General features: G+C 41.6%; 2 protein-coding genes across 12 annotated transcripts; one reads left to right on the top strand and one right to left on the bottom strand.

Annotated features, from left to right (window-relative positions):
- The first annotated feature begins 5907 nt into the window (after window positions 1-5907).
- On the top strand, window positions 5908-38272 carry LOC115175395 (transcription elongation factor A protein 3). 11 transcript variants are annotated; one of them, XM_029734631.1, is made up of 21 exons: window positions 5909-6138; window positions 19030-19092; window positions 19359-19464; window positions 19563-19671; window positions 19787-20230; window positions 20311-20454; window positions 26040-26126; window positions 26423-26512; window positions 27645-27776; window positions 27973-28041; window positions 29485-29541; window positions 29884-29994; window positions 32224-32292; window positions 34957-35019; window positions 35182-35256; window positions 35370-35530; window positions 35731-35787; window positions 35989-36143; window positions 37582-37728; window positions 37980-38051; window positions 38179-38272. In XM_029734631.1, the coding sequence occupies exons 1-21, from the start codon at window positions 6070-6072 to the stop codon at window positions 38185-38187; spliced, it is 2289 nt and encodes a 762-aa protein (XP_029590491.1). In that variant the 5' UTR covers window positions 5909-6069; the 3' UTR covers window positions 38188-38272. The 11 variants fall into 11 exon arrangements, with proteins under 11 accessions (XP_029590549.1, XP_029590491.1, XP_029590503.1 ...); XM_029734643.1 differs by lacking the exon at window positions 26423-26512; XM_029734649.1 differs by lacking the exon at window positions 29884-29994.
- A 17060-nt stretch (window positions 38273-55332) lies between these two features.
- Window positions 55333-129674, bottom strand: LOC115175385 (phosphatase and actin regulator 4B-like). The gene is given in 16 exon segments (XM_029734623.1): window positions 55333-56994; window positions 57182-57258; window positions 57436-57573; window positions 57888-57949; window positions 58399-58454; window positions 58568-58793; window positions 59876-60198; window positions 60450-60875; window positions 60877-60976; window positions 78225-78584; window positions 82415-82924; window positions 87518-87598; window positions 87895-88056; window positions 97569-97613; window positions 97720-97826; window positions 129206-129674. Coding segments are annotated over 16 exon segments (2706 nt in total). The 5' UTR covers window positions 129223-129674; the 3' UTR covers window positions 55333-56978.
- Window positions 129675-144179: the final 14505 nt, after the last annotated feature.

Genomic DNA, 144179 nt, shown 5'->3' with positions numbered 1-144179 from the left:
GTAAGTGATTATAACGAATCATGAAAAACATATATTTTTTTTTACAGTTGACAGGAATATGTTAGTTAATGTAGAGACAAACGATTATAGATATGTTTTTTATTACAAAGTTAATTTACAGAAATTGCAATTTAGCAAGCTAACATTAGCCAGCTAGCTGGCTGATGTACGAGTGTTGTGACATGAGTATGAAATTGTAATTCTGGTTGTTTAATGTTTCAGGGACTCCTGAAACAACCAACAAACCAGGCTGTCGTCTTGTGAAACAGTGGATGTATAGATTCTAGCTAGCTTAAGTATTTACTGCAAATTGAATGTACAATTTTGTAAGCTTGTCTTGCTGATATGCCATGCAGATAGCTAGCTACGTTATTTAATCAATGTTCTTGCTTAATTGTGCTGTGGAGGATACAAATACCTGTATGCCTATGGATGTGTAGCTAGCTATCTAGCCGATCTGTGTATTGACCCAAACGTTTGGTATACATATTAGTTCAGAACCTAGCTATGAACTTCAGCTATCATAGCCAGTTGTATCAACTTCAAAAGTCTGAATGACATCAATGAAGCCTTATGGATTGAGTAGAATATAATATAACTTTGTGCCAAGGATGCAAGTTGTATATACATGTAGTTATTACCATACATGAGATCCCCACATTGTAGGCTGTACATTTTAATATATTCACTGATCATGTACTCTACCTTGGCAAATAAATGTGCAGTTCAGGTATGAATGTCTTTCAGATTATTTTTCAGTCATATCCAATACCAGGAGTATCAAATACCAGTCTTTGAATGACTCTGTGTTTGCATGTATGTATTACAATTATACACTTCAACAGGGTTTACCAATCTTGGTCCTGGGACAGCAATGGTTACACATTGAAACTAATAGACTAGAAACAGGATTTAAATAGTTAAAGGCTGATTTGTAATTCATATATACAGAAAAACAGTACACTACACTTCCTATGCATCATGTAAATAGTCTAAAACCGGTTCATCTCAATATTTAATGCCCTTCATCTGCATTGATCTGATAAACACAGAATAGGTGTAGTATTTCATCAAATGAGACTTATTTTCAACCAGTAGAGAATGTAAAATGCTTTATTGAAAAGCTCATTATCCAAGTGTTATAAATACATGCATTCTAAATATTATAATTGTAATATTATAAATACAAGTTCAATCTGTACTTCAATGCACATCTGTTGTGCATTATAAAAACAGAGGAAGAAAGAGGTGGCGGGAGAGGTGTAAAAGACAAAGGGAAAGAGGTAAAACAGGAGCAGGGAAGGCAGCATATGATTAATGAATCACAGTGCTACCTAAATATTCTCAGTTCATCACAATTACATAACCTTTGGGCTGTCGAGAGATACTTATCTTAAAAGCGGGTGAGGTGGCGATGATAGGACTGGGGGTTGGCATCCTCTCTCACATCAAAACATATCTGCAGACGATGGAGAGAGAGCATGTTTAAGCCTTGTTTTTATTCTAACGTTGTTAGTCATCAATCAGGAGGTGAAATGCAAAACTGACCTTGGATCATTAACTCTGGGACTACTTTATCTCTATTTCAATGTAAAGCATCTCTTTAATAACACTTCCTGTTGACCTGACCAAGTGACCGCTCACCTCTGATCATGCTGTGCCCTCTATGTAGCCAGTTCAGATGCAGGAGGGGTTCACCGACACAGCTGATGTAACCTAGAGGATTTAGGGAGAAGAGGAGAAAGGGATGAAGTGAAGGAGAGTGACTTATTGAGAAAATAAGGTAGTCAAAAGTGACTGTTTTCAACAGGAATCCTGGTGTGGCCTCACCTGGTGTCCACACCACACTAAGTGGCTGCAGAGTACTTTATGCTGAAAAACATGAACGGACACGAGGACAAACAATATAGCGTAGTTATAGAAATAATGAAGTGTTTTACTATTCTCCATGGTTGTCCCTATTGCCTATTCTTTGAAGGTGGAAGAAGCCAGTTATACACCTGAACCTGCTTACTTCTCAACACCATCCATCAATCAGATTGATACATGAGTGTGTGGGTTATAGGGTGTCTAATTGTTCAATAAAAATAAAAAAATCAATATGGGTGATTTAAAATAGCCTGTTTTGTTTTTGTACAGACATCACAGCCTTAGCTAAACAGCACCCTCACCTGAGAAGTAGAAATCAAAGGGAGAAAAACTGAATTCAATAACTGCAGTTGACATAGCTAAGTAAATGGAAGAATAGTCTTATTGCAATGTGAATGGCTCTTAAAAGAGCCTTTGGTTGGGCATAGTGTAGTCTATGGTGTTGCCAGGGAACAGCACCCTCTTCGAAGAAGTAGGAGAAGATCTCCCGCACATGGATTGCCTCTCTTGCTGCGTCTCTTGCTACCCAATCCTTAACATCCCGCAGAGCAGCAGACTTCTACTCTGGCACACGGCAGCAAGCTGCAGATCCCCTCCTGGTCCTCGTGTCCATCCTCATAAAGTTATGCAGGACACAGGTAGCCTTCACACACCTGAATTCCCCCAGGAGGCAGTCCCAGATGGCCCTGGTCACCCAACCTTGCAGTGCCCTATATGTTAACTGTAGGCAATCGTTTTGAAGGAATCTCCAGTTACAAGGTATCTGTAGTAATATGGAAGACAATGTAATTATTAGACTTTTACATCACTGGGTCATTATACTAAAGTATAATATCCCTTATAACAACTCATGAAAATAATGGATATCAACATGCATGAGCACACATGTGCATGTATAGCATGTGACAATAACAGGATCATATCAAAGAATTAATACATAAATACCACTCGAAGCTTGATGAGTTGATCAACTGAATCAGCTGTGCAGTGCTAAGGCAAAAACAAAAACGTGCACCCCTTTTGAGACCCCAGGACTGAGAACCACTGCTCTTCATATTTATTTATTTTATTCACCTTTATAGGCAAGGTAGGCAAGTTGAGAACAAGTTCTCATTTACAATTGCAACCTGGCCAAGATAAAGCAAACAGTTTGACACATACAACAACATGGAGTTACACATGGAGTAAAACAAACATACAGTCAATAATATAGTAGAAAAATAAGTCTATATACAATGTGAGCAAATGAGGTGAGATAAGGGAGGTAAAGGCAAAAAAGGCCATGGTGGCAAAGTAAATACAATATTGCAAGTAAAACACTGGAATGGTAGATTTGCAGTGGAAGAAAGTGCAAAATAGAAATAATGGGGTGCAAAGGAGCAAAATAAATAAATACAGTTGGGGAAGAGGTAGTTGTTTGGGCTAAATTATAGATGGGCTATGTACAGGTGCAGTAATCTGCTCTGACAGCTGGTGCTTAAAGCTAGTGAGGGAGATAAGTGTTTCCCGTTTTAGAGATTTTTGTAGTTCGTTCCAGTCATTGGCAGCAGAGAACTGGAAGGAGAGGCGGCCGAAGGAGGAATTGGCTTTGGGGGTGACCAGAGAGATATACCTGCTAGAACGCGTGCTACAGGTGGGTGCTGCTATGGTGAACAGCGAGCTGAGATAAGGGGGAACTTTAGCTAGCAGAGTCTTGTAGATGACCTGGAGCCAGTGGGTTTGGCGACGAGTATGAAGCGAGGGCCAGCCAACGAGAGCGTACAGGTCGCAGTGGTGGGTAATATATGGGGCTTTGGTGACAAAACGGATGGCACTGTGATAGACTGCATCCAATTTATTGAGTAGGGTATTGGAGGCTATTTTGTAAATGACATTGCCGAAGTCGAGGATCGGTAGGATGGTCAGTTTTACGAGGGTATGTTTGGCAGCATGAGTGAAAGATGCTTTGTTGCGAAATAGGAAGCCAATTCTAGATTTAACTTTGGATGGGAGATGTTTGATGTGAGTCTGGAAGGAGAGTTCACAGTCTAACCAGACACCTATATATTTGTAGTTGTCCACATATTCTAAGTCAGAACCGTCCAGAGTTGTGATGCTGGACGGGCGGGCAGGTGCAGGCAGTGATCGGTTGAAGAGCATGCATTTAGTTTTACTTGTATTTAAGAGCAGTTGGAGGCCACGGAAGGAGTTGTATGGCATTGAAGCTTGTCTGGAGGGTAGTTAACACAGTGTCCAAAGGGCCAGAAGTATACAGAATGGTGTTGTCTGCATAGAGGTGGATCAGAGACTCACCAGCAGCAAGAGCGACATCATTGATGTATACAGAGAAAAGAGTCGGCTCAAGAATTGAACCCTGTGGCACCCCCATATTTAGACAGGCTTTCACAGCTCTCTTTATCTGAGGACAGAAAACCTCACAAGAAACAGACTTCATTATAGTGAAATTATACCGTACTGAATATTATGTTACTATTATCTCCGTCCTCACTTCTAGGGACAGGAACTAGACAAAAGTACCTGCCCTATCCAGAATAGCCTACTCTCTCACTTTGACAGTTGGGGCTGCTATCCTTTCACCCTCCATGGCTGTTAGCTAGCTACCTACAAATGCATTTTGAGTTAGTTTTTTTACAGTGATAAATACATCAAGATACCGAGCTAATATGAGGTAAGGTAGCTGGTGATATTTAATTCACTTGGCTAGCTATCTATACAGTATGTGAAGTTGGCTAGATAGCTAGCTAGTTCATTTAGCAGCTCATTTGAGTTAGCATGCACTGTAGCTAGTTAGCTAATAATACGTAGGTTTTAAAAAAAAAAACATTTTTGAAACGTATTTACTTACTTGAATAGGTTCTCCCAGCCATGTAGATAATTGGATACAGGGCAGCAACGTTTGTTTGTCACCAGTGCGTTTTAGAGGATATTACTATTGAACTATGTACCCATTTAATAACCAGACCTTCATACAAACTTGCTACGCTGAATTCTTGACGCACAATCGAAAAGCTGCTATATGCTGCCTGCACGCTCACAACCGAGTCACAATGGGCTGCACGCGGCAATTTACCACTAACGGTACAAGCCTACTTGTAGCTAACATTTCAGTTAATGTTAGCTACTTCTGTGGCTTGAGACTGCTAGCTAACAATAAAAGGACAGGGAGTATGCCAGGCCCCCTACAAGAGGCTTAGACCCCATCCATGAATCTCTAGTGACGTCCCTGGTTGGGGGGATTGCCAAGATGGAGGCGCGGTGGCTTCAAAACAGCGCCCCCTGTCAGTCATCTAATACGTATTATAAATGATTGCCATATTTCACTGTATTAATCAAACATTAGGCTACATGGTTTAAAATTAAGGTATATCATATAACAATTATTTATTATATCTTCAAACTAAAGTGTAGACACACAGAGTGGGATATTTTAGTGTGTGGTTGGATACGCAACTATAGAGAGCAATAGTAATGGGAAAATGAATGTTTTTTTGGGATAAACGCCCCAAAAAAGGTCTGTGGTTAACAGACTAAGAGATCATATACGTTTGTTCTGTGAGAAAATGTCATCAGCTAACGTCACTTCTTGTGAATTTTGAAGCATGTATGTAATCAAAACAAGCACATAATATCATGACCTTTATGAATTATGAAGGCTTTATGTACTTTATCTCATAGAACAAAACATATAAGATGTGTTAACCTCAGACCTTATTTTCGACGTTTATCCCAAAACCCCATTATTTCCCAATTAATTTCCCCTATAAGAATTGCTGAACGAACCAGAGTAACTCATTTCAGGTGTTTAGGACAACAAACTGGCGAGCTCTATTGTGCAAGGCCCATTGTCATTGGGGTTCTCTCCAAAGTCATCTGAAACAGTTTGCAAAGCCCACTGTATTAAAGTACGTTTTGAAGTTATTCAATATTTTTCATATAAAGACGATATTAGTGTGAGACCCATAGCAACGTCTATATTTAGCTGTTGCCATGTGTCTCATGGGCATTTTGACTTGATGGTCAGACGATCCGACAACTGTCCTTCTGCCTGTAACTTGAGGACACGCCCCTTCGTTGAATGGAATGGACCGCGCCATAATGTAAAGTTCAATCTACGTAGGATGAACATTTACATTTCGTATTTTTTATTATATAGCATTTTACATAATATATATTATTGTACGTTTAATCCATGCATAAACTATGACGCGAGAAGAGGAGTTAATTCGGATTGCAAAAAAGCTGGACAAGATGGTGTCTAGAAATAACACGGTGAGAATGTATTTTGACACCTTGCTTTATGTCGCATGTTTTTCTGTCACCTCGTGCAGTCAAATGTATGAAATCAAGTGTAGATACATGCTTTATTTTGAATTTGCAATGACGTATTCCATTTTATAGTTATCTACAATAATACGAAGTTTTACATTTCGAGGTTGTGCTTTAAAAGTTGTGCACTGTCCAGAGAGGAACAGTTGTTCAAGTAGCAAATGCTGAACAGGTGTTTGGCACATACTTGTCCAGATTTGGACTATTAAGCAAGACCGTGCGATATATATACACGCACTGAATAAAACTACTAATGCAAAAGTGTGAGACTTAAAGCATGCTGGTATTCGACAACAACTCCGTGCATGGAACCGAACGTAAACAACGCAAAGTCGTGACAGTGGCGTACTATGGGCCAATTGTGCAGTGCTGTTTTTGCGGATTGTAGAATGCAAGTCGTTCACTGATACATTTTAATGAATTTCCTTATTAACAGCGCCTGCTGTAGACTACATAAACACAACTATTTTGACCATTAGGCTACATTACTATTACAATATTTGTACGTAGTTATTATAATATCACAGTTTGTTATTGATTGTAATTATGATTAATACAATTGATTACACGTGAATTGTAATTTTAAGTGTGATCACTTAAAAACAGACTGTAGAAACGTGCAGCTGCTACAATAGACCTACTAATTACAGTACAAATTCAGCCTGCAGAATGAATTCAATAATACTATACTCCTTAAAAACAGACTGTAGAAACATGTGCAGCAGCTACAGTAGACCTACTAACTACAGTACAAACCCTGCTTGTAGCATGAATGAAAGAATACTATGCTCCCACCATCACCCTGCTCTTCCAAGTCAATACAGGGTACTACACAGGGGTGCAACTTTGGTTTTAGAAGTAGGGGGACATAACCTGGCGAGGGGTCTAGGGGTCCTCCCTCAGAATTTTTTGGGCATCTCAAGCTCATTTCCTGCATTTCTACACAATCTAATATTACCCTTTTGCGGTCACTTTGATTGTAAGAATATAATATATTTTTAAACACTCTCTACATGAACGTGGATGCTACAATGATTATGGATAATCCTAAATGAATAATGATGAGTGAGAAATTTATAGATGCACAAATATCATACCCTCCCAAAAATAGTGAGAGGTTAGCATGTCTTGGGGGTATGATATTTGTGCATCTAACTTTCTCATGCATCATTATTCACAATTCATTCAGGATTATCCATAATCATGGCAGCATTCATGTAGAAGTGTTTAGAAACATATTCTTATTTAAATAAAAGTGACTCAAATGACAATACATTATTTACCATTAATTTCTATTGGGCACAAAATAATCTGAAACACAACCAAAACAAACAGCAAATGCATCCAACAAATGTGTGGAGTCACAAGCTTGATGTAGTCATTGCATGCTATGAATGTGGGACCAAACTCTTTACTACTTTAATACACATATAAGGGGATTTGGGGGGGGGGGGGGGGGGGGCGCTCTATGTACAAAAAGTGCAGTATATATAAACGGTTCCCCCATATGGATGAAAATACCCTAAAATGGAAGCTGTCAGTCTGCACTTTAACTTCGTAGTCATTGTTTGATTTTAAATCCAAACTTTTGGAGTATAGCGCCAAAAGAAGAAAAAGTTGTTCACTGTCCCAATAATTACGGAGGGCACTATAATTCATATCATCGCCTAATAGTACTGTAGAGCTCTTTTTTTACTGGCACACAATATAGCTGGATTGCCCCCTCCTGCCCCAGGGGTCCACGGCCTGCAGAGCCCAACCCAACACACCCCACTCAGCTTTAGATCTTAGTGAAAAATTAATTATTGGTTTCAGGTGTGTTAGGCCAAGGCCATTGTCACAACCAACAGTACGGCAGACCCCCAGGGCCAGGATTGAGCAGCCCAGTAGCTAGGGATTGCTTAAATCTGATGTGGGCATGTTTTCAATACAGACTCTTTTTGTCATACAGTATTCCATATAAGGCATCCAGACCTTATGAAAGTTGAATCTTGTAAAAAATTTAATCTAGTGATACATAACTTAATGGCAATGAATTTCTTAGCCACTGTAAATGCTAGGTTACACAGTTTCTTCTGATAAGTCTCAATTATCAACATTTCCAAGCCAACAAAAACAGGGAGAAGGGAGAATCTGTAGACATAAAAGAACAATCTCTATGCCAGAATTCAGACCGCTTTCACAAGAGCATAACATATTGAAATATGTCCCCTTTTGTGTTTTACAACTTGAAGCTTCTGGCTTGTCAAGTGTTTGCTGCACAGAGATAATACGTTTATGTTTTAGTTTAATTTATTTGCACCAAAGAAAACAAGTGATAGACAACAATATAGCTGCCCACTGAAGAAAAAGCTTCAAACTGTAACCAGTGCCTGCAACCTGGTTCCGGTTCAGTCAACCTACAACAACACAGGAATGAAATCATCAACATGTATTGATCACATCTTTACTAATGCTGCAGAAATTTGCTTTAAAGCAGTATCCAAATCCAGTGGATGTGGTGATTACAATATAGAAGCCATATCTAGGAAAACCAAAGTTCCAAAGGATGGGCATAATATAGTGTATGAGGTCATACAATACGTTTTGTAGTGATTCTTAGGTTGATGATGTAAAGAATATTTGCTGGTCTGGGGTGTGTAATGAGGACCATTCATTTAACCCTTTCACACGTACCATTCTACAGTTGTCCCTGTAGCGGACAATCACACCGGTGTGATTAGAAAGCTTATTTTGAACGGCCAGTTTCGAATGGAAATATTGACATAACACAAGCGGTCATATTTGTATAACTCTCGCTGACAAACTCCAATATGAATTAGCTAATATAAATTACTATTTATAATTAATCACATCACGGGTGAGCTCACCATTGATCGAAATAATTGAGTAAAACACTTTAGAATTCGAAAGTAATCCGACGATGGGTTGTTTGCGCTCTACCATGCTTATTTTCCCTCACAGAAACCAAAGATAATAAGAGGAGACAAGATGAGTTTGGTCTGTTTATAGTATGCATGTTCAAGGGGGGGTGTCGTCTACCATTGTTCACATCCCACCATTCATATCTGGAAGTCCTCAAAAAATGAGTGAACCCTTACCTAATTTTGTTATAACATCTTTGTTCCAACAGACGATTACGTGAAACCCAGAATGCATTGTATGTCAACCAAACATGGCTACACACAGCTGGAATTAGCTTAGCTCATCATAATCAGTACCTTCAAAAAAGTATTTTACACACATATGTGCCCATTACAATCTATGCAAGAATCGGAATGCATGATTTGTCAACAGTAATTGAAAACATGTGACTAAAACAGTAAATATATAAATAATTACCACACAAAACATTTTCTGATAGTGATTTATTTATACAAGTGGCGCATGCCGGCAGTCAATCACGTAACCTCTCACTCCCACTCTGAGCCATTCAGTGTTGTTGTTTATGTATGTAGCTAGTGAGCTAAGCTGTAGCATTAGCAATGTCTTTCAAAAGGAGATTTTTTTTATTCTGACAATGAGTATGAAAGTCAGGAATCAGATTCTGACAGTGACAGTGAGACCTTGTAGCCGTTGAGAACCCTAAATCTGAGGATCCCTTGTCTACTGACGAAGTCCCAGGTCTTTTTGAAGATGCTGGTGGTGATGGAGGCAGACCGACAGTGGATGAAGTACAGGAGTTCTGTGGGAGCTGGAAACCCGCCAGCCATTTCACCCCTCCTGACCCTGCTGTTTGCTTTGATGAGTCCCAGTCTGGAGTGCAACACCCTTCCCATTTCCAACTGAGGCAGAGTGCTTCAAGTTGTTTCTGACAGAGGAGCTGGTGGGAGACATAGTAGAGGAGACCAGTCGCTATGCCTTGGAGCTACAGGAGAAGAGAGAGCCAGGAGTGGGGGGGACAACCACATTTAGTGAAATGTATACCTTCCTGGTGACAGTCCTTCTCATGGGATAGTAAAGAAGAACTCCCTAAGAGAATACTGGAGCACAGATCCTATGTTTGCAACTCCCTTCTTTGCCACCCTCTTTTCCCAAGACTGCTTCCTAGTTCTGCTGCGATGACTGCATTTCATCAACAATATTACTGCCATCCTAAATGACCCGTTACACAAAATAAGAAATGTCAACAGCTGGCAGTAAAGTGGCATGACAAACGAGATGTCCATGTCCTCTCCACTGTCCATACAGCAACCATGTCGACCACAGGGAAGGTGGACCACCTGACGGAAGAGAGAAAAATCAAACCAGACTGCATGCTTGACTATAACCTCAAAATGAGGGCAGTGGATAAGGCGACATGATAAACTGCTTTGTCGAATGCACTCAGAAAACGAACAAGTGGTATAAGATCTTTTTCCATTTTTCCAGGGTAGCTTCAAAATACAACAAGCCAATACTTCTCTGATGCAAATAGCATTGTTTTACAGAGCTAATAGAAGAATGTAGCTAGCTACATAAGCACGATTGAATATAACACCATAAAGGTTATGAAGTGAGTAACGTTACCTCGCGTGTCTGCGGTTATAAGGAATATACACAAATATATTATGCTCCATACACACAGTGAGCTACAGTAGAAACGGTATAAGATGACATACAGAAACTATTATAACGTAATAAGGCACTTACTTTGATAGAAATGCAGTCTGTAGTGACGCCTAAGGCACTGAGACGCTGTGCCTTAGACAGCTGTGCCACTTCGGAGTCATAAGGCCAGGGTACCTTCAAAATACAACACATGCTAATACTTCTCTGACGCAATTAGCATTGTTTTCCAGAGCTAATAGAAGAATGTAGCTAGTTACCTAAGCATTGAAATGAGTAACGTTACCTCGCGTGTCCGCGGTTATAAGGAATATACACAAAAATGTTATGCTACAGTAGAAATGACAACACGACATGCAGAAACTAATTTAACTATTATAAAGTTGATAGAAATGCACACATTTCCAAAGTTATTATTGGTAACGAAAACAACTGATGCGATGCAGGCGTCATACGGAAAATGTGAACACGTGTGTGTGCAGGACGGGAGATGAGCAAATGTCTGCAGACTTGAACTGCACAAACAATTGGGAAGTGTTTGGGAAATTTTGTCCGGGTCAGAAATGTCTAAAACTTAATTGGTCCGCAAAAGTTAAAATGACTACTTTTATGTGATGAATGAGGCCGGAACACAACTCAATTCAAACTGTTGTTAGAAAATAAAAAACTTGTTAGAAAATAATTTGAAATTGACAAGTTGAAAACAGCCTATAAATAAAAACAGGCTGCATGCCTTGGTTTGAGGCAGCGCGGAGTAAATGTACTGTTGCATAACAATCACATTCTGGAATGGAGAGAAAGTTCTGACATCACGTGCATAAAAAAAACTCTCACGCTGCGGCGACCGTTAGAGATATTTGGAACTCACGCATGAAAGAGTTAAGAAAATTACTCTTAAAACTGTTAAATCCCCTTGGATTGATGAGGAATTAAAAAATTATATGGTTGAGAGGGATGAGGCAAAAGGTATGGCAAATAAGTTTGGCTGCACCAACGATTGGCAAACATACTGCAAATTGAGAAATTGTGACTAAACTGAACACAAAGAAGAAGAAACTATACTATGAAACAAAGATAAATTATATAAAGAATGATAGTAAAAAGCTTTGGAGTACCTTAACATTTTGGGCAAAAAGGCAAACTCCCGCTCCATCATTAATTGAATCAGATGGCTCATTAACCTTTTCACACGTACCAACACACATGTGTGATCTTTCTACAGTGGTCCCTGTAGTGTACGATCAAACCGGTGCGATTAGAACGCTTATTTAGAACGTCCAGTTTCGAATGACGCTACAATCAGCGTTTAAGCTGGCCACACAGTTTTTTCAGAAACATTTTGCACAAACAAAGTCCTTACAAAGTTATGTCCAGAATGTGAGCAGTTTATTTTTGGATGCAATGTTAAGACATTCACAGAAGTAGCTACAGCAAACACAATCATCCAAACCGGAAAAATCTAGGCTACATTTGTCCTAGCACTAACTGAAGAAATATTGACATAACACAAGCGGTCAAATTTTTATATCTCTCGGCTGACAGAAACTACAATATGAATTAGCTAATAGCAATTACTATTTATAATTAATTACATCATGGGTGAGCTCACCATTGATTGAAAATAATTGAGTAAAACACTTTCTAGAAATCAAAAGTAATCCGACAATGGGTAGTATGAAAGATGCTTGTTTTTTTTTCTCGCATCAACCAAAGATGATAAGAGGAGACAAGATGAGTTTTTGTCTGTTTATAGTATGCATGTTGAAGGGGGTGTGTCGTTTACGATCCTCCACTTCCCTTCATTCACTTCCGGAAGTTTACCCGAAAGATGAGTGAACCATTCCTTCTAGAGGTCGACTGATTATGATTTTTCAACGCCGATACTGATTATTGGAGGACCAAAAAGCCGATACCGATTAATTGGACGTTTTTTTTTCTTCTGCTGTTGTTGTTTGTTTTTGTTTATTTATTTATAATAATGATAATTACAACAATACTGAATGAACACTTATTTTAACTTAATATAATACATCAATAAAATCAATTTAGCCTCAAATAAATAATGAAACATGTTCAATTTGGTTTAAATAATGCAAAACAAAGTGTTGGAGAAGAAAGTAAAAGTGCAATATGTGCCATGTAAGAAAGCTAATGTTTAAGTGCCTTGCTCAGAACATGGGAACATATGAAAGCTAGTGGTTCCTTTTAACATGAGTCTTCAATATTCCCAGGTAAGAAGTTTTAGGTTGTAGTTATTATGGGAATTATAGGACTATTTCTCTCTATACGATTTGTATTTCATATACCTGTGACTATTGGATGTTCTTATAGGCACTTTAGTATTGCCAGTGTAACAGTATAGCTTCCGTCCCTCTCGTCGCTCCTACCTGGGCTTGAACCAGGAACACATCGACAACAGCCACCCTCGAAGTAGCGTTACCCATACAGAGGAAGGGAAACAACTACTCCAAGTCTCAGAGTGAGTGACGTTTGAAACGCTATTAGCGCGCATCCCACTAACTAGCTAGCCATTTCACATCGGTTACACCAGCCTAATCTTGGGAGTTGACAGGCTTGAAGGGGTGGGTATAATTTGTGGAATGTTCCAACAGGAATCTGTTCCAAAAAACGTAAAGTAAAAGGTTGCCAACCAACAACGCATACAAAGTAGCAACGCATACAAACCTAGCTAACTAGCTGCTGAATAGGCATCAACTCACCACGTAGCTTATTCTTAATGTTTGTCTATAGGCAACCAGAGTGAGGACAGACATTTTTCGGAATAAACGTGATGAGTGAAAAACGCAATGAAATAGACCACTCACGACCCGGTATCTTATTCTGCCGTTATACAACTTTGTATGTGTTGTTTTTTGGCAACCTTGTTATGTAAAAAGTTTTTGGAATAGATTCCTGTTGGAACGTTCCACAAATTATACCCACCCAGTTTGAAGTCATAAACAGCTTGAAACACAGCGAAGAGCTGCTGGCAAAACGCACGAAAGTGCTGTCTGAATGAATGCTTACGAGTTATGTTATGTCAATGTTATGTCATAATTACGTAAAATTCTGGCAAATTAGTTCGCAATGAGCCAGGCGGCCCAAACTGTTGCATATACCCTGACTCTGCGTGCAATGAACGCTAGAGATGTGACACAATTTTATGTTAGCAGGCAATATTAACTTCTTTGGGATAGGGGGCATTATTTTCACGGCCGGATAAAAAACGTACCCGATTTAATCTGGTTACTACTCCTGCCCAGAAACTAGAATATGCATATAATTAGTAGATTTGGATAGGAAACACTAAAGTTTCTAAAACTGTTTGAATGGTGTCTGTGAGAATAAAAGAACTCATATGGCAGGCCAAAACCTGAGAAGATTCCATACAGGAAGTGCCCTGTCTGACAATTTGTTGTCCTTCTGTTGCATCTCTATCGACATTACAGCATCTGTGCTGTAACGTGACACATTTTCTAAGGCTTCCATTGGCTCTCTAAAGCAGCCAGAAAGGGGAATGGGGTGTCTGCTGTCTCTGGGCAAAGTACAACAGCTCTGTTTGTAAGTGGTCAGCCTGGGGACAGTGAGACTGAGATGCGTGTTCACGAGACTTCTCCATTTTTTTTCTTTCAGCCATTGAATGAATACAACGTTGCCCGGTTGGAATATTATCGCTATTTTACAAGAAAAACAGCATAAACATTTATTTTAAACAGCGTTTGACATGCTTCTAAGTACGGTAATGGAATATTTTGAATTCTTTTGTCACGAAATGCGCTCGCGCGTTACCCTTTGGATAGTGACCTGAACGCACAAACAAAACGGCGGTATTTGGATATAACTATGGATTATTTGGAACCAAAACAACATTTGTTGTTAAAGTAGAAGTCCTGGGAGTGCATTCTGACGAAGAACAGCAAAGGTAATCACATTTTTCTAATAGTAATTCTGAGGTTAGTGAGCCCCAAACTTGGTGGGTGTCAAATTAGCTAGCCTGTGATGGCCGAGCTATGTACTCAGAATATTGCAAAATGTGCTTTCGCCGAAAAGCTATTTTAAAATCGGACGTAGCGATTGCATAAAGGAGTTCTGTATTTATATTTCTTAAAATAATTTATGTATTTTGTCAACGTTTATCATGAGTAATTTAGTAAATTCACCGGAAGTTTTCAGTGGGTATGCTAGTTCTGAACATCACATGCTAATGTAAAGAGCTGGTTTTTGATATAAATATGAACTTGATTGAACAAAACATGCATGTATTGTATAACATAAAGTCCTAGGAGTGTCATCTGATGAAGATCATCAAAGGTTAGTGCTGCATTTAGCTGTGGTTTGGGTTTATGTGACATATATGCTTGCTTGGAAAATGGCTGTGTGATTATTTGTCTATGTACTCTCCTAACATAATCTAATGTTTTGCTTTCGCTGTAAAGCCTTTTGAAATCGGACAATGTGGTTAGATTAACGAGAGTCTTATCTTTAAAATGGTGTAAAATAGTTGATTGTTTGAGAAAATTGAATTGTGCTATTTTAGTTGGTTTTGTATTTCACGCCATGCGATGCCATTGGCTGTTGGCTAGGGGTTCCGCAGGCGGAACGGGGTGTAAGGCAATGTAAGGCAGGTGGTTAAAGCGTTGGACTAGTAACCGGAAGTTTGCAAAAACGAATCCCCCCCTGAACAAGGCAGTTAACCCCCGTTCCTAGGCCATCATTGAAAATAAGAATGTGTTCTTAATCTGACTCGCCTAGTTAAATAATGGTGTAAAAACAAAAAAAGGGCAAATCGGTGGCCAAAAATACCTATTAATCGGTCGACCTCTAGTCTGAACCCCGCCCTGTGCAACTGGGTCCTGGACTTGCTGACGGGCCGCCCCCAGATGGTGAATGTAGGAAACTTCACCTCCACTCGGCTGATCCTCAACACTGGGGCCCCACAAGGGTGCGTGCTCAGCCCCCTCCTGTACTCCCTGTTTACCCATGACTGAGTGGCCAAGCACGCCTCCAACTCAATTATCAAGTTTGCAGACGACACAACAGTAGTAGACTTGATTACCAATGATGACAAGACAGCCTACAGGGAGGAGGTGATGGCTCTGGGAGTGTGGTGCCTGGAAAACAACCTCTCACTCAACGTCAATAAAAAACAAAGGAGATGATCGTGGACTTCAGGAAACAGCAGAGGGTGCACCCCCCCATCTACATTGACTGGACCGCAGTGGAGAAGGTGGAAAGTTCCTTGGCGTATACATCACTGACAAACTGAAATGGAATACCCACACAGACAGTGTGGTGAAGAAGGCACAACAGAGCCTCTTCAACCTCAGGAGGCTAAAGAAATTTGGCTTGTCACCTAAAACCCTCACAAACTTTTACAGATGCACAATTAAAAGCATACTGTCGGGCTGTATCACTGCCTGGTACGGCAACTGCACCTCCCGCAACCGCAAGGCTCTCCAGAGGGTGGTGCGGTCTGCCCAACGCATTACTGGGGGAAAACTACCCGCCCTCCAGGACACCTAAAACACCCGATGTCACAGGAAGGCCAAAAAGATCATCAAGGACATCAACCACCCAAGCCATTGCCTGTTCACCCCGCTATCATCCAGAAGGCGAGGTCAGTACAGGTGCATCAAAGCTGAGACCGAGAGACTGAAAAACAGCTTCTACGTCAAGGCCATCAGACTGCCATCACTAGCACAGAGGCTGCTGCCTATAGGCATAGACTAGAAATCACTGGCCACTTTAAGGAATGGAACACTAGTCACTTTAATGTTTACATATCTGGCATTACTCATCTCATATGTATATACAGTGTTCTATACTATTCTACTGTGTCTTAGTCCATTCCGCTCTGACATCGCTCGTCCATATGTATATAGTCTTGATTAATTCCTACTTAGATTTGTGTGTATTGGGTATATGTTGTGTAATTTGTTAGATATCACTTGTTAGATATTACTGCACTGTCAGAGCTAGAAGCACAAGCATTTCGCTACACCCGCAATAACATCTGCTAATCACGTGTATGTGACCAATAAAATTTGATTTGATATAGATTAGGAATAACAAAGGTCCAATTATCGAACCCTGTGGCAGGATGTCTTGACCCTGGTTGATGCACAGCAGTTAGCATAAACAAATTGTTCTCTATCATAAACATAACTATGTAACCAATTATATGCATAATCATGATCAAACCATAATCATGATCAAACCATAATATTGCAATTTAGAAAGTAATATTTCATAATCAAGCACTTTGGATACATTGAAAAAGATGCCAAGAGTGTATTCATTATTGTTCTGGGCTGTAAAGATTTTATCCACAAGTTGCAAAAGAGCCATATCTGTGTAGTAGTTTTTTATGAAAACCATATTGGTGTTCATATAGTGTTGATTTAAATGAAAACCATATTGGTGTTCATATAGTGTTGATTTAAACATTCTCTACTACACCACTTTTGTAGGAATTTTGAAAAACATGGTAGTACAGATAATGGGAGATCATTTGTAAAATATCTTGGATCCCCAGATTTATAGAGGGGATAACTTTAGTAACAATACCAGTTTGCATAGATTTGGTGAAGATACGTTAGAGGCTCAATAATCGAGGAAGACACTAATTTCACCAGAGGCACCAATCTCATCATGACCTGCTGCTGATATCTTTAAGTTACCAATTACCTCCATTATATCAGGAGGATCAAACTAAAACGGAGAAGGGAAATGTCCCTTAATATCATCCAAGGGATTTCCATCAGTTTTCTCTATTTTCTTTGAGAGAGAGGAACCCACATTCACAAAAAAAGTTATTAAAATCACATTAAATCAGGATCACTATAAGTCTTATTTCCAACAATAAATTGAGATGGGATAGTTGTAGATTACTTTTTGTTATTCAACAGTTGATTGATGATTTTCCAAGTTGACTTTATATTATTTAAGGATTCTTGGAATTTGTTAGTAAAATATATTTTGGGGGATGTCTGAAGTAGGTAAATTTGTTCTTGTACCTTTTGTGTAAAAAAAAATGTTGCATCTGCAAAAGTTCACTTCAGTGTCGTCACAGACTGGTCTTCCCTGGTTGCCTGACTTTGCTGAGACCCCTGTCACCATTTGATACTGCTCAGATGAGGCATGACAAACAATTACCTTGGTGTACATTCATACATTATATTATCCAAGAATAGAATCAATTGTTCAATAATTTAAATTACCATTATTCCCAGATCCCAGAATGTAGACTACCCATGAACTCAAGATGGAACTTTATATCCATTCATTGATTGTTATAATATACTGCAAAACTCACCTGAGCTCCATAGACTGGTCTTCCCTGGTCACCTGTCACCATCTGATACTGCTAAGACATGATGAGAATAGTGTTGTGTACTAACTGTGCACCATGACAGTGAAGCCTCTAGAGCTGTTTATTATTGTCAGTGTGAAAAGTAGGGAATGACCTAGGGAAACTGACATATCAATAACGTTTCATTGCTACTGTATACTGACTGTTGGGGAAAAAATTATGTCTTAACGTTAGCCAACTTTTGGCTGGCTCTAATGGTACATCAACTGGCGAAAACGAGCCAAGTTAATTTACTTCTGTTGAAACGAGACAAAACAAAAGCTACAAAACATTTCTGCACAACAGCTGTTAGATATTGCTACCTGACAGGTAGCTAGGCTGAACTGGCTGTGGTAGCTGCTAGCTAGCTAGATAGCTAGCAAGCTAGCTAAATTAGTTAATTCACTTCAGACAGAACTTCAGTCGAGAGGGGATGAAACATTAGCTAACATTACATGTCAGTTACTGTACTAGCTCAGCTCTGGGAAAAAATACTTTTTTTCTGTTAAGTCAAACAGCAGTTACCTTGCCAGCTACATCAGTCAAATAAAGAGTAGCCAGTTTCTGCTCTGCTTGCTTTTACAACTCAGGAAAAAAAGCACAACACACACATACAACAGCTGCCTCTGTTCGCACGCTCTGTTGTCTCCGCACGGTCCTAAATCCAGCTGGTTAAAACCACCAAACAGCCTACCCGACCACTGAGTCGTCTGCATGGTCCTAAAGCACATCGATGCCGCTTTTTGTATCACAATGCAATGATAAAACTGGGGGGTAACAAAAATGCAATTTCAGAATGAGGGGGGTCATATCTCCCCCGTCCCCAGTGAAAGTTGCACCCCTGGTACTATATATGTAATGAAAATAAATATTTCTGCTCCTCTCCCTGTTGGTTACAACTTCTAATACCATCATCTCCATGTTTGTGTACATAGGAGGGTGCCCTGGACCTGCTGAATGAACTGAAGAGCTTCAACATGACGCTGAAACTTCTGCAGGTAGAGGACCTGCAACAGGAATATCCCACTCACCTGTTATGTATTATTTAGGTGTACAGAAGTTCAATATTTTAGGCTACTTCTACATTCAACATTAAATATTATCAAATGCATGGGGAATACAGTGCAGTCAGTGCAATTTCCCCATAAACAGGGAATGGATTATATAGTTATGCCTACTCCAAATGATGTGTGAACTCATTATAAAAGTGTAAACTCATTATTTCAAGGATCACATGCCACAAACCATTCTCTCCGCTGAATAGGAAACGAGGATCGGCATGTCTGTGAATGGAATCAGGAAGCACTGCACAGACGACGAGGTCGTTTCCCTGGCCAAGATCCTCATCAAGGACTGGAAGAGACTGCTGGGTAGGATTGTAGGAGACTGTCTTTTAGAAAGTGGAGCTGTCTGGAGTTGTGTTTTACAGTATGTAGAGACATCATTTTCAACCCTCTTTGCCCCCTAGATGCTGCACGTACTCAGAGTACTGAGAGGCCCAATGAGACGAAGAATGGGGTTGACTCCAACAAATCCACAGGGTTCCCAGTCAGGTCCCCCTTAGAGAAAGATACCAGGTAGGTGCATACATACACACTCACTCAAACCATTGCCTGCGTGTGAAGGCAAAAATGTAAACATAGAAAAGGGGAAGATGCGGTATCTGGTGTGGTTTGTGTTTTTTTGCTATAGTCACAAGAGGCTGGATGTTTCTGATTCAGATCCTGAATCTGAAAAGGAAGAATACTCTGACAAACGGCGAAAAGAGAAGCACAATGTTGAACATAAAAAAGACGAGAGAGCTGTTGACCTTAAAAAGGAGCGATACACAGAGGCATTCAAAAACAAACGGCATGCAGAACAATCCAAAAATGGAAAACATACAGAAGATGCCAGAAAAGAAAGACATGTAGAACACTTAGAAGAACCCAAAAAGGAGAGACACTTCGAAAAATCCAGAAAAGAAAGACATGTGCAAGAACCCAAGAATGAGAGCCACACAGACGAACCCAGAAGGGAGAGTTACAAAGATGAACGGAGAAAGGAAAGACACACAGAGGAACGCAGGAAGGAGATACCAATGTATGAACCCCCACAAGAGAGACCTGAGGAAAACCACAGACAAGGGTTTGAGAGGTGAGAGGTGCCTCTGTTAATTTGATTCCATACAGTCTAGAGGACAAGGGCTGGGCCTCAGGGATGTGTTGTGTTTTCAGGAGAAGCGTCTTGGATGATCTTTACCCCTCTTGTTACTCTCCTCCTCGGCCCCCCCGACCACCCCGTCTTCCTCCCCTTGTCAGACGTATGTCTGCGGAGGTGAATAAAGGGGTGAAAAAAGAGGTGAAGAAGGAGAGAGAGAGGTCAGGATGGATAGATACTCTGGTGTCAACGCATGGAACTTTTCTGAGAACACTGTATTACTTTCAGATGCTTTGGTGATTTACCGAATGAGTGGTTTGTACAGATATAAGGGTATAGTTTGAGATGTTTATATTGGAAGCCCTTGAGATTGATTGCACACTAACCTTGTTGTTTAACTGACTTGTTCATACAGCATACCACTGGGCACATCACGTAATTTCAACATGGAAATGTGGGTAATATTTGGTGGAGACGTTGATCCATGAGATTTCAACCTTTATTCACCCACTCAAAAAGTCAGCCGGAAGTTTGTTGAATTACTAATGCGTTATCACTATGCTTGCAACCATCTAAAAAGCATATCTCAATTCCAGTGGGAAAACAATATTAGATTATTGGTTTAGTTCTCATTTAAATGTGTTATCAGTGTGCTTTCAACCATTTTAAAAGCACAACAAAGTTCAAAAGGGGAAAACAATGTCAGGTATTCATACAACAACTTAATGTTTTATCACTGTGCTTCATCTAATTGCACTACCAAATTACCTGGATTGCAGTTGAGATAACATTAAAAGTACATAGTGCAAGTGTTCAATGCTGTAGAGATTCTGCACAGATTATTATAGCAATTGTGAAGACCTCCACAGAACTGCAACCTTTGCACGCTATCTTGAACATGCACACTTTCTATGATTACATAAGAAGACATTTATAGTAACAGTAGGCTAACCTCAACATGTGGCCATAGATGTGTTACTCATCGTAGCCCTGGGTGGAATGTTATTAATATTTTTCATCATTAATAAACAAATAGAATTATATATCCGGTGTTTCTATGTCAAACGGGTTTGTTATATTTCAGTCTTCTGTGATGTAATATTGGGATGCAAACTACACATTTTTATACATTTTATACATCTACAGTTGAAGTCGGAGGTTTACATACACCTTAGCCAAATACATTTAAACTCAGTTTTTCACAATTCCTGATATTTAATCCCAGTAAAAAATTCCCTGTTTTAGGTCAGTTAGGATCACCACTTTATTTTAAGAATGTGAAATGTCAGAATAATAGTAGAGAGAATGATTTATTTCAGCTTTTATGTCTTTCATCACATTCCCAGTGGTTCAGAAGTTTACATACACTCAATTAGTATTTGGTAGCATTGCCTTTAAATTGTTTAACTTGGGTCAAACATTTTGGGTAGCCTTCCACAAGCTTCCCATAATATGTTGGGTAAATTTTGGCCCATTCCTCCTGACAGAGCTGGTGTAACCGAGTCAGGTTTGTAGGCCTCTGTCACGACTTCCGCCGAAATCAGTCCCTCTCCTTGTTCGGGCGGCGGTCGACATCACCGACTTTCTAGCCATCGCCGATCCACTTTTCATTTTCCATTGGTTTTGGTTTGTCTTCCATCACACCTGGTTCCAATTCCGTCATACATGTGTATTTAACCCTCTGTTCCCCCCCATGTCCTTGTCCGTAATTGTTTGTTGTCAGTGCTTGTGCACGTTATGTTCTGGTGTGCGTCGGGTTATGTACCCATTTATTTTCATTGTTCTGTATCCAGTGGGTTTTGATGATTAAACTGAGCCGTTTGAAACACAGTTTTGCTCTCCTGTGTCTGACTTCTCTGCCACCAGTACGCACCCCTGACAGAATTACGGACCACTACGATGGAGTCAGCAGGAGCAGGTACCCCAGTATTAGGGGTGGAGGAGCACGCAGCAATGCTCCAACATCTTGGCACCGTCATGGACCTCGTTGTCCAGACAATGGACCGCTGGGAGAGACGGGGAGTTCTTCCAGCGCCTCCACCAGCACAACCGGGGTCTCCACTGAGCGCCCCTCTTCATCCTGGTTCCAGTGGGATTCGTCTCTCCCTGCCCCAGAAATACGACGGGAAGGCTGCGAACTGCCAGGGGTACCTTCTCCAACTGGACCTATACCTGGCCACCATCCACCCGGCTCTGTCGGGTCGTGAGAGGGTGTCCGCACTCGTCTCGTGCCTCACCAGGAAAGCCCTCGAGTGGGCCAACGCTGTATGGAGAGAGGGAGATGCGGCGTTGGACCAGTTTGAGGAGTTCACACGCGGTTTCCGGGCAGTCTTCGATCATCCGCCCGAGGGTCGAGCGGCGGGTGAGCGCCTCTTCCATCTAAGGCAGGAGACGAGGAACCCTGGCTGCCGGCGCAGGATGGAACGACAGGGCCCTGATCAACCATTACCGCTGCAGTCTGCGCGAGGACGCCGTCGGGAGTTGGCCTGCAGAGACACCACCCTTATGTTTGACCAGCTGGTGGACCTGTCCATCCGGCTGGACAACCTGCTGGCTACCCGCGGACGTTCAGATCAGGGTCTGGTGGTTCCATCCCCCCGCACCCCCTCTCCGATACTTATGGAGCTGGGAGGGGCGGTGCGCAGGGAGACGGGAGGGGGTTCCAGCTCGTGCACCATCTGTGGCCGCAGAGGTCACATTGCCAGTCGGTACCGAGTTGGTTCCTCTGGGGATCGAGGTAACAGACAGGGCGCTCTGGCGTCACCCCAGGTGAGCCGGCACCATTCTCACCCAGAGTCCTCTGTTGCTTATATGTTTGTCTATGTTACCTTTTCTGAGTTTTCCCCACATTCCCAGCATAAGGCGCTCGTCGATTCAGGCGCGGCTGGGAACTTTATAGATAGAGCGTTCGCTTATAGTTTAGGGATCCCCATTGTTCCCGTGGCTGTGCCCTTCCCCGTTCACGTCTTAGATAGTCGACCATTAGGGTCAGGTATGATCAGGGAGGCCACCACTACTCTGGGCATGGTGACGCAGGGGGGGAGAGAATTAGTCTCTACCTTATTGACTCTCCTGCATTTCCCATGGTGCTAGGCCTACCCTGGTTAGTTTGTCATGACCCCACTGTTTCTTGGCCACAGAGGGCTCTCACGGGGTGGTTGCTGGAGTGCTCAGGGAGGTGTTTAGGGGTTTCCGTTGGTGCTACTACGGTGGAGAGTCCAGACCAGCTCTCCACCGTGCGCATTCCCCCTGAATATGCCGATTTGGCTCTCGCCTTCTCTAAAAAGAAGGCGACTCAATTACCACCCCATCGACGGGGCGATTGCGCGATAAATCTCCTGGTAGACGCTGCACTTCCCAGGAGGCACGTGTATCTTCTCTCACAGGCGGAGACGGAGGCTATGGAAACATATGTCTCCGAATCCCTGCGTCAGGGGTACATTTGGTCCTCCACTTCACCCGCCTCCTCGAATTTCTTTTTTGTGAAGAAGGAGGGAGGTCTACACCTGTGTATTGAGTATCGGGGTCTGAATCAGATCAATGTGAGTTATAGCTACCACTCATAGCCACAGCGATTGAGTCAATGCACGGGGCGCGCTTCTTCACGAAACTAGATCTCAGGAGCGCTTACAACCTGGTGCGTATCCGAGAGGGAGACGAGTGGAAGACGTCTTTCAGTACCACCTCAGGGCACTATGTGTATCTTGTCATGCCGTACGGGTTGATGAATGTGCCATCAGTCTTCCAAGCCTTTGTAGATGAGATTTTCCGGGACCTGCACGGGCAGGGTGTAGTGGTGTATATTGATGACATTCTGATATACTCCGCCACACACGTCGAGCATGTGTCCCTGGTGCGCAGGGTGCTTGGTCGCCTGTTGGAGCATGACCTGTACGTCAAGGCTGAGAAATGCTTGTTTTTCCAGCAATCTGTCTCCTTCCTAGGATATCGCATTTCCACATCAGGGGTGGAGATGGAGAGTGACCGCATTTCAGCCGTGCGTAACTGGCCGACTCCCACCACGGTAAAGGAGTTGCAGCGGTTCTTAGGGTTTGCCAACTACTACCGGAGGTTTATCCGAGGTTTTGGTCAGGTAGCGGCTCCCATTACCTCACTGCTGAAGGGGGGCCCGGTGCGTTTGCAGTGGTCGGTTGAGGCGGACAGAGCTTTTAGTCACCTGAGGGCTCTGTTTACCTCGGCTCCCGTGCTGGCCCATCCGGATCCCTCTTTGGCATTCATAGTGGAGGTGGATGCGTCCGAGGCTGGGATAGGAGCGGTGCTCTCTCAGCACTCGGATACGCCACCGAAGCTCTGCCCCTGTGCCGCCTTCTCGAAGAAGCTCAGCCGGCGGAGCAAAACTATGACGTGGGGGACCGGGAGGTGTTGGCTGTCGTCAAGGCCTTGAAGGTGTGGAGACACTGGCTTGAGGGGGCTAGACACCCTTTTCTCATCTGGACTGACCACCGCAATCTGGAGTACATCCGGGCAGCGAGGAGACTGAACCCTCGCCAGGCAAGGTGGGCCATGTTTTTCACCCGTTTTGTGTTTACCCTGTCCTACAGACCAGGCTCCCAGAACGTGATTTCTCCCAAGGATGAACCTGACTTGCGGAGGTCTCCAATTCTTTTCCTGAGGTCTTGGCTGATTTCTTTTGATTTTCCCATAATGTCAAGCAACGAGGCACTGAGTTTGAAAGTAGGCCTTGAAATACATCCACAGGTACACCTCCAATTGACTCAAATGATGTCAATTAGCCTATCAGAAGCTTCTAAAGCCATGACATTTTCTGGAATTTTGCAAGCTGTTTAGAGGCACAGTCAACTTAGTGTATGTAAACTTCTGACCCACTGGAATTGTGATACAGTGAATTATAAGTAAAATAATCTGTCTGTAAACAATTGTTGTAAAAATGACTTGTGTCATACACAAAGTAGATGTCCTAACCGACTTGCCAAAACTATAGTTTGGTAACAAGAAATGTGTGGAGTGGTTGAAAAACGAGTTTTAATGACTCCAACCTAAGTGTATGTAAACTTCTGACTTCAACTGTATATATTTGACATGGTACAGGTGTCTTCTTTTTTTTTAAGCCCATAACCGTGTGTGAGGTGTATACCTTTGTTTCAAAGTAGATTTGAAACACTCTTTGAAACACTCGGTTGAATAAATACTGTTACTTTAGTTTGTAAAATTTCCTTAACTTAACTAGGCTATTTACTGTATTACAAAAGTCATATTGAATTGTTTGGTTGTCAACACAATCAAATATCAACATTTTAAAGGATATATATATAATGCTTGGGACAGTTTCATCTGAGCCACTGGCCTAATCCTATTCTTTTCACTTTTTATTTTTTTATTTAGTTGGAGACGTGAATCCAACAAAATGCCTTAATTTGTCGACAAGTTAATATGCTATTTACTGTATTGCAGAAGTGATATTGAATCGTTTGATCGTCAACTCAACCAAATATCAACATTTGAACATCAACATGTGTATTTTGTGCCACTGACTTAGTCTGGCTTTATTTCCAGTTTGTTTACAAATTAATAATTGATATGTTGGATTAATTTCTCCATTTCAACCAAGAATCAAAGTTAAAGAATACAACTAAATCAGTTTGTGCCCAGTGGGTAGTGAGTTGGAGAGTGACTTACCCAGCACCCACTTCTGCATGGTGCACGGTGTGATCATGGTAAATTGTGCATGCTTTCCTTAATCATTCGATTTGTGCTAGTTGTATTAGTCATGGAAATAATTGTTTTCTTCTCAGATTTAATTTTGAATATTTCGATTTCCATTCAGGAGAGATTCTTCAGACACTCTGTCTCCTTCTCATCCTCGTCCCATCCCTCCGTCCAGACGTCCCTCAGTGAAGGTGAAGAAAGAGAGGTCAGAGGGCATGCTGTTTGTGAATAGACTGAGTTGTGTACTATGGTCCATAGTTTCTGTTCGATCATCACCTACCTCTGTTTTATCAGACACAGTGAAAACTGCCCTGAAATCCCTGTTTTACTGTTTGTTTTGTTATCATAGGTTAAACATTATACAGCACAGCAAAGTCAAAAACATTGCAACTATGTGCATGTTCTTCCTTTTTTGATGAAAACTGTCAGCGATACACAGAAAATGACTATAAAGTTTTCAGAATCGCAATAGATTATTTAGTCTGTTGGTTTTTCATTTAGGAAAAAAGCTCCTCCTGACCCTAATTCCCCGCTTCCTCCTCTTCATCCTCATCCTTCTATGCCCACTGCAGCAGAGGTCAAGAAGGAGAGGTTAGAGTCAGCTTCTCTTCTGTCATAATCTAGATTTATTTCATAAGACATATTGGACTACAGTATAAATTGTGCTTCCTGTATTATACTTATGCTAAAATGTATATTTTATTCTACTTTATGTTCGTTCGTATTCTTATATTTTATTACTTATTGTTGCATTGTCGAGAAGCAACCTGCAAACAGTGATGGAAAAAGTACGTAATTGTCATACTTGTGTAAAAGTAAAGAGACTTTAATAGAAAATGACTCATGTAAAAGTCACCCAGTAAAATACTACTTGAGTAAAATTCTTAAAGTATTTGGTTTTAAATATACTTAAGTATCAAAAGTAAATGTAATTGCAAAAATATACTGAAGTATATTTACTTGGGGTGGCAGGTAACTTAGTGGTTAGAGTGTTGGGCCAGTAACCGAAATGTTGCTAGATCGAATCCCCGAGCTGACAAGGTAAAAATCTGTCGTTCTGCCCCTGAACAAGGCAGTTAACCCACTGTTCCCCGGTAGGCCGTCATTGTAAATAAGAATTTGTTCTTAACTGACTTGCCTAGTTAAATAAATAAAACAGTTATCAAAAGTTGAATTATACATTATTTCAAATGCTCTTGTATTAAGCAAACCAGACAGCACCAATTTAAAAAAAATAATAATAATAATTTAACAGATACCCAGGGGCACACTCCAACACTCAGACATGTGAAGCTATTGTATTTATTGAGTCTGCCAGATCAGAGGCAGTAGAGATGACCGGGGATGTTCTCTTGATAAGTGTGTGAATTGGACCATTTTGCTGTCCTTGCTAAGCATTCAAAATATAATTACTTTTGGGTGTCAAGGAAACTGTATGGAGTAAAAAGTATATAATTTTCTTTAGGATTGGAGTGAAGTAAAAGTAACAGTTGTCAAAAATATAAATAGTAAAGTACAGATACCCTCAAACTACTTAAGTAAAAATACTTTAAAGTACTACTTAAGTACTTTACACCACTGCCTGCAAGTAAGCGTTTTGTTGAATGGTGCATGTGTATCCCCTATATACGACTAATAAAACTTGAAACATGAGTGTGCTAATATAGTATTGATAGTAATGATGAATAGTAGTGATGATTTGAAAATAATGTTTTACATTTAGAAAAGAGCCTCCACGGATTTCTGTGGTTAGAAAAGAGCCTCCGGACCCCAATGCTCCATTTGCTCCTCTTCCTCTCCATCTCCATCCTCCCCCTCCTGTGAAGCGCCCGTCAGTGGAGGTCAAAAAGGAGAGGTCGCTGTTATGTTGCATGGTTGTTTTTTTGTGTGGTTACTTTTGAGTGTCAGCAATGTTTGTTCTCTGTGACATTATTGAACTGCTCCTATTGACAGATATGCTTAATGGATTCTATTCATTTCGATACAATGCATTTTTGTTGCTTTTCCTTGTGAAGTTTCAAACATCACTTTCTTTGCTGTTTGCTACCCAGAGAAGAGTCGTCAGATTACAAACCCGTTTCTCTGAAGGTGACGTCATCTGACCATGTGAAAAAGGATAGGTCTGGGATCTGTAAATCATACTACCTCATTCATGTTGAGTGTGCTCAATTGTGTTTAGCCTTTTCAGTATATGTTCCTAATATCATGATAAATATAGTATTCAACAGTCAGTTAATAGTTCCTGTTATATAGTGCCTTCGGAAAGTATCCAGACCCCTTGACTTTTTACACATTTTGTTAGGTTACGGCATTATTTTAAAATCAATTTTTTTTCTCTCATCATACTACCCCATAATGATGAAGCAAAAACGAGTTTAGACATTCTTTTTGGGTATGACGCTACAAGCTTTGCACACCTGTATTTGGGAAGTTTCTCCCAGTCTTCTCTGCAGATCCTCTCAAACTCTGTCAGGTTGGAATGGGAGCGTCGCTGCACAGCTATTTTCAGGTCTCTCCAGAGACGTTCGATCAGGTTCAAGTCTGGGCTCTGACTGGGCCACACAATGACATTTAGAGACTTGTCCCGAAGCCACTCCTGCGTTGTCTTGGCTTTGTGCTTAGGGTTGTTGTCCTGTTGGAAGATGAACCTTCACCCCAGTCTGAGGTCCTGAGCGCTCTGGGGCAGGTTTTCATCAAGGATCTCTCTGTACTTTGCTTCGTTCATCTTTACCTCAATCCTGACTAGTCTCCCAGTCCCTGCCGCTGAATGGCTGGATGGTGCGAGGTTTCCTCCAGACGTGAGCTCTGTCAGAGTGAACATCGGGTTCTTGGTCACCTCCCTGATCAAGGCCCTTCTCCCCCGAATGCTCAGTTTGGCCGGGTGGCCAGCTCTAGGGAGAGTCTTGGTGGTTCCAAACTTCTTCCATTTAAGAATGATGGAGGCCACTGTGTTCTTGGGGACCTTCAATGCTGCAGAAATGTTTTTGTACCCTTCCCCAGATCTGTGCCTCGACACAATCCTGTCTCGGAGCTCTACGGACAATTCCTTTGACCTCATGGTTTGTTTTTTGCTTTGACATGCACTGTCCACTGCAGGACCTTATATAGACCGGTGTGTGCCTTTCCAAATCATGTCCAATCAATAGAATTTACCACAGGTGGACTCCAATCAAGTTGTAGAAACATCTCAAGGATGATCAATGGAAACAGGATGCACCTGAGCTCAATTTCGAGTCTCATAGCAAAGGGTCTGAATACTTATGTAAATAAGGTATTTTTGTTTTTAAGTTTGCAAACATTTCTAAAACCTGTTTTCGCTTTTCCGTTATGGGGTACTCTGTGTCGATTGCTGAGGAAATTGTTTTATTTAATCAATTTTAGAATAAGGCTGTAACAAAACAAAATGTGGAAAAAGTCAAGGGGTCTGAATACTTTCCGAAGGCACTGTATTTATCATGACATTCTGTAAATGCGGAGGATGATAATGATGTAATTTTGTTAAATTAGATTAAGATTATTATGACAACAGTTGCAAAGCACTGCTAACCGTTCTCCGTTTGCAGAAAAGACTCCGATACCAAAGGTCCCAAAAAAACATCTGTTGATGCCAAGAAAGAAAGGTTGGCAAGCCATAGTCCACAGGTGCATGCACAATTATACACTGCACGTGGGCCTATGTGCTTGTTCAAGTTGAATCCCACTGACATGAGTTGTGGTTGTGTATTTGGTGATATTAGAGAATTGTTTGTTAACCCCTTCATTGGAGCAGAGGTCTTCATAGGGAAATAATATATGTGGGCATATTTGTCAGTGCTTTGCCACCTTGTGATCTTGTCTGCCCTCTGCTGGTGAGGCTGTTTGATCAAGCATGCCTGCTCCCTGAATGCTGTGTGCTTTTTGCCAATCAGCTATGGCTGCAATACATGCAAATGTTACATACATACAAATGTTTCCTGTTTCAGAAAGGATTTGTCAGATTCCAAACCAAAACCTGCTAAAAGGCAGAGTCTGGACTCCTCAGATTCCAATCCAAAACGTTCTAAAAGGCCAAGTCTGGATGGCAAGAAAGACAGGTCTGCATAAGCAGGATCATATTCTATACACAGTAATTGGTGGATGTAGTGAACTTCACTCTAAAAACACTTATTGACCTCACTTTTAAACCTGTATGATGTGAACTTTGAAGGAAAATATTTAAAGAAATATTTTAATTTGTAAAGCTTTTCTCACACCCAAGGCACTGAAAAAAATTATTATAATAAAAGCAGAAAACAATCAATGCTATGTACAGGTGTCGTCCGATCCGGTGAACATAATTAACATAGGTAATTGAAAGCTTTTCTGAACAGCTCAGTTATTTAGCTGTGCCTTAGCAAGGCCAGAGGCTGCAGCCCTGACAGTGACTGGAAGCTGGAAGTGCGTTCCACAGCCGAGAAGCCGCACCACTGAAAACCCTGCCACCCATAGTTTTTTTTGTCTGCTGTGGGACTGCTGAAGGGATATGGACCTGTAAGAGCGAAGGGAGTGTGAGGTCAGACCGATAGTTGGGTCCAGAGTTGTGGATAACTTGGTAGGTGTGGATTCTAAAGTCAATGCATGAGCATATGCGGAGCCAGTGGAGGTTGAACAGCACTGGAGTGATGGCGGCAGGGTAGCCTAGTGGTTAGAGCGTTGGACTAGTAACCGAAAGGTTGCAAGTTCAAATCTCCAAGCTGACAAAGTACAAATCTGTCGTTCTGCCCCTGAACAAGGCAGTTAACCCACTGTTCCTAGGCCGTCATTCAAAATAAGAATTTGTTCTTAACTGACTTGCCTAAAGGTAAATAATAATAATAATGTGCTCATGGTGGAGTTGTGGGTGAGGACACATGCAGCACAGTTCTGGACATATTGTAGCCTTCTTAGGCACGTGTCAGATTTGTCAACAAACAGGGTATTACAATAGTCCAGATGGGATAAGATAAAGGTGTGGATGAGTTGCTCAGCTGGAGGCTGTAAAAGTATAACACTTTGATGTGGGCCTCAAACGAGCGCTGACTGTCAAATATCACATCCAGATTGCGAACCTCACTGGAGGGGAGGACCTTGACACCATCAATATTGAGGCTGTAGCTGCTGATTTAGTCAATGATGCGAGTGCCACTCAGGACGACCTCTGTCTTTTTGAAGTTTAACTGCAGGAAACTCCGCTGCATCCACACTTTGATGTCCTACAGGCAACTGACAAGGAATGCAGTGTTTGTGGAGATATACAGCTCAGTGTCGTCAGCATAAAAGTTAAAGCCCAGTCCATGTTTCCCAGTGGCAGCATGTAGATCCAAAACAGTAGTTGCCCTAGGACCGAGCCTTCAGGGACCCCCTGGCGGATCAGTGCGCTTAGGACCTGAACCAGTCCAGGACAGTGTCTGACAGGCCCAGTTGCTTCTCCATGTGGTCCAGCAGAATGGCATGGCTGACCGTGTTAAATGCTGCACTGAGGTCCAGCAGTATGAGGATGCTGGCAGCCCCAGAGTCCGCATTCATGAGGAGGTCATTGGTGACCCTTACCAAGGCAGTCTCTGTGTCTGAAACCAGACTGGAAGGGCTCAAGTAGGTTGTGAATGGCAAGATGTTGTTGGAGTTGGCTAGACATAGCACGTTCGAGGAGCTTACTCAGGAAGGGCAGGTTGGAGATAGGCCTATAGTTCTGGAGGTTGTCAGGGTCAGATCCAGGCTTTTTAAGTACTGGTGTGACTGTGGCGAGTTTGAGCTGTGGAGGGACACATCCAGTGGTGAGGGACTTGTTAATGATTTTCTGTGAAAAAAAGGCTCCAGAGCAGGTAACTAGGTCTTGACAAATGAGGTGGGGATAGGGTCAAGTGAGCAAGTGGTGAGCCTCATTGTTCTAACCAGCTTGGTTACATCAGCTGCAGTGACTGTGGTGAACTTTGAGAACCTTGACTCAGGGAGCGTAGGACTGTGTAGATCAACTATAGGGGCTGGAGAGGACAGGCTGGTGTCATTGATGTTTTCAATTTTGCTTTGTAAGAAACAAAGGTATTGATTGCACCGTTCTGGGGAGGCTTAGGTAGCAGAGTTGTTCACAGGTTTAAGGAGCTTGCTCACAGTAGACAACAGTACCTGGGAGTTACCACTGGTGTTGCTGATCAGTTGGGAGTAGTAGTAGCAAAATGGTCAAATGAAAGTAAAAACAGGATATCATTTAAAGCTTTACCTCGTCACTCAACATCTAACACTCACTCAGATGAACCGACAGCAGTGTCACAAGATGACATGTTTTCCTCTCTCTCGTGTTGTTGTAGAAAGGACTCCACTGACTCCAAGCCCAGCCATTCTGTGAAACGTCATTCGACTGACTCCAAATCAGACAGGTAGGTACTGGCTCTCATTCAGATTCAATACTATGACTGACACTTCTCTGGTCATTACTGCTAAATGCCTTAATACCCAGTGGGCGAAGTACATCCGTCAGCAAATAGTTTTAATTGATATTCGATTTAATAGCCAAATAACGTGACATCAATATGAAATCTACATTACAAGCGAAAAGTGGTGGGAAAAGTACTCAATTGTCATACGTAAGTAAATGCTAGTAGATTTATTTTATTTTATGGACAGACGGGGGCACACTCCAACACTCACATCATTTACAAAATGCAGTATTTGTGTTTAGTTAGTCCACCAGATCAGAGGCAGTAGGGATGACAACGCATTATAAGTGTGTGAATTGGACCATCATTCTGTTCTGCCTGAGCAAGTACTTTTTGGTACCAGGGAAAATGTATGTTAAAAGTGCTTATTTTCTTTAGGGATGCAGTGGATTACAAGTTGCCAAAAATATACTTAACATAAATATAAAAGCAACATGTAAAGTGTTGGCCCCATGTTTCATGAGCTGAAATAAAAGATCCCAGAAATGTTCCATACACACAAAAAGCTTATTTCCCTCAAATTTTGTGTACAAATTTGTTTACATCCCTGTTAGTGAGCATTTCTCCTTTGCCAAGATAATCCACCCTCTTGACATGTGGCATATCAAGAAGTAATGATCATTACACAGGTGCACCTTGTGCTGGGGACAATAGAAGGCCACTCTAAAATATGCAGTTTTGTCACATAACACAATGCCACAGATGTCTGAGGTTTTGAGGGAGTGTGCAGTTGGCATGCTGACTGCAGGAATGTCCACCAGAGCTGTTGCCAGATAATTGAATGTTCATTTTTCTACTATAAGCCACCTCAAGTCATTTTAGAGAATTTGGCAGTACAACAAACTAGCCTCACTACCACAGACCAAGTCTCACCATGTGAGCTCAGGACCTCCACATCTGGCTTCTTCACCTGCAGGATTGTCTGAGACCAGCCACCCGGACAGCTGATTAAACTGTGGGTTTGCACAACTGAAAAATTACTGCACAGAAACTGTCTCAGGGGAGCTCATCTGCGGCTCGTCGTCCTCACCGAGGTCTTCACCTTACTGCAGTTCGGCATCGTAACTGACTTCAGTGGCAAATGCTCACCTTCGATGGTCACTGGCACGCTGGAGAAGTGTGCCCTTCACGGCTGAATTCCGGTTTCAACTGTACCGGGCAGATGGCAGACAGCGTGTATGGCATTGTGTGGGCGAGTGGTTTGCTGATGTCAACGTTGTGAACAGAGTGCCCCGTGGTGGTGGGGTTATGGTATGGGCAGGCACAAGCTACGGACAACGAACACAATTGCATTTTATCGATGACCGTGATGAGATCCTGAGGCCTATGTCGTGCCATTCATCTGCCGCCATCACCTCATGTTTCAGCATGATAATGCACGGCCCCATGTTGCAAGGATCTGTACACAATTCCTGGAAGCTGAAAATGTCCCAGTTTTTCCTTGGCCTACATACTCACCAGACATGTCACCCATTTGAGTATGTTTGGGATGCTCTGGATCGACGTGTACGAAAGCGGGTTCCATTTCCCGCCAATATCCAGCAACTTCACACAGCCATTGAAGAGGAGTGGGACAACATTCCACAGGCCACACAACATTCCACAGGCCGCAATCAACTCTATGCGAAGGAGATATGTCCCGCTGCATGAAGCAAATGATTGCCACACCAGATACTGAATTGTTTTCTGATCCACTCCCCAACATTTTTTTTTTTTAAGGTATATGTGACCAACAGATGCGTATCTGTATTCCTAGTCATGTGAAATCCATATATTAGGGCCTAATTTATTCATTTCAATTGACAGATTTCCTTAGATGAACTGTAACTCAGTAAAATATTTTTAATTGTTGCATTTATATTTTTGTTCAGTGTATAAATAGTAAAGTATAAATACCACCAAAAAACTACTTATGTATTTTTACTTAAAGGAAAACTCAAAATCAAGTTTTCAAGATGCGTATCTTGAAAAATACAACAATCTGGTATCTTGAAATGTTGATTGCTGACATACAAACTATTTTGGGTCTACATCAACAATGGACTAAGAAATCTAGCCCGTATGATGGTTTTTGCATCATATGATGCTGCGTTTTGCAACTTTCAAAATACAGCAATCTTGCGTCATATGAAGCAAAATGCATTTCTGTATTTTGAAAGTTCTGTATTTGCTCTATTCTAAATTGCTCTATTCTGAAACCAATCTGGTCTGTATGATGCATTTTGTGTCATATGATGCGGAACGCAGCGTCATATGATGCAAAATGGATCATATGGGCCAGATTTCTGTATTTTGAAGTTTCGTATCTTGAAAACTTGATTGTTGACATGCAAGATATTTTGGGACTATATCAACAATGGACTAATGAAACAAATACTAAAAGACACATTTTGGGGTGGAGTTTTCCTTCAAGTACTTTACACCACTGCAAGCGAGCCATGTCATTGCATTTTAGTTTAAAAAAAGTGTACTTTTTCCAAATTTTTGACAAAGTTGTCACATGGATTTTTAATTTTATTTGTTGAAATTACATTGAATCAATCAGTGGGTAGTAACCCCCTTTTCTCGCTTTCAAATCATTCCTCATTTAATACCTCTCTTTAGGAGGGACTCTGTGGATTCCAAGACTAGCAACTCACCCTCAGCTAAGAAGCTCTCTAGCGAGACGTAAGAGGGCGCCTTTCTTATGCAGATAGAAAAGCAAATTTGCTTTTCTTATTTATTTTACTGCTTCATTAAGGCCTTTTTATTTACTTTGCATAATGGAGCACATTAAGATAAGGATGTTAGTTCACTCCCTTGCTTTTTCTGTCTCTGTGTTTGTTTCAGGAAAGAATTTCATGGCTCCAAGTCCTCTCACCCTGGCCCTCTGCAGAGAAAGTCCTCAACGGACAGTATTGAACGGTACCCTTTTTAACTGGAAAATACTATCTACTGTACTACTGAAATAAATATGGATCAGATTTTAAACTCTTGATTGACGTATATGCTGTCTGGCTTGTGTATACGATGACCAGGAGAGGGAAACCAGAGATGCCAAAGATCCCCACCACCCCCACCAGTCCCATGTCCCCCTCCTTCAGCTCAGCAGGGGTTCCCCTGTCCCCTTGCCTTGCCACTGGAGAAACCATCAGGGACAAGTGCATCGAGATGCTGGCTGCTGCTCTACGTACAGATGGTGGGGAAAAGACCAGCCACTAACTGAATGACTCACAGAGATAAAAGAGATCAATCTACACATAAAGTGACTCATTCAATGCACATTCATTCACACATACAGTACAGTATGGAAATTACTAATGGTTACATTACACACAGCTTGATAGATTTTGTAGATGAAAAGGAGGAAACGTAATACCCTCAGTTTTATCTCCTCAGACAACTTCAAAGAATTTGGGACAAACTGTGACTCCATGGCAGCAGAGATTGAAGATCATATCCTTTTAAATCTGCATGTGTTTCTGAAGTATTTTACCAATTTGGGTTGGTTTCAGGTTGCAGTGTGTTTGCAGAGCTGCCATTTGCTCTCTTGGCTTTGAATATAACAAATGTTATATTTGTTTGTTCTTTTATTGTCACCGTTAGATATTTCAGTCAGACGGTGATGAAAGCTTCCTTAACTATCCTCCGCTGCACATATTTACACGGAGATGGGATCCACAGATATGAAGTATAAAAACAGGGTGCGGAGCCGCATCAGCAACCTGAAGGACCCCAAAAACCCTGGACTGCGGAGGAACGTCCTGGCTGGAGGCATCGAGCTGAGACGCTTCGCCATCATGTCTGCTGAGGTATGGTAAACTTCTGTCATATCAACCCATGACCCACCCCTGCCTCTAACATATTCCAAAGATGTCGTACCAAAGAGAGAGAATCAAGAAAGTCAAGCACCTACCAAAATATTGAGTAGAGTAGACAAATTTCCCTCAGAGATTTTGTCTATCTATCTACATTTGAAGTCGGAAGTTTACATACACTTAGGTTGGAGTCATTAAAACTCGTTTTTCAACCACTCCCCACATCTCTTGTTAATAAACTATAGTTTTGGCAAGTTGGTTAGGACATCTACTTTGTGCATGACACAAGTAATTTTTCCAACAATTGTTTACAGACAGATTATTTCACTTATAATTCAATGTATCACAATTCCAGTGGGTCAGAAGGTTATATACACTAAGTTGACTGTGCCTTTAAACAGCGTGGAAAATTCCAGAAAATGATGGCATGGCTTTAGAAGCTTCTGATAGGCTAATTGACATCATTTGAGTCAATTGGAGGTGTACCTGTGGTTGTATTTCTAGGCCTACCTTCAAATTCAGTGCCTCTTTGCTTGACATCATGGGAAAATCAAAAGAAATCAGCCAAAACCTCGGGAAAACAATTGTAGACCTCCACAAGTCTGGTTCATCCTTGGGAGCAATTTCCAAACGCCTGAAGGTACCACATTCATCTGTACAAACAATAGTACGCAAGTATAAACACTATGGGACCACGCAGCCGTCATACCGTTCAGGAAGGAGACACGTTTTGTCTCCTAGAGATGAACATACTTGTGCAAAAAGTGCAAATCAATCCCAGAACCACAGCAAAGGACCTTGTGAAGATGCTGGAGGAAACCGGTACAAAAGTATCTATATCCACAGTAAAATTAGTCCTGTATTCACATAACCTGAAAGGCCACTCAGCAAGGAAGAAGCCACTGCTCCAAAACCGTCATAAAAAAACAAGACTACGGTTTGCAACTGCACATGGGGACAAAAGAGCGTACTTTTTGGAGAAATGTCCTCTGGTCTGATGAAACAAAAATAGAACGGTTTGGCCATAATGACCATCGTTATGTTTGGAGGAAAAAGGGTGAAGCTTGCAAGCCGAAGAACACCATCCCAATCGTGAAGCACGGGGGTGGCAGCATCATGTTGTGGGGGTGCTTTGCTGCACTTCACAAATAGATGGCATCATGAAGGAGGAAAATTATGTGGATATATTGAAGCAACATCTCAAGACATCAGTCAGGAAGTTAAAGCTTGGTCGCAAATGTGTCTTCCAAATGCACAATGACCCCAAGCATACTTCCAAAGTTGTGTCAAAATGGCTTAAGGACAACAAAGTCAAGGTATTAGAGTGGCCATCACAAAGCCCTTACATACACCTAGTTGGCTAAGGTGTATGTAAACTTCTGACTTCAACTATATCTATCTATCCAATCTATCTAATATATCTCTAATCTAGGAGATGGCTAGTGATGAGCTGAAGCAGTTGAGGAACAATCTGACTAAGGAGGCCATTAGGGAACACCAGCTGTCCAAAACCAGTGGTACCATTTCTGACCTGTTTCAGTGCAGCAAGTGCAGCAAAAAGAACTGCACCTACAACCAGGTAAACATACCATACTCTGCATACACACCCTATTCTGCTTATTACCAAGTATATATTGTATTTTACTTAAACAGATACGCACGGCTCACTGCACTGAAAACATACATATGCTCTACATACTGACCCAATATCAGTTTTATTTTGTTCGCTCTACCAGTTCCAGTTCACACAGTGAGATACAGTGGAGACAGCCTGTGCTGTTGAATGAAAGCTGCCTTTGTATTTCTTGGTGTGTGTGTGTGTGTGTGTAGATGCAGACCCGCAGCGCTGATGAGCCTATGACTACTTTTGTTCTGTGTAACGAGTGCGGGAACCGCTGGAAGGTGAGACAGTTCCCTCACCTGTTCAGATAAAGCCCAGCACATACAGTGGTGTCTCTGAGGCATAACAATGGTCCACAGACATAAATAATCTATACATTTTCTAATATTAATTTGTTTTCTATTCCAGTTCTGCTGATGTGGCCCAGCTCCAATGACGATGTTGCAGACCACATTTTTCTATGAGGGGTTATAATGTTTAGCAATGAGTAATTTTACAAAAATGAATACTTAAGATTTATAATTGACTTTTTAAGATGGGCTCCCGAGTGGCGCAGCGGTCTAAGGCACTGCATCTCATTGCAAGAGGCGTCACTACAGTTCCTGGTTCAATTCCAGGCTGTATCACATCCGGCCGTGATTGGGAGTCCCATAGGGTGGCGCACAATTGGCCCAGCGTCGTCCGGGTTTGGCCGGGGTAGGCCGTCATTGTAAATAAGAATTTGTTCTTAACTGACTTGCCTAGTTAAATAAAGTTTACATTTTAAAAATAATAATGATAAATTAATGGGAGTTGAAAAAATTTCTGTAAGAGGCAGGGGTTGAGAGTCTCCAGATTGATGGCAGTGTCATTTAATCTGTCCTGGTTGAACACAGGTAATTCAATGGTGCTGAGGAGATGCAGCAGCCTTTTATGAATTTCACAGACAACAAAAATGCATCTTACATTTTTTTTGTATATTCTATTTAAATCTGCAAAGACCACAGAACAAATCAGAAATACAGTATGAAAGCTTATCATGCAACCCATTTCAATTAACACATATTTATTGTTAATATCTCAAGCCCCAACTTCTGAGGTTTTATTGTCACCGTTTGGTCTTCAGTTTGAGCTTCAGGGAATAATATAATTCATTTTTCTAGATAAGTTAAAGACCAAAAAACAATTTGTCATTTGTGGGTTTCGCTCTGACATTTCAAAAGAGCAGCTAAAATGTCTATAAATATTTATGAATAAGTGGAGTTGGTTACTTTCATATGTACAGTATAATATATAAAATAGTAATAACATATTTGCCTACATATTGCTTTGCAGCATAATTGAATGAGTAAACAGTATTGAAATTATGCTAATTTATCAGAAATTATATAATTATCAAATTGTGTTTGAACAACAGGTGAAATGGAATGTCGATATACTGTACCACTAAGAGTAGCCACAAGATGGTGGGAAAGAAAACTGTATCCTGTAAGAGCACCCACTTGCAAATGACATATCATTTAGAGAGTGAATGTTATTTACAGTACCAGTCAAAAGTTTGTACACACCAACTCATTCAAGGGTTTTTCTTTACTTTTGCTATTTTCTACATTGTAGAATAATACTGAAGACATCAAATCTATGAAATAACACATATGGAATCATGTAGTAAACCAACAAAAATATAAACATTTAGTAGCCACCCTTTGCCTTGATGACAGCTTTGCACACTTGGCATTCTCTCAGCTTCATGAGGTAGTCACCTGGAATGCATTTTAATTAACAGCCGTGCCTTGTTAATTTGTTGAATTTCTTTCCTTCTTAATTCCTTCAGTTGTGTTGTGACAAGAAGGTCAGTCAATATGGAAATTTCAAGAACTTTGAAAGTTTCTTCAAGTGCAGTCACAAAAACCATCAAGGGCTATGATGAACCTGGCTCTCATGAGGACCGCCACAGGAAAGGAAGACCCCAGAGTTACCTCTGCTGCAGAGGATAAGTTCATTAGAGTTAACTGCACCTCAGATTGCAGCCCAAATAAATGCTTCAGAGTTCAAGTAACAGACACATCTCAACATCAACTGTTCAGAGGAAACTGCATTAATCAGGCCTTCGTGGTTGAATTGCTGCAAAGAAACGACTACTAAAGGACACCAATAATAAGAAGAGACTTGCTTGGGCCAAGAAATGCGAGCAATGGACATTAGACTGGTGGAAATCTGTCTTTTGGTCTGATGAGTACATTTTTTTGATTTTTGGTTCCAAACGCAAAGTAGGTGAACAGATGATCTCTGTATGTGTGTTTCCCACTGTGAAGCATGGAGGTGGGATGGTGTGGGGGTGCTTTGCTGGTGACACTGTCTGAGATTTATTTAGATTTCAAGGCACACTTAAACAGCATGGCTACCACAGCATTCTGCAGTGATGCCCTATCCCATCTGGTTTGCGCTTAGTGGAACTATCATTTGTTTTTCAACAGGACAACGACCCAACACACCTTCAGGTTGTGTAAGGGATATTTGACCAAGAGGGGGAATGATGGAGTGCTGCATCAGATGACCTGGCCCCCACAATCACCTGACCTCAACCCAATTGAGATGGTTTGTGATGAGTTGGACCGCAGAGTGAAGGAAAAGCAGCCAACAAGTGCTCAGCATATGTGGGAACTCCTTCAAGACTGTTGGAAAAGCATTCCATGTGAAGCTGGTTGAGAGAATGCCAAGAGTGTGCAAAGCGGTCATCAAGGCAGAGTGGCTACTTTAAGGAATCTAAAATATATTTTGATTTGTTTACACTTTTCTGGTTACTACATGATTCCATATGTGTTATTTTATAGTTTTGATGTCTTCGCTATTATTCTACAATGTAGAATATAGTAAAAATAAAGAAAAACCCTTGAATCAGTAGGTGTCCAAACTATTGACTGGTACTGCCGCCGTAGGTCTACACAGCACAACCATTGGTTAGGCAGAGAACATGTCTACCGTTTACCCTCACTTCTTGGACAGAACAGAGCTGTAGATATGCAGTTTTAGAAACTTTTCTTTGTGCTTTAAGCATGGCATCGCAGGAATTTTGATAGCTGACAGGGCTGTAGGCCAGAAGGTTGTGGGTTCGCAGACCACCATGGACAAGAGTAGGGGTGGAAAGATCTCCTTTATAGTAAAAACATTGCATGAATCTATGAAAATAATTGCATTTTATACACATTTTACACATTAGCAGAATATTTTTTAATACCACACAAATTACCAAAATTACAGGCTAAGAATGGACAGAGAGCTAGGCCTATGTGTTCATCTTATCATATTTCTCCAATGCCAAATCAGTGTGTCTTATTTGCAACGAAACTGTCCCTGTTAATAATTAAATCTGAGATATCCTTAGGAATATGAGGATGTACTTTCAAAAGTTAGGCCTACCTTTCCAACCCAGACAAAGTAGGCCTACCAACGCAGAAAAATGTAAGCTTTAAATGCTGGCTACTCTTCTTCCTTGGCTCAACCCAATGAGAAAAGGTCACAAGTGTTTCCCTAAAAGCTGCCTATGTTTAAACATCTTCTATTGTACAGAAAGTGAATAGCTTAATCAATTGATAGTGACAGAATTAGATTACTTCCCAAGCAAAGTAAATGTTGTCTCCTGGGCTATAGAAGGTTGTAGATCAGCCTCTGAATGTTAAATAAACTAAACAATGATATCCCCACATGCATTGGAGTCACTTCTTTCTTGTGTATTTTACAGCTTGTTTCTAGCATAAAGCATCGCTGACCAAAGCGTTGTTATGGATCACTTTATTTAATCAGATCTGTTTGATTTTCTTCAAAATCTTAAGCTAACAAAGGGTAGGCCTGTGCTTTTTGTCATTTTCTTTAATGAAAGGCTATGGTATACTCTGTCATACCCCCTCAATTCGAGGCTTAACTTAACAGCCCTTCACTGGCACTGAGGTAAGCTATTTAAAGAGTGCATGGTGGCTAGAGGAATTGACTGACAAATCTATGGATATAGCAGTCTAGCCTAATTTCACCTGTCAAACAAGTAGGCCTAACTCTATTTTATTAAATAGGAAGGAGGAGGCTCCAACACAAAGCCCTTTTGTTGTTAGTAAAGTCTAATTAAAATGAAGACGGTTTAAAGTAATTATGCTTACTCGAATTTGCCTACTTTCAGCACCATGAGCTGTCCATTTCAGCACCACATTTTAAGTTACTTGAATCTGGCTTACTGTGAGGTCAATAACTCTGATAAATACATCATGGGTGAGAAACATTGTTTTTAATAAAAATCAATTATAGTAGTAGCAAGCTGGCAAAGTTGACCTCCGGTCCTCCTCATCTTTGCGCTCTCCTTCTCAAACTGAACAGGCTATAGGCTAGTCTGCGTGCATTTTTTGGAATAGGCCTAATAAAATGAAAAAATCTGAAGAACCTTTGACTCGCCTCCTGAACTGCCGCCGTAGGTCTACACAGCACAATCATTGGTTAGGCAGCATACAAAGTGTTTGATCAGCAAGAGCAGAGAGCAGGCTGGGGCTCAGGGTTGGAATATCCATTGCAGTGTGTAATGCAGCCTAGTTGTATTTACACCATCCCAGCAGATATCTTAGAAATATAACTTTGCTTTGTGCTTCTCCGAGTATGCACTTTGTAGCCTATAGGCTATGGGTCATTTGATTGAGGCCATACTAAATAGCATCACTGACCAAAGCTGAGAATTGGAGATAATGGGTGGCATCGGGCACACATCTATATAAAGCCTGATAAGCAACTAATTCTTAAACACTGAGAAATATTGACAATTCATCTATTACAAGTTACATGACACTCCCCTGGAGTACAAATTTGACAGTCACAAGATGGGGACTTCAAATAGACCTATGGCACGTCATGGAAACTAGCCTGCTGTTCCGATATGTTAAATGGAAACTGAAATCTGGACACTGACTGCAGGTCTATAACCTCTCACATAGCCTCAGTGGTGTGTATTCATGGATGCCAAGGGAAGCCAGGCTTCCCCAAAACATTTACCAAGAAAAAAACTAATTATTTTATCTTTCGTCTCTCTGTGTTTCATAATTTTCCTTCAATTCACAAGAGGCTGAATGTACTGTATCTCACCGGAGAAAGCATTTGAACGAAATGGCGCCCCTCTGTCTCTGTATGTGTAGGCCATCTATCTGATGCTGTCTGGTCCAAAAGAGTATGACATAGGTGCCACATGTAGCATTGAAAGCAAGGGAAGTCAGCAAGCATTTGGCCTCCCTTGATAAAAAAAAGTATAAAATAATTGCCAATCAGCGTTGAGCTAAACTGAGTGTGCTCAACAGCGAATGATCCTGGCTCACCAAAAAAGTGTCAAGGGAAGCCACTTTGGATTTGGCGTCACTCCTATCAAATTGCATTGAGAGCATGTGGCCCGATTCAGGAAACCAGGCGTATGTCGCAAGTCACTTTTTTTTAAATCAAAATGTGTTTTTTGGGGGCAGAAATGCCTTCTCAAACCTGTGAACTTTCATGTGCCTTAATAACAAACTAGTATACCATCTGTAAATACAAATAAAATTGTTAAATTACGAGCCTTGTTGGTTAAGCCACAGAAAAAGCGAGCAACCTTCCCACTAGCCATAATTGGCTGAGATAATGAGTGGGCTGGACATGCCGAGAGATGAGTTAAGATTGGTCTGCTATATAGAAGTCTTCTGGCTATTTGAGCTCGTCAGTCTATGTTGGTAATCCTGTCAAACACGGCTTTTTTAAAAATGTATTGTGTAGTGAAGCTGCATAAGTGTTGTTCTCCACTTTCTGGAGGATCAAGTTTGAAATCAGTGGAATTAGAGTATGATAGCTAAATATGGGCAGCAGGTAGCCTAGGGGTTAGAGTGTTGGACTAGTAACCAAAAGGTTGCAAGATCGAATCCCCGAGCTGACAAGGTAAAATATGTCATTCTGCGGCATGCAGTTAAAATATGTATTCATGCAGGGTAGTAACAACATGATTTGGCACTGTGTTCATTGTTGTTTAACTAGCTAACGTTAGCTGGTTGGCTCGTTAGGTAACGTTATGTGACGTGTGTGATCTTAAAAGTTGTTTACCTAGCTAGGTTCAATGTTTACCTAGTTTACCTAGCTAGCTAGCTACATGTCTTAAGCTAAAGTGTACTGTTAGTTAGCTAGCTAATGTTAGCTAGCTAGCTAATGTTAGTTGGCTGGCTCCCTAGCTGACGTTATCATTCGTATCCCAGAGCCGTGTGCTTTTCTAGTTAGAGCTTAATGTCAGCTAGCTAACATTGAACCTGGTTGGTTAGCTCCCGGCACTGTGGCGTTGTTGGCACTGTTCATTGTTGTTTAACTAGCTAACCTTAGCTGGCTGGCACGTTAGCTAACGTTACGTAATGTATGTGAACTTACACGTTGTTTACATAGCTAGGTTCATTGTTTAACTAGCTATATGTCTTAAGCTAAAGTGTACTGTTAGCTAGCTAACATTGAACCTGGTTGGTTAGCTTCCAGCACTGTGGAATTGTTGGCCCTGTTTGTAATATTCATATGTGTAAACATACTGAATTGTAATTGAATGCATTTTACCCGTATCATACTGCGCTATGATTGGTTAAGACCACCCAGGTGGTGAGGTCATCTTCGGTTGATCATGGTGTGAGACACGTGAACATGCCAGTTATAGCTAACTAATAAAGAGCTATGTTTAGAAATATCCTGTCGTACTGGATTTGATTATTTTGTACAAAGCGTGTAAAACAAGACATGGTGTCAGAGTAAAAGGACTAAAATATGGATTTTGCTGGAGTTCCTTCACCTCGAATGGACTGGGAGTCAACAAACGTACCCGATGCATGGCGTAAGTTCAAACAGCATGTGGAAGTAATGTTCACGGGTCCTCTGAAGGAAAGAGAAGAGGAAAAGTGCTGCTACCTGCTCCTCTGGATCAGTGAAAAAGGGAGAGACGTTTACAACACATGGACACTTACCGAGGCTGAATCAAAAGGTACTGAAAACATACTACGATCGTTTTGAAGCATATGTTGTGCTGAAGACCAATACGATTTTCGGTAGGTACAAATTCCGTGAGAAAGTACAGGGAGCTAGCAAATCGTTTGAACAGTTTGTGTCTGAGCTGAGTCTGCTTGTGAAAGACTGTGATTATGCAAACAAGGATGAGATGGTCAGGGACCGTATTGTATATGGAATACACTCACCCGAGATAAACTTTTGAATGCTGGGTCTGAGCTAACGCTGGACAAAGTTATCAACATATCCAGATCTCACGAGCTAGCACAGGTTCAGATGAAAACCATTTCGGGTTGCATTTCGTGAACATGCAGTCAGGCAGACATCAAAGCACACTTCCGGTGCCCAGAGAGCGCGCTTCCGAACGGAGAGAAACAGAACTCAAAACGCCCCAAAACACGTTGATATTGTGGATACAAAGTGCATGGCGTACAGGGAAATTGCCCAGCTAAAGGCAAACAGTGTACTACATGTAGAAAATGGAATCACTTTGCAAAAGTGTGCAGAGCTTACCGTGAAAAAACGGTACATACAGTGAGTGAAGATGAAATGTCAGTCGAAGAGTCAAATGTTGATGAACAGTTTATTGATTCAGTGACACAGAAAAATCTAATATCGGAGACAGCAAGCCTTTGCTGACATTGAGATAGGAACACAAAGCACAGAGCTAAATTTCAAACTAGACACTGGCGCCCAAGTAAACATTATTCCTCTGAATAAGTAAGGCAGCTTGACATCTGAGTGCAAGTTACAGCCCACCATGCACAGACTGACTGGTTATGGTGGTGAACAGCTCCCAGTAAAAGGCACATGCACTTTCAAATGTAAATACAAGGAAAGTGACATGTTGGACTTTTACATTGTTGACACTCAAGTACCTGCAGTGCTAGGACTTAAAGCATGTTTAGACATGGACCTCATTAAGCTAAGTTTTATCAGTGACAGCACCAGTAGAGACAGAAAATGTAATGGAGTTTGCTGATGTTTTTACAGGAATAGTACTATTCCCAGAAGAATGTACCATTCACCTTGACCCAGACGCAACCCCTGTGGTCTACCCACCGAGAAAGATTCCCCTTTTTCTTCGTAGTCGATGGGAAAGCCCATCGACTACGCTTCCAAATCTCTCACACTGTGAAATCAACTACGCTCAAATCGAAAAGGAGCTGTACACCATTCTGTTCGGATGTAAGCGTTTCCATCAGTACGTATATAGACGACAAGTCATTGTGGAATCCGACCACAGACCTCTCGAGTCAATCATGAGGAAACCGCTAGCCGCAGCCCCACCAAGGCTACAGAGAATGAGCCTGCAACTACAAAAATACGACGTCACAATCACTCACCGTCCAGGCAAAGACATCCCTGTCGCAGACACACTCTCCAGGACGTTTCTTACCTACAAGGACAGCAGCCTCAGTGAAGCCATGGACATGCAAGTGCACACTGTGTAAAGCAACTTACCAATTAGTGATACAAAACTGAAGGAGATCCGAGCAGAAACAGAAAAGGACTCACAACTCACACAGCTGAGGAAAGTCATACAGGATGGATGGCCTGAGGAGAGGAGAAAATGCCCTCAGAGCGTCTCAAGAGTTCCGGAACCATCGCGATGAACTACCACAGATCAACGGAATGGGCAAACAAATAGAGGACATTGTTGGTAAATGCCCCCCTATCTTGAACGACGCCCCTCAAACACCAAAGAGCCAATGTAACCACTGTATCCCAGACCGACCCTGGCAGGTCGTGGCAACCTATCTGTTCACCTGGAACAATGAGGACGACATTGTAACAGTGGACTACTACAGCAGATACTTCGAACTTGATAAGGTTCACAGCACCACATCTGCAGCTGTGATCCACAAGCTGAAAGCAGTCTTTGCCAGGCATGGCATTGTAGAGACTTTAATATCTGGCAATGGCCCCTGTTACCAATCAAATGATTTTGAATCCTTCAAAAAATCATGGGAGTTCACACGTCACCACAAGCCCACATTACCCTCAAAGTAATGGCCTTGCTGAAAAATCTGTGCAGATTGCTAAATCACTCATAGACAAAGCAAAAGCAGACGAGAGACCCCTACCTCAGTCTCCTTGAATACCGCAACACTCCAGTTTAGAGGTCGACCGATTAATCGGAATGGCCGATTTAACTAGGGCCAATTTCAAGTTTCATAACAATCGGTAATCGGCATTTTTGGACACCGATTATGGCCGATTACATTGCACTCCACGAGGAGACTGCGTGGCAGGCTGACTACCTGTTATGCGAGTGCAGCAAGGAGCCAAGGTAAGGTGCTAGCTAGCATTAAACTTATCTTATAAAAAACAATCAATCTTAACAATCAACAGTTTAACTACACATGGTTGATGATATTACTAGTTTATCTAGCTTGTCCTGCGTTGCATATAATCGATGCGGTGCCTGTTAATTTATCATTGAATCACAGCCTACTTCTCCAAACGTGTGATTTAACAAGCGCATTCGCGAAAAACACAATCGTTGCACCAATGTGTACCTAACCATAAACATCAATGCCTTTCTTAAAATCAATACACAAGTATATATTTTTATTTAGTTAATATTGCCTACTAACATGAATTTCTTTTAACGAGGGAAATTGTGTCACTTCTCTTGCATTCTGTGCAAGCAGAGTCAGGGTATATGCAGCAGTTTGGGCCGCCTGGCTTGTTGCGAACTGTGTGAAGACCATTTCTTCCTAACAAAGACCGTAATTAATTTGCCAGAATTGTACATAATTATGACATAACATTGAAGGTTGTGCAATGTAACAGCAATATTTAGATTTAGGGATGCCACCCGTTAGATAAAATACGGAACGATTCCGTATTTCACTGAAAGAAAAAACATTTTGTTTTCGATGTACCTATTAGAACATCCAATAGTCAAAGGTATATGAAATACAAATGGTATAGAGAGAAATAGTCCTATAATAACTACAACCTAAAACTTCTTACCTGGGAATATTGAAGACTCATGTTAAAAGGAACCACCAGCTTTCATATGTTCTGAGCAAGGAACTTAAACGTTAGCTTTTTTACATGGCACATATTGCACTTTTACTTTCTTCTCCAACACTTAGTTTTTGCATTATTTAAACCAAATTGAACATGTTTCATTATTTATTTGAGACTAAATTGATTTTATTGATGTATGATATTAAGGTAAAATAAGTGTTCATTCAGTATTGTTGTAATTGTCATTATTACAAATATATATATATAAAAATCGTCCGATTAATCGGTAGCGGCTTTTTTGGTCCTCCAATAATCGGCATCGGCGTTGAAAAATCATAATCGGTCGACCTCTACTCCAGTTGACAACTTCAAATCCACATCCCAGCTGTTGATGAGCCGCAGACTTTGCTCAATTCTTCCCAGTACCAACCACCATACTTACCTGCAACACCACAAAAACTGTTGACTGACACAGAAGCATGCTCAACATCATATCAAACAAGGGCAGGAAGAGAGGTCAAGCCCAGAGCTGTCCTAGACCTGTGAAATGTCAAAGGGTGTAGGCGGATCGCTGCCCTAAAAGAGTTCCAGACTGTAAACTTGTTGTTGAAAAGTTGACCTGAAATGCTTTAGTATTGTATTTGAAATGCCATTGCTACAGTGAAAGCTGAGTTGCTGAGAATCCTTTGTTCTGAAAGATACAGTATGCTGAATCATTGTTTGAGTCTGTTATGTTGATAAAGTTGGTGCAGAATGCAGGATAAATGGTTACTTACCTTGAGTTCAAACTACAGAGCATGTGTTCAAAAGAAACGCTTAGAATATGTAAAATATATTTTTGTTTTAATAGAAGGGGATGTAATATTCATATGTGTAAACATACTGAATTTTAATTGGAGGCATTTTACCGCCGTATCATACTGCGCTATGATTGGTTAAGACCACCCAGGTGGTGAGGTCATCTTCGGTTGATCATGGTATGAGACACGTGAACATGCCAGTTATAGCTAGATAATAAAGAGCTACGTTTAGAAATATCCTGTCGTATTGCATTTGATTATTTTGTACAAAGCGTGCAAAACAAGACACTGTTCATTGTTGTTTAACTAGCTAACGTTACCTGGCTGGCTCGTTAGCTAACATTACATGACGTGTGTTAACTTACACTTTGTTTACCTAGCTAGCTTCATTGTTTAGCTAGCTATACGTTTTAAGCTATACGTTTTAAGCTAAAGTGCACTGTTAGCTAGCTAGCTAAAGTTAGCTGACTGGCTCCCTAGCTGACGTTATTATTCATATTCCAGAGCCATTTGCTTTTCTAGTTAGAGCCTAGAGCCTGGTTGGTTAGCTCCCACCCATAGGAAAAAGTCTGTCGCTCATTCAATTATCTTTTGAGACTACCTAGAGCGTCTCAATTTTGAATCATTCTATGACCGTTTGTGTCTGGGTTATTGCTCCTAAAGGCTCCTTAGGAGAAATATTGAGATGAAGTTAGAGACTTCTATGAGACGTGAAGTTGAATTGAGATTATCATTTAGCAGTATTCGAGAAGTATGATCAGCAGAGGTCTCATCATTGTATACCATTGAACTCATTCTTGCCTCTATTTTAAAGGAGCAATAATGATAAGTTCCTGAGACAAGTTTGAGACTTTTATTAGACTAATGATCTTTGTCTGAGGTGATCATTTCAGAAATATCTAAGAAGTCTGAGCCATCTACATTGTATGTGCAACGTCTCCTCCATATCTCATTTATTTCTCTTAAAATTACTACAGAAGCTATACATGAGCTTGATTAATGAGATATGAGACACAATTGAGAATTTAATTTGTTAGCATTAATTTGCAGTATTAATTATGATTAGCTGTTAAAAACAAGAATAAAAACTGATACAGTTCAACAAATGTATTCAACAGTACTTATTATATTAACAAAGCATCTCACTTTTCATTCCCAGCACAGATTGGGTTCCATTAACTGTAAGAACGTAAATACAATGAATATACAGCACATGCCCTTGTACCTGATATGAAACATTAGGTAAACCCCAAAATAATATTGTAGTGATGAAAATAGGCAGTTGTCACCAACCAGATCTAGTCAACAAAAGTCTAACCTACATGTTTAAACCAAGCACATAACAGTATGTTCCTAATTTAACCTTATTGCAAATATGAACATTGCACACAAACAAAAATATTTTAGTACTACTCTGTCCTGCTCTGGTCCTACACTTGTTGAATGCCTTCTTCAGTTTTGCCTCATCGATTCCGGTCCAACCATCCAAGGTAGCAAGCACATTGCAAGACATAGGCTGGAATAAACTATTGTCATGACGTTGGCCTGTGGGTAAGGTTTATGACCCCCCCCCATAAATACCTTTCTCCCTTCCCCTCTCTTACTGACCCTACTGAAGGACTGCTGTCCTGTTAAATATAGAGAGTCTGGGAACATCAAACAAATGGGGAAAGGAACCATATTTTGATAATAAAACCAGTTGGAAATATGCTTGATAACGTAATGAGTATGTATGTCAGTTCATTGTTATCTGAGACATTATGATTGATGACAGGACGACATAAACTGTACCTGAGAAAGTATACACCCTCTAGTTATCAGAGTGACATGGAATTGTTATGCAATTGAAATGTTTGATATTGAAATTGTTTGTTAGGAGATTAAATGTAATTTTAGCTTCCAAATGAGAGAATTGGGTTTTCATAAGGAAAGTGCCCTGCTCGATCAGTGGCCCAACCCTGTGAAGAAGACAGGGGTTATAAACGATGAAACACCTCCTTCCTCCCTCTCCACTATATAAGCCTTTGACGAAAAGACATTCGTTAGTTCCAGCACGTGAGGTCTGCAGCCTCTACGTTAGAAGGACACACATGTTAACTAAACCATATCAAGGACAGAACTAAGCCAACCTCGGCGTGAGCTTTGATGGCGAATGATATGAACTTTGAGCTTATTCACTACAGAAGTGATACTTCCTAGCCGTTGAGTTAGCCGCTGCTAACGTGGGCTAGGAAAGGACGGACGACGGATCCAGTCTAACAACCAGACGAAGATACCACCACGTATCCAATTTACCACCATTGACATTCTTCCACTACAGGAAGATCTGTTGGCCAACCCGGCCAGCATCTACGACCAATCTACCGAAGCGCAGCTCAGAGTAAATATTTATTGCATTTTCCTTTTCCAAATGGGCGGTAATTTAGAATGCATAAGATAATGTATTTACGATAGCATAGCTGCTGTTTCTTTGTTCCTAAATCTTCCCGCTCTTTCATTCAAGCTCAACCCCCTTTCCTTTGTGTAACCAGGTTCCGTCCACCGGGACGTTTTCTGTATGACATCATTGGTATTCTGTGTATTTGTAATTCTGTGTGATTAGTTAGGTATTTAGTAAATAAATAATTAAACCCAATTTGTATTGCTGATTCAACTTGTTAGCCAGGGTTCGTGAAGATAACCAAGAATTTACAACTTTCATTATGAGACTGAAAATAAGTTAAGGGTTAATATTGACTGCTATCGATGTAAAATATTACTAAGTATTTTAAGAGTTTATTCGGAAGATAACAGCTCTATAAACGTTCTTCCGTGGTGCCCCGACTTTCTAGTTAATTACATTTACATGATTAGCTTAATCAGGTAATATTAATTACAGAGAAATCATTTTATAAGTTAGCATGTCATATCACTTAATCCGGCATAGCCAAAGACACGACACTATATAAAACATTTTATGAATATTTTGACAAATAACACATCAATAACACATAACAATTCTACTCAAGGACTCACAGTATGCAAAACACAAACGGCCCTTCTCTCGCTTGTCCATATCTAAGAATCTGTCATTGTTTTTCTTTCAAAACATTTTTTCAATCTGGTCTGGCTGCCCAATGTATTCAACAGTGGCCCTATAAAATCTGCCGTCTGACCACATGGCTAGAATGGCTACTCCTGACCTAAGATCTTGTCTGATAGGAACATGCTCTTCACCTAGAATATAAGATGTTTGGAAGATTTTGTTGCAGTGTATCCATCCTCAAACCTCACAAAAGCAAAATGTCCTGAAAGAGAATTTGAAAGAGGGAGAGAAAATGTTAAAGCCTCATGTTACTCAAAAGGTTGAGACACTGGTTGAGACACGTGAAAAAGACACATATTTGCACATCATCATATTCTTCTGCATGGTGCTTATCCTACGGGTAGCAAACATTGATGTGATTTCAGATTTGCGCAGTATTTACCAGAATGCTCATTTGGGTCCAATTCTGGAGACATATCCTGCACCTTCTTTGTGGGAAACCTTTGTCTCTGGAGTATTTCAGCATATGTGTGTACTGTTTATAAGGGACAAAATTCCTAACAATTGTATTTGGTAATGCATATTAGTATTGCACCTTGAATCTTTATAAGATGTGTTAGGCCTATGTATTTTTATGATAATTGAGTGGGCAAACACATTGTAGCACTGGGCTAGCCGTAATTAGTTGTATCTCTATTGAATAATATTGGAGACTGAAAATGACAAGACCAGAGCCTGGATGCTGATGGAGAAGAAAGATGATTAAAGACAATGCTGGGCCATTTTAACAACCAAACAACATTTGGTGAGTGGTGTGGTATTGTTCTGCCATATTTTAACATAGCAGACAAAAAATCTTTTACTCCCTGCAGCCTGCCCGCATGAATGGAACGCAACCCCCCAATCAGGACGGATCGACGCACCCTCATATTTGCATAAACATCTAATTTGCTTTTATATGCACTTGATAAAAGCAACATTGTGCTGCTCTGTTTGTGGATTTATCAAAGGCCTTTGATTCAGTTGACCATGAAATGTTGCTAGCTAGACTCAGAAACATTGGTCTCAGAAAATTGGTTTAGCTTTCTTGAGATAGAGGTTAATAGAGGTGTGCCCCAGGGTTCCATTTTAGCTCCTGTGTTGTTTTAAATTTTTATTAATGATTTGGGAAATGGGATGCAACCAGCAAAGTTACATCTATATGCAGATGATACAATTCAGGCTGCTGGTTCAGGCTGTTGAAGAGCTCCAGACTGCTTTTCAGTCACTTCAGGCCTCCCTTTACGGTCTCAAACTGGTCTTGAATGTACAAAAAACAAAATTCATGACCTTTACCAGAGCTAGAACTCTGCCAGAGAATGTTAGCATTGTGACATCTGGTGGCTTATCCATTGAAAAAGTGTCATCCTACAAATACTTAGGTATTTGGTTGGATGACAAGTTGTCCTTTAATAACTTTTGATGTTCAAAATTGTGCACTCTCCTCAAACAATAGCTTTTCTCTCTGTAACTGATTATGGCGACTTGTTGTATATGCATGCAACCTCCTCCGTCTTACAGAGACTGGACTGTTTATCATGCATCCTTGCGCTTTATTACAAATGCCAAGTCACTCACCCACCATTGCACCTTGTACCAAATGGTAGGTTGGACCTCGCTTTATATGCGCAGAAAGATACATTTGTATGTGTGCATCAACAAAGCCCTTTTGGGTAAACTCCTTCTTTACCTCTGTAGCCTGGTCTCATTCACCACCAGCAGTTACCATACCCGGTCTGCTAGGTGGTTGCTACTTAAAGTCCCCAGAACATTCACAGTATTAGGCAAGACTGCCTTCTCTTCTTGTGCACCAGATGCGTGGAATAATCTACAATCCATGCTTCATCTAGATATGTTAGTGCCACTGTTACAGAGGAGTGTAAATGTTTTTTTTTGGCTGGATCATGTTGCTGTATGTTTTAATGATGTAATGTATTGATTGTTGCTGCCTTCTTGGCCAGGTCTCCCTTGAAAAAGAGAGTCTGGGTCTCAATGGGCTTTTCCTGGTTAAATAAAGGTTAAAAAAAAATAAAAAAAATAAACTGTTTTGTACAGATAATAATCAATCAATCAATCAATCAAATGTATTTATAAAGCCCTTTTTTTGCATAAGCTGATGTCAAACTGTTATACAGAAACCCAGCCCAAGTTATAAATGCTGGTAAACACACATTTTTTTCTGAAAAGTAGTGCACTGGGCCTTTACTAGTCCTGTATTCAGAGGCGATTTTTAGCATGTAAATCATGGTGGGGCAAAAAAATGTAAATGTGTGATGCATGCCAGCAAAGCCACTGCACAACACCACACAACACAACACATTAATTGCACTATAAAGGCGTCAAACGGTGCCCACAAACTACATAAAGATGTCCCAACAGCAGAGCTTTATTTTCAGCACCATGGAGTGAATCCCTACCACCGCTACACCTGGCAGAGCCTTGTCTGGCAGTAAAACAGTTCATTCAGCCTCATTTACTGCCTTTAAAAAAACATAGCTGATATGGCTGACTTGCTTAAACAAATGTGGTTTCTACTGACAATTGAGATGTACAAACTATGGCATAAGGGAACGACGAGCGGATGAGGCAATCCGTAATTTTGATTAAGAAATTAATGAGTGAGCTAGGAAGGACGTAATCAATATAACTATTTGTTCAGGACTTTTGAAATGTACAGCAACAGAATTCAGAACATGGGCCGTTCTTACAGTATTCTCCCTGTACACCAAGTCAGAACCGTAGGATAAATAAATAGGGCATATAAGAAAACATTGAAAGCTCTTACAATATTCAATGATTACATTTCTCCAAAACAGGCTATAGGCTACATGAGCACCACCAAGTCAGAACAGTAGGCTAAGTTATGAGGGGGAAAGACATGTTCAGTGTCGTTTCCTGATAGTTGCTATCTACACAGGACCTTCCAATCAGCAGGTTTGCATGAGTGGGAGTTTCAGCTTTCGATGGTGACATCACCATGCAGTAAATTGGTTAATAGACCAATAACAAAGAGAGTTCCAAACCTCTGCCAATAAGAGCTAGGTTTCAGTTTTCCCCTCCCTACCCAGACAATAGCTAGATTTCCATTAAATTGGAGACACATTTTCATGCAAATATTCTAAAATACGCATAACAAAAATATGCATATTTTCCCAACAGACGTGTTTCCACCAAGCTGACCTGCTGCGAATTATGGCAGCATTTATAAAATTGTTCCAAAACTTCCATCACACGTTGTGATTTTTTTTATACGGTATGACTTACTCGCATAAAAACTGGATGGAAAAGTGATTAGTCCTAGCAAAATTATTCTTGCTTGAGAAATATTGTTTTGCAAATTTTTTTTATTTTTTTTTAAAACTATTTTTATGGAAATCTACTACAGTAAGGTACTAGTTACCCAGAAATTATTATTTAAAAAAATATATTAACTAGTCTAGAGCCACTTGTAGGTTCTTGTGATTCAGCTATATGCCTCCATTCTGGAGTGAACAATCCCTTTACCCTGCACGCATATATTTATTCACATAAGTGAGCTATTAATGCTGCATTCAAGTGCTAGTCGGAAGTAGGAAACTCAGATGTTAGACTTGCTAATTGTTTGAGCGCGGCACGTGTAACTGCAAACAGTTAGCAAGTCGAACATTTTTTAGTTTCCTCGTTCCGACTAGCACGTGAACGCGGCATAAGTCCAACAAAAAGACTCAAAGAGTGATTTAAGGTTTTTAATTATAGGTCACTATTTACAGGCAGTTACTAAAATTCCACATTTCATAAAAAAACGAAGTAAAACTGAACACTTAAAGATTCCCATTGTTGTAGTGTTTAATCATACAGTAATATTTTGTGCTTAGAAAAATAGCAACCTATAATAGTTAACATATATTTTCAAATAATAAGGAAGAACAATATATACACAACAGTAACCTAAATGCATCTGTACATTAAAGGACTGTAATCTACTGGCCAGAATACAACGCATGTAACATTTCTCCAGATAAAATAGTATTTTCCTGTCGAAATAATTCCCTGTCAACCGTGAAATCCACTAATTCTGTTTTTTTCATCAAATCCTGATCTACGCTAACTGCACTTTGATACATTCTGTAAAAATTTGTAACATTTTAGCATTTGTTTTATTTAAGATGCCATCATCATAATCTTAGCATTTTAAAACAACTATTATTTGCAGCATTGCATGGTTTGACCTATGTAGAGAAGTACAAAAAACACAAATAAAAAAGCGTAAATAAAAAAAAGTGTTGATTCAATAATTGCACTGTGTGTTGGCTCATGCAGCGAAATGAAGAAATCTGCGATATGAAAAAACAGCATTCTACTGTCAGCATGGGGATCAGGGTCTGGCAAAAAAATTACGAAACATATAAAAAAAAGAATAGCACACCAACTACCTCCTCATTGTGTTCTTTCCTATGACTAGTTAAAGCTCAAACGCTCACCCCACGTCACAGCGAAATATAAATACAGGCAAGGCAGGCTAGCTGTTAACAACGTTGGGCCAGTAACCGAAAGTTCGCTGGTTCGAATCCCCAAGCTAACTAGGCGAAAAATCTGCCGGTGTGCCCTTGAGCAAGGCACTTAACCCTAATTGCTCCTGTAAGCCACTCTGGATGAGTGTCGGCTAAATGATTAAAATGTAAAAATGCACACTATAAAACAGGTTCAATAAAAGCAGTAATTTCTGATGTGATCAAAATATTATGCATTAATTACAGTTGTCATTATTAGAACTCTCAAGTTTCAGTCTAAGAAATCACAGAAATCTATACACAAGTACACAAAAATCCCAGAGCTTTTCCAGTTTTGGGAATGGCAAATCCCACAGTCGTCTTCCTCCTCATTCTCTTTCTGCAGCTTTGTCTCTAACATTTATTATTAATGTGTTTATTATTGTAGCTGTCATTATTATGACTATTATTACTGTAATGTTATTACATTTGCATCTCTGCAACATGGGTTAACTGTGCCATACAGAGTAAAATCAGAAAAAAGGCAACATCGAAAGAGGTGGCAAAAGGTCGTTGTCAGTGGAACCCTGAAGGATAACACACATCGGCAGAGTGGCTCCCAGTCAGCCCTCTCGGTCAAGCCCCGCTGCCACCTCTTCACTTTGTTGGCACTTGGTACCCCCTACTGTCCGATAGAAATACTGCATCTGGTCCTCAGTCCCCCTGTTTTCCATTCAGTCAATTCCAGGGCCTTCCTTGATGATCTGTACAGTACATTCAGCAACATAAAAGGGAAGTCTGTTTAGGGAGCACCAAGACCCTGCGACTCCTCTCCAGAGACTCTGCCGGCCACTGGTTAAGTAAGTGCTTTCCAGTATGGGGTGGATGCTAAGGTCGGTGGAACCTAAAGAAAAGGACATCAATGATAATTTGATCAATCACAACAACTCAACATATCAAAAAGGCATTTTCCAAGGCTGTAAAAGCTGCCAATTAAAGGGATCGAAACAAATGTCTTGGTACGTTAACGCAAGATCTATATTATGTAATTGTGTATATAACTTCATGTTGTCCATAGGCTGAGGAAGTACCTTGTATAGATCCTACTGTCTTCATGAACCTCCATTTCAGAGCTCTTAAAGTCATTGAGCTCCTTCCGAATGGCAGCCTGGACGAAGGAGGAAAAGTTAATAGAGTTAAGACTTGCATAAGAGAGCATCTAACTGCTAAAGTAAAGACAGAAATATATACTTCCATTACTGGGCAATAAGATACACTGGTGTCAATAAATAAGTGCATTACAAGCCGTGGGCTTTAGCTAGCTATGACTGACAGCTGATTGTACCTTGTCAGCAGGTGTTAGCTTGGTCCAGGGCTTGTCCGCTCGCCGATCGTAATCATTGGCTGTGGTGACCTCCACATACTCATGGAAGCGCAGGATCTTTCTGGCCTGTAGCTCAGCAACCGTGGGCCTCTGACTCAGCTAGAGGAGGAGTTAAATGAAGAGTTTAAAGGGATGATGCCCTTTATCTACTTCCCCAGAGTCAGATGAATTTGTGTTCTGTATGAAGGAAGTTAGAGGTTGTTTTGAAAGCCAAAATGGTATCCACAAGTTCATCTGAATTTGGGGAAGTAGATAAAGGGCCTCATTGCCAGTCTTCCTTGAAGAAGACTACCTTCTCTCAGCTTGTTTTATAACAATTCACTCGTTAATACTCTATACATAAATGTTCTGTTAAATGAGAGAAATATATTATTACAGCTAACAGTAGTGCGTGTGTGTGTCACTGGTCTTACCTTCCTGGTGAGTCTACGTTTGATCTCTCTGACCTCCGCCTGCCTGTCTACCTGGTTCTTGGCTGGAAAGGAGAGAGAGAGAGTCAAACCAATGTTTAGAACCCTGTACAGACATTAACCAAATTGTGCAATTGCTGTCTATTTCACAAAAATAGGATTTTCCAATGGGATTTAATAAAGGTACTAGGTACAAATACACAAGTACACCGACTGAGATAAAAAAAAATATAACCCACGTTGATAAGAAGTGGCTTCGTGCTCTTGGAATGTGGCCTCATTTATTTAAATAACAAGAATCCTTACTGAGAGAGAAATACCAGTGGGGATTGAGCTGTGATTAGGTGAAAACCTAGGCCCCATTCTAATTCCATAAAAGTGCATTATTCCTTCCTCCCTTCCTTTAAGTTCTCTGATTAGACGTGATCGGACGGGTGAAGGCAAGCACTCCATGCCTCCACCACAAAGCTTTCACCTGTCGGAAAAATTGTGATGGGGAGTAGGAAAGACTTACGTTGAAGGATGTTTCTCTGCTCCAGCTCCTCTGCACTGGGTCTCTGGCTGAGACGCCTAGAGGATAGAAGTTCACATCAACCTTGTGTTAGATTTGGTGTGTGTATATGTGGAGAGAAGAGGAAAGAGCGAGAAAAAAATGATAGTGAGTGTGTGGCTTTATCTATTACCTTGTGAGTGCAGAGCCTATTTGTGTGCGTATGGCCTCCCATTGCTCCCTGCTCTGCCATGTCAGCCCTGTTGACCCTTGGTGTGTGTGACCTGGTGTGTGTCCCGGAGTGCGTCGTTCGGTGTGACCGCTGGACTTGTCCTCTCGAGCATGTTTCTCTGGGGCGTGTCGGTTACTCAGTTTCAAAGCTAACGTGTCTTTCCTTCTGACCCTGCTGGCCAAAGCACCTGAACAAGAACCACAGAGAGATGTAGTCAGGTATACAAAGATATACAATACCAGTCCAAAGTTTGAACACACCTACTCATTCAAGGGTTTTTCTTTATTTTTTACATTGTAGAATAATAGTGAAGACATCAACAAACATATATAAACAAATAACACATATGGAACCATGTAGTAACCAAAAAGAAAGTGTTAAACAAAACAAAATAAAATATATTTTATGTTTGAGATTCTTCAAAGTAGCCACTCTTTGCCTTGACGATCTCATGGGGAGAGACATTGTTACTAATTTGTAAATAAAGCCAGTCTGTTATTTAGAATTAGAATGATTTATTTCTGTTTTTAGAGGGAGAGAAACCAAAAACCTACAGTCATCTATCTCATGGGTCTCCCAGTCGAGGCCAGCACGGGTATTGAACCAGCATCTGTAGCAGCACAGCATGCACTGTTATGCAGTTTCTTAGACCGTTGCGCCACTCAGGCGCTGTACAACGTGACCGGTCGGGAGTGGGCTACAGTACTACAGTAAGAGCAAAATAATCCTAACAAAATAAAATAAAAACAGTGTAACAACAGTTTTAGTAAGTAATACTAAAGTCATGCACAATTATAATTTTCTATTTAGGTTCATGTCACCCATTCATTGTCAGTTAGAGACACAGTAGGACCCAAAAGCATAATCAGTGCTCTAACTCCCCCCTTGCGCTGGTCTGGAGCAATGAAGTAGTGACGCAGGGTACCGTACTAAACCACAAATTACCTCTAAGTCTCGCAGCATAATCGCAAAACCTTTAGTGGAGCAAACACGGTAGGTGTGTCCAAACTTTTGACTGGTACTGTATAGGTATCCTGTGTGGCTCAATTGGTAAGAGTGCAGTGCTAACAATGCCAAATCGGGGGTGATTTCCCAAAGGGATCATTGTCACATACAAAAAGTATGTGCTCACTCTACTGTAAGTCACTTCTAATATGCCAACGAGTCTGCTAGGTGGCATATTTATTTTTACAGTATTTTAAATATGCTGCTGTATCTGACTATAAATGTTTATCCATAACCCAATTCAAGTGAGACAGAGATACATACTGGTTGGAGGCTCATCCTCCTCATCCTCGTCTGAATTTTCATCTTTATAGAGCACTGGCCCGTCCGAGTCGCTGTCTTCCCTTTGCAGGTCCTGCTCTTCTTCCTCCTCCTCCTCCTCCTCCTCCTCACTGCTGTTGGGCCCCTCGGGGATGATGTTGATGCTGGGCTCTCCCACCATGCACCTCCTGCTCCGTGGCTCCAGTTCTGGCTGGGGAAGCTCCCCATCGTACTCCTCCTCCTCTTCATCATCATCATCATCATCATCATCATCATCATCATCATCATCATCATCATAATCCTCCTCAGAGTAGTCATCCTCAGTCCTGATAGAGAGAGGAGGGAGAGAGAGAAAAATGGAGCGATGGAGATCAGATGAGTTTTCAACAGAAATAGGAAAAGTCGCCAGTCACATATTATCGACGGAGCTGATAATAAATCATTGGCATCACAGAAAGATTGTGTGGCTAGATTCATTCATAAGTCCTAGACAAGGTCTTGCCAAGTTTATACCTAATGTTTGAGGTGTGTGTTTTACTCAAGTCTATAACATTGAGGAAATATCCACAGGACTCACAGTTTCAGAGGCTGGATGCTGACGGCTAGGGGCCGGCCGCGGTCCCCCTGGTACTCGGGTGGTGTCTCAAAGAGCAGGGAGTGGGCTGAACGCTGGGAGCCGTCAGGATGAGGCTGGGCCTGGCCAGGGCTGGACAGGGCCCTCTGGATCATGATGTGCAGGGGGACAGGGGCTGGACGCTGGGGAGGCTCACTGGTGGGGCTGGGGGGGTCAAAGAGCAAGGGCTGGGGGATGGGATGTTGGTAGGAGTGCTGGTGGTGGAGGTAGTGCGCGTGCAGATGCTGGCGGGGGGGAGAAGGGGGGATGTAGTTGGGTAAGGGCGGGGACGGGGGAGGCATCTGGAAGCCCACTGAGTGGTTATGATGGTCCTCAGGAGAAAGCAGGGGGGGGGGGGGGGATGGGGACAGACTGGGTGGACGCAGAGGGGTCCTCCGGGTTGCGCTTTGTGACAGGGGTGGTCCTCTTGGGGGGCATCGGTGGGGAGGGCTTAGTTGGCACAAGGCTGGTACAGGCCTGGGTGAGGTTGCCTGTGGGATTGAGAAACACAGTTTATTGAAGGTGTCACACACACTGATAAAAACACATGTTCACTTACTTCATTAACCTAAATCTGGCCTTTCAACTGCGGATCAAGTGAGTGCACATGCGTGTTTATGTCTAAATTTACATGTAAGATAGAGCCCAATTAACATGGGTGAGTGCACATGAATGGATATACACACCCAGATCACATGACTGAGTCCACATGAATGCATAGATCCACAAACCCAGGTCACATGAGTGCATCGGACAGGGTCTTACATTACAAACGGGTGCATGTGGCAATCAAGGTTACAGTGAGGGTTTGAATAAGTACACATGCTCTAGAACACACACAGACCATACACAAATCGAATTGGCCAGTATTCATCCATCGTTTCTTAGCCTCTCTGAACTGAGAATTATGAAAAAACCCTGTTCAACCAAGCTGGAATAGACATTTTGCGATTGCATGCAAACCTTTAAATATGTAAGCTTGATGCAGTTGCTGACGGATGTGTCAACATGAAATAGCATTAAAATACAAAGCCATGGACACATACTGCATTGGAGTACAATAGATCACAGCAGCTGACCGATTTAAGCGCCAGACATGAAGCATGCAGTAGACTGGATTGGACTATAACATCTGCTTTAAACAGAGTCAAGCCCTTCATCTGCCCTTCTCTCCTTTCTTTCTCCAGAGCAGATGTGTGGATTAGCCTTTATGGGGCAGCCTGGTCTGCGCTGCGCAGCCACAGCTAGCCATCACGGGAGACACTCAGTTACTCCCCCATTCACGCCAGAGGTGGTAGTACACATATGGTGCTCAGACACCCACATACACCCACTTAAACCCACTTACACGCACACCTCACTCTCATTCAACCTTGTTACGTGCATGCAGCCTAACGTGGCATGAGCATAAGAGAGCACTCAATCCAGGCCGTTATAGGTTAGTCCAGCAGTAGCATCCAGGTAGCATTTGGCATGAGGCATTTCAAGTCAGGATGATGCAATATGATGACGCAGGTGACCAGAAGGTTGACGTTAACTGGGCGGGGCATACAGCCACACACACACAACGCAGGCTCGGGAAGACGTTAGAGAGACAGGGTGGGCACCATTGCTTCGGCGATGCTAGTGAAGAGGGGCATTGGTGGGCATCCTTTGTTTTACCTGACCGCAGGCCTCTGCCATCCCGTCGACACAGGTAGACAGGGAGGGACAGGTAGACGTCATAGTCGCCCTCGCGTTTCCAGCAGGACCAGTAGAGGGGCAGTTGGGAGTCATTCTGGTTCACACCCCCCTGTAGAGTGGAGGCTGGCGGGGGACGAGAGGTACGACACGCAGGCCTTCAGCTCTCATATAGGCTGGCTGAATGTATACAGTGTGTATAGGGTGACCAGATGTCCCTGATTTACAGGGACAGTCCCCAACTTTAGTGGCCTGTCCCCGGCTAGAGCTGTCCCTGAAAATATCCCCGATTATCCCTCGGAAAGAAAGATGCAACTGTGAAGTTACATTGAGGTTGATATTTCAATAATCAAAATGCTGTATCCAGTCAGATTTGCATGTACAAATTGTCTATCCCTGTACCAAACTTGTTTGACCATTGATGAGAACGTTTGTTCATTGATACAAACATGTAACCACCGCATTAACAACCATGCCCACCAGGGCCCTCATTTATCAATGTTCTAAATTAACTCGTACAAATAAAAATTTAGAATGTTCGCAAGTACAAAAAAAGTTGGTATTTATCAATTGCTCGTATGCTTGATTTACAGACACCTGTAAGTATTTTGCCTTGATAAATCAAACACATTGTAAAACACTGTGCACGTGAAGTTTCATTTACATAAAGAACCGCCCTAAATGTCCATTTATGGTCACAAACCTTCCATTCAAATCTGCAAGAAATGTCACTAATTTCTGTCCGCCAACATGGAGAAATCAAAAAACACAAAGAAAAAAACTGCAGAAATAGAACTTTTCATCACCGGTGGAAGATATAAGTGTAAAAGGAGAAGGGTAGAGTGACTCTTCACTGTCTGCTATGGACCAGCGCATTGACAGTGTCATGACGTTGGCCTCTTTGGGTACAGGAAGGACAGTTGACCCCCTCCCCTTTGTACCATCACCCAACCTACCTTCCCCCCAACCCAGGGTTGTAAAAATTCCAAGAGGAGAATCTACTACAACATGTTTCATAGAGAGACAAAGGAAATTCTTCCAACTCATAGAATTGGAGAACCTAGCGACATGTGTGTTCTGGAGAAGATATGGAAGATTGATGAAGACTCCAGCTACGAACTGATCCGCTTGGTACAATTTTGTGATACTCAGAAGAGACAATATAGCCATATTACCCTAAAACGGTCTACATGATAGCCTCAGCGATGAGACTGAATCCACATGGTTGTATACAATGTATTATTAAGGATAAAGCTATTTGTAATACATTGAGATGCTATGTACTGATGTTAATGTGATAGAATTATATTTCTGTAACCAAGTCTAGCTCAGTCATAGGCACGCCCCCAGGGACACATACAGGACCAGGCGTCATTTGACAAGCCTGTTCTATGGGCACTATAAAACACCCCCTGATTTACATTTCTACAGACCAGGCCTCCACTCCATCGTGAGTTTGGCCCATAGGTTTGACCAGCCAAGTACTCTACTGAAAGTGAACCATACCACGTGGTTAACTTTTAGACTATCGATATCGACAGAATAAGAACAAGTCTTTGATATTAATTATTAGTCTGCAGCTAAGTAAATTATATCATCGAACGCGAAGACCAACCACATCCATTCTATGATGTCGCTCTGACAGATCCATTCTAACCGAGAGAGAGAGAGAACGCTGACAAACTCTCCATCAGAACAAAACTCTCCAACAAGAATCCCGACTACACATGAGCGTAAATATATATTGATTGCAAATGTTCCCGAATGAGTGAGCCTTCAATTGTTAATTGTTAATATTAATGAACTCTGTGTAACTTCTCAGCTTACCGTTTTATGACCCATTGTCTAACAGACCAGCCATGCTTGTTAGCCATTAGGGCACATTCCTCTACCCATCATTTGTGACGATAGTTGCTGTTTGTATGTTTTCTGTTAATTACTTAGTGTAGTAAATAAATGATTTTAAGACAATTGATGTATGGATGATTTTAGTAAAGACTGGGTTCGTGCAGATAACCAAGAATTTACAACTTTCATGATGAGACTGAAACAACATACGGGTTAAGATTGACTGCTATCGATGTAAAATATTACTAAGTATTTTAAGAGTTTATTCAGAGGATAACAGCTCTATAAACGTTCTTCTGTGGTGCCCCGACTTTCTAGTTAATTACATTTACATGATTAGCTTAATCAGGTAATATTAATTACAGAGAAATAATTTTATAAGTTAGCATGTCATATCACTTAATCCGGCATAGCCAAAGACACGACATATATGGAGCCCCCGTGCGAGGAATCTAAGATAGAATTGGACTTTGCTGTGAAATTCTATATATCAATTGTGCAAACAGAATTGTACAAACAGCCTGCTATCTAAACAAAGTGATTGTGCATTTTCCATTGAGAGAAGCTATTTAAAATAGCTCCGGTCTTATATCGATAGCAGTGAGGAATAAATTCCAGTTTTAGTCCGTTAGGCCAAACGGTACTATTTCTGTTGGTAAATATCAACTTCTAGAGTAAGGTTAGAATTTAGAAGTTAACTGTCCGGTAACCGAGCCGAATAATTTGCCTACCGCACTAAGACAGTGTGGGTAGACCGTATGCGTATCTGTATTTAAGTACCGTGTCGCTCCGGTCAGCATAAACGCTAGCAGAATATGCTGAATGGGGTTAAGGTGAGACGTCACTAGAAAACCCACCCTTTCATAGTGAGAGGATCCTATTTTGGTGCTTGGAAGGATACCCCTGAACCAAGTAGCAATAGCTTAGCATTACGGGTAAGCTAACAGAGAGGGAACATTTCCTCTCTCCGTACCACGTTTAAAATTCCTCCGTAGCGCGACGGAAGTCCGACCTTTGTACTTCCGTTTAAATTTCATCATTCTGCACCCTGGTGGTGAAGAATTGCCAGCACATCTCTAGGGGAAATTCAAACGTGGAGCACGGGATATGACGTCTCATTCAATTTAACTAACAAGTGAAATTGCCAGATTTACCTTTCAAGTGGATCTTTTTAAAAAAAAATCCAAAATTGATTGGGCGTCCATAATGAGACATGATTAACTTTTTCCAAACTTAACTTAGATGAAGCAAGGCTCTCAGGTTAATTGAAAGTTAATTCCCAGATAGCCTATACAGGTTTGATATATCATAAATAGATTAATCAGTAAAATCTGCTTTAGCAAGGCACATTCAGTAAAACCCATTACTGACGGGAGTGAATCCCATGTGGCTTCGGCCTTAAGGGAAAGTATAGTGGTGAATGTACCCTAAACATTTAAACTACATTACTGTTATGATAACTCCGCAATCTGAATTGCTTGGGTATCATTGCCTCATTCAATTTATTTAGTTAAATTGTCAAACATACCTTTCTAGGTTCTTCCAACTAAATGAGACAACTTAAACTTTGCATATTAACCTTGATGAAGCAACCTCTCAGGTAATTCAAAGTTAATTCCCAGATAGCCTATACAGGTTTGATATATCATAAAGAGATTAATCAGTAAAATCTGCTTTAGCAAGGCACAGTCAGTAAAACCCCTTTACTGACGCTCAGCCCAGGTAGGAGCGTACCCTAGTGGTGAAGGGTCCCAACATTTGACCTACGGTTTGCACTTATGATATCCAATCAATGGAGATTGTATGAACCAATCGTCTCATTCAATTTAATAAGTTAAATTGTCGAACATACCTTTCTAGGTTCTTCCAATTAAATGAGACAACTTAAACTTTGCATATTAACCTGGATGAAGCAAACTCTCAGGTAATTCAAGTTTAATACCCAGACAGCCTACCCAGGTAAGACTAATCATTGGCCTTGATTAATTCAATTTGCTTTTGCAAATTCATTCACGCCCAACTTCCACAGTACTGTACAGTACTGATGGTTCATTAACGTCTATAAATAGATTAAAATCGTCTTTGCAGCTCCCCACATTCCAAAACCAAATTTTGGAAAATTAGGAAAAACATTTTTCCTTTCAAATGTTCTAATAATGTGCAGGCTATCAGAGGGGGTGGTCCCCACTCGCCCGCTAATTAGTGAACCTCCACCCGTAAATGGATTGATCTCTGACCTCAGCAGCGATAACAACCCTAATTATGCCATTAGTGGAAAAGCAGACAACAATGTTTTCCAAAATCAACCATCGGGCGCAGGCCTCGTAAAGGTTCTCTCCAGTCTAGCTCTGATGTCTTGCCATCCGAGATTGCCATCTGTCCAATACCGCAGTGCACAGCTGAAGCACGAGCAGGTAATGGTAGACATAAAGGGACAGGTGGAGAGAACCGGGAAACCAATGACCAAGGCAGACAAGGGAAAAATTCTGCTAGCTATGGAACTGCGTTCGAAAACTGAACAATTAAATGTAATTGCAAAAACGTATGACGATGAACAAGCACAAGCTCTTCAACAAAATCATCTTCTACAGGAACAAAATCATAGGCTACAGGAACAACTCGATTTAGCCAAAACTAAATACGATGATGTCCACGCCAAACTAGATAAATCTGAAGAGTTATCTACAAACAGGAGCGCTCAACTTGACAACATGCATGCTGTTTTGTTGAATGTTACTCAAAATAACACGGTGCTCCTCAAAGCGCTGCAGACCAAAGACGATCAGTTAATGAACAAAATGACAAAGTTGGATGATAAATCAGCAGAACTTATTGAAGTCGCTGACCAAATGAATGATGAGAGAACTCAGGTGATGAGGTTGGAAATATTGATTTCTAAGCAAGCAGAGGAAATCTCATCACTGAATCTCTCGCTCCGTACTCAAGACCTCTATCTGCAAACCATGACAGATAAGTTTGAGACCGAAAGGAGCAGGTGTGACACTCACGTGTCCAAAATCAGTACTCTAAGCGCTCAAGTGGACTCTGCAATGCAGCAGAATTCCACCCTTAGGTACCATCTGGAGGAAATCCAGAATGGTCACGCTCTACAGCGCAACTTCCCATCCAAGCAACCGGAGCCCTGTACTCACAGGAGTGAAGAGAATAGGTTTCAGACATTGCCTCCCTCATGTGTCCCTCAGTCTTCTCCTCTTTGCCCTTCGGCACTGAGTAATCTGGCGCCTCTTGGCCAACAACAACAAGGCTTGGCTTCCTCTCTTGGCCTTTCGGCCCCAATCTCTCCACAGGATGAAGCCAACCCTCTCCGCCCGCTTGGCGCGGAATACCTTGACAAACTCGTCAAGAATTTCCCCACCTTTGACCCCATTCCAGGTCAGCCAAACGATACTGAGACGTTCCTAGCAGACATAGAGGACGCGTTGGATGGCTACCCGAACGCTACGGGTTCTGACAGGGTTTACCTGTTGAAGCGAACGTCGAATAGACACGTGACAGGTTCATTCGTCTACAACAGCAACACGTGCTAAATGACTACACTAAACTTGCCACAACTTTGAAATTAGAATTCAGTGGTTCTGCGACTCGCAAACACGATAGCTCACTGGCTAACACCGTCAAACAAGCTCGGAACGAACACCCACAAGCTTACTATCATCGGCTTCGTTCAGCTTACTTTGGCCTACTCACAGAAACAGGAATGGAAGAGCTTTTACCATTCAAACAAATGTTTCTGTCGAACATGTATCCCACCTTCATTACCTACTTGGGCCCTGCCGCCCACGTTGGCTTGCCTATCTTACAACTCAGAGAACTTGCAAGCACAGCTTTTGAGGCATCAAAAGTTCACAACGCTAAGAGCCCTGACCACTCAGTTTTGAAGTTTAACCAGGAGCACTCACTCCAGTTAGAGGGTGCATTATCAGGTATTGGAGCGTCGAGAGATGACGCACAACAACAGTTTCTACCACGAAACCATGATTCCAATAACCTCCGCGGTCGAAATAACTGTAAAGTACGTAGCCATCAACATGACTACCGCTACAATCGACCCGTTCGCTACGTTCCTGCACCCAACCCACAAAAAGTGTCAGAGCACAAGGGTAACAAAGGGTTGAAGGACGATCAAAACGTAGACCAATGTTCTCCAGAAGTCCCACTACGGGAAGAACTTAAGCGAGAACAATTTGAGAAAAGGGTAAAAGATAAGTCACAAGGACTAGACGGGGAATTACCGGACACCAGGTCCGCAGGAATTAACACCCATAGCAAGGACGTTAAAGTTCAAATTTCTCCCGCTCTCATTCAAGACCCTATCCAGGGCCCGCTTGATCAAGAAACAAGCCCCCGGGCTTTGTCTATAGACTCTGATACTAAAGTTGTGAAGATAAAGGTCAAACGCTTCTTTAAAGCCAAGCCCACTCAAAATCGGAAAAGTCAATCTGCCTCCATCTTGAACAGACATGGCACATCACGTCGTTGCGAACGACCACTCCACTTTGTGGGGAATATGTCCACTAACCACGAATCTAAACGGCCATACCTGGAAACAGTCCTGGAGGACTGCTTAGCTCGTCATGCGCTAATTGATTCGGGTGCGACAATATCACTCATCTCTCAAACATTGTTTGATGATCTCAAAAGGGCTTTGAAGCCAACTAAACGTTGGTTAACAGTGGAACGATGCGACACTAAACTTCGAGGGGTCACTCAGACTACCTCGCCTCTCACATTGAGAGTCATGCTGAAACTACACTTCCAGGACGTATCGCTCGTTCACCCTGTGTATGTTACCAGCCTCGAAACTGTAACCATCCTACTTGGAGCAGACTTGATGGATCGGTTACTCCCATTGATGGATTGGAAAACCAACCAGGTATGGTCACAGGCCACCGTGCCTTCTCCACTGACCACACTGTCTTCCCCTAACGCTAGCTGCAACGCAGTCCTTCACGAGGTGTATCTGTCGAAAGCACCCCTTGGGAAAAAGACGTTTAGAAACCTCTTGGTACAAAATCCGATCCAAGGAGATATTACGATATCTCGACACATTCCATCAGCCAACCTGATTGACCATTCTTTTCATGATTTCGAGCCAGCTGTCTCTGTGAATAAGCAACTTCCCTCCTCCTTGCAGTCGTGCAATACGATAGTTGATATGCACTTCTCTTGCCCTTTGGACACTTCCGCAAGCACTGCGGCCGTCCCAGCAAGAAAAACATCGATGCGCATAGTATACTCTGCTTCCGATGATACACCTTCCGCTTTGTTGGGGACTGTCACCCCTTACAATGACACTAATGGCGTCAGTCCAGCAACTGACCCGATGACTCCCACTGGTGAAACACTTTGCAATATCACAGACCGATATCCTCGTCTCAGTTCGCAGGTAATGAAGAGGTTGCCACACGCGGACGCGGTGGGGACTGACATGCCTCGACAGCCACTGAGCGTTTTGAAGCACAAACACCAGGAGATTTGGTTGAAAGGTTACAGCCATTCTCATAACAACGCGGCCGCTGACAACTCGTACATAGGGTCCGACCTTTTCATTTGCGCATCGGACACCAACACCACCCGCTGGTGGGGGGGTCCCGAGGCACAAAGGGGGGGAATAGTAGCCCAGACCCATGATGAGCCTCATCGAGGCCGGTGGGGGGGTCAAGACTACGGACAACACCGTACGAGGCCGCCAGAGCATAAATCAAATCTAGTTGTAAACTCTCCTATGAGAACAGTGAGGAGCAGACAGGCCCCTAGACGGGGATTATCTTAGAACACATCTAAGATAGTACTGAGGTGTACCACACTGGTCGTAAAGGAAGTCCAGTGGACTTGTCCACCTCCAAAACAAATGGCATCAGTAATCATTCTTTGCCATGTGTAGGTTCAACTACAATACAACTAGTAAAATGCTCCAATCATGTGTTCCGGTAGATAATATTTCAGAATAAATCGGTAGGATAACTGGTCCCCTTGAGTACCAGTACCAATACTAGCAACAGTCAGTCCCGCTACAATCAATAAGAAGATTAGTAACCTCACAAGTTAAATTGCGATTGATAATAGCGACATAGGAGTCACTCAGAGTGCAAAACGTGGAGGGGAATCTCCAGTGCACTCTTCCAATGGTTAACACACATGCCACTAATAAATAGGACCCTCCATTCAGGAGGAAAATTATTAGAAGTCATGAACCATGATCACACCACGTATGACTGGTCCAATACTTAAAGAGTACTTCCGTCGTGAGGTTAGCTCCTCCGTGGATAACATAGCTATGAAATAGACTTCATACCTATCGCCACTACAAAAGTGGAAGAAACAGTGACTTGTAGAAAAACTACTACAGACTCCCTTGACACCAATTCTGACTAACCTCCAGGCATTGACCTGAAAATTACCTGACTACGTCAGACTCATTCTGAACAAGTTGTAATCTGCCCGGATACTTGGTTTTCTTCCCTTGACATGCACAACGGAACATCCAATTAGGATTTATGCTAGGACCACTTAAGGGCCCAGGCAATATACCAGCCTTAGTAAAGTTGAACATTTACTTCTAGGCCTTTGACTCTACAGCACTCACCAGTTTTCTTCCCAGAAGTCCATAGGTCATCCCTGTAGACTGCCCAAAACTGGTGCATTACAGCTGTAGACTTATCATATAGTTATCAACTTAGGATAGCGCCTAAGCAACACACCAAGTAGGAAAAACCCTAGATATGGCATTAGAGACAATGCCATGATAATCATTTTGCCAGAACATTGGACCTATATAGAATACAGTCCAATTAGATGATTTTTTTTTTGTGTGAGAACTATACTTTCATTCCTTTTCGGTTCAGTTCCTTTGACACATAGGAAGTGATAGAGCCATAAACAAAGTCCCCATACAACCATCACTTAGTGCCACAACGCCGCTCATTGGGGAATGAATGTAATCATATATATTTCATGAGTGTGTGTGCGTTGTTAACATCTGCCTAAGTTACTGCCCAGATCTTCCAGTCTGGACGACGGGTCCGGAACGGCGACCCCAAATCCGGACACCCACAACCTATCCTTGTGGCGGCATGCCCGCTGTCAGAGAGACTACCAAGGTAAACCACCAGAGGGGGGGACCGCAACGGCGATCAACAACCAGGACATCCCCTGGCCCTCCCTGGGGTACTTTGCAGCTTCCAGGGAACCTACCAAGGTACACCACTAGAGGAGACCGCAACGGCGACCACCAACCGGACATCAACTGCCCATCCTTGTGGTGGACGGCTCCGCTTTCAGAGAGCCTACCAAGTTCAACCACCAGAGAGGACTGCAACGATGATCTACCAATGGGACATCACGTGGTCATGATTTTATGTTGATTTGTAACTTGCAGGATAAACAAGATCCAAACCACCAGGGGGGGTATGTCATGACGTTGGCCTCTTTGGGTACAGGAAGGACAGTTGACCCCCTCCCCTTTGTACCATCACCCAACCTACCTTCCCCCCCAACCCAGGGTTGTAAAAATTCCAAGAGGAGAATCTACTACAACATGTTTCATAGAGAGACAAAGGAAATTCTTCCAACTCATAGAATTGGAGAACCTAGCGACATGTGTGTTCTGGAGAAGATATGGAAGATTGATGAAGACTCCAGCTACGAACTGATCCGCTTGGTACAATTTTGTGATACTCAGAAGAGACAATATAGCCATATTACCCTAAAACGGTCTACATGATAGCCTCAGCGATGAGACTGAATCCACATGGTTGTATACAATGTATTATTAAGGATAAAGCTATTTGTAATACATTGAGATGCTATGTACTGATGTTAATGTGATAGAATTATATTTCTGTAACCAAGTCTAGCTCAGTCATAGGCAAGCCCCCAGGGACACATACAGGACCAGGCGTCATTTGACAAGCCTGTTCTATGGGCACTATAAAACACCCCCTGATTTACATTTCTACAGACCAGGCCTCCACTCCATCGTGAGTTTGGCCCATAGGTTTGACCAGCCAAGTACTCTACTGAAAGTGAACCATATCACGTGGTTAACTTTTAGACTATCGATATCGACAGAATAAGAACAAGTCTTTGATATTAATTATTAGTCTGCAGCTAAGTAAATTATATCATCGAACGCGAAGACCAACCACATCCATTCTATGATGTCGCTCTGACAGATCCATTCTAACCGAGAGAGAGAGAGAACGCTGACAAACTCTCCATCAGAACAAAACTCTCCAACAAGAATCCCGACTACACATGAGCGTAAATATATATTGATTGCAAATGTTCCCGAATGAGTGAGCCTTCAATTGTTAATTGTTAATATTAATGAACTCTGTGTAACTTCTCAGCTTACCGTTTTATGACCCATTGTCTAACAGACCAGCCATGCTTGTTAGCCATTAGGGCACATTCCTCTACCCATCATTTGTGACGATAGTTGCTGTTTGTATGTTTTCTGTTAATTACTTAGTGTAGTAAATAAATGATTTTAAGACAATTGATGTATGGATGATTTTAGTAAAGACTGGGTTCGTGCAGATAACCAAGAATTTACAACTTTCATGATGAGACTGAAACAACATACGGGTTAAGATTGACTGCTATCGATGTAAAATATTACTAAGTATTTTAAGAGTTTATTCAGAGGATAACATCTCTATAAACGTTTTCTGTGGTGCCCCGACTTTCTAGTTAATTACATTTACATGATTAGCTTAATCAGGTAATATTAATTACAGAGAAATAATTTTATAAGTTAGCATGTCATATCACTTAATCCGGCATAGCCAAAGACACGACAACAGCATAATTCGAGAGACCTCAGTGTCTGGCATCATTTGTGATGGTGATACTGAGGACCCTCTCCCAGACCCTGAAGGAATATCAGACACACCAACTGCTGGTAAGTCAAGCTTTACTTTCGCAACCACATTCAGACATGGACCACATCTAAATATTTTTTCTTGACAATAAATATGACAAAATAAATGTAACAAAATGAATATAACCAAAATTACAAAACATGAAATCTTTACAGATATGGGTGATTTGCCTGACCCCTCAGCCATCCCCAGGCCTACAAGAAGGGTGTCCTCTTTGGCGAGCGCTTCAGCTGCTGGCATATTTTGACTGACGCAGTCCTGAAACAACGAGATCAATACATCAATTCTTAGATTCAAACAGCAGCTGGAGGATGTATTCAACGGCCTGAGAGACAAATACTGGTGCAATGTAAATGTGTTTTCCTTGTCGATTTGATTACAATATTTGGAAGAACAGATACCATACCTAAAACCTTTGTATGATATTGACTCTTGTCCTTATGGGCTATGGGTGGTGGGAAACACTCCCTGTCAGGCATATGCTCATCAGGTCTGGGTGGATCATTCAGTGGAATGCCAATTTTGATTGCAATGTTGTGGAGCACACTGCAATCCTTGACAATGTAGCAAACCTAAAACGGAATTTGCACATTGTATTACGTTCACGTAATGGCATTTGAAGGCACGTCATTTCAGCGGCAAATCTTGCTTGGTTGGTATCGCCGTGTGCTTCCTGTCCCAGACAAACGCCCTTTCAGCAGGCCTATGGTGCGCTCCACTGTTCTTCTGCGTACGTGGGCTTGGTTGTACCTTGCCTCTTGTTGGTTTGAGGGGTTTGTGAGGGGAGTCATCAGCCATGTTTTTAATGGGTAGCCCCGGTCTCCTGCAGTTATGAACACAACATTCAGATCTTGTTTCCCAGTAGCGGTCTAACATGGCAAATAAAACCTTGCAAATAAAACATAAGTCACTTACCAATAAGCCATCCATCCCCAACAGCTCCTTCCTAGAGGCTAAGGCCGACTGAACTGTTCTGCACAATGAATGAATCATGTGTCCCACCTGGCCATTTGGCCACTACATTCAACAAAGCCAAATGTGAATCACAGATGACCTGCACATTGACAGAATGGAAACCTTTTCTGTTGACAAAGTTGAATTTGCTCAAAGATGGTGCTTTAATTGCGATGTGGGTGCAGCCAATTGCTCCAATGACATCCAGCTATGGTATGGAAATCCCTTTACACTCTGACCTGTTGGACAACAGTGTACGAAAACTGTATGCATTGTGAGGTCAATTAAATAATGCCACGAAGGACTGCAGGCAATATTCGGCTCATGGTTGGTTGTGAAATGCCAGACAGATCCGCAATATCCCGTTGGAATGTTCCAGTGGCCAAAAATCCCAGGGAGGAGAGGACTTGGGTACGCACTGGGATGGCATTGGTGCGTTTCGTCTCCCTTTCGAATACTGGAGAGAGTTGGTTGCAGAGACACAATAAAATATGCCTTGGAAAACGAAATCTACTAATAAGCCAAGCGTCGCTCTCAGCAAAAAAAACAGCACACTCTTTGAAAACACGCTCCCTGCGTAATGCAGCTTGTGCCAGACCCTCCAGCAATGCAAGATTTGCTATTTTGGACAAGTCACAATTCCTCAGTGGTGCCTTATATATTATTTAACTGGTTTAACTAAATTGCCTTCAACCTTACATTCAACTCTTTCTAATTGACTTTATTATTGAATTAGGCTGAAATGGTTTCATGTTTATGAATTCGATAGCACCCTGAGAAAACTATTTGTAGCTGAAGTGTCTATAAAAGAAATACATGAATAAACTATTCATGTATTATCTTTTTTTCTACATAGTTTATGATTTGGTCCAGTATGTCAATCCTTTCTCCACCATTTGGTGGATGGTATTTCATTAGCAGTTTGACTTTTCTACTACAAGGTGCTGTGAGTACGCATGGTCAGAGGTGTGCTTAAATTTACGCACATTCTCAAGTATATCATGCCAGATTGTCAGAATAATAGTAGAGATAATTATTTCTTTCAGCTTTTATTTCTTTCATCACATTCCCAGTGGGTCAGAAGTTTACATACACGCAATTAGTATTTCGTAGCATTGCCTTTAAATTGTTTAACTTGGGTCAAATGTTTTGAGTTTAATGTTTTCACAAGCTTCCCACAATAAGATGGGTGAATTTTGGCCCATTCTTCCTGACAGAGCTGGTGTAACTGAGTCAGGTTTGTAGGCCTCCTTGCTCGCACATGCTTTTTCAGTTCTGCCTACAAAATTTCTATGGGATTGAGGTCAGGGCTTCGTGATGGTCACTCCAATACCTTGACTTTGTTGTCCTTAAGCCATTTTGACACAACTTTTGAAGTATGCTTGAGGTCATTGTCCATTTCAAAGACCCATTTGCGACCAAGCTTTAACTTCCTGATTGATGTCTTGAGATGTTGGCTTCAATATATCCACGTAATTTTCCTGCCTCATGATGCCTTCTATTTTGTGAAGTGCACCAGTCCCTCCTGCAGCAAAGCACAGCTACAACATGATGCTGCCACCCCCTGCTTCACGGTTGGGATAGTGTTCTTCGGCTTGCAAGCCTCCCCCCTTTTCCGCCAAACATAACGATGGTCATTATGGCCAAACAGTTTTATTTTTGTTTCATCAGACCAGAGGACATTTCTCCCAAAAGTATGATCTTTGTCCCCATGTGCATTTGCAAACCGTAGTCTTGTTTTTTTATGGCAGTTTTGGAGCACTGGCTTCTTCCTTGCTGAGCAGCCTTTCAGGTTATGTCGATATAGGACTCGTTTTACTGTGGCTATAGATACTTTTGTACCTGTTTCCTCCAGCATCTTCACAGGGTCCTTTGCTGTTGTTCTGGGATTGATTTACACTTTTCGCACCAAAGTACGTTAATCTCTAGGAGACAGAACGTGTCTCCTTCCTGAGCGGTATGACGGCTACGTGATCCCATGGTGTTTATACTTGCGTACTATTGTTTATATAGATGAACGTGGTACCTTCAGGCATTTGGAAATTGTTCCCAAGGATGAACCAGACTTGTGGAGGTCTACATTTTGTTTTCCTGAGGTCTTGGCTGATTTCTTTTGATTTTCCATGATGTCAAGCAGAGGCACTGAGTTTGAAGGTAGGCCTTGAAATACATCCACAGGTACACCTTCAATTGACTCAAATGATGTCAATTAGCCTATCAGAAGCTTCTAAAGCCATGGCATAATTTTCTGGAATTTTCCAAGCAGTTTAAAGGCACAGTCAACTTAGTGTATGTACATTTCTGATCCACTGGAATTGTGATACAGTGAATTATAAGTGGAATAATCTGGCTGTAAACAATTGTTGGAAAAATTACTTGTGTCATGCACAAAGTTGATGTCTTAACCGACTTGCCAAAACTATAGTTTGTTAACAAGAAATTTGTGGAGTGTTTGAAAAACAAGTTTTAATGACTCCAACCTAAGTGTATGTAAACTTCCGACTTCAACTGTAAGTACAAATTGTTGAATCCCACACATTGCTTAGAAATGATAGAAATGATCACACGCATGTTTTACGAACATTTCTGTTCGTACGCAACATTGATAAATGAGGGCCCAGGCTACTAAACAGGTGATTCTAAAATGACTAGCCTAAGAAAACTTTGGAGGGGTAATCAATTTCTGTGTTATAATTAATACGGGTATTTGAATGGAATATATCGAAAATTGATAGTTAACTATAGTTCCATACCATTGTTTTTCTATATTTTTGCACAACTAGCCCCATATAAAAAAAATCCCTGATTTTCAATTCCAATATCTGGTCACCTTAACTACACATACACTAGGGTGATGTTCATTAGGGCACACCATTTTAAAAACAGTCCAGGTAGTCCTTCCTGGTTACAGTCATTTTTTTAAACGTGTGGTGTCTAATGAACACGACCAAGGTGGATATGCTTACACTGAACGCACTACTAGCACCCAGAACAAGAGGGTCTGTGTAATTAGAGTGTTACGCTAAGTGTCTGAGGAGCTTGCCTGGGCTGTGAGAGGGGCACCAAGTGGGGAAAGTGAAGAGAGGAAATCAAAACTCCTTCAGTTTCGGGCCCTCTAGGTTAGCCGTTGGAAGTAATCACTCTGTACCTAGCTAACTGTTAGGAATATTCCTAATTAACTAACCTTTGAAAACAGTCACTACAGGCTCAGCTAGCACTCATATACAGTTTGATGTTTCAACAACAGCTGGGGAAGCAATGATTGCATATTCAGTACCATGCCGGATGAGATTTTAAATCTACAAAACCTACAAGTATCCCATAACTTTTCCCAGTAGTTCTTGATAACCTTGATTTGAACATTACCTAACAAAATGCACTGGCTAAAATGCATTGTAGACAATAACTGAACGTATTGTAATTCTACCAAATTAAGAATGCAGAAAGTTTATCAGCGAAGCAACTTCTTAATGCCATTTCTCCTTCCTGCTACATGACTACATCATGAAAACCATTTTTCAGAGTATTCTATGCCCCATTTTTAACATATCCGACATGGTTAATTCATCGGAATTGTTTACATAATATGACAGCTGAAATGTCTACACACATTCTAGAACGTACATATGAAAATAGCTTGACAGACTGTAGATGGCGAATAGGTGACAAACGAGCGCACGGCAAATGACTTCCAAGCCTACTAGCTCCAGGCTAAACCAACCAACCTACATGTAATAATGATACAGGAATTATATACAAAAAATGTGTATAAACAGTCCTAAGGTAATAGGTGTATCAGATCTCAAAGAGAACAACAGTGAATAAAGTCAGACTCCCCTAACGAGAAACGCCCCTGGTAAAAACAAAAACAACAATATTGTCTTCGCATGGAGCTGAGCAGCAGCAGGCTCAGAGCCACCAGAGTCAGTGGTGTCCTGGGAGAGTACAATGCCAGGGAAAATCTGCTCTGCTGCCTAAAATAGTTCAGTCTTATTAAGTCATCGGCTGGGGAACAGCTGCTGGAGCCGCAGGGATAACATCATTATAAGGATGAGAGTGGCAAAGTGTGTGTGTGTGAGAATGCGTGCAACGTGCACGTGTCCCTTGTAGTAACCCTTATGCATGTAACATGAGTCTTCTGCAGACATGTTTGCATATGACACGTGACTAGAAGTTACGCGTGGAAGCTCCACTGATTGTGCATGTGCGCACGTGCACATGAGTGAATGTGTGTGTGCATCGATGCAAGCTGCACCTGGTCTCCCCTGGCATCTCATTGGCTAATTCTGCCATTATGTGACTAAACAGGCCCCTACCGACTACAACCACCACAACTAGTACTACTACTCACCCAACATGGCAGCATTAATGCCCCTGTTGACGGGCTTGGGCAGGGGGAGGGGAGGCTGCTTGGTCGCCTGGGGGGTGGAGGATGGCGCAAGGGACACTATTGCTGAAGATTGGGTGTTGGCGCCTGCAGAGGAGACAGTTCGGGCAGGCTTTGCAACTGCAGAGGAAGAAGAGGAGGAGGAAGAGTATGTGGTTGCAGGGTGATTAGATGGGGTGTGGGGTGAGGGTGACCCTTCGCTGCCGGGCTCGGGGGTGGAGCTCATCAGCCACTTGGGGGGCATAACGGACTGTTTGGGGGGCAGCGACTCTCGGAGAGTATCCCGCAGCGAATCTGGGTCAGGAACAAAATGGCTATCTGATTCTGCAAAACACACAGCATACAAAACATATGTTACATAACATACATGTGTTAAAGAGCACTATACATTTCATAACTAATCATCATCATGAGAGACACATGGGCGCATTCGTGTCAAAGACCGTACACACAGCAACTCGCTACACACTGCTAGGCTTTTTTTGGAGCGTGTTTGTTTCTTTCAATAGTGGAAAAGATACTATCTCATCACATTATGCATCTCCATAAAAAACATAAATGTTTCAGTCTTGAGTTGGAGCACTGAGACAATTTGTGCCATTCACTCAGCCACTCTAGTGTGTGTGTGTGTGTGAGTGTGTGCCTGTGTATTGTCATTATCAGGGGATCAGCTGTGTAGACAAACAGTGCTGTAATTACCAAACCCCCTCCCCCCATTCCCCTAACCCTCCACCCTGCTTCTTATCCCACGCCATTTCTCAAAGCTGAAGTTTATTTATAGGCAAGTCTTTATCACGTGCTGATGTCACAGAGAAAAGAGGAAATACAGTGCCTTCAGAAAGTATTCACACTCCTTGACTTTTTTCAAATTTTGTTGTGTTACAAAGTGGGATCAAAATGTGTCCTTTTTTTGTCAATGATCTACACAAAATGCTCAATGTCAAAGTGGAAGAAAAAGTAAATTGTTTTTTATTTTTTATGAAAATAAAACCGCAATATATCTTCATTAGATAAGTATTCAACCCCTTGAGTCAATACATGTTAGAATCAGCTTTGGCAGCAATTACAGCTCTGACACTCTTAAGAGCTTAGCACACCTGGATGGTACAATATTTGGCCATTATACTTTAAAAAAATATTCAAGCTCTGTCAAGTTGAACATTGCTAGACAGCCATTTCCAAGTCTTGCCATAGAGCCAATTTAAGTAAAACATTTAACTAGGCCACTCAGGTACATTCAATGTTGTCTTAGTAAGCAACCCCAGTGTATATTTTGGCCTTGTGTTTTAGGTAATTGTCCTGTTGAAAGGTTAATTTGTCTCTGTCATGACGTGGCCCTTTCTGGGTGTAGATCGTGGCTTCCCCCTCTCTCACTCTCTCCTACACCCAGGTTCTATTATCTCAGGTCGTAAATTCTTGGTGGAGACTCTCTTCCCCTTTTCATGCAGAGAGGGAGACCACCAAGTGAACAAAGGATTTCACGTGGCCGAACTCCTAAATCCCCAAAATGGGAAAATAAAACTGTAAGTCCACTTGTGAGAATGTGGGAAGGGTCCGGACACTTAAGGGACAGTTATGTTGAGTGTGTTTCATCTGGTGACTTCACGAAGGACAGAAAACACACATAACTATATCTCTGAATGTGTACATTTCTCAATTATGGTGTTTGCATCTAATTCTTGTATAAAATGAATGAGTAAAGATGAAACTCTTTGTGAAATAATGTAATGTGATGTTAACCTTTAATTTTGATAGAATTCTATTCCCTGTAAAGTTTAACTAGTCAGCAGCCACGCCCCCGTGAGCGCAGACATGATCCAGCGTCATGGAACCGCCTTTTCTACTGTTACGAATAAAAGCCCCCCTTAAGAAAATCCTCTTCAGACTAAGCAAACCCACAGTATGAGCTGTGATTGCGAATAGTTAAGACCTCGGTGTAAGCTGAGGTGGCACAGGTTTGAGTACCAAGATTAGAAAACCATACCATGTGGAGCATTGGCTACACGCCTGGAAATGGTTAAACTCTGAGACTATCAATCCCTACAGAATAAGAGCAAATCTTAGATACTAATTACTAGTCTGCAGCTAGAAATTATGTACATTTGGGATGCGAATACCGACAACCGCCAAAACATCTACTCTAAGAACAATGGACGCATGACGTATCCATTACAACTGACATTATCAGGAGCCGCCGATAGAGCAACCACCATGAGTAACCAGAGACTCTCTGATGAACTGACTCTCCCACAGACGGACCGATGATTCCAACAGAGAAGATCACAACGACATATGGGCGTAAATATACATTGATTGCAATTATTCCTTAATGAGTGAGCGTTCATGTGCGAAGGATTAGCATTTCAATGTATATATTTATAGACTGTATATTTATACACCCCCTTCCCTTTGTCCACCAAGCCGTCATATCGGTTTAGCCCACTAGGGAATCTTCCCTATCATTGTTAGTAACCAATATATACGGTTTGTTTGTTTATGCATTTCTGTGATTATTTAGTTAGTTAGTAAATAAATGATTAAGCAAATTGGTGTATGGATGATTTATAGTAAAGGCTGGGTTTATGCAGATAACCAACAATTTACGACGTTCAGATGAGACTGATATGAGGTAAAGAATAATTCATTAATAGAAGACTAATTGATCAGATATTAAAATATCTGAAAAGTAATATTCTGAAAATTATAACTTTGTAATCTGAAGATTTTCCGTGGTGCCCTGACTTCCTAGTTAATTAAATTTGCATGATTAGTTTAATCATGTAATAATAATTACAGAGAATTGATTTGATAAAATAACAGTCTTCACCTTTAATGATGACAAAGACACATCTCCCAGTTTCTGTTGGAAAGCAGACTAAACCAAGTTTTTCTCTAAGACTTTGCCTGTGCTTAGCTCTATTCCATTTCTTTTTATCCTAAAAAAACTCTAGTCTTTGCCGATGACAAGCATACCCATAACATGATCCAGCCACCATGGTTGAAAATATGAAGAGTGGTACTCCGTGGTGTGTTGTGTTGGATTACAGGTTTCCTGTACAGGCTTCCTTCTTTGCATTCTGTAATTTATATTAGTATTGTGGATAACTACAATGTTGTTGAGCCATCCTCAGTTATCTCCTATCACAGCCATTAAACTCTAAACTCTGTAACAGTTTCCTTTCTCTCTGGCAACTGAGTTAGGAAGGGTGCCTGTATCTTTGTAGTGACATAATTCCACTTTGACATTATGGGGTATTGTGTGTAGATCAGTGACACAAAATCTAAATTGAATCAATTTAAAACTCTGCCTGTAACAACTAACGTGGAAAAAGTCAAGGGTGTGAAAACTTTCTGAAGGCACTGTAGGTGAGAGAAAACCGGGGGAGAGAGAAAAGGAGAGGGGGAGGGATGAAATGGAAGTGTCAGAAGTGAGAGAAAAGAGACAGAATAGAGGGAGAGAGAGAGAAAGAGAAAGCGAGAAGATTAGGATAAATCAGGGACAGCATAATATCTAAAAGAAACAGCAGACACTAAATGCCATTTAGCTCAGTGTGTAATAGCTGGAATGGTATCAATTAGCTTTAGCTCTTCAGCAGGGTTACGGTTGAGCTGAGAGGCAATAGCTTTTAAGGGCAGGAATGGCTAAAACGATAGTGCCGCATTAATTACGAAAGGAGGAGAGGATGAGCTATTCCCTCTATTCCCTTCTGTTCCTGAATAAGACGCATAGCTGGAGCAGGACTCAGGGGAGCAACGAGGCTCCGAGACTCCTGTCTATATCTGGGCCCAAACCAGAGGGCTGAAGAGGAAGAAGACTGACTGGAAGGAGGGGGTGGGGCAGTCAGAAAACCAGGCTCCAGGTAGAAGTTGCCTTTATGCAAAGATCTAGGATCATCTGATCCTTTTCAAATCTTCCATTAGGGGGAAAAACACAAACCTTAGATCAGTGTCTAGGGACAGCTTCACCCTACTCCACAGATTAAGGTGTGTGTCAAATCAAATTTGATTGGTTGCATACACATATTTAGCAGATGTTATTGCGTGTTTAGCGAAATGCTTGTGTTCCTAGCTCCAACAGTGCAGTAATATCTAACAATTCACAATAATACATACAAATCTAAAAGTAAAAGAATGTGTCGGTGTTAATAGCTCACCTCTATGGGCCCTTCCCTCCTCTGCGGACGCGTGTCGGGGGAGGGCGGGCTTCCATGCTGTCTCAGAGGGGCGACTCCTCCTTCCATCCTCTGATGGCGCCTTCTGCAGGCCCGGCCGCTTGTCTCCGTCAGAAGGGTGTAGTCTGCCCCCACGTCTACCGTCCTCCAGTCCCATCCCCTGCACCTGGCCCTGCCAGGCAATATTAGACTTCCCCTCCCCCTGGGACCGTCCTCCTCCACCTTTTCGCCGGCCCTCCTCCTGATGTCCGGAGCCTCTGGGGCCACCCTGGTCCCCATGGCGGTCTACCTCTGGGGGGAAGCGGACCCTGCGGTCCTCTGGCTGGGGCAGCCAGGCTGGGTTAATCTTAAAGTCTGAGGGGTTCATCCCAGAGTCTGAGGGGGGTCTTGTCTGGTTCTCCTGCCCTCTGCCCCCTCCACCACCTCCACCCACAGGCAGGGTGTGGCCATTCTTCACGTAGGGCTGTTTGGGGCTGTGAGGATCGTCCCCTTCTGTCACAAAAATGGATACAAGCGTGAGACTTTCCATACAGAGACAATCATCACTCACACATCAGAAGATCTATAAACTACACTACTTTGAGTCACCAACCAAGTGTGAGGGAGGGGTTAGCCAGAAATCTAACAAAGCCATCATCTCTACTCAAAATGTTCTGCATATTTGAGTATAAATGGTCAAATTTAATTGGCTTGTTGAAATAGGGCAAAGGATGGGCTTTTGGATTTGTTCCCTCGGTGCATCTGGACATGATTTCGCAGCCCTCTTCAGAATGTAAGGTTTGAGAAAGGTGTCCTAACTGTCAACACCTTTGGAACAGAGCTCTGCCCATGGAGTGAAATATGTTTAATAAACGGGCCTCTGCAACACCGATGCCGGCAGAGTAAGAGCACAGAACACACTGACTTTAAAAGCTATTTCGCTGCAGGGTGCAATTCGTTCCACTTTCCCCAGCTCAAGAAAAACGGCATGTCATTTTCTTCCCAAAATATATAGTTATACTGTTTAAAAGGGAGCATGAGAGTGAATTTGCCTTTCTTCAACTGCCATTGAGTGAGCTGAATTTGAAGCTGTTACTGTCATCGACTATGCTGTCTGTGTAGGTGTGATAGCCCTGGACTTTCGTCTGATAAAGATAAAGCCATTTCCAATTTGCTCCCTCCCCCTTGGCTGCCCTAACCCTTAAATGTTTGCAGATCTGAAGGGTCTGGATAGGTATATGTAGGGTAGTGGTGGAGCGTCCACCATGTTGCTTACACTTTACATATATCAAATAAAATTGTATTTGTCACATGCGCTGAATACAACAGGTGTAGACCTTACAGTGAAATGCTTACTTACAAGCCCTTAACCAACAATGCAGTTTTAAGAAAATCCCTAAAAAAGTAAATGATAAGAATAAAAAATAATTAAAGAGCAGCAGTAAATAACAATAGCGGGGCTATATACAGGGGGTACCGGTACAGAATCAATGTGTCATTGTGCGGGGGATACCGGTGTCGAGGTTATTATGTACATGAAGATAGAGTTATTAAAGTGGCAATGAATAGATAATAACATTCTCACATAGGTGTTCCATTTGTCCAGGTGGGAAAGGAGTGCAATAGAGATTGCATAATCTGTGGATCTGTTGGTGCGGTATGCAAATTGGAGTGGGTCTAGGGTTTCTGGAATAATGGTGTTGATGTGAGCCATGACCAGCCTTTCAAAGCATTTCATGGCTACAGACGTGAGTGCTACGGGTTGGTAGTCATTTAGGCAGGTTACCTTAGTGTTCTTGGGCACAGGGACTACAGTGGTCTGCTTGAAACATGTTGGTATTACAGACTTGGACAGGTTGAAAAAGTCAGTAAAGACACTTGCCAGTTGGTCAGCGCATGCTCGGAGTACACGTCCTGGTAATCCGTCTGGCCCAGCGGCCTTGTGAATGTTGACCTGTTTAAAGGTCTTACTCACATTGGCTGTGGAGAGCGTGATCACACGTCATCCGGAACAGCTGATGCTCTCATGCATGTTTCAGTGTTACTTGCCTCGTAGCGAGCATAGAAATTATTTAGCTCGTCTGGTAGGCTCGTGTCACTGGGCATCTCTCGGCTGTGCTTCCCTTTGTTGTCTGTAATAGTTTGCAAGCCCTGCCACATCCGACGGGAGTCGGATCCGGTGTAGTACGATTTCATCTTAGTCCTGTATTGACAATTTGCCTGTTTGATGGTTCGTCGGAGAGCGTAGCGGGATTTCTTATAAGCTTCCGGGTTAGAGTCCCGCTCCTTGAAAGCGGCAGCTCTACTCTTTAGCTCAGTGCGAATGTTGCCTGTAATCAATGGTTTCTGGTTGGGGTATGTACGTACAGTAATTGTGGGGACGACGTCCTCGATGCACTTATTGATAAAGCCAGTGACTGATGTGGTGTACTCAATGCCATATGAAGAATCCCGGAACATATTCCAGTCTGTGCTAGCAAAAGAGTCCTGTAGTTTAGCATCTGCTTCATCTGACCACTTTTTTATTAACCCAGTCACTGGTGCTTCCTGCTTTAATTTTTGCTTGTAAGCAGGAATCAGGAGGATAGACTTATGGTCTTATTTGCCAAATGGAGGGCGAGCTTTGTATGCTTCTCTGTGTGTGGTGTAGAGGTGGTCTAGGATTTCCCCTCTGGTTGCACATTTAACATGCTGATAGAAATGAGGTAAAACTGATTTAAGTCCCCGGCCACTAGGAGTGCAGCCTCTGGATGAGCGTTTTCCTGTTAGATTATGGCAGAATACAGCTCATTGAGCGCAGTTTTAGTGCCAGCCTCAGTCTGTGGTGGTATGTAGACAGCTACGAAAAATACAGATGAAAACTCTCTAGGTAGATAGTGTGGTCTACAGCTTATCATGAGATACAGGCGAGCAAAACCCTGAGACTTCCTTAGATATTGTGCACCAGCTATTATTTACAAATATGCATAGGCCCACGCCCCGTGTCTTACCAGAGGCTGCTGTTCTGTTCTGCCGATAGTGTATAACCCGCCAGCTGTATGGTCTTAATGTCGTCGTTCAGCCACGACTCGGTGAAACATAAGATAGTACAGTTTTTAAATGTCCCGTTGGTAGGATATACGTGCTTTCAGTTCCTCACATTTATTTTCCAGCGATTGAACGCTAGCTAACGGAAGGCAAGGGCAGATTAGCCACTCGTCGCCTGATCCTCACAAGGCATCCTGATCTCTTTCCGTGAAACCTACGTTTACTTTTCCAGCGAATCACGGGGATGTGGGCATGGTCGGGTGTCCGTAGTATATCCATTGCGTCCGACTCCTCTAATTTGAGGTGAGTATTCCCAGTTCTGATGTCCAGAAGCTCATTTCGGTCATAAGAAACTGTAGCAGCAACATTATGTACAAAAACGTTACGAACAACGCGAAAAAACAAACAAAATCGCATGGTTGGTTAAAACCTGTTGAGGCCAGGGGGCAGTATTGAGAATTTTGGAAAAAAATATGTGCGCATTTTTAACTGCCTCCTACACCAACTCAGAAGCTAGAATATGCATATTATTGTTTAGGTTTGGATAGAAAACACTCTGAATTTTCTAAAACAGTTTGAATGGTGTCTGTAAGTATAACAAAACTCATATTGCAGGCAAAAACCTGTGAAAAATAGATTTAAAAAAAATGAGAATTTTGTGACTGTACTATTTAGTGTCATTGTTTTAAAGATACCACAGTGAGAAAGGATTCAGTTCGCAACTCCTACTGCTTCCACTAGATGTCAACGATCTTTAGAAAGTTGTTGGAAGCATCTGTCATGAATACAGACCGAATTAGAAAGCTTACAAGTTGACACGTCATCACTTCATTTTTTGCGCCTGCGCATGAATCTGAGAAGAGTGCCTTTGTCATTATCGTTTATTCTAGACACTTGATAGGTTGTGTGAAAATATTACTGATGTTTACTGATGTTTCACGTTAAAAATGGAACAAAAGATTAGTGCTAAACAACGTTTGACATGTTTAAACAAACGTAAATAGATTATTTACTAGGTTTTCTTTAGTTTTTCGACGTGACTTTACACTGCCCACCTCATTTTGTGGGAGCCTACTGAACGCTAACTATTTGGACATAAATTATGAACTTTGTCAAAAGAAACCACATTTGTTCTGGACCTGGGATCTCTGGCAGCGCCTTCTGATGGAGATAATCAAAGGTAAGGGGATATTTAGAATGTTATTATCGATATTAGATGATGCTAATGCTAACGGTATAGCTTAGCTTAGCTTAGCATATAGCTTATTGTTGTTAGCATAGTACCCAGTTTATGCAAAATGTGATTTCCCAGTAAAGTTATTTTGAGATCTGGCCATTCGGTAGCAATTACGAGATGATAATATATTATTCTTTGAATGACAATATTATAATTTACCAATGTTTTCGAATAGTAATTCCGTGATTTGTAATGCTGGATTCACTGGGTGCATTCGAGCCGAAAAAAATTCTGAATTTCACCGCGACTGTAAATGCTGTTTTTGGATATAAATATGAACTTGATGGAACTAAAAATGCATGTATTGTATAACATAATGTCCTATGAGTGTCATCTGATGCAGATTGTCAAAGGTAAGTGCATAATTCTAGCTAGTTTTCTGTCTGTTGATGCCCTTCTTTGAATTGGCTAAACATTACACGCAGCTATTGTCAATGTACTCTCCTCACATAACCTAACTTTATGCATTCTCCGTAATGCCTCTGAAAATCGGACAGCGTGGTTAGATTTAGGAGATATATCTTTCAAATGGAGGAAAATAGTTGATTATTTGATTTTTTGAAATGATTACTCTTGCAGTTTTGAATTCCCCGCCATGGTCACATGACAATGAATCCCAATACCGGGATAAGATCGGGATAAGATCCTCAACAGGTTTTAAGAGCCGATAAGACGGCAGCCCTATACCCTTCGGCGCCATCTTTCGCCCTCCGGTGCAATCTTTCGCCAAACATTCAAAGTTTAGGGGCAAGTGGAAGGAGTAGGGAGCCAACTGGAACTGGCTGATTGAGTCATGTGGGGATCAGGTGAGTGAGTGACATCACCAGTGGCAGCACTCTTACCATTCTCCGGGAGCTCCTTCAGCACTCCCTGTTCTATAAGCTCCTGCCTCGGTCGCCTCATCGACATCTTTCTCTCCAGAACTGCCGTCAACACACAGAATTTAAGCCAGTGCGTTAATGCACTGAGGTTTTTTTCAGATTTCTTCCAGATAGCATATAAAACCACGGTCCAGAAGTCAAAGATGTAAGTTTACAGATCTTCAAATTAAAATGATATTATTCTAACCACTATAACAATCGTCTTGTTTAAGCAGACTGAACTGGACACACTGGAAAATTGGCCATATCACCAAGAGACAGGAAAACACACTGAAAGGTGATAAAGGTTGAATGCAACACATAAAAACAAACAAACACAATGAAACCATAACACAAACCTTCTGAAGTTTCCGTAAACTTCTCGCTGCTTTTCTTCTTCCTCCACTTCCATGGTTTGAAGATCTTGCCAAGGGTAGAGAACTTGCCCTTTCCCTTGAATGGGAGAGGGGTGCTGTCCCCATCTCCCTCCGTCGTGGTGTGCAGGTGGTCAACTTCATCAACTGGAGCAATGGAGTCAGAGAGACAAGATTAGAGAGTCAAGAAACACTGTTGAAATATGACAACCACAACTGGGTATCTACAACATCTACAGCACAGAGAGCAGATGTAACCCTTGCCAAGACATTTTTAGTAGCCTAGCTGTGCTCTAACTCAGGCGAGCAAAACCTTGTGCACCAGCTGCTGTTTAGCCTGGCCCATGCAATCTAAGTAAAGTGTAGTATTAGAACATTAGCCTATAGCCTATCTGAGCTAGACTGACACCCATATGCACACAGAGTAAAGTGCAGAAGAAAATTAGCCTAGCTATGCTAGCCTGACACTCATATGCACCGTGATTAAAGAACGTGGGAGGGCCAGGCTCATTAGAAAGGTTATTAACATTAGCTCAGAGCTCTGGGACTGTGTGTGCTTTGGCAGGGTGATGGTGAAAGCGCATATACTCCTCCACACATTCACAACTAAGTAACCAACAGTTATGGGATGGGAGAGTCCCTCTTGCACTAGCCTCCGTCCATAGCTTCCCACAGTCAAGAGTCTCACATTCCTCCCTACTGGGAGAATATTGTTATAAGCCTTTCAACACCAACAGGCTACGTGGAAGCACACAGACACACATTGCACTCTTTATGCTTTTTCACTAACAATGTGGAGTCATACACCTTGAAAAATAATTTGGAGGTAGGACTCTGTCTTTGGCATGAGTGTCGTACAGACATCCAGCTGCTGTGGTAACAGCTCAGGTGATTGACAGGCTGACTGACAAGGTGCTGAGCTTCACAAGGCCTGTCACAGAACATCTCTGTGAGCCAGGTTCCTCTAAGGTTGAGGTAGTAATTCAGCAGACATAATATTTACCGTGTAGAAGGGCTGGGGCAAAACAACTAACCAGTCCCACAAACACAGGATGTCCTGACAATAACACTGCCCCAGCAATTCGTTTCACACAACAACGCACACTTAAAAAACGCTATAATATTTGCCAGCTGCTGATGGGCAGATGTAATAATACTATACAATACCTTCCTTGAAAACACCAGAAGTGGAGGTAGAGGAAACATGTCAAAAGGTGGAAATGGGCTCCAAAGCAGGGTCATGGAGGTTATATTACAGAGCTAGTCACCTGGGTGAGAGGTCAGGGTCCAGCTTCCATGGTGGTGGGACTTGAGGCAGCATGCCATGAGGAAGCAGAAGGTTGTGTTTAAAAACTCAAACACTTGTCCCTAGTCAATCCCAACACCCTAGGTAGGGAGGGGCGGGGGTCGGCTGTGACAGCGCAGAGACCCACAGAAGGCTGCTAAGCCACATAAGGACAAAACATCAAAGTCCAGAGGTCAGGTCCAAACCATGTACATCCATCTCCTCGGGAAGTTACAAAAACCAGTGGATTCAGTTCATGATGTCCAAAGAATGAGTTGCTAAACACAGTTGTCTGTAACACATACACTCCCCTGGTTGTCCTACACACAGGCACAGCAGGCTCTGGCAAAACAGTTTGCCTCTGACAAGGAGAGCACGACAGGCAGGCAGGCAGGTTAGTTAAAATCCACTCAAGCAGGATAAATGCAGGCTGTGCTGGGCCGACACACTCCAGATCCACAGTGGGTTGACTGACTGATACTACCAGAAATACACAGCAGCACATTCACTCCATTCAGCTGGTAGCAAGAAATACAGTTGATCTTATCCCGGAGATTCGAAAGGTGACCAAATGGATCCTTCCTATACCCATTTTCTTGTCAAAAGCATGCCTGAAGAGTGAGTGGAGGTCCGGTGTGTGTAGGTTGTCTGCAGCTGTGTGACTCGGACAGAGGAAAGGGGGGAGGGGGTCTGGGAAACAACGGAGGAAACGGCACTCCACCCTGATCTTAACTGTGACAGAGAACAAAGTCAACCTCCACCCCTCACACATCTTACTGTACTGGACATGGAAACAGAGAGCCTGTTTCAACTGATAGCCTGTACTGTAGGCTATAAAGCACACAGGACATACTATTAAGTGATAATGCCAGAGAAGGCAGGTATATTGGCAGGGGTGTTAGCAAATTGTGCCAATATACCCTTCAAAACACCAGCTTCGAGGGCATTATAACTTTTATACAACGGGTTACCAACATATTCAAATAATGATTGACATATTTTCATTAAAAACATTATTTTGATGAATTTATTCATACCATTTCATCCTTCCACAAGATATAGTCCTGACACAAATCTAGGGTTGCTACCCAAGCTGGCTGGTCATTCGTTCTATCGGTTCGGTTGCTAGAGACGCGATCCAGTTGTTCAGTCTTTTTGTTCTGTAAGGTTTATACAAATCTCTGCTGTTGAAAACTAAATGTTAGTGTAAAAGAAAAGTGAGATAATGTCTAGATGCTTTTTATAATGGAGATCAAGTTTATAACTTGGCTGGGCTGACAGTGGATTGCGCAGTCAGATGGAACAGAGTAAATAGGCATTTTAACATCATAGATTTAGCCGGTGGTAATTTGTGGAATAGACACCGGCTGGAATGCGGTTTTTACCAATCAGTATTAAGGATTAAACCCACCCGTTGTATAACAATATCATAAACAATCCATTATCATCACTCCCTTCTAAAAATCATCAATCACCCAGACCTCTTGAAGAATCCTTAAGTGTTGTGTACAATGATTTTATGTAAAAACAAAAGACCTTAGAGAGGTCTGGAAGACAAGTTCAAAGTGAATGATACAGTGACAGCCAGGATACCAGGCTAGACAGTGCTGTCCAATCGGGAAGCCAGCCCATCTAAAGCTTGCCAATAAGGAAACAGGGTCAGACTTGGTCATCACTAGTTATGTTACATTCCCAAATAAGAAAAAAAAAAATTGCTGCTCAACAGAAATAGGGAACTAACAAATGAGCCTCTGACAACCAGAACGAAACAGGTGGGGTTTTAAAAGGCATCCAAGGGGGTGCCTACTGACTGGGTGCTGGCCAAACAAACACTCACTAGATTTGCCTGATAGCAGACAAACTAAAGGAAAAGACAACGCACACCAACTTAGGTAAGGGAGTGCAAATAAATGTGGCACAAACCAAACAGGTGAGACATGATAAAATGCTTTGTTTCACATAAGAGATGCCCACTGAAGCGTTGGCTCTGTAGCTCTTAAATATCACCTGAAACTAACAACTGACTAACGAGGCGACAGGTGCAACACATCCTGAACAACTAGGATAATTCCAATCAGTGCACATCCACAACTAAATAGAACCAACCTCAAAAACCAAAGCCTGTCACAGTTACCACAGCCACAAAGTCATAGGTTCCACCTATTTCTACAATTTATCTACTTAAAATGTGATTTCCCATTTTTACGATATAGCCAATTTCGACTTTGTGGCTTTACTATCTAGTGGAAACCGCCAGACTGGGATGACCTAATAGCCACACCTGGTGTCAAAACATCTTCCACACCTCAGACTAGTGATGGGAAGTTGAGCTATTTTTACTGACTATGATCTTTGACTCGTTTAGTCAAAAGAACGAATCTTGACTATTTTGAGTCAGTAATGCCCAGATTTCTAGGAATACAAACAATAGTATTTATTGATACACTTGAAACGAGGTCTTGTTGTGGCCGCAACCGGACTAGATTGTGAACGGCTCTTGGCGGAATGCATTGCTTGACTGCCGTCAGGGTGATGAGCACAATATTGTTCGCTAACTGCAGCACCCCAAATGATTCGTTCTCAAGTTTGAGTTTGTTGAGCAGAGGCTGTGTGTGTTTTGGTTCTACAAAACTGTGTCCATCATAACATTCAATAATCAATGCATTGCATTAATTGCACCATGCGATCAATTGTCAGTTCTAAACATGTATTTTTCTTCTCTATGCTGCCTGCAGCATGATATATTTTCCAGCGCGCATATATGTCAGACAGTTGTTGGTCGGCGCACATTTCAGGAGCCGGAGAAACACAAATTAATCCTGCAATAGAGTTAATTGCGGCCAGCAGTTCAAAAGAACGACAAAAAATGAATGAGTCACTCAGAAAAATGAATCATCACTCGAGTCAATAAAAACAGTTGTCAAATGTTTTCTTTTTCGAACTACACATCATTATCTCACACCAAGTCTCCCACCACAAAAAGAAAGAGGCCTGAGTAATGGTCATTAGGGAAAATGTTCTTAGAAATGTGAGTGTCCAGTTGCAGGTGATTCTACAAAAAATATGAACAAAAAAATCAGAAAGCTATTAAATCCATGTTTTGTACCGCCTGGGAGGTTCTTCGCCAACGCACATCTAGCATTTCCCAGCATCTTTGCAGGAACTAGTTGTTTCTAGTAGTAGATGACAGCAAGTTACACAGTGCGACCAAAACAAAGATCTACACACATGGTTTTAATAATTTTTTTTGTAGAACCACCAGCAACTGAACACGGACATTTAGAAGATAACCTTGTACCTGACACGAGAACGAAGATAGTATCGCCAAGAGCAGGTTGGTTAAAATCTATGGCGCCGTTTTGTATAAGCTAAGCTGTAACATTGAGTATGGAAGCATAGTTATCACATATCTTGCATAAAAAACTGTAGCTAATTATGATCAGGTTTAGCCTCAGCCCCATGACTCATTGATTCATAGCAGGAGCAGTCAGGTGAGCATGTGGTGGAGAGCAGATAGTGTTGTTTTAAAGGTCCTCAGCAGCAGGCCCACTGCCTCGAGCAGTGGGCCTGCTACATAAGATTCTGCTTCCGCAAGGAAAGCTCACCCTTTCCCTCCTCAACCCTAAACTAGTCACCTTCCATGTTTTGAAATGGAGCCTAGATAAGTTTTGACTTGCCACTAGTGGGTGGTACAGAGATTCCAATACCTAAAGTTTTCAGTTGAAAAGATAGCCATTTCTCAACCTGGTTTTGTGAACTAGTACCTACACACAGGGTCGAACTGGCCATCTGGCATTTCAAATGCAAGATGAGCTGGTAAATGTTTTGCCTGGTGTGCTTGTTTAACTTGTTACAGGCACACTAGGCTGATTACTCGCTGGTTGCCTAACTTCATCTCTATACAATAACCTAGCAAGACGACCCAACCTTGTAGGCTTAACCTCCATGGGATAACAGACCACAACAATACTGAGGGAAAGCTGGATGGAATGGCTCCAAAAAAAGCACATAATAACACCCTACACATTCAGACAGACAATCCTATTTCCAGTAATCCCTCAGAAAAATGTTTCAATATCTCACAGTTGTAACGCCCTGGCCATAGAGAGGGGTTTTTGTTCTTTATTTTAGTTAGGCCAGGGTGTTACATTGGGTGGGCGTTCTATGTTCCTTTTTCTATGTTTTTGTATTTCTTTGTTTTGGGCCGTGTGTGGCTCCCAATCAGGCACAGCTGAAGTTCGTTGTTGCTGATTGGGAGTCACACATAAGGAGCATGTTTTTCCTTTGGGTTTTGTGGGTAATTGTTTCTGTCTAGTGTTAATCCTGACAGGACTGTTTTGCTGTCGTCTTGTTTATTTTTGTAGTGTTCTTTTTTTCATTAAAACTCTAATGATGAACACATCCTCCGCTGCACCTTGGTCTAATTCTGACGACGGCCGTTACAACAGTTTACTGCCGCAAACAGTGAGGCATGTGTTTGTGCGGCTAATCTTTTTGTTTTGCATACAGCACGTCAGAAGGGTATCCTGCACTCAGTAATGTGTGTGCACGCACACACACAGCTGGTATTCATCCACATGATCCCAGTGACTTTTAGCATTCCCTGTGGTAAAGAGAGATAAATAAAGTGTGCAACATTGTTGATTACACAATCTCCAGCCCCTGCCTCTCCTTTGCCCTCCCTCCATTTTTTCAGCAGCAAAGATGTTGAAAAAAAATAGAAAAACTGAACACTGAGGATCTTTTTATAAGTGAATGAAAGTGTTTGAGTTTATTTATAAATGTGTACTTGTGAGACTGATTATAGAGCAGGTGTATGTGAGTGAGTGAGTGAGTAAGTAAGCTAGAAACTCACCGCTGCGGTGGATGTGTTGGTGTTGGTCCTGAGCTGGGGTCTCCAGAGGAAGGCTCTGTCCCATGATCCAGCCCCAGAGGGGCCTGTTTTGCTCTTTCTACTCAGGAATAGGCACTCCGTGCTGGGCAGAGGAGGAGCACACCTGGTCCACAGCTTGTTCAACCAAGTTGACTAGTCTACTTCGCCAGCAACTCTGTGCAACTTTCTTTCCCCTTTCTTTCCCCTCTTTCGGTTACTCCGCCCACTCTCCCTCCCTCTTTCGGTCTCCGTAAGACCTACCCTCCCTGCTCCCTTGAAGTGCTCCCCACCCTCTCCCTTTCTCACTGACTCTCCCTCTGGTCAGCATTCACAGATGGATGCCTATCATTCCTTTGAGCTGCACTGGTAGTGTATAAATATGTGTTTGTATTTTAGTGTGTGCGTGTGTTAGAGTGAGTGAGAAGATTGGATTTACCACAGCAGAATTTACCAACATTCTCTGGCTAACCTCTCGGGCTTTAGCCCTTCATATATGCCCACCACAGTTCTTCACAGGATCTCTTTCCACTTTGAATGGGGCACTCAGAGGCTTAATAAACCAAAACCAGCAGTAATGAAAGTAGTTTATTGAGCAGTGGTGGGCTCTGACTGCTCATGTGACCTGACAGTGGCCAGATCCAGGTCAAAGGTTAAATAATGACACCCACTGAGGTATTCATATTCTGTCTCTATGGAGCCACCATTTGGATGTACAGCATGAGCACGGGGCTCCTAACAGCAACTCTGCCAGTAGGGCTGAGAGGTGTGGGTATTTGCAGAGAACTGAAAGGATGGGCAGTGGGACCCGAGAGAAAAATCAAATAAAAAAAATATAGAAAGTAGTACCTTCTCTAACTCACTTCCAACATAGAAATGAAATTGCTTAAAGTCGGAAAACCAGAGCAAGTACAAAGCTACTAGCTTGTCCTTTGGGAGAGAGATCTATTTCTATCTGTGCCCTCTATCAATGGAGATGTAGTTCAGATAGAGAGAGGAGGAAGTGCCTGCTCTGAGACCACACAGCATTCCATCAGCAGAGATGTCGCTAGTACTGCTGAGGAGGTCATGGAGTGGCAGGTAGCCGAGCGGTTAAGAGCAGAAAGGTTGCTGGTTTGAATCCCCGAGCTTTCTAGGTGAAAAATCTGTTGACGTGCCCTTGAGCAAGACACAACCCTAATGGCTCCTGTATGTCGCACTGGATAAGAGCATCTGCTAAATGACTAAAATGTAGATGTGAAAAATGAATGCACAATGGCTAGCCATTCAAAATGGCCACGTACGCTTCACAAAAGCCTTCTTCACATTCACTTCCAGTCAGCACTCATGACAGAGCTACAACTATCTACTTCATTGAGACGGTACTGGTTCATTCCATGCCATTTCAGCACGCCATGACACCCATGTTTACCTGGCCACTGTTTTAAATGCAAACTTTTTAGCATGAGAATGCATTACATAGGATATGAAGAAACAATACTCTGAGCCACAGCTTCATACTATACTGAACAAAAATATAAATGCAACATGTAAAGTGTTGGTCCCATGTTTCATGAGCTGAAAGAAAAGATCCCAGAAATGTTCCATACGCACAAAAAGCTTGTTTCTCTCAAATTTGTGTACATCCTTGTTAGTGAGCATTTCTCCTTTGTCAAGATAATCCATCCACCTGACAGGTGTGACATATCAAGAAGCTGATTAAAAAGCATGATCATTACACAGTTGCACCTTGTGCTGGGGACAATAAAAAGCCACTAAAATGGGCAGTTTTGTCACACAACACAATGCCACAGATTTTGAGGGAGCGTGCAATTGGTATGCTGACTGCAGGAACGTCCATCAGAACTGTTGCTGTAATGGGTTGAAAACAAAGTCACTAAAAACAGACACCCCTTTATTATAATTTCTTTAAACCAATTTGTTTATGTATTTGTCTGAATTAATCTAAATTTGTACATTCTACATGCGTTAGTAGTCCATCAGGCCAATAGATGGCGGTGTTGCACTGTGGTAGTAGAAAAAACAGCAAGTTCTGGCCAAGCGCACACCATTCTTCAGAATAAAGAAAGCGCCTGTACTTTGCAGATGTAAACTTGTGTCTGAACTTCCAAACTTTCTAATATTGAAAGAACATGTAATAACATGCTATTTAACAACTTTGTCAAGGTATTATCACTTTAGGAAAGGTTTTGTGTTGGTTTTGTGTCGAACTGAGTGAGAGAAGAACGTGATTTACAATGAGTGAGAGTATATGTTACCTTGATGCTAGCAGAGGTAAAAAGTCACAGAGACATTACTGAGTAGCTTCCTTGTACTGGATTTTGTTTGGGAGATTTTATTAAGAATCCATTTGTTAGGGATTTCTGAGTTCATTTTACATGTTATTGGTTTTGTGTAAAATTGTGCTCACGAGCTGGTAAACTGGCCGCGCACGCTCAGTCTGGAGTGTGGTTGAGAGAGAGACGGTTTTACGGAGGTGCCACCATCTTAAATGGACAATGTTTTGTTGTCCATTTTCTTTATTGGTAGTGGTATGTAGAAAAACATTCAGTTATTTTTGTCTTCATACATAAAAGTGTTTCTATTGTATGAATGTGAAATACATTGTGGTTTTCATGTGCAAACATTGAACGGACGTGGGGAACGGACGTGGGGTGTATTCAGTGATGTAAAACGTTCTGGAGATCGCAGATAGGAATAGAGTGAATTGAGCTGGCATGATCTGACAGACAATCATATCTGTTCTACACAATACATTCCTACAGTATCTGAAAGTTCTATTCTGAACATGCTCCTGGGTTTAAATAGTTGTTTTCCTTCAAATACTTTGAGCGTTTGATTGAGCCTGTCTGGAGTGCCAGGTGGGCGAGGTTTGCAAAGCTGTCACTTTGGGGACTATTCTATTGGTTCCATTGAGCCAGGCAAGCTCAATCAAGCACAGCTAAAGAATCCCAGAGCCGACAAGGTAAAAAAGTCTGTCATTCTGCCCCCGAGTAAGGCAGTTAACCCCACTCTTCCCCAGGCACCGATGAAGTGGATGTCTATTAAGGCAACCCTCCATTTGGGTTAAATGCAGAAGACAAATTTCAGTTTTACAACTGACTAGGTATGACCCTTTTCCTCTTCCCTTTCTCTCTCTCTGCTTCTAAAGATGGAGTCTGTAGTTGTACGGCATTTTCTCACTGCCCCACATAAAGCCTCCAAAATTGGCTGGCTTCCAGAGAGCGGGAGAGACATAGAGCTGGGCCAATCCGCATGAGCCCGGAACCTGTCGACCAGGAAAACAGACTGGGCCAGGCCTCTTCAGCAGGCAGACAGAACTGAAGCTCAACATACAGACTGGTTCTAACAAGAAAGGGAGGGAGCCTGTCTCACAAGCCTACAGAGGGCGCCATAGCTGTCTGCTGTGCGCCGAGTAGCAGCAAAAACAAACTGCCCCATAAACACGCCCAGGTCTATGTTGCACTACTACACAAACCACAATGAACAAGAAGCTAAACTTACCACGATTTTCCATTACAAGGTCTGAGGCGCAACAGTCAACGGTTCCTGAAAAAGAGGCGGCAACATTTTTATTTATTAGCCTGCAGAGGTAAATGGCAAAAAGGTCAACTTTCATGAGTAGTATTTATGTAAAAACTGAAGAGATGTACACTGTAGAAGGTCATTGGTGTTGGGAGGTGGTGGTCTTCAGCAGCAGTAGGTAGGTCTGTGGGGAGAGGTTTCAGGCCTCCCTGGAGATGCTCTCTCGGCTCAGTCCCTCTGTCCAGAGAGAGCAAAACACACAATCAGTCACACACAGCTGGGAGGGGAGAGCATTTAACCAGTTTTAATGGGGATCGATAAATTCAAGTGACATTCCACATAAAACAACACTTAAATATTTAGAGGATTTAGAGTGAGGAGAAGGGTAATGGCATCGTTATGACACCCAAACACACACTGTCTTAACGACTGTTTGAAAACTGCATTTTTCCTCTTCAGATTTACACCCAAATCTAAATTCTAAGATTGTTTTTATTAACTGGCAATAAACACATTGTGGTGCGTGGTAACTAAATATTAAAGAGAGCCAAAAGACATGCTCATTTACAGTCCATCTTGAATGAAACACACACACACACACACACACACACACACACACACACACACTAACTCTAGCTGCAGCTCGGTGTGACAGTGTCATAGCCAGGAGGACAATATTAATTCCTGGGAATAGAGCGTGAGCACATTTCGCCAACTCGAGCAGATCTGCTGTAACAGGGACCTTTAACAGGGAGAATGAAGGACGAGCACAGGAATGGTGTGTGTGTGTGTGTGTGTGTGTGTGTGTGTGTGTGTGTGTGAGTGAGTGAGTGAGTGAGTGAGTGAGTGTGCGTGCGTGCGCACGTCAAGGGAGAGATGGTGAAGGGTCAAGGGAGAGGTGAAAAGGTGTGGGTGCTGGTTAGGGTTGAATTGCGGGAACCCGGTTACCAAGATTAACCACACAAAACCACTCCCTTTTCCTGGGTTAAATAACTGCGAGAAACCGGTAAATTATAATAAATGATTTATTTTAACAGCATGACGTGAACTGTTAATATGCAATGTCGAAACCTGGCTTCTCTACGGCCTTCTCTCTGCATGATCAATCATAAACGCTCATGGTGTGGACAGACCATTTCGGTATGGACCTATCATCTCATCGTGGTAACTTTTTTTCACTTGTGACAGGTATGCTTACATTTGCTGCAGCATAGCATACTGCTACAGTAATATAAGGTCCGAATGCACGTCTAATTTACACATCTCCATCTGGCTTTCGGGAGTAAGCATATTTTTGAATTGTAAAGATTTTTTTTATTGCATGTCACGTCCTGACCAGCAGGTGGAGTCGGTGTATAGTTTTGGTCAGGGCGTGGCAGAAGAAGTTGTTTTCTATGTTCTGTCTAGATTGGGTGTTTCTATGTAGAGTTAATTGGGGTGGACTTCCAATTGAAGGCAGCTGTGTGGTGTTGCCTTTGATTGGAAGTCCTATATTAGTTGGGTGTGTTTGTCTGTGTGTTTGTGGGGAATTGTTTTTGCACTGTGTTAGTATAGCCTGCAAAACTGTTGGTGTCGTGAGTATCGTTTATTGTTTTTGTTTTTTTCTGTGGATGCTTTACTCTTGTTTTTGTGAATTAAAAGAATGAGTATCCACAACTCTGCTGCATTTTGGTCCTCCTTTCCTAAACACACCGACAACTGTGACATTGCAGCTGGAGTTTTTAAAAAGCCCATCACTCAAAATATTGTTGCTTTAAATCAGAGCATGCGTGAGCAGACTCCATCAATTCCATTCAAATTGCTTCAAAATAGATAATCCTGTTCATGATATCCTAGCCTACCTCTTTCAGGTAATACATTTAATGCAGTATTAGCCTTATATTTAGCTAATGAATGATGGGTTATTCATAATAAGCTTCTAACTTATAGCCACTGTCTCTTTTGCAATACACACGCACCTGTGCTCTGCTGGCCTCCCGTTAAAAAAAGCTCCTTAGGTCTTGGAGTCCCAGTCAGGAAAAGCTAGACTAGAATAGCTTGCTGGACATTTTATATATATATATATATATATTATAATTTTTTTATACGAATAGACTATTTGAAGAGGGACGTAAGCTCTTGTTTGCTGAATGTTAAATACTTTGGGCTAAAGTCTTACTTATGCTAAGGCACAAAGTTACAGGTAAAGTGGTTAACCTGTCTGGGCTAGGGGGCAGTATTTTCACGGCCGGATGAAAAACGTACCCAATTTAAACAGGTTACTACTCTGGCCCAGAAACTAGAATATGCATATTATTAGTAGATTTGGATAGAAAACACTCTGAAGTTTCTAAAACTGTTTGAATGGTGTCTGTGTGTAACGGTCGTCGTACGTAATGGACCAAGGCACAGCGGGTTGAGTGCTCATCTTTACTATTATTTGAACACGTAACAAACAAAACAAGAAAACGATCGAACGAACAGTGTTGCAGGCTAACACACAGCAGTACAACAACAACTTCCCACCAAGGGACAGGTGAAACAGGGCTACCTAAGTATGCCTCTCAATCAGCAACAACGACGTACAGCTGTTCCTGATTGAGAGCCATACCAGGCCAACACAAAGAAATACACAACATAGAAAACCATAGAAATATGTGCCTCAGCCAGAGGTATTCAGCGGGGGTGGACAGGTTAGGTGGTGGACTAAGGCAAGAGCCTGAGCCACCTCCACAGTAGGAGGATTGGGGAGGGGGGGGTAGCACGGGAACCGTCGGTGACGGCAGCCACCCTCCCTTCCCTCCCTTTAGTTTGGGGGGTTTATTCAGGAACTGCTGACACACTCCAGCCACATGAGGTCTAGCATTGTCTTGCATTAGGAGGAACCCAGGGCCAACCGCACCAGCATATGGTCTCACAAGGGGTCTGAGGATCTCATCTCGGTACCTAATGGCAGTCAGGCTACCTCTGGCGAGCACGTGGAGGGCTGTGCGGCCCCCCAAAGAAATGCCACCCCACACCATGACTGACCCACCGCCAAACCGGTCATGCTGGAGGATGTTGCAGGCAGCAGAACGTTCTCCACGGCGTCTCCAGACTCTGTCACGTCTGTCACATGTGCTCAGTGTGAACCTGCTTTCATCTGTGAAGAGCACAGGGCGCCAGTGGCGAATTTGCCAATCTTGGTGTTCTCTGGCAAATGCCAAATGTCCTGCACGGTGTTGGGCTGTAAGCAAAACCCCCACCTGTGGACGTCGGGCCCTCATACCACCCTCATGGAGTCTGTTTCTGACCGTTTGAGCAGACACATGCACATTTGTGGCCTGCTGGAGGTCATTTTGCAGGGCTCTGGCAGTGCTTCTCCTGCTCCTCCTTGCACAAAGGCGGAGGTAGCGGTCCTGCTGCTGGGTTGTTGCCCTACTACGGCCTCCTCCACGTCTCCTGATGTACTGGCCTGTCTCCTGGTAGCGCCTCCATGCTCTGGACACTACGCTGACAGACACAGCAAACCTTCTTGCCACAGCTCGCATTGATGTGCCATCCTGGATGAGCTGCACTACCTGAGCCACTTGTGTGGGTTGTAGACTCCGTCTCATGCTACCACTAGAGTGAAAGCACCGCCAGCATTCAAAAGTGACCAAAACATCAGCCAGGAAGCATAGGAACTGAGAAGTGGTCTGTGGTCCCCACCTGCAGAACCACTCCTTTATTGGGGGTGTCTTGCTAATTGACTATAATTTCCACCTGTTGTCTATTCCATTTGCACAACAGCATGTGAAATTTATTGTCAATCAGTGTTGCTTCCTAAGTGGACAGTTTGATTTCACAGAAGTGTGATTGACTTGGAGTTACATTGTGTTGTTTAAGTGTTCCCTTTATTTTTTTGAGCAGTGTATAATTTTTAAATAAAAAGTAGGCCATTAGCACTTTAAGAATAATACATTTTTGGGCCTTGCCAATGCATTGATATTTGAATTATTATTACAATTTAAAAATCTGTGACAATAATGTGGACCTTGCCTGACAAATAGATTGGATGCATGCATCGTGATTTTTCTGCAGCCTATGTGGCCGACGGAGGCACACATAATAAATCCATGAATAGAGGTAGTATTCATCTCACCATCGCTGTTTTATAATGAGAACGTTACCAAAAAACAGGTTCCTTTTTAATGGAAGGATTTGAATGGAAAGCAAAGTTGAAGCCAGAGTTGCGCAACACCTTTTAATTGAAGCGGCGGGAAACAAACGAAAGTGGCCACATTTATCACCAAAACCAATCAAAAATGAAATCACGGATAATTATAAGGGAGCAGGGGAAAATAAATTGGCTATAATAATTACAAGGACATTTCAAGCACCAAATTCAGGAAAAATTCAAGTACTGTATTTCTGAGCTCCAAATTCAAGTAGGCTACTTCTAGCCCATTGTATTGTTTCAAATTGCAGGTGCAACATGGAAAGCAAAACGTATGTCATGTTATTTCATTACCAGATCATATTGTGAATAAGCCCACTAGGCTATGTCATTTGTTGTCATTATATCTAGAATAATTAATAGGACTAAGCGTTGGGTGTTGCGCAATAGTCTATCCTATACAATTGAGCACGATAGACTTGGTGTCTAATCCAAGGCACAATAACATATGAAAACATGAAATTCTCGGTTAATCAATCAGACAACAACAGATGATCAACATCAATTTGCTAGGGATATTAGATCCATTGATTTCACCAGCGTAATGAATGAGACACCAAAATATTCTGGATATTCCTTGCGAACAACTTTTTTCCAGCACGTTTGTTGCATTGCATGCACTATCACAACAGCTATTCGTCACTTGACTGTCATTCTGAAAATTCCTTCCTGGATCAGAAGATGATGTATGAAAATATCACAGCGTAACTAAATCAGCTTGATACCAAATGCACATCCAACAAGTAATATGCGTAATTATTGAAGAACCACGTTAATGACAGTATTGGTTTAGCTTTATAGAATCAAGGATCCAAAGGCTGGGACTAATATAGTGTATAAGAGGTCATACAAGAAGTTTTGTAGGGATTCATATGTTGATGATGTAAAGAATATTTGCTGGTCTGTGATGTGTAATGAGGAGCAACCAGATGCTGCACTTGACACATTTATGAAATTGCATATTCCAGTTACTAATAAGCATGCACCCATTACGAAAATGACTGTAAAAACTTAAATTCCATTGGACTGATGAGGAATTAAAAAATTGTACTGTTGAGAGGGATGAGGCAAAAGGTATGGCAAATAAGTCTGGCAGCCCAACTGATTGGCAAACATACTGCAAATTAAGAAATCATGTGACTAAGCTAAATAAAAATAAACTATACTATGAAACAAAGATAAATTATATAAAGAATCATTGTAAAAAGTTTTGGAGCACCTTAAATTACATTTTGGGGAAAAAAGCCAACTCAGCTCCATCATTCATTGAATCAGATGGCTCATTTATCACAAAACCCACTGATATTGCTAACTACTTTAATTACTTTTTCATTGGCAAGATAAACAAACTTAGGGATGACATGCCAGAAACAAATGCTGAAACTACACATCCAAGTATATCTGACCAAATTATGAAAGACAATAATTGTACTTTTGAATTCCGTAAAGTCAATGTGGAAGAGGTGAAGAAATTATTGTTGTCTATCAACAATGACAAGCCACTGGGGTCTGACAATCTGGACGGGAAATTACTGACAATAATAGCAGACGATATGGCTACTCCTATTTGCCACATTTTCAATTTAATCCTACTAGAAAGTGTGTGCCCTCAGGCCTGGAAGGAAGCTAAAGTCATTCCCCTACCCAATAATAGTAAAGCCCCCCCCCCTCAAATAGCCAACCAATCAGCCTGTTACCAACCCTTAGTAATCTTCTGGAAAAGATACAATACTATTTCACAGTAAACAAATTGACAACAGACTTTCAGCACGCATATAGGAAAGGACACTCAACAAGCACAGCACAGCACTTACACAAATGACTGATGATTGGCTGAGAGAAATTGATGATAAAATGATTGTGGGGGCTGTCTTGTTAGACTTCACTGCGGCTTTTGACATTATCGATCATAGTCTGCTGCTAGAAAAACTTGTGTTATGGCTTTTCACCCCCTGCTATAATGTGGATAAAGAGTTACTTGTCTAACAGAACACAGAGGGTGTTCTTTAATGGAAGCCTCTCAAACATAATCCAGGTAGAATCGGGAATTCCCCAGGGTAGCTGTTTAGGCCCCTTGCTTTTTCAATCTTTACTAAAGACATGGCACTGGCTTTGAGTATGGCCAGTGTGTCTATGCATGCGGATGACTCAACACTATACACGTCAGCTACTAGAGAGTGACTGAAATGACTGCAACATTTAACAAAGAGTTGCAGGTAGTTTCGGAATGGGTAGCAAGGTATAAGTTACTCCTAAATATTTCCAAAACTAAAAGCATTGTATTTGGGACAAATCATTCACTAAACCCTGAACCTCAACTGCATCTTGTAATGAATAATGTTGAAACTGAGCAAGTTGAGGTGACTAAACTGCTTGGAGTAACCCTGGATTGTAAACTGTCATGATCAAAACATATTGATAGAACAGTAGCTAAGATGGGGAGAAGTCTGTCCATAATAAAGCACTGCTCTGCCTTCTTAACAACACTATCAATAAGGCAGGTCCTACAGGCCCTGGTTTTGTCGCACCTGGACTACTGTTCAGTCGTGTGGTCAGGTGCCACAAAGGGAGACTTGGGAAAATTGCAGTTGGCTCAGAACAGGGCAGCACGGCTGGCCCTTAAAAGTACATGGAGAGATAACATTAAATGACATGCATGTCAATCTCTCATGGCTCAAAGTGGAAGAGAGATTGACTTCCTCATTACTTGTTTTTGTAAGAGGTGTTGATAAGCAGAGGGTACCCAGCTGTTTGTTTAAAATACTATCACACAGCTCGGACACCCATGCATACCCCACAAGACATGCAGCAGAACAGACTATGGGAGGCACACAGAACTACATAGAGCCATGACTACATGGAACTCTATTCCACAACAGGTAATTGATGCAAGCTGTAGAATCAGATTTAAAAAGCAGATAAAAAGACACCTTATGGAACAGCGGGAACTGTGAAGTGACACAAACATAGGCACAGACACATGCATACACACACACACACACACACGCACACGTTAACATACGCACTATACACACACATACACATGGATTTTGCGTTGTAGATATGTGGTAGTGGAGTATGGGCCTGAGGGCACACAGTGTATTGTGAATTCTGTAATGAATATATTGTAATATCATTAAAATTGTACAACTGCCTTAAATTTGCTGGTCCCCAGGAAGAGTAGCTGCTGCCTTGGCAGCTAATGGGGATCCATAATAAATACAAATACAAGGTAAGGTGACTCTTTTGGTTAGAAGCATTTGATTTTGCAATCGCATACATGATTTTGGATTTGTGTGCTCATGAAAACTGTTTTCACCCTGTAACATAAGGAGACAAAATGTTACTTAGACTGCATTTTTGAGATCTCTATATAAAAAAAAACTGTCCGACAGCTAGATCCAGGATTCTTACAGGGTTCAAGTTCCATGTATAATTTAACTGATTAATGCTTAATATATGACTTAACAACTTACACTGCCATAAATGCAAGGCCAGAAAAGTTATGACACGATTTTGGACAAATCCGTCAAGACCTCATTTTGACAATATCACAATATAATTTTTGTGCTAGTTTGCTTTACCTGCACCAAAACGTCATAGCTTGTTCTCAATCTTCTTTTTATAGGGAGCCAATTTGTTTTCAGCACTTTTATTTCCATAACTGATCAAAACTTCTCATGGCTCTCGTCTCTGCAGCAGACATTGAGAGCAATATGTTTGTAACATTGAATTGCAATAAAATCACAGTATTGAATTGCAATACATATAGAATCATGAGAATCACAATACATACAGTGAGGGAAAAAAGTATTTGATCCCCTGCTGATTTTGTACGTTTGCCCACTGACAAAGAAATGATCATTCTATAATTTTAATGGTAGGTTTATTTGAACAGTGAGAGACAGAATAACAACAACAAAAATCCAGAAAAACGCATGTCAAAAATGTTATAAATTGATTTGCATTTTAATGAGGGAAATAAGTATTTGACCCCTCTGCAAAACATGACTTAGTACTTGGTGGCAAAACCCTTGTTGGCAATCAGCTATGCACAGGGTTCTACTGCTCCCACTCACACACAAATGCACACGCACTTCCCATCATCAGTCCACCATTTAATATGACTGATTGCTCTCTTTCAGAAGTATCGTCACCACTTATGAGTTTCTCTTGCTGTATGAGTGTGGGAACAAGGCTTTGCTTTTCAACCACAAAATGAAGCTAAATGGGTAAAGGAATGAAACCGAACTGAACAAGTGGCAGTGACACCAAATAAGCCCATCCTTTCCTTGACTTCGGTGCCTGGACTAAATGTACTGGACATTTAGCATTGAAAGACAAGTAGTCACTGAATTATTGGACAAGGTGCGAGCGCACACACACCACAGAGGCAGCAGATGTCAGTGTGGTTGAAGATTAAGTTTCTCACACTCCCGACCCGCCTAGTACCACTGCTTGGTGAGTCACAGCAGAATCTGGAGTAGAGTGGCAAGCATTTCCCGATCTTAGAAAAGTGTGTGTGTGTGTGTTTGTGATCTTATACATCTCGTCATGCCCTCATCTTTATGCCCAGCCTTTGAATGCATGTAATTTGAAACAAAGAAATGTGCTCTCTCCCTCCCTCGCTCTTTCTCCCTCTCATGCTCACAGCACACCCTCTGGATGTTGGTTGTGAAAAAGGGATGTACATGGCCTAGTTCCCTTTTGAGTTTTTAACCGTCTCTCTGCTGGGCGAAACCGCTGTGCTCAATCAATGCTTTTCTGCACCACCACACGTTTCACTGTGTCAAAGTCAAACAGTCCAGAGACTTCAATCACTCACCTTTCCACCATAGCGATGCCAGATATACACTCCACTTGCCTTTGACACATTATAACACGTCAGTCTCCAGTCCAGACCACAGCTGATAACACCTTACCTCACATAACACCTCACACCGACTGTCAAGCAGGAGGGTGCGAGACCTGGCACACACCTTGGTCAGCGATAGTCCTGACTAATTAGAGACCGTAATGATTTCCACAGTGGTGAGTAGCCGATTGAATCGATCCTGATGAACTTAGTGGTCGTCTTATAACTCATTCTGATCAGCTCCGATTGATATGAAAGATTCTCTTGCCGTAGCAAACAACCTGAGGCGACCCGCATAGACTAAACCCACAACTCTTTACAACCAACACAGACTAAACCTACAACAACTTTTCCTCGGAGGGTACTTTTAAGTCCTGCTATTGCCTGCCCCCCCCCCCCCCATCACACACACACAACTATTCCCCCCCTCCACAGTCACCAAGGATCAGGCACCACAAAGCACAGGTCAGAAAGCACAGGTCAGGAGGAATCACAAACTAGTTGTTGCTAGAGTCACTACTGTATAATCATTTGTAGAGTGCACTCTCACTGGCTGGCGCACTCCACTAGCGATGATTCAATTAAGATGAGAGCGGAAACGGGAGCAGCTGGCTTGGTTATGTGATCTTTTAATAGCAGCCCAGCCCACCTCCTCTCACTGCAGGGCTGCTTGGGTTTTGGGCACAAACAGCCACCAATAAAGTGGAGGAAAAATAGTTATCCCCAGTTCTCTACACTTCACCAAGACAACACTCTCAGCTTATGACATGCATCTAGCGCGACACATCTAGAAGGTAAGCACTGCAGTTGTCCAGAACCAGAGCCTAAAGCAGGTGGACCCAGTGCCATACTCACTGATCCAGAAGGGTCTTTATGCCAGATCTCTCCCCCGCCAATGGTGTCTTGGAGCTGGGTGCGTGGTGGCAGACCTACAGCCTCTCTAGTCCCTCTCGTGCGAATCTCTCCGATCAGCACCGCTCCCCAGCCCCCCTCTCGGATATGGACAGAAAATGGAGTCTGTTCTCAATCCGGGTCGGCTACACGTCATCACCGTGCCTACCCCAGAATAGCACCACTCACCGCAGGGACTTGTGGCCCACTTTCCCAAGGAGCCCAAAACGCTCCTCTCCTCTGAAAAACTTTGTAAAAATCTCTCCACCTGTTTTAGAGCACTGTTCAACAGGAAGCTAGTGCAAATGGACCTTTGAAACTCACTGTTCTTCGGTCACTATGAGCAATGAGAATGTGTTTTTATCCTCTGTCCTAAAGGCAGAAGTAAGGACTCCACCCAATGTGGTGTGTGGAAGTGAAGTTCCTGATTACATACAGTAGACAAGATCGCTGGCTTGGACAGTTGTCAGGTATCAGCATAATCTAGCTTGAACCCACACCTTTTGCATGGTCAGTATTTTCACACACCCATCTCCCAAGCGTTCTGCATCCCATATTTCCATCCTCGTGCCTAAATGCACTTCCACTGTTTAAAGTCAGTGAGTCCGCAGTCTCCGCACCCTCCCCCCTGCTAGTGGACTAAGATGAGGAGAGAGCAGAGTACATTATCCAACAGGGTTTCCGTTAGCCGGCAATAATTATTATTTTTTAAATACTTTTTAATTAATTGGTGGAAACACCAGTTCATGGAAATACATTTCACCGTCACGGTCTATAGGTTAATTACAATAATTTAGTGTAATTCAATTGGCCTGTGAATTCATTAGTCATCATGCATCTTATTTATTCTTCAACTATCATACGCGCACAGCATACAGAGCCTATTTTGAGCGGGATTTCTCCTGCAGCTCCTCAGCTGGTTGCTGCTAGAGTAAAATGTGGTTTTATAAGCCCATTCATTGTGCCACAAATCCCAATGAAATTCGCATGTTTAAAACAGTTTTGGTGCACGATTAAAAAGAGCTATAATTTTTTTTCTCTAAACTGGTAATTGAAGCACGCCTCCCATTCAACATTCAAGTGCAGGCAACAGCCTATTAGTGCGTCACCCACCACTTTACAATGTGAGCTGGAGGTAGTATGTATTTTGAAAACATACTTAATTGCTTAAAACCTTTTTAGAATAGCTTACTGTGAGGAACTATAGTTTTAATATATTATAATATTAAATTATAATTCGCAATGGATATAAAAAAATAAATAAAAAACACTTTCCTTCATTTCCTGTGCAGCAGGACAGGTACTTATATGCGTGCTCAGGTGCGCACACACTACCTCAACATTATCAGGAAAGAGAAACCAGACACATGCTCATATGGAGCACCCCAAACAAAATACAATGTTTCTCACAAGTGTAACAGGTTGTGAACTCTGAAAACAACGTTTCGACTCCGGGATTGAGAAAGGTAAATTACTGTAATTAATACATGAATTAACAGATTTAAAAAAAATGATGACAGGATAAGACAACCATAAGAACTACGGACAATGTACATATCTGCTGCCAATGACTGGAACGAACTACAAAAATCTCTGAAACTGGAAACACTTATCTCCCTCACTAGCTTTAAGCACCAGCTGTCAGAGCAGCTCACAGATCACTGCACCTGTACATAGCCCATCTATAATTTAGCCCAAACTACTACCTCTTCCCCTACTGTATTTATTTATTTTATTTATTTTGCTCCTTTGCACCATATTATTTCTATTTTAACTTTGAACTTTCTTCAAACTACAAATCTACCATTCCAGTGTTTTCTTGCTATACTTTATTTACATTGCCACCATGGCATTTTTTGCCTTTACCTCCCTTATCTCACATCATTTGCTCACATTGTATATAGTCTTATTTTTTTCTACTGCATCATTGATTGTATGTTGTTTTACTCCATGTGTAACTCTGTGTTTTTGTATGTTGTCGAACTGCTTTGCTTTATCTTGGCCAGGTCGCAATTGTAAATGAGAACTTGTTCTCAACTTGCCTACCTGGTTAAATAAAGGTGAAATAAAATAAATTAATTAATTAATAAAATAAATAAATATCAAAACTCAGACAAACAAACACACACGATAAAACACATTTGGACAACAGTTATTAGCAATGCCATGGTGTAGCCTAATACAAAAATAAATAAGTACAAAAAATTGTTAGCTTACATTCCATGGAATTTGGACAATTTTGCCATTCTAATAACATATATTTGCTTAAATTGATATTGTTCAATAGAACTCTAATCGACTTGCTCAAAATATGCCTAAAGAGTTTCTCAATACTCCCCATTGCTTAGCATCTTCCACTTTCTTTGATGCTGTTGAATTTACTGATATCTAATAGCAATTATAATTTCAAGGATGAATCGGTGTCTAACAAATTGTTTAAAAAAAGTTGGTGTTAGACATGTAGAATTGTGTTTTGAATATGAATATTTTACCTAGCAGAAGTATTGTACTGTTAATTGAAGGACTGTGGACAATGAGGTCACCAGAGATAAGCTGAGGATTCATATATACATCTGTCGGAAGTTTACATACACCTCAGCCAAATACATTTAAACTCAGGTTTTTCACAGTTGCTGACATTTAATCCTTGTAAACATTCACTGTCTTAGGTCAGTTAGGATCACCACTTTATTTTAAGAATGTGAAATGTCAGAATAATAGTTGAGATAATTATTTATTTCAGCTTTTATTTCTTTCATCACATTCCCAGTGGATCAGAAGTTTACGTTAGAGGTCGACAGATTAATCGGAATGGCCGATTAATTAGGGCCGAGTTCAAGTTTTCATAACAATCGATAATCGGCATTTTTGGACACTGATTATGTCCGATTACATTGCACTCCACAAGGAGACTGCGTGGCAGGCTGACTACCTGTTATGCGAGTGCAGCAAGGAGCTAGCTAACATTAACTGTGGTATTTAGCTAGCATTAAACTTATCTTATAAAAAACAATCAATCAATCTTAACATAATCACTAGTTAACTACACATGGTTGATTATTTTACTAGTTTATCTAGCTTGTCCTGCGTTGCATATAATCGATGCGGTGCCTGTTAATTTATCATTGAGTCACAGCCTACTTTGTCAAACAGGTGATTTAACTAGCGCATACGAAAAAAGCACTGTCATTGCACCAATGTGTACCTAACCATAAACATCAATGCCTTTCTTAAAATCAAAACACACGTATATATTTTTAAACCTGCATATTTAGTTAATACTGCCTGCTAACATGAATTTCTTTTAACTAGGGAAATTGTGTCACTTCTCTTGTGTTCTGTGCAAGCAGAGTCAGGGTAAATGCAGCAGTTTGGGCCGCCTGGCTCGTTGCGAACTGTGTGAAGACCATTTCTTCCTCAGTGGCGGTTCTAGACCATTTCAACTGGGGGGGCCAAGCTGGGGCCAGTTGTACTGTTAGAGGGGCCAGTTACATTAGACGTTATTATTGTCATATCGTTTTCTTCACTGCATTGCAGGCATTAGCAGGAAAAAGACCATGTTCATAATCATTAGTGTTCCTCGTTGCCACTGTCTAATAACGGATGTAAAAAAAGAACGATAGCAAAAATTTGTTATGTAAAAATTATTTCATACTCCACATTTAGGAGGCCACAAGGGGGTCCAAAATTGTTGTCACAGGGGCACTGCCCCCCCCCCCCAGAACCGCCCCTGTTCTTCCTAACAAAGACCGTAATTCATTTGCCAGAATTTTACATAATTATGACATAACATTGAAGGTTGTGCAATGTAACAGCAATATTTAGACTTATGGATGTCACCCGTTAGATAAAATACAGAACGGTTCCGTATTTCACTGAAAGAATAAACGTTTTGTTTTCGAAATGATAGTTTCCGGATTTGACCATATTAATGACCTAAGGATCGTATTTCTGTGTGTTATTATATTATAATTAAGTCTAAGATTTGATAGAGCAGTCTGACTGAGCGGTGGTAGGCAGCAGCAGGCTCATAAGCATTCATTCAAACAGCACTTTCCTGCATTTGCCAGAAGCTCTTCGCTGTGCTTCAAGCATTGCACTGTTTATGACTTCAAGCCTATCAACTCCCGAGATTAGGCTGGCAATACTTAAGTACCTATTAGAACATCCAAAAGCCAAAGGTATATGAAATACAAATGGTATAGAGAGAAATAGACCTATAATAACTACAACCTAAAACTTCTTACCTGGGAATATTGAAGACTAAAAGGAACCACCAGCTTTCATATGTTCTCATGTTCTGGGCAAAGGAACTTAAACATTTGCTTTTTTACATGGCACATATTGCACTTTTACTTTCCTCTCCAACAATTTGTTTTTGCATTATTTAAACCAAATTGAACATGTTTCATTATTTGAGACTAAATTGATTTTATTGATGTATTATATTAAGTTAAAATAAGTGTTCATTCAGTATTGCTGTAATTGTCATTATTACAAATATATATATATATATATATAAATATCGTCCGATTAATCGGTGTCGGCTTTTTCTGGTCTGCCAATAATCGGTATCGGCGTCAAAAAAATCATAATCGGTCGACCTCTAGTTTACATACACTCAATTAGTTTTTGGTAGCATTGCCTTTACATTGTTTAACTTGGGTCAAATGTTTTGGGTAGCCTTCCACAAGCTTCCCACAATAAGTTGGGCGAATGTTGGCACATTCCTCCCGACAGAGCTGGTGTAACTGAGTCAGGTTTGTAGGCATCCTTGCTCGCACACGCTTTTTCAGTTCTGCCCACAATTTTATATAGGATTGAGGTCAGGGCTTTGTGATGGCCACTCCAATACCTTGACTTTGTTGTCCTTAAGCCATTTTGCCACAACTTTGGAAGTATGCTTGGTGTCATTGTCCATTTGGAAGACCCATTTGCGACCAAGCTTTAACTTCCTGACTAATGTCTTGAGATGTTGCTTCAAAATATCCACATAATTTTCCTCCCTCATGAGGCCATCTATTTTGTGAAGTGCACAAGTCCCTCCTGCAGCAAAGCACCCCCACAAAATTATGCTGCCACCCCTGTGCTTCACGGTTGGGATGATGTTCTTCAGCTTGCAAGCCTCCCCCTTTTTCCTCCAAACGTAACGATGGTCATTATGGCCAAACAGTTCTAATTTTGTTTTATCAGACCAGAGGACAATCTTTGTCCCCATGTGCAGTTGCAAACTGTAGTCTGGCTTTGAGGTTTTGGAGCAGTGGCTTCTTCCTTGCTGAGCGGCCTTTCAGGTTATGTCGATATAGGCACTGAGTTTGAAGGTAGGCCTTGAAATACATCCACAGGTACACCTCCAATTGACTCAAATTATGTAAATTAGCCTGTCAGAAGCTTCTAAAGCCATGACATAATTTTCTGGAATTTTTCAAGCTGTTTAAAAGGCACAGTCAACTTGTTGTATGTAAACTTCTGACCCACTGGAATTGTGATACAGTGAAATAATCTGTCTGTAAACAATTGTTGGAAAAATGACTTGTGTCGTGCACAAAGTAGATGTCCTAACAGACTTGCCAAAACTATAGTTTGGTAACAAGAAATGTGTGGAGTGGTTGAAAAACGAGTTTTAATGACACCAACCTAAGTGTATTTAAACTTCCGACTTCAACTGTAGTTCGATGGAGCGATGGGAAAGCCAGCCTTGAATCTGTAGCCAAAATAAGCTTACTGTCAAACAGTACCAATACAAATGCATTATGTCCTCCTCATTATGACAGAATCTGCATTTCGAGTCTTGCTCAATAAACCAAATACAAAGCATTGTCTTTGTTGACAGAATTTTATAAAATTCCTTTAACTGAAAGGCTCAGACCTGCTTCCATGGTATTGGGTTGTCAAAGATATCTTCCTAATTTTTATGCCGTTGCAGATAAGTTATATTTATCATGTTGTATCCATTTATAGTTTTTTTTAGAGAAGGACAGCATACAGTTAACTTGTGCTTTCCTTTCTTCATCTTAACTTTCCATGTGGGGGGGTATAGCAGACACTAATTGAGCACATGTATGATTTGTACAAATATCCCCGTAGGTTCTACACAATGTTCCAAAATCAAACAACTTTCTGTCCTTGTCCACAATGTCCTTTAGAAAATGTTTTTCAATAAGATTGCCAACAAAAGAGGTTAGTCATTAATATCAATATTTGTGTTGTACCAAATAAGTTGCTTAAGATCTTCCTCAGGGTTTTCGGGAGAATAGAATTGGAAGTGTAACCATTGCCTCCTGAAGTAATGGAGATGCATTGCTAAAAATAATTGTGCTATTTTGGTAGAGAAATGTTTAAGTTGATGAAAAGGGAGGAGGTTGTGTGAAAATGTAGTAAATTTCGCTGAAATCCAGTTTGGATTGGGATATACAGTACACTAGGAAAGTATTCAGACCCCTTGATGTTTTCCACATTTTGTTAGGTTACAGCCTTATCCTAAAATAATATTTCTAATATATAATATTTTCCTCATCAATCTACACCCAATACCCCATAACGACAAAGCAAAAACAGTTTTTTTGAATTTTTGCAAATGTATTACAAATAAAAAAAACAAATACCTTTTTTACAAAAGTATTCAGACCCTTTGCTATGAGACTCAAACTTGAGCTCAGGTGCATTCTGTTTCCATTGATCCTTGAGATGTTTCTACAACTTGAAGTTTCTAACTCTCAAGGAAATACATTGACAGTATACGGACATCACAACCAAGTAACGTGAGGAGTTTCCCTCCTGTTGGGTGCCAGATTGGCTTGCAGCATCGAAAGAATAGTAAGGTTTTCTTAGTTTCTGTGAAGAACATTTTACATACCTCAATTGGAATTCCATCTAAAAGTGGGGACTCTTCCATTTTGAATGACTCAATGGCATAATGTAATTCCTCCTCTGTGATCAAACCTTCACTTCAACACAAAAAAAATCTCTAATCAAATTGTATTGGCCACATACACATATTTAGCAGATGTAATTGGGGGTGTAGCGAAATGCTTGTCTGTGAATGCTTGTGAGATTGTAGGGCTGGCTTCTGTTTGAACAACTGTTTGAAATAATTTGTTCCTTCTATTAATAACACAATTCTCTAAAATGAGTTGATATTTTTTCAGGCAAAATTTCTCTGCTGTAAATGCATGAAATATTTGGAGTATTTTTCACCATGTTCCATCCACATGGTTTTAGACCTACAGTATAGATGATACAACCAACGACCTGTTGATGAAGTCTCTCGAGCTCTCTTTGTTTTCCATTGAGTAATTGTAATGTTGTAATTTAAATCTTTAAAATTGTCAATTTGTTGGTTTAGAGCAATGATTTCCTCTGTTTAAAAAGCTTTTCCTTGGCAAAAACATTTTCTTTCTCCAAGAGGCATGCTTTATCACATGCCCACTGAAAGCGCAATTGATGGCATCCCATACAATATGCGGATCATCTGCGTCTGTATTGTTGTTAAATAATGAAATTATGTTTAAAAAAAATGTATTGGTTAAACTTCCAAAACCCTGGACCTCTTGGAAATTCCTCACTGACAAGTTGGATTGTAATAACAGAGTACTTTGAATGTAAATGTTCTCCATTGGACCAACCATTGGGGAAGTAAATGCCATTTCTCTCCAGTTCTATTGGTTTTCAATTTAAAGGCACAATCCTATTCATATTAGCAACCCATCTGAGTTGTTGTATCTTTAGATTCACCCTCTTTCAAAGTTTCTGACAGAGATTTATCTCTGTCACATGGAACTGCTATCAGGTGCGCTGTTTAGAAAGCGGTTTTCCCAGGTGTGCTGTTTAGAATGGGGTTTTCCCGCGAATTGCATTGTGGCCAATTTTTGTAAAGGACGTTTTATTGGCTGCTTCATTACATGAGTTGCGTGTTATGTTAAAATGCATTACCATAATCCAAATGTGATTTCTGTCATTCTGAGAACCGTGTGTGGACACCCTAATGGGTTAAGCATCCTGCTCATCTTATAATGGCCCATTACCCATTACAGTGCATTCCAATAGGATGTGGCGAGCACTCCAAGAGCACTGAGACAGCGTTTTCTCTGACAGGCAAATGAACTTCAAGACCTCTCAGGCCACAAATAGTCAGCATTAGATAATGTACTGTACAGACAGTACAGACACACAGGAACGAACCCACTAGGTAGCCTAGTAACAGGTGTAGAAAATATGAAAAAGCACCTCCTGAGTGGCGCTGTCACTCTCCAGAGTCCATACGGGAGTTGAGGCAATGAGACAAGACTAACTACCAATTGGATACAACAAAATTGGGGAGAAAAAAAGGGGTAAAAAAATATATAATAATAAAAAAAAATAGATAAGATGAAAAAGGATTAAATCATGTGCACTGAAGAGGGAAATATACTGAACAAAAATATAAAATGCAACATATAAAGTGTTGGTCCCATGTTCCATGAGCTGAAATAAAAGATCCCAGAAATTGTCCATACGCACAAAAAGCTTATTTCTCTTAAATGTTTTTATAAATTTGTTTACATTCCTGTTTAACAGCATTTCTCCTTTGCCAAGATAATACATCAAACTGAAAGGTTTGGCAAATCAAGAGGCTGATTAAACAGCATGATCATTACACAGGTGCACCTTGTGCTGGGGACAATAAAAGGACACTAAAATGTGCAGCTGTGTCACACAACATAATGCCACAGATGTCTCATGATTAGAGGGAGCGTGCAATTGGCATGCTGACTGCAGGAATGTCCACCAGAGCTGTTGCCAAATAATTGAATGTTAATTTCTCTACCATATGCCGCATCCAACATCGTTTTAGAGAATTTGGCAGTACGTCCAACCAGCCTCACAACCGCAGACCACGTGTAACCATGCCAGCCCAGGATCTCCACATCCAGCTTCTTCACCTGCAGGATCATCTTAGACCAGCCACCCAGACAGCTGATGAAACTGAGTTTGCACAATCAAAGAATTTCTGCACAAACTGTCATCTGTGTGCTAGTTGTCCTCACCAGGATCTTGATCTGACTGCATTTTGGCATTGTAATGGTATGGGCAGGCATAAACTAAGGACAACGAACACAATTACATTTTATCGATGGCAATTTGAATGCAGAGGTTCAGTGATGAGATCCTGAGGCCCATTGTTGTGCCATTCATCTGCCGCCAGCACCTCATGTTTCAGCATGATAACGCATGGCCCCGTGTCGCAAGGATCTGTACACAATTCCTGGAAGCTGAAAAGGTCCCAGTTCTTCCATGGCCCGTATACTCACCAGACATGTCACCCATTCAGCATGTTTGGGATGCTCTGGATCGACCTGTATGACAGCGTGTTCCAATTCCCGCCAATATCCAACAACTTCGTACAGCCATTGAAAAAAGTGGGACAACATTCCACAGGCCACAGTCAACAGCTTGAGCAGCTCTACGCAAGTGAGATGTGTCGCGCTGCATGAGGAAAATGGTGGTCCCACCAGATACTGACTGGTTTTCCGATCCACGCCCCTACCTTTTCTTTTAAGGTATCTGTGACCAAGAGATGCATATCTGAATTCCTAGTCATGTGAAATCCATATAAACTCAGCAAAAAAAGAAACGTCCTCTCACAGTCAACTGTGTTTATTTTCAGCAAACTTAACATGTGTAAATATTTGTATGACCATAACAAGATTCAAAAACTGAGACATAAACTGAGCAAGTTCCACACACATGTGACTAACAGAAATCGAATAATGTGTCCCTGAACAAAGGGGGGTCAAAATCAAAAGTAACAGTCAGTATCTGGTGTGGCCACCAGCTGCATTAAGTACCGCAGTGCATCTCCTCCTCATGGACTGCACCAGATTTGCCAGTTCTTGCTGTGAGATATTACCCCACTCTTCCACCTAAGCACCTGCAAGTTCCCGGACATTTCTGGGGGGGAATGTCACCCTCCAATCCAACAGGTCCCACATGTGCTCAATGGGATTGAGATCCGGGCTCTTCACTGGCCATGGCAGAACACTGACATCCCTGTCTTGCAGGAAATCACGCACAGAACGAGCAGTATGGCTGGTGGCATTGTCATGCTGGAGGGTCATGTCTGGATGAGCCTGCAGGAAGGTTAGCACATGAGGGAGGATGTCTTCCATGTAACACACAGCGTTGAGATTGCCTGCAAAGACAACAAGCTCAGTCCGATGATGCTGTGACACACCGCCCCAGACCATGACGGACCCTCCGATTCTGTTTGTACAATTCTGTGCAAACAGAATTGTACAAACAGCCTGCTATCTAAACAAAGTGATTGTGCATTTTCCACTGAGAGAAGCTATTTAAAATAGCCCCGGTCTTATATCGATAGCAGTGAGGAATAAATTCCAGTTTTAGTCCGTTAGGCCAAACGGTACTATTTCTGTCGGTAATTATTAACTTCTAGAGTAAGGTTAGAATTTAGAAGTTAACTGTCCGGTAACCGAGCTGAATAATTTGCCTACCGCACTAAGACAGTGTGGGCAGACCGTATGCGTATCTGTATTTAAGTACCGTGTCGCTCCGGTCAGCAGAAACGCTAGCACAATATGCTGAATGGGGTTAAGGTGAGACGTCACTAGAAAACCCACCCTTTCCATAAGTGAAAGGATCCTATTTTGGTGCTTGGAAGGATACTTCTGAACCAAGTAGCAATAGCTTAGCATTACGGGCAAGCTAACAGAGAGGGAACATTTCCTCTCTCCGTACCACGTTTAAAATTCCTCCGTAGCGCGACGGAAGTCCGACCTTTGTACTTCCGTTTAAATTTCATCATTCTGCACCCTGGTGGTGAAGAATTGCCAGCACATCTCTAGGGGAAATTCAAACGTGGAGCACGGGATATGACGTCTCATTCAATTTAACTAACAAGTGAAATTGCCAGATTTACCTTTTCAAGTGGATCTTTTTAAAAAATATCCAAAATTGATTGGGCGTCCATAATGAGACATGATTAACTTTTTCCAAACTTAACTTAGATGAAGCAAGGCTCTCAGGTTAATTGAAAGTTAATTCCCAGATAGCCTATACAGGTTTGATATATCATAAATAGATTAATCAGTAAAATCTGCTTTAGCAAGGCACATTCAGTAAAACCCATTACTGACGGGAGTGAATCCCATGTGGCTTCGGCCTTAAGGGAAAGTATAGTGGTGAATGTACTCTAAACATTTAAACCACATTACTGTTATGATAACTCCGCAATCTGAATTGCTTGGGTATCATTGCCTCATTCAATTTATTTAGTTAAATTGTCGAACATACCTTTCTAGGTTCTTCCAACTGAATGAGACAACTTAAACTTTGCATATTAACCTTGATGAAGCAATCTCTCAGGTAATTCAAAGTTAATTCCCAGATAGCCTATACAGGTTTGATATATCCTAAATAGATTAATCAGTAAAATCTGCTTTAGCAAGGCACAGTCAGTAAAACCCCTTTACTGACGCTCAGCCCAGGTAGGAGCGTACCCTAGTGGTGAAGGGTCCCAACATTTGACCTATGGTTTACACTTATTATATCCAATCAATGGAGATTGTAGGAACCAATCGTCTCACTCAATTTAATAAGTTCAATTGTCGAACATACCTTTCTAGGTACTTCCAATTAAATGAGACAACTTAAACTTTGCATATTAACCTGGATGAAGCAAACTCTCAGGTAATTCAAGTTTAATACCCAGACAGCCTACCCAGGTAGGACTAATCATTGGCATTGATTAATTCAATTTGCTTTTGCAAATTCATTCACGCCCAACTTCCACAGTACTGTACAGTACTGTACAGAAAAACATTTTTCCTTTCAAATGTTCTAATAATGTGCAAGCTATCAGAGGGGGTGGTCCCCACTCGCCCGCTAATTAGTGAACCTCCACCCGTAAATGGATTGATCTCTGACCTCAGCAGCGATAACAACCCTAATTATGCCATAAGTGGAAAAGCAGACAACAATGTTTTCCAAAATCAACCATCGGGTGCAGGCCTTGTAAAGGTTCTCTCCAGTCTAGCTCTGATGTCTTGCCATCCGAGATTGCCATCTGTCCAATACCGCAGTGCACAGCTGAAGCACGAGCAGGTAATGGTAGACATAAAGGGACAGGTGGAGAGAACCGGGAAACCAATGACCAAGGCAGACAAGGGAAAAATTCTGCTAGCTATGGAACTGCGTTCGAAAACTGAACAATTAAATGTAATTGCAAAAACGTATGACGATGAACAAGCACAAGCTCTTCAACAAAATCGTTTTCTACAGGAACAAAATCATAGGCTACAGGAACAACTCGATTTAGCCAAAACTAAATACGATGATGTCCACGCCAAACTAGATAAATCTGAAGAGTTATCTACAAACAGGAGCGCTCAACTTGACAACATGCATGCTGTTTTGTTGAATGTTACTCAAAATAACACGGTGCTCCTCAAAGCGCTGCAGACCAAAGACGATCAGTTAATGAACACAATGACAAAGTTGGATGATAAATCAGCAGAACTTATTGAAGTCGCTGACCAAATGAATGATGAGAGAACTCAGGTGATGAGGTTGGAAATATTGATTTCTAAGCAAGCAGAGGAAATCTCATCACTGAATCTCTCGCTCCGTACTCAAGACCTCTATCTGCAAACCATGACAGATAAGTTTGAGACCGAAAGGAGCAGGTGTGACACTCACGTGTCCAAAATCAGTACTCTAAGCGCTCAAGTGGACTCTGCAATGCAGCAGAATTCCACACTTAGGTACCATCTAGAGGAAATCCAGAATGGTCACGCTCTACAGCGCGACTTCCCTTCCAAGCAACAGGAGCCCTGTACTCACAGGAGTGAAGACAATAGGTTTCAGACATTGCCTCCCTCATGTGTCCCTCAGTCTTCTCCTCTTTGCCCTTCGGCACTGAGTTATATGGCGCCTCTTGGCCAACAACAACAAGGCTTGGCTTCCTCTCTTGGCCTTTCGGCCCCAATCTCTCCACAGGATGAAGCCAACCCTCTCCGCCCGCTTGGCGCGGAATACCTTGACAAACTCGTCAAGAATTTCCCCACCTTTGACCCCATTCCAGGTCAGCCAAACGATACTGAGACGTTCCTAGCTGACATAGAGGATGCGTTGGATGGCTACCCGAACGCTACGGGTTCTGACAGGGTTTACCTGTTGAAGCGAACGTCAAATAGACACGTGACAAGGTTCATTCGTCTACAACAGCAACACGTGCTAAATGACTACACTAAACTTGCCACAGCTTTGAAATTAGAATTCAGTGGTTCTGCGACTCGCAAACACGATAGCTAACTGGCTAACACCGTCAAACAAGCTCGGAACGAACACCCACAAGCTTACTATCATAGGCTTCGTTCAGCTTACTTTGGCCTACTCACAGAAACAGGAATGGAAGAGCTTTTACCATTCAAACAAATGTTTCTGTCGAACATGTATCCCACCTTCATTACCTACTTGGGCCCTGCCGCCCACGTTGGCTTGCCTATCTTACAACTCAGAGAGCTTGCAAGCACAGCTTTTGAGGCATCAAAAGTTCACAACGCTAAGAGCCCTGACCACTCAGTTTTGAAGTTTAACCAGGAGCACTCACTCCAGTTAGAGGGTGCATTATCAGGTATTGGAGCGTCGAGAGATGACGCACAACAACAGTTTCTACCACGAAACCATGATTCCAATGACCTCCGCGGTCGAAATAACTGTAAAGTACGTAGCCATCAACATGACTACCGCTACAATCGACCCGTTCGCTACGTTCCTGCACCCAACCCACAAAAAGTGTCAGAGCACAAGGGTAACAAAGGGTTGAAGGACGATCAAAACATAGACCAATGTTCTCCAGAACTCCCACTACGGGAAGAACTTAAGCGAGAACAATTTGAGAAAAGGGTAAAAGATAAGTCACAAGGACTAGACGGGGAATTACCGGACACCAGGTCCGCAGGAATTAACACCCATAGCAAGGACGTTAAAGTTCAAATTTCTCCCGCTCTCATTCAAGACCCTATCCAGGGCCCGCTTGATCAAGAAACAAGCCCCCGGGCTTTGTCTATAGACTCTGATACAAAAGTTGCGAAGATAAAGGTCAAACGCTTCATTAAAGCCAAGCCCACTCAAAATCGATAAAGTCAATCTGCTTCCATCTTGAACAGACATGGCACATCACGTCGTTGCGAACGACCACTCCACTTTGTGGGGAATATGTCCACTAACCACGAATCTAAACGGCCATACCTGGAAACAGTCCTGGAGGACTGCTTAGCTTGTCATGCGCTAATTGATTCGGGTGCGACAATATCACTGATCTGTCAAACATTGTTTGATGATCTCAAAAGGGCTTTGAAGCCAACTAAACGTTGGTTAAAAGTGGAACGATGCGACACTAAACTTCGAGGGGTCACTCAGACTACCTCGCCTCTCACATTGAGAGTCATGCTGAAACTACACTTCCAGGACGTATCGCTCGTTCACCCTGTGTATGTTACCAGCCTCGAAGCTGTAACCCTCCTACTTGGAGCAGACTTGATGGATCGGTTACTCCCATTGATGGATTGGAAAACCAACCAGGTATGGTCACAGGCCACAGTGCCTTCTCCACTGACCACACTGTCTTCCCCTAACGCTAGCTGCAACGCAGTCCTTCACGAGGGGTATCTGTCGAAAGCACCCCTTGGGAAAAAGACGTTTAGAAACCTCTTGGTACAAAATCCGATCCATGGAGATAGTACGATATCTCGACACATTCCATCAGCCAACCTGATTGACCATTCTTTTCATGATTTCGAGCCAGCTGCCTCTGTGAATAAGCAACTTCCCTCCTCCTTGCAGTCGTGCAATACGATAGTTGATATGAACTTCTCTTGCCCTTTGGACACTTCCGCAAGCACTGCGGCCGTCTCAGCAAGTAAAACATTGATGCACAGAGTATACTCTGCTTCCGATGATACACCTTCCGCTTTGTTGGGGACTGTCACCCCTTACAATGACACTAATGGCGTCAGTCCAGCAACTGACCCGATGACTCCCACTGGTGAAACACTTTGCAATATCACAGACCGATATCCTCGTCTCAGTTCGCAGGTAATGAAGAGGTTGCCACACGCGGACTGACATGGGACTGACATGCCTCGACAGCCACTGAGCGTTTTGAAGCACAAACACCAGGAGATTTGGTTGAAAGGTTACAGCCATTCTCATAACAACGCGGCCGCTGACAACTCGTACATAGGGTCCGACCTTTTCATTTGCGCATCGGACACCAACACCACCCGCTGGTGGGGGGGTCCCGAGGCACAAAGGGGGGGAATAGTAGCCCAGACCCATGATGAGCCTCATCGAGGCCGGTGGGGGGGTCAAGACTACGGACAACACCGTACGAGGCCGCCAGAGCATAAATCAAATCTAGTTGTAAACTCTCCTATGAGAACAGTGAGGAGCAGACAGGCCCCTAGACGGGGATTATCTTAGAACACATCTAAGATAGTACTGAGGTGTACCACACTGGTCGTAAAGGAAGTCCAGTGGACTTGTCCACCTCCAAAACAAATGGCATCAGTAATCATTCTTTGCCATGTGTAGGTTCAACTACAATACAACTAGTAAAATGCTCCAATCATGTGTTCCGGTAGATAATATTTCAGAATAAATCGGTAGGATAACTGGTCCCCTTGAGTACCAGTACCAATACTAGCAACAGTCAGTCCCGCTACAATCAATAAGAAGATTAGTAACCTCACAAGTTAAATTGCGATTGATAATAGCGACATAGGAGTCACTCAGAGTGCAAAACGTGGAGGGGAATCTCCAGTGCACTCTTCCAATGGTTAACACACATGCCACTAATAAATAGGACCCTCCATTCAGGAGAAATTATTAGAAGTCATGAACCATGATCACACCACGTATGACTGGTCCAATACTTAAAGAGTACTTCCGTCGTGAGGTTAGCTCCTCCGTGGATAACATAGCTATGAAATAGACTTCATACCTATCGCCACTACAAAAGTGGAAGAAACAGTGACTTGTAGAAAAACTACTACAGACTCCCTTGACACCAATTCTGACTGACCTCCAGGCATTGACCTGAAAATTACCTGACTACGTCAGACTCATTCTGAACAAGTTGTAATCTGCCCGGATACTTGGTTTTCTTCCCTTGACATGCGCGCTTGTGTAAGCAGAAGCGCACATGCACAACGGAACATCCAATTAGGATCTATGCTAGGACCACTTAAGGGCCCAAGCAATATACCAGCCTTAGTAAAGGTGAACATTTACTTCTAGGCCTTTGACTCTACAGCACTCACCAGTTTTCTTCCCAGAAGTCCATAGGTCATCCCTGTAGACTGCCCAAAACTAGTGCATTACAGCTGTAGACTTATCATATAGTTATCAACTTAGGATAGCGCCTAAGCAACACACCAAGTAGGAAAACCCTAGATATGGCATTAGAGACAATGCCATGATAATCATTTTGCCAGAACATTGGACTTATATAGAATACAGTCCAATTAGATGATTTTTTTTTTTTGTGTGAGAACTATATTTTGTATATTTTTGTTTTGTTTATGCTTTCAGTCCTTTTCGGTTCAGTTTCTTTGACACATAGGAAGTGATAGAGCCATAAACAAAGTCCCCATACAACCATCACTTAGTGCCACAACGCCGCTCATTGGGGAATGAATGTAATCATATATATTTCATGAGTGTGTGTGCGTTGTTAACATCTGCCTAAGTTACTGCCCAGATCTTCCAGTCTGGACGACGGGTCCGGAACGGCGACCCCAAATCAGGACACCCATAACATATCCTTGTGGCGGCATGCCCGCTGTCAGAGAGACTACCAAGGTAAACCACCAGAGGGGGGGACCGCAACGGCGATCAACAACCAGGACATCCCCTGGCCCTCCCTGGGGTACTTTACAGCTTCCAGGGAACCTACCAAGGTACGCCACTAGAGGAGACCGCATCGGCGATCACCAACCGGACCTCAACTGCCCATCCTTGTGGTGGACGGCTCCGCTTTCAGAGAGCCTACCAAGTTCAACCACCAGAGAGGACTGCAACGATGATCTACCAATGGGACATCACGTGGTCATGATTTTATGTTGATTTGTAACTTGCAGGATAAACAAGATCCAAACCACCAGGGGGGGTATGTCATGACGTTGGCCTCTTTGGGTACAGGAAGGACAGTTGACCCCCTCCCCTTTGTACCATCACCCAACCTACCTTCCCCCCCAACCCAGGGTTGTAAAAATTCCAAGAGGAGAATCTACTACAACATGTTTCATAGAGAGACAAAGGAAATTCTTCCAACTCATAGAATTGGAGAACCTAGCGACATGTGTGTTCTGGAGAAGATATGGAAGATTGATGAAGACTCCAGCTACGAACTGATCCGCTTGGTACAATTTTGTGATACTCAGAAGAGACAATATAGCCATATTACCCTAAAACGATCTACATGATAGCCTCAGCGATGAGACTGAATCCACATGGGTGTATACAATGTATTATTAAGGATAAAGCTATTTGTAATACATTGAGATGCTATGTACTGATGTTAATGTGATAGAATTATATTTCTGTAACCAAGTCTAGCTCAGTCATAGGCACGCCCCCAGGGACACATACAGGACCAGGCGTCATTTGACAAGCCTGTTCTCTGGGTACTATAAAAGACCCCCTGATTTACATTTCTACAGACCAGGCCTACACTCCATTGCGAGTTGGCTCATAGGTTTGACCAGCCTAGTATTCTACTGAAAGTGAACCATACCACGTGGTTAACTTTTAGACTATCGATATCGACAGAATAAGAACAAGTCTTTGATATTAATTATTAGTCTGCAGCTAAGTAAATTATATCATCGAACGCGAAGACCAACCACATCCATTCTATGACGACATTCATGAATGTCGCTCTGACAGATCCATTCTAACCGAAAGTGAGAGAGAGAGAACGCTGACAAACTCTCCATCAGAACAAAACTCTCCAACAAGAATCCCGACGACACATGAGCGTAAATATATATTGATTGCAAAGGTTCCCGAATGAGTGAGCCTTCAATTGTCAATTGTTAATATTAATGAACTCTGTGTAACTTCTCAGCTTACCGTTTTATGACCCATTGTCTAACAGACCAGCCATGCTTGTTAGCCAGTAGGGCACATTACTATGCCAATCCTTGGTGACGATAATTGCTGTTTGTATGTTTTCTGTTAATTACTTAGTGTAGTAAATAAATGATTTTAAGACAATTGATGTATGGATGATTTTAGTAAAGACTGGGTTCGTGCAGATAACCAAGAATTACAACTTTCATGATGAGACTGAAACAACATACGGGTTAAGATTGACTGCTATCGATGTAAAATATTACTAAGTATTTTAAGAGTTTATTCAGAGGATAACAGCTCTATAAACGTTCTTCTGTGGTGCCCCGACTTTCTAGTTAATTACATTTACATGATTAGCTTAATCAGGTAATATCAATTACAGAGAAATAATTTTATAAGTTAGCATGTCATATCACTTAATCCAGCATAGCCAAAGACACGACACTATTTTATTGTATTTTTTCATACTGTATTACCACAGTTTGTGGTTTCTTTGGTATTACTGCATGCTGACTGTCCAGCATTAAGAGAACCACAAGTAACTCCATTCAACATAGCCTAACTACAAAAACACTGGCACCTACCTCACACAGACTGCTCTGCTCAAAGACAAACAATGTGCCAATGTTTAGCGAATAAAATTATGACAATTTAAATATTCATACATAAACATTCCATGAAAATGTATCCTCCATCAAATGTCCCATTCAGTTTTTGTACCGTAACAATCTATTCTCATCAGTATTTTGTGGCACATCCCATGGTATTTAGGCATAGACTTAGCCAGCAGATCCGACCCGTTTGCTTACTGTACTAGGTCTAGGGTCTGAGACTTCCTATGTAGATTAAGACACTGCGGAGCTGGCGCGAGATATGACTCGGAAAACGCACCTCAATCAGTCATTAAGGTCACCTCAATCAGTCATTAATTACTTTTACTCAAGTATGACAATTGGGTACTTTTCCCACCACTGGTTAGGCACTACAGTTTAGGTTTAAGCACGAATACCGAATATCTAGCCTAAAATAATGAAAGAAAAACCTCAATGTAGCCTATGCTTGCTCTAAATATTAACATGCATCGCTTGTGTTACATTTTTGGAACCATAAGGAATGCATCTTTCATATCAGCGAGGATTCATTTTCAGAAAACAAATTTTTAAATTACTACACACCTTTTATAGGGTTAGTGTTCCCACAAGGCCATATTGCCATGTTACATTGTTTGTTTACGGAAGGCAGACAGAAGACATAGTGCTAATTATTTATTTTGCGTGCTCCGAACACCTGTGTGTAAGCATAACTGGGGAGGAAGTGTAGTTTGTCAACTGGTGGCGCACACAGCTTGTGGATCTGTGAAAAACTGCTACTACAGTAAGTGTATATTTTTATTTGAAAGATTCTCTCTCACTGATATGAAATATAAGCGGCATATCAGCATATGTTTTGAAAACCGGCTTGAAAGTGATGAGTGACTTTTCTAAACGTTAAAACACAGCCTCGGAATTGTAGTTCACATGCAAACTGTATGTGTAGACAGCTTGACAGAAATGGTAGCAGAAGGTGAATGCTGAACTTTTGTAGCACACATATCCAGATGATGCCATTTTGCTCAATAACACTGTCGGTGTGATCTACGTGTAAGCAAGCGCTAGCATAAGCTATCCTACAGCTGAGCCATGATGATACAGGAGCGAGTAGTATCCATATTAGGCTATCATGTCTCCATATTCGCTCTAGCACAGAGACATAAATCATGCATAAACAAGCTAACTTGAGGTCACAAGTTAATATTCCTCTCTCGATTTGCAAAACCAAATAGACAATGACCCATTAGTTTATCTTGCTCTGTTTGGATACATATTTTGGTTACAAACATTATTATAATATTTATATATTATACAACACTGTGACAGAGAATATGTCTATCGCGCCAGTATTTCAATGAACACGTGGCATTAAGAACACTTATGGATGGGGGAGGGGAATGTAACATGCAGTACATTTCCAAACACAGCATTTATTTTATTTAACTAGGCAAGTCAGTTAAGAACACATTCTTATTTACAATGAAGGCCTAAGAACAGGGGCCTAGGAACTGCCTTATTTAGGAGCAGAACGACAGACTTTTGCCTTGGGGATTCGATCTAGCAACCTTTCGGTTACTGGCACAACGCTCTAACCACTAGGCCTGCCGCCCTAGAGTATCCTAATTATGGCAGTAGGCAGATTATGCAATAGTCATGTAAACACCCTACTCTGTTTATCTTAATCTGTCTAAAGTCAAAATCGAAGTAAGCATGCATCGATTAAAACACCTGGTTTTCTGAGAAATCTTTCGAATTATTGGGACATGTAACACCTTAATTGGCGTTCCAGTGGTGTATTTGATCTGCGCATGTGCTAGCATCAGCCTAGCGAGCCTCCCTCTTTGGCACGAGTTCTGAATAACTGAATGTATGCGTTTTAGAAGTACTTTTCGCATACAAACTTTATGTCCGAAATCAGAATCAAATATGCTTCCCAAAAATAATATGTTCGATGTGGTAGATCGTTTTTTCGATTGGCGATTTTCTGCATGTATTAGTGCCGTCTAGAAGACTGACTTCAGATGCGTCCATGTAAACAGGATTAGGAAAATCGTTATTCTTGCAAAGTATATAAACGTTTTAATCGAACTATATTACGTGAATCTGATCATCCATGTAAACGTACTCATTGTTGCGGTTGGGTGGAATTGTCACAATGCAACACTGAAGCAACGTTAACACTGTTGGTGATAATGCATGAAAGATTAGCGGTTTGCTGCAGCGCAACATGTAAAGGCCACAATTCTCCTGCGGAACAGGTAAACCATCAAATGAGTGTTCAATAAAATGCATAGTCTATTCGTAGACTTAGTTTAGCCTATTGTGCATAACAAAGAAAGCCGCAACAACATTTCTAACTGTTACTTATGGCTGAACAGTGGGCAAATCAAACAAATGATGGACCTTAGGAAACCATCCGCATAGATAGCTATAGCGGCTGTTTTCAAACTAATTTAAGTAGCCTACTTAGCAACTGGCTATTTCGTCAACTGTAGCCTATCATATTATTGCCAAAAAAACGAATTGAATAGACTATGCAGTTGTAGTCAACCCACAGGGATGAAGAATAGTCACCACATATCTAAAAATCAAACCGCAGCCTGTAGCTCACCTCTTTATTATAGGAAAAAGAGGCTTGCTAATTGCTACCCAGTGTAACATCACCACTCCATCCCACTGATAACATCTAGAGAGCATCATCACGCGCATCTATTGTGCTTGAACGCCAACAGAGCATCAATAGAGATCAAGGTGGACAATACACCGTTACTGATTTAAGCAGTAAAAACAAAATAAATATGTACAAAAACTAATAAAAAATTACATTTGGAAAAAAGTTGTTACAAATCTATATTTTCAATGGCAGTGTCTTAGTGATTGCCAAGTTAAAACCACGTTCATTGTGTTTTGCAGGAAATTATTCCATCTCTGTTTACTCTACCATGTTACTTCAGACCTCACATACCTTCTCTCCTGACTCATGAATTGCCCTCCTCTTGTTTGAAAATCGGTTACAATCGATTTAATATAGCTAGGCTACTCAGCCATTTCCTCATCACTTTTTCCCAGGCCCCCATCGAAACTTTTTTTTTTGCCGGAATGACCGGAAACAACCTTGATGGCATTTTGGTAGTAGTAGTTCTTGTGTAAAACCGCAGCCAGGGCATCTCAATGGCCTACTATGGATGGTAGTCGCAAATCGAATCTGCCTTCGGATTAAAAAGACTTCAATACCCAGCAAGCATTGTAAGGAAAACAGTCCAAGCGCACTGTTATAACTGTTTTCGTAATCTAAAATCATTATGATGTTCCTCAATGAAATAATGCATTACAGCTGACTGTTACAAGACAGTATTCTTTGTTTCAATGTCAGTGATGTTTAATTCAATACCTTCATATTTTTATCATCACAAAATACCATAATGATATGCTGGTAACTGGTCTCATAAGCTTTCAGTGCAATTTAAGCACAAATGGAGCATGGACAAGTCTAAAGAGAAATGTGTTTTAAGATCTTTTGATGAATCAAGCTTGAAATCTTTTTTTTTAGCAAAAGACAAAGCTCTCGAACTACTGCACTCTTATGGGGGGAAAAGGGGGCTAACTAGAACCATAAGATGTTCTATGACTGTACATGTAGGATAACACTTTTTTGGTTCCAGATAGAACCCTTTTTGGCCTGGGTAGAGCCCTTTTTGGTACCAGGTAGAACCTTCTCACCAATAGGAACTAAACGTGTTCTACCTGGAACCAAAAAAGGATTCTCCTACAGGGACAACTGCAGAACCTGCTTTGAGCCTTTTTTCTAGGAGTGTGCAGGTGTAGGCATAAGTCTTACTTTTTGTCGAACAATTGTATTCTTGTTTTATATGTAACAAATATACAGAATGTGACATATCAACTGTAATAGCCTAATTGTTGCCATGAATAGAACAAATATATATTAAGTCAGTTTATCATATTGAAGGTCATTTTTAGATTGAAGGTACATTGGATTGAATCAGACAAAGTAGGCTACAGAATAGCTAAAGCCTGTAAACTCTCTGCAAGTTTCATCTTCAATTTACATTGGACATACAGCCTCATCTAGTGGCTGAATGGTAGTAAATTGTTTACTGCCTCCTGAACATGCTGCTTATTTTCTTGATGTTGTAGTCATACTCTAGGAATGATCTTGTGGCATGTGATGTGAAGGGAAGGCAGGAAGGACTAACAGAGTATGAAACAAAGCGTTGGATCAGCTGGAAACTGCGGCAGAACAAATACACTAGTGTTTTTATTGACCATAATAGATTTCAGAGGGAATAACCTTTGGTATAACAGAACTCATCATTTTCCATAATCACAATTTAATGTATATATATTTTTTGCCTAAATGCCATGTTTCTTATTGGAAGGTTTATGGTAGGGCACTGAATTGAAAACAGATCATACGTGAACATGTTTTTCCTTTGGTTAAAAATACATTATTGATTTTTGTTTAACAAAGGAATGCAATGATGACTACTGAAAACAAATATTTTAACCTTTACCACATGCACATCTGATCAAATTTACTACTCCGTTGGTACTCTCTAATAGGTTCTCCACAGCTAGAACTGAATGGAGGACGTTGTTTTGAATACGTATTCTAGTATTTTGAAACCTGTTATGCACTTGACTAAATCATTGCCCGATCATGTGTCAACAACTTTTCCATGTAACTTCCTCAAGGAAGAAGCGTTTTTAAGTCTATACATCTGATTCCAGCTTGATGGTTGTTCTTAGATTGAGACATTATAAAGTAATCAGGCATTGGACAGTATTACACCTCCTTAGATATGAGCATGTGCCCTTTGCTCTGATAACATTGCCATGCCTCTCTCTGCCTAACAACAACAACAGCAACATTAAGGTATAGTAGAGTTAGGCTCACTACTGTATTTCTTATTTCTTCAGAACTGTGTCTGTCTGAGGTGTTGATGGAACACTGCAGCCAGATGTTTTGTCCAACGTAACAAAACATGATCTGGTTCCCTGGTGTTAGAAAAACATCAGAACATAGTGAAGGCCAGAGACAGATATGTGTTGTGTTAGGTTGTTTCAGGTGTTCTTGTGCTGTATCAGGTTGCTTTTGCATGTTATGAGACATTATTTCTTCCAGTGGTCCTCCTACATACTTGCACCAATAATAGTATGCAGCGGTTAGAATGGATTAGGCCATAATCTAGGCAGGAATGGCTATGTTCGGGGACCAGGCCAGCTGCAAAGGATTTGATCACTGGCTGCAGCTGGATAGCAGGACAACCAGGGCTTGCTCCAGGCATTAGCAGCATAGGCGGTCGCCTAGAGCCCCCAGGCTCTAGGGGTCCCCTGACCCAAAAATATATATATATTTTTTTAGGAACTCAGTCGGAGTCTCAACTTATTCTTTATATTTAGAATAGAGAATACACAAGGTACAATTTCAAAATGTGGATGTGCATCAACAGTATGTCTCTTGTTATGTCAGTCACTGACAGTCACTCAATTAGCCATGTCAGCTAACAATGTTTTGATAGATAAGGTAATCTAGCCATCTATCTACTGTAAACTTTTAGTAATCATGTCCGAATACCGACCTGGCATGCAGGGCCAAATAGTGTCCATTTGCCAAAAAGTGTGTGTCCCCCTCGCCCCTGTAGGGCTGTTGCTAGAACTTGCAAAATTATGACCGGCCTACGTAATTAACCAAAGCGTCCGTTGCTATGCTGGTCACTTGGCTCTATTTTACCTTGTAGCAGTCGCGGAGGATGGAGGACCCGGGCAGTTCTAGTTCTATTTCACCTCCTAAACGCTCGCTTGGTCCGCATTAATTTATTACCTCAGAATCACTCTCCAAGGACTACCATATATTTGTCTTTATATAAGAAAATATTGTTAAATAGGAATAAAGAATTCAAGCTCTTTTTAGGTTGATTTTAGATTGACATTGTTAGATACTTATTTACCTCAGCCTGCATAGCCAGCTAGCTAGCTAGCCAGACAGTTTTATTTAGCTAACATTAGCTAGCTAGCAAACTAATTGTAGCTTTCTGTTTGTATGTAGCTTGCACTTTAATGGCATCCCTCGAGGAGATTTTATTTAGCTAACATTAGCTAGCTAGCAAACTAATTGTAGCTTTCTGTTTGTATGTAGCTTGCACTTTAATGGCAACCCTCGAGGAGATTTTATTTTATCTTTCCAACCAGGTGAAGTACCATGAAGACACCACTGATCTCGACAAGAGGTGTACCATTCCTAAGGGGGCAGAGAATATCACAATTCAGGTTAACTTTAAGTAGTTACCTACTATTATATCACTGGAAGGATTTATTGTACAACCAATTTTCAAAACTTAGCCATCTAGGGTCTCCACAGAGATAGGTTTTATTGCACCGAATTGCTGGAACAAAATTCAAAATACATTTAATCTTGATGTTCTGGTTCCATTTGGGCATTTTAAATATTGATTGTGGACTCATTTGTGGAGGAATGTAAGTTTGTTCTGGGTGATTTGTGACGTTTTATTTGTGTTTTTGTATTTTAATGTGTATATGTTTGGGTATAATGTGAATATTTATTTATATTGTATATACTGGGCACATTTGTAAAAAAGACCTAGGTCTCAATATGTTTTCTAAAATAAAGGTTAAATAAGAAAATATAAATCAAATAAAAAGTTGGTAATTTACAGTACCAGTCAAAAGTTTGGACGCACCTACTCATTCCAGGGTTTTTCTTTATTTTTACCATTTTCTACATTGTAGAATAATAGTGAAGACATCAAAACTATGAAATAACACATATGTAATCATGTAGTAACCAAAAAAGTGTTAAACAAATCAAAATCTATTTATATTTGAGATTCTTCAAAGTATCCACCCTTTGCCTTGATGACAGCTTTGCACACTTGGTATTCTCTCAACCAGCTTCATGAGGTAGTCACATGGAATGCATTTCCATTAACAGGTGTCCCTTGTTAAAAGTTAATTTGTGGAATGTCTTTCCTTCTTAATGCATTTGAACCAATCAGTTGTGTTGTGACAAGGTAGGGGTGGTATACAGAAGATAGCCCTATTTGGTAAAAGACAAACTCCAAGTTATGGCAAGAACAGCTCAAATAAGCAGTGGTAGAAGGATAGTGGTAGGTACATTTAATCTGTGCTGCCTTCAAAACAAATCACTCAGCCTGTTTTTATTTATAGGCTGTTTTCAACTTGTCAATTTCAAATTATTTTCAAGCAAGTTTATTTTCTAAGAACAGTTTGAATTGAGGTGTGTTCCGCCTCATTCATTCACATAAAAGTAGTCATTTTTACTTTTGTGGACCGATAATCTTTAGGGACATTAATGACCCGGACAAAATTCCCCAAACACTTCCCAATTGTTTGTGCAGTTCAAGTCTGCAGACATTTGCTCATGTCCCGTCCTGCAGACACGTGTTCACATTTTCCGTCTGTTGCCTGCATCGCAGTCATAGTTGTTTTCGTTACCAATAGTAACTTTGGAAATGTGTGCGTTTCTATCAAAGTAAGTGCCTTATTACGTTATAATAGTTTCTGCATGTCGTGTTACGTTGTTTCTACTGTAGCATAACATTTTTGTGTATATTCCTTATAACCGCGGACACGCAAGGTAACGTTACTCACTTCATAACCTTTTATGGTGTTATATTCAATCGTGCTTATGTAGCTAGCTACATTCTTCTATTAGCTCTATAAAACAATGCTAATTGCGTCAGAGAAGTATTGGCTTGTTGTATTTTGAAGCTACTCTGGAAAAATTGAAAAATATCTTCTTATACCACTTGGTTGTTTTCTGAGTGCATTCCACAAAGCTGTTTATCATGTCCGCCATATCCACTGCCCCCATTTTGAGGTTTTAGTCAAGCATGCAGTCTGGTTTGATTTTTCTCTCTCCCGTCAGGTGGTCCACCTTCCCTGTGGCCGACATGGTTGCTGTATGGACAGTGGAGAGGACATGGATGTCTCGTTTGTCATGCCACTTGTCACTGCCAGCTGTTGACATTTCTTATTTTGTATAACGGGTCATTTAGGATGGCAGTAGCATTGTTAATAAAATGCAGTCATCGCAGCAGAACTAGGAAGCAGTCTTTGGAAAAGAGGGTCGCAAAGAAGGGAGTTGCAAAGAAGGGAGTTGCAAACATAGGATCTGTGCTCCAGTATTCTCTTAGGGAGTTCTTCTTTACTATCCCCATGAGAAGGACTGTATACATTTCTCTAATTGTGGTTGTCCCCCCACTCCTGGCTGCTCTCTCTTCTCCTGTAGCTCCAAGGCATTGGTCTCTGCTATGTTTCCCACCAGCTCCTCTGTCAGAAACAACTTGAAGCACTCTGCCTCAGATGGAAATGGCAAGGGGCTTTCCACTCCAGACTGGGACTCATCAAAGCAAACAGCAGGGCCAGGAGGGGTGAAATGGCTGGCAGCCTTCCAGCTACCACAGAACTCCTGTACTTCATCCACTGTCGGTCTGCCGCCATCACCACCAGCATCTTCAAAGGGAACTGGGACTTTGTCAATGGACAAGGGGTCCTCAGATTCAGGGTTCTCAATGGCTGGGGGCAGCTCCTCACTGTCACTGTCAGAATCTGATTCCTGACTTTCAGACTCATTGTCAGTATTGTTTTAAATCTCCAGAAGTTGACTCCTTTTGAATGTCGCATTCTGACCAGTAAAGGGGTTATTTGTTATTGTAGTTTGGTCAGGACGTGGCAGGGGGGTATTTGTTTTATGTGGTTCGGGGTTTGTTAGTATATGTGTTTATGTAGAGGGGTGTTTGGTTAGAGTATTCCGGGGTTTTTGGGTTATGTTCTTTATTTCGTATTTCTATGTTCTGTCTATGTTGTGTATTTCTTTGTTGGCCTGGTATGGCTCTCAATCAGGAACAGCTGTACATCGTTGTTGCTGATTGAGAGTCATACTTAGGTAGCCTGTTTTCACCTGTCCCTTTGTGGGAAGTTGTGGTTGCATAGTTGTGTGTTTAGCCTGCAATCCTGTTCGTTCGATCGTTTTCTTGTTTTGTTTGTTTGTTTGTTTGTTACGTGTTCAATAAAAGTCATTATGAGCACTCAACCCGCTGCGTCTTGGTCCACTACGTACGACGACTGTTACATTGAAAGACATTGCTGATGCTACAGCTTAGCTCGCTAGCCACATACATAAACAACAACACTGAATGGCTGAGAGTGAAAGGTTACGTGGTTGACTGCCTGCACGCAACATTTGTATCAATAACTCACTATCAGAAAATGTTTTGTGTGGTAAATTATTGATATATTTATTCACGTTTTTCAATGAACAGTGATAAATCATGCATTCTGATTCTTGCATAGATTGTAATGGGCACATAGTATGTGTTTAAAACGTTTTTGAAGGTTGTACTGATTATGATGAGCTAAGCTAAATCCAGCTATGTGTGGAGCCATGTTTGTTGACATACAATGCATTCTGGGTTTCACGTAATCGTCTGTCAGACAAAAGATGCTATAACAAAATGAGGTGAGTAAGGGTTCACTCATTTTTTGAGAACATCAGGAAATGAATGGTGGGATGTGAATGATGGTAGACGACACACCCCTTCAACATGCATACTATAAACAGACCAAACTCATCTTGTCTTCTATTATCTTTGGTTTCTGAGGGAAAAAAGCATGGCTGCGCGCTGAAACTGATCATCGACGGATTACTTTCGATTTCTAGATAATTTTTTACTCATTTATTTTTATCAATGGTGAGCTCACCCGTGATGTGATTAATAATACATAGTAATTGCTATTAGCTAAATCATATTGTAGTGTATGTCAGCTGAGAGTTAGCGAATATGACTGCTTGTGTTCAGTTAGTGCTAGGACAAATGTAGGCTACATTTTTACGGTTTGGATGATTGTGTTATGCTGTAGATACTTCTGTAAATATCTGAACATTGCATCCAAAAATAAACTGCTCACATTCTGGACATAACTTTGTAAGGACTGTGTTTGTGTAAATAGTTTCTGAAAAAAGGATGGCCAGCTCAAAAGCTGATTGCTGCGTCATTCGAACCTGGCCGTTCTAAATAAGCATTCTAAATAAGCGTTCTAATCACACGGGTGTGATCGTACGCTTCAGGGACCACTGTAGAATGGTACGTGTGAAAGGGTTAAGACATGAAGGTCAGTCAATACGGAAAATGTCAAGAACTTTGAACGTTTCTTCAAGTGTAGTCGCAAAAACCGTCAAGTGCTATGATGAAACTGGCCCTCACAAGGACCGCCACAGAGTTACCCAGAGTTACCTCTGCTGCAGAGGATAACTTCATTTTCAGCCCAAATAAATGCTTCACAGAGTTCAAGTAACTGTAAGGACAGACGCTGGGAGACGAGAAGCAAGTACAGGGAGTGAATATCTAATGAATAAACAGACAGGAAACAAAACACGAACGGCGTCTGGACAAGGGACACAATGTCACGTCCTGACCAGTATTAGGGATTATTTGTAATTGTAGTTTGGTCAGGACGTGGCAGAGGGTATTTTGTTTATGTGGTTCGGGGGGGGGGGTGGTTTATTTAGTAGGGTGTTTGGTTTGTTAGTTCCGGGTTTTGGGGTTATGTTCTGTGTTAGTATTTCTATGTTCTTTCTGGTTAGTTGTATATCTATGTCTAGTTAATTGGGGTTGGACTCTCAATTGCAGGCAGGTGTTTTCTAGTTGCCTCTGATTGAGAGTCCTATATATGGGTATGTGTTTGGTTTAGTGTTTGTGGGAGATTGTTTCTTGTTTTGCTGTGTGTGCCTGACAAGACTGTCTAGTTCGCTTGTGTTTTTGTATACGTGTTTATTTTGGTTTTTCCTTCTTTGTCCGTAATAAAGAAGATGAGTATGCATAACCCTGCTGCGTATTGGTCCACTTTCTCAGACGATGATTTCTCTGTTTCGTCTGACGACGAAGAACGTGATACACAACGACATTAATGCTGACTCGGGAAAGAAACTGAGGAAGTGACAGATATAGGGGAGGTAATTAATAACGTGATGGAGTCCAGGTGAGTCCGATGAAGCTCTGATGCGCGTAACGATGGTGACAGGTGTACGTAATGATAAGCAGCCTGGCGACCTCGAGCGCCAGAGAGGGGGACCGGGAGCAGACGTGACAGTAACAGACACATATCAACATCAACTGTTCAGAGGAGACTGCGTGAATCAGGCCTTCACAGTCGGATTGCTGCAAAGAAACCACTACTAAAGGACACCAATAAGAAGAAGAGACTTGCTTGGGCCAAGAAACATGAGCAATTGACATTAGACCTGTGGAAATCTGTCCTTTGGTCTGATGAGTCCAAATTTTTGGTTTTTGGTTCCAACTGCTGTGTCTTTGAGAGACAGCAGTAGATGAACGGATAATCTCCACATCTGTGGTTCCCACCGTGAAGCATGTAGGAGGAGGTGTGATGGTGCTTTGCTGGTGACACTGTGATTTATTTAGAATTCAAGGCACACTTAACCAGCATGGCTACCACAGCATTCTGCAGCGATACGCCATCCCATCTGCTTTGCGCTTAGTGGGACTATCATTTGTTTTTCAACAGGACAATTACCAATCACACCTCCAGGCTGTGTAAGGGCTATTTGACCAAGAAGGAGAGTGATGGAGTTCTGCATCAGATGACCTGGCATCCACAATCACCCGACCTCACCCCAATTGAGATGGTTGTGGATGAGTTGGACCGCAGAGTGAAGGAAAAGCAGCCAACAAGTGCTCAGCATATGTGGGAACTCCTTCAAAAATCTTAAAGAACATTCCAGGTGAAGCTGGTTGAGAGAATGTCAAGAGTTTGCAAAGCTGTCATCAAGGCAAAGGGTGGCTACTCTGAAGAATCTAAAATCAAAAATTTATTTTGATTTGTAAAACATTTTTTGGGTTACTACATGATTCCATATGTGTTATTTCATAGTTCTGATGTTTTCACTATTATTCTACAATGTAGAAAATAGTAAAAATACAGAAAAACCCTTGAATGAGTAGGTGTGTCCAAACTTTGACTGGTACTGTACATGTTGCCGGCCGTCCAGCAGCAGAAAGGAGGCACAGATTGTGGGCTGTTTGCTATTGGAAACGGTCTTACTCTCTGCAGAGGTGAGGAACACTCCGTTGCATCAATATATCCACATAATTTTCCTGCCTCATGATGCCATCTATTTTGTGAAGTACACCAGACCCTCCTGCAGCAAAGCACCCCCCACAACATGATGCTGCCACCCCCGTGCTTCACGATTGGGATGGTGTTCTTCGGCTTGTAAGCCTCCCCCTTTTTCCTGCCTTCATAACGATGGTCATTATGGCCAAACAGTTCTATTTTTGTTTCATCAGACCAGAGGACATTTCTCCAAAAAGTACGATCTTTGTCCCCATGTGCAGTTGCAAACCGTAGTCTGGCTTTTTTATGGCAGTTTTGGAGCAGTGGCTTCTTCCTTGCTGAGCGGCCTTTCAGGTTATGTCAATATAGGACTCGTTTTACTGTGGATATAGATACTTTTGTACCTGTTTCCTCCAGCATCTTCACAAGGTCCTTTGCAGTTGTTCTGGGATTGATTTGCACTTTTCGCACCAAAATACATTCATCTCTAGGAGACAGAACGCATCTCCTTCTTGAGCAGTATGATGGCTGCGTGGTCCCATGGTGTTTATATTTGCGTACTATTGTTTGTACAGATGAACGTGGTACCTTCAGGCGTTTGGAAATTGCTTCCAAAGATGAACCAGACTTGTGGAGGTCTACAATTTGTTTTCTGAGGTCTTGGCTGATTTCTTTTGATTTTCCCATGACGTCAAGCAAAGAGGCACTGAGTTTGAAGGTAGGCCTTGAAATACATCCACAGGTACACCTCCAATTGACTCAAATGATGTCAATTAGCCTATCAGAAGCTTCTAAAGCCATGACATCATTTTCTGGAATTTTCCAAGCTGTTTAAAGGCACAGTCAACTTAGTGTATGTAAACTTCTGACCCACTGGAATTGTGATACAGTGAATTATAAGTTCAATAATCTGTCTAAACAATTGTTGGAAAAATGACTTGTGTCATGCACAAAGTAAATGTCCTAACCGACTTGCCAAAACTATAGTTTGTTAACAAGAAATTTGTGGAGTGGTTGAAAAATGTGTTTTAATGACTCCAACCTAAGTGTATGTAAACTTCCAATTTCAACTGTATATAGCACAGGTAACTGTCTTGTATTGTAAGTAATGTTTTCAAGCATGTAAATATTTGTATATTTTTTCTGTGAGTTGAATGAGTCTGCTTTCTGGTGAATATTTGAAACAATTGGCTGTAAATGTTCACATTTGCATAGTAAATATATTTATTGCAAGTAAAAAAATATTGACTGAAATTGACTGTTCATTTCCTTACTGGTCTTTAAAACCCCTTCTCCCTAGCAATTCATATTTTGTGCCCAGTTACAAATCAAACTTTAGAGCAGTTGGTTTGGAATTGGACATTGGACATTGGTTTCTAGTTAGTGTTTGCATATCTGGAGGTTCTAGATATGTGTAAGTAATATGACAGAAGTGTCCCAGAGCCCATTACCCAGCAGGGTGGAGTCATCACCATATTGCGACACCTATCCAAGCCCATCAGGTCAATCACTGAAATTATACAGTAGGGGGTTAAGGGGGCCTTAATTAAGGGGGCCAGTTGGGTGCCTTAATTAAACTGGTTAGAATTTTGATTGAAATTTTATAAGCCTTCTCTCGGCCTGTACCTTAAAGGTATTACTCACATTGGTTACAGAGAGCGAGATCACACAGTCATCTGAAAGACATAGCAAATATCTGGATACCGCCTTTCTAAATACTCTGCTCTGATGACTTACCTACTGTATTTCAGCCAATGTCAACACAGTCACAGGGACAACAAGTGCACTTGTGCAGCTACAGAAGACTTTCTACGGGGTTATTGGGGTCGCTTTGCAAAGCAGCCAACTCGGGGACAATAGGAGTGCGAGGCATTTATCAGGGGGAGTAGAACGGGGGCAGAAGTGACTGTTTGTTTGTTTGGGTTGTTGAGGAAACAGCCCTTCCTGTTTTGGAGACCACCATGCAAAAGGCAAAGAGTTACAGAGGTTGTCTGGGGTTGGATAGAAGGTGTATAGCCAACTGTAAACTCTATTCTGAGTGTATTGTATACTAGTCTCACAGAGTCAGGCAAACTAGTGTGTCCATATATTGTATGTATGCTGGCATGTAACAGTATACAAGCTGTTACAAAAAAAATCACAATAATCTTTTACTGCAGGCTCCCTTATCCAAGCTTTGAAACCAGATTATATTGGAGGATCTAAAATGATTACCAATAGTTTGTCACTGTTTTCTATCTCATCATTGCAGTCATGAAACATTCATCATTTTTCCATGATGAACCTTCATGTAACAATTTCTTTCAGAATCTCATTCTGAAAGAGATGACTGATTACATTATGATCAAACATTATCTTACAATTTCTCTTTATTTCCTAACCTATATGAAAGACCTCTTTGAAAAGGACAATCTGACACGATCATCTATCTGACATTACTGCATTATTGGAATGCTGACAAATTCTTATATCATCAGTTACAGAACTATACTATACTTTCTAAGCCTGTGTGTGTGCCCTCCTGGCCCACTGTCTGCAGTGATGTGAATAATTTTGGCTTTAATATCAAATGAGTTGTGAAGAATGAACATACTACATACGCCTCACTTGATTTATTAATGCACTGTAGTTATAAGCGACTGCAAGCCTTAACAAGGCTGCATTTGATTTTCATACCCCGCTAGTTACATATTCACAGAATTCATTACTTTACTAATGTACTGACATACTAGAGTAGATGACTTACGTGATAATGTACCCTTATTTCTTGTACATACTTGAACAAGTACATTGTAATACATTTTTTGAATAATTCTTTGAACATTAGGTTTGATGGTACATTAGGTTGTAGAATGTAAGAGTGACACATTGATATTAGTGGCAATAATAAATCAAGTGAACAAAAGAGCATGAACCAACTATACCAACAAATCTCCTCAAACCGAAATGTTGGAAATAATGTCAGCTCAGTAACTTTTGAGGTAAGCTAGTAATTTACTTCTCTCAGAACGCAATATCTTAGAATAGTCTTCAATCAATGCATTATCTCCTCTTGTCAGTTTAGGCTAACTGAACACAGGAAGGATGAAAGTGATGTTAGCATCTGCAGTTTGAAGTCTGGCTTATACAGTAGGCCCTTTAGAGACTTCCAGCACCATGGACAGAGTTTAGCCAGCCCAGTAGAGGCATAACCAGATGCAAGATTCTGCTGCCAGCTGATTTAAAATCCATGATGCAGGTTCTCATAGGAAATCACTTCACAAGGTCACAGTATAGCTGTTCATTGTTACTAATGAATAGAATGTAGAAGTGGGTTAATTAACATAAACTATACCCAGTGAGTGGCATGCTGTTTTCATATCAATATTGTTGGGTACTTTTGCTTACAGATCGTATTGGGGTATGACAAAGGTGCACCTTGGCAACAGCCAAACGGGGAGAAAACATTACTCACCTCATTATCAACCCTCCGCTACTTCATATCACTTCCTCTCATTGACCAACAACTAGCCTGCTACTTCCTGTAATTTCTCCCTCCTCAACTTTGGATGAAAAGGAATGGGAGAAAGCATCCTGTTTTTCTGTGTAGAACCAATATGACCATTGTAAGGTTCTAAATTAACCTATTAAAACTCACGGACGCTTAATAAAGCACAAACCAAGTTTATTCACCAATTGGATCGATACAGCTGCATAAGACAAAATACATATTCACACAAGCACTGATATTTAACCCTTTCTCCTATGCTGAGTCTCCCACACATCTGAACAGCCAATGCATCTCTGTTGCTAGACAGAACCTAAGTGATATCTGTTCTTCCTCACTTCATCCGACCTGACCTCTTCCCCAAAGTGCTCACTCCTCCCCAACTCACGGCTGTCATGTTGACTCGTACCAGACTGTGTCTTTTCTCCTCCCATAGGATCCCTGATGGCTAACAATAACATATCTGGACAGAATGTAAACGTTATACATTACCCTCTCTCCCTCATTGACATGAATAAGTATATTTCATATTCTCAGAACCCAGTACCATTACATAGAAAACCGGAAGGTTTACCCAGCCGATGAGTAACACTGGGAATCAAATATCCAGGGTACACAAGGGTACTTCCTGCATCACTTTCAGAATTACGGGAATTAAACTTATCTGAGTTTTGTGACCCTTGTTGCAGTAGAACAGGTTTGAGCATAGCAGGTTACTTTAAATGGAGCAGGGTTTTGGCAGAGGATAGATTTCAGTTGCAGAACTGTAAGTGGATCAACAATTATCTGACTAATGTACAGTACAAGAGTACATTATGGGACATGGTGTGATCTTGTTGCAATCTAATTTATTGTCGTTGTGGTGACATGAGGAAATGGTGCCCGGCCCTGCTCTTGATTGAAGGATGACTATGTTGGGGCCTGTCTGGAGAGCCTGGCCGCAGGGGTACTCTGCAGTAGATGTATGACAACAAGTATGACAGGAATGGGGCTGATTGCATCACACTGCCAAAGGGGAGATGGATTATTTGAAAGTCATCTCATTAAAAACCCCAGTAAGACGATTCCCAGTGTTACTCATCGTCTCAGCAATAGGCCTATGTCCTACAGGTCAGCGAGGGGTCATGGTAACTAAGAATGGGTGGTGCAGGACACTACCGCAATGACACATTTGGTCATAGGAAATGTGCCAAGAGATCCTTATGACAACAGAAACTGGCCTGCTTTTGAAGGGAAAATCAATTTTTTTATTAACTTGAGCTTTTGAATTCCTTGGCCATTTATCTACCTTGGGCCTCCGTTTGAACTAAGAGCAGTGTTTGCATTGGCTTAAGAGACTGGGAGAAGGTGAATATACTATACACAAACAGAAAAATCATATTTCTCGATTATTTGCTCCATGTGGCATACATCAGCATGTGAGAGAAAACAGTTATTGTTATTAGTTTGTTTCCTAGTAAAGTGAATGGAGAATCCTAATGTATAGAGCTAAAATTTACCATATTTACGTAACAATTCAATATTACAGCATTTTCTTCCTCACTACAGACGTGTTACATCATAAGCTAATTTCAATAGTATTCTTTCAACGTTTAACATTCTGGTGAGATTCAGTGGCTTGGTGTCTCAGGACACAGTTCAAAATGTTGTTCTACACCACTGCCAAATTGACAGTCATATACTGTACATTACATAGTTTAGAAATGGCCTATTCAATCTCATTCCAAGATGGCATAGCAGTCATTGCCTCCTCTTGTCGTGTCCCATGTATATATATATTTACATCTTTTCTTCGCATATCTTTTCATATCTTTTAAAAAAAAAAACTCAACCTCAAAACACTCTCCTGCAACCCGCCTCACCAATAAAAAAAAAGAGTATTATTTACCTCAAATCTGAAATCCACAACAGAAGCTAGCCAGTTCACTGGCTAACGTTGGAGTTCAGCTAGCCACGGCCACGGTCATCAGCTATCCCTTAGCTCGAAAAGCTATCGAAAGTTTTGTACAGCTCGACTCAGACCAGAGCATACCGGACCTATTTTCTCTCCATATCCCCAGATTTCTACCGCAGGCTCTGGACATTTACACTTGGATCTTGCAGCTAGCTAGCTGCTACCCGAGTGACTATTGGCTAACGTCGGTCCCGAAGCTAACATCAATTATTCCGGAGCTAGCCAGCTGAAGAGTTCCATCAGCCACTCCTGGGCTACAATCACCTATCCGGACCCGTTTTACTGCCGATGCAGAGCCCCATCGGGCCTTCCCGACTGGACTACCGACGTTATCTGCCCAAGGGAGTTATCCAACTGGCCCCTCCG

Source organism: Salmo trutta, chromosome 3 (assembly GCF_901001165.1).
Source record: "Salmo trutta chromosome 3, fSalTru1.1, whole genome shotgun sequence".
Taxonomy (NCBI): domain Eukaryota; kingdom Metazoa; phylum Chordata; class Actinopteri; order Salmoniformes; family Salmonidae; genus Salmo; species Salmo trutta.
The sequence above is the reverse complement of the archived record's forward strand: the minus strand, read 5'-3'. Positions and strand labels throughout refer to the sequence as shown.

What these genes read in the sequence shown, in the direction of transcription:
- LOC115175395 (XM_029734631.1), top strand. Translation starts at nt 6,070, where the DNA reads ATGACGCGAGAAGAGGAGTTAATTCGGATTGCAAAAAAGCTGGACAAG. An exon ending in CACAGACAAGGGTTTGAGAG is followed by an intron (nt 20,231 to 20,310) that starts GTGAGAGGTGCC and finishes TTGTGTTTTCAG; the next exon opens with GAGAAGCGTCTTGGATGATC. An exon ending in GTGAAGAAGGAGAGAGAGAG is followed by an intron (nt 20,455 to 26,039) that starts GTCAGGATGGAT and finishes ATTTCCATTCAG; the next exon opens with GAGAGATTCTTCAGACACTC.